The sequence below is a fragment of the Orcinus orca genome, chromosome 5, assembly GCF_937001465.1.
Source record: "Orcinus orca chromosome 5, mOrcOrc1.1, whole genome shotgun sequence".
Classification (NCBI taxonomy): domain Eukaryota; kingdom Metazoa; phylum Chordata; class Mammalia; order Artiodactyla; family Delphinidae; genus Orcinus; species Orcinus orca.
Window position 1 is genome coordinate 8,604,014 of NC_064563.1, and position 126,827 is coordinate 8,730,840.

General features: G+C 43.4%; 1 protein-coding gene and 1 pseudogene across 4 annotated transcripts; both read right to left on the reverse strand.

The window, feature by feature from the left end:
- Positions 1 to 6,127: 6,127 nt before the first annotated feature.
- Positions 6,128 to 109,706, reverse strand: KAT2B (lysine acetyltransferase 2B). Of its 4 annotated transcripts, XM_033431985.2 has the most exons (19): positions 108,954 to 109,067; positions 101,920 to 102,060; positions 75,518 to 75,644; positions 59,864 to 60,009; positions 54,673 to 54,765; positions 52,979 to 53,160; positions 45,568 to 45,759; positions 39,646 to 39,752; positions 34,658 to 34,783; positions 32,054 to 32,190; positions 29,403 to 29,611; positions 27,892 to 28,018; positions 21,532 to 21,642; positions 18,763 to 18,906; positions 14,153 to 14,267; positions 12,576 to 12,612; positions 12,275 to 12,338; positions 12,093 to 12,177; positions 6,128 to 8,199 (listed from the first exon to the last, which is right to left on the reverse strand). In XM_033431985.2, exons 2-19 carry the CDS (start codon positions 101,968 to 101,970, stop codon positions 8,006 to 8,008), a joined length of 2,247 nt encoding a protein of 748 aa, XP_033287876.1. In that variant the 5' UTR covers positions 101,971 to 102,060; positions 108,954 to 109,067; the 3' UTR covers positions 6,128 to 8,005. The 4 variants fall into 4 exon arrangements, with proteins under 4 accessions (XP_033287876.1, XP_049566071.1, XP_049566072.1 ...); XM_049710114.1 differs by lacking the exon at positions 101,920 to 102,060 and having other exon boundaries at positions 108,954 to 109,706; XM_049710115.1 differs by lacking the exon at positions 101,920 to 102,060 and having other exon boundaries at positions 8,021 to 8,199; positions 12,093 to 12,203; positions 108,954 to 109,345.
- LOC117202184 (small nuclear ribonucleoprotein E-like) lies at positions 80,048 to 83,394 on the reverse strand (annotated as a pseudogene).
- Positions 109,707 to 126,827: the final 17,121 nt, after the last annotated feature.

Consider the following 126,827-nt stretch of genomic DNA (forward strand, 5'->3'; position numbering starts at 1 on the left):
ATAAAACTCCTAGAAGAGAACATAGACAAAACATTCTCTGACATAAATCGTACCAATGTTTTCTTAGGTCAGTCTCCCAAGTCGATAGAAATAATAGCAAAAATAAACAAATGGGACCTAATCAAACCTGCAAGCTTTTGCACAGCAAAGGAAACCATAAACAAAAGGAAAAGACAACCTATGGAACAGGAGAAAATATTTGCAAACAATTAGACCTACAAAGGCTTGATTTCCAAAACATACAAAGAGCTCATACAACACAACAAAAAAAACAACCCAATTGAAAAAATGGGCCAAAAACCTAAATAGACATTTCTCCAAAGAAGATGTACAGATGGCCAACAGGCCATGAAAAGATGGTCTGTTCAACAACATGAAAAGATGCTCAACATTGCTAATTATTAGAGAAATGCAAATCAAAATAATAATGAAGTACCACTTCATACCAGTCAGAATGGCCATCATTAAAAAGTTGACAAATAACAAATGCTGGAGAGGGTGTGGAGAAAAGGGAACCCTCCTACACTGTTGGTGGGAATGCAAGTTGCTGCAGCCACTATGGAAAATGGCATGGAGGTCCCTCAAAAAACTAAAAATAGAGCTACCATATGATCCTGCAATCCCACTCCTGTGCATATATCCAGACAAAACTATTAATTCAAAAAGATACATGCATCCCTATGTTCATAGCAGCACTATTTCCAATAGCCAAGACATGGAAGCAACACAAAAGTCCATCGACAGATGAATGGATAAAGAAGATGTAGTTTATATATTGGGTTGGCCAAAATGTGCCTTCGGTTTTTAAGTAAAATAAAAGACACATTTTTCATTTTCGCCAAGAACTTTATTGAACAACATATTCACCCTTTTGTTCCACTACCTTCTGCCATTTCTCAGGCCACTTCATAATTCCATCTTTCCAAAACTTTTTACTTTTGAGCAAAGAACTGTTCAATGTGCCTTTTACAGTCTTCCAGGGAATTGAAATTTTTTTCATTAAGACAATTTTGTAAAGACCTAAATAAATGGAAATGCAAAGGTGCAATGTCCAGTGAATACGGCAGATGAATCAGAACTTCCCAGCCAGGCTGTAACAGTTTTTGCGTGGTCATCAAAGAAACATGCAGTCTTGTGTTATCCTGATGGAAGATTATACATTTTCTGTTGACTAATTCTGGATGCTTTTCATCAAGTGCTGCTTTCTGTTGGTCTAACTGGGAGCAGTAATTGGAATTAATCATTTGGTTTTCTGGAAGGAGCTAATCATAGAGGACTCCCTTCCAATCCCAATATATACACAACATCACCTTCTTTGGATGAAGACTGGCCTTTGGTGTGGTTGGTGGTGGTTCATTTCACTTGCTCCACAATTTCTTCCATTCCACATTATTGTACAGTATCCACTTTTCATTGCCTGTCACAACTTGTTTTAAAAATGGAACATTTCCATTACGTTTACGTAGAGAATTGCATGTGGAAATAGTCAAAAAGGTTTTTTTCGCTTAACCTACGTGGAAACCAAACATCAAAGCGATGAATATAACCAAGCTGGTGCAAATGATTTTCAACACTTGATTTGGATATTTTGAGTATGTCGGCTATCTCCCGCATGGTATGACGTTGACTGTTCTCAATTAATGTCTTTATTTGATTGCTATCAACTTCAACTGATTTACCTGATGGTTGAGCATCGTCCAGCGAGAAATCTCCAGCACGAAACTTTGCAAACCACTTTTGACACATTCAGTCAGTCACAGCACCTTCTGCACAAATCTTTTTTTGTGTTTCGGTGTGTTTTTACCTTTCTTGAAATAATAAAGCATAATATGTGAAAAATGTTGTGTCTTTTATTTGATCTTCAATATTAAAATGGCTACACAAAAATTCACCAATTTTGATTTTTTTATTTTTTAAAATTTTTTAATTTTTTAAAAATTTATTTATTTATTTGGCAGTGTTGGGTCTTTTGTTGCTGTGTGTGGGTTTTTCTCTAGTTGCAGCAAGCAGGGCTTCTGTTGTTGTGGAGCATGGGCTCTCGGCACGTGGGCTTCAGTAGGTGTGGCTCACAGGCTCTAGAGCACAGGCTCAGTAGTGGTGGCGCACGGGCTTAGTTGCTCTGTGGCATGTGGGATCTTCCTGTACCAGGGCTTGAACCCATGTCCCCTGCATTGGCAGGGGGATTCTTAACCACTATACCACCAGGGAAGTCCTGATGACTTTTTTAAATGCACACTGATATGACAGCTGTCACATACAATCTAACAAAACCATTTCAAATGAAGTTAAAGACAACTAAATGGGGCTTCCCTGGTGGCGCAGTGGTTAAGGATGCGCTTGCCAATGCAGGGGACACGGGTTCAAGCCCTGGTCCAGGAAGATCCCACATGCCACAGAGCAACTAAGCCCGTGCGCCACCACTACTGAGCCTGTGCTCTAGAGCCTGTGAGCCACAACTACTGGAGCCTGCGCACCTAGAGACCATGCTCTGCAACAAGAGAAGCCACCGCAATGAGAAGCCCGCACACCACAATGAAGAGTGGCCCCCGCTCGCCGCAACTAGAGAAAGTCCCTGCGCAGCAACAAAGATCCAACTCAGCCAAAAATTAATTAATTAATTATTTTTTTAAAAAAAGACAACTAAGTGCTACTACAGCCATCTTACAGAAAAAACTGAACGAACCTTTTGGCCAACCCAATACAATGAAATAATGCCATTTTTAGCAACATGGATGGAACCAGAGATTATCATACTAAGTGAAGTAAGTCAAAATGAGAGGACAAATGCCATATGATATCACTCATGTGGGGAATCTAAAATATGACACAAATGAACTTATCTATGAAACAGAAAGACTCACAGATATAGAGAACAGACTTGTGGTTGCCAAGGGCAAGGGGGTGTGGGGGAGGGATGATGTGGGAGTTTGGAGTTAGCAGATGCAAACTATCATATACAGGATGGATAAACAACAAGGTCCTACTCTATAGCACAGGGAACTACATTCAATATCCTGTGATAACCATAATGGAAAAGAGTATGACAATGCAGGGGACATGAGTTCCATCCGTGGTCCAGGAAGATCCCACATGCCGCGGAGCAACTAAGCCCATGTGCCACAACTACTGAAGCCTGTGCACCCTAGAGCCCGTGCACTGCAACTATTGAGCCTGTGTGCTGCAACTACTGAAGCCCACGTGCCTAGAGCCTTGCTCCGCATCAAGAGAAGCCGCCGCAATGAGATGCCTACGCACTGCAACAATGAGTAGTCCCAGCTCGCTGCAATTAGAGAAAGCCCGTGCACAGCAACGAAGACCCAATGCAGCCAAAAAAAAAAAGCATCTATCTATATATAGATATAACTGAATCACTTTGCTGTACAGCAGAAATTAACACAACATTGTAAATCAACTATACTTCAATTTAATATATATATATATATATATATATATATATATATATATATGATGTTAAGTTGTGCACAGAGCTATAACCATACAAGTGTGTTTGGGTATGTTGAGAAGCAGTGCTGATGCACTGACTTACAGTATGAACCAAGAGTGTGTTCTACTCAACTCTAAAACAGCCAACATCAACCCAACCTAAGGACTTTATCACCTTTGCCTGTGTTTGTTGCTGGACTGCCCTATCGAACAAAAAGGCAGATTCTCTGTTCCTAGATATTTTTAGCATAAGTTAGATATCCACCCAATAACTGTCAAAAATGGGAAGTTAACAGAGCAAAGAACAGAGACCAGTGAATTTCAGGACAGGTCCAAGAACCAAGCGAGCCAGTATGCAGAAAGCTTGTGAACATGTGCCTTATTTTGAGAAGGTCCTTTGGTGCAACACATTTTCTAAGGGGTTTCTTTAAAAGAACTTCAAACCTAGATAAACAAAAACTGATAAACCTTCGTTTCAGCTCAGAAAATTACACACACACAAATAACATTTTTTAAGCTCACTCTGCCAAGGTGGTGGTACTGGGCTTCCCAGTAACAAGAGGGAGGCAGGAAGATTGACTCGGGCTTTCCCGGCTTTTCTCTGCTTTGTTGAAATTATTGCTTTTAATAAACCCAAAGAAAATCTCCGCTTTTAATAAATCCAAAGAAAATCTCCAGCTTTGAAATTGTTAGCTTCTTTTCCCCCCAAAATGCAAAGATGCCCCCAGACAGAAACCAAGGCATAAATATACATGAATTACATTTGAAAACTTTTCGTGATACCTACGGGTGTTGTCTCACCTCTGAAGTCCTCTGCTTACTTTGTCGAGAGTCTTCCTCCAAAATGCACCTGAAAACCTTCTTCCGCTTGTTTTTGTTTTTCTAACTTCATGTTTATCTCTTTACCTAATGGGGATGTTACTGACACTATTTTCCCCTGTCAATCTCCATCCAATACTAATATTAATAGCACCGATGCACCCAAAGGAGAAAGTCCTACCAAGAGCCTGAAGACTCGAGTAAGAGCACCGATTTCCTTCCCTGCTGCCACCGTCCCCGCCCACAGCCACCACCTCTACCTTCTTTTCTGCCAGGAAAAAAATGTTTGAATAGTCAATAAATCTAAACCTATGTTTCAAGACGATTTAAGAAAAAAAAATAAGTCATCTTAATTACTGCATCTTAAATAAGAACATGTAGCCGATATGACCTTTGATATTCCAGAGTAGTTGCCCTCTTCTCTTGGGGTTTTCTACTTTGCTAAGTAAAGGTAAGGGCCAGAGAAGAACTGCTCAGAACAATAGGGAAAAGGCCAAGGGCTGCCACCAATAACCCTTCCTTTGACATTGTTAGCTTCCTTTTTCCACAAAAAAAAGCAAAGATGCCCCCCCCCCCCCCCGCCACAGAAACCAAGGCATAAATATACATGAATTACATTTGAAAACTTTTCGTGATACCTACGGGTGTTGTCTCACCTCTGAAGTCCTCTGCTTACTTTGTCGAGAGTCTTCCTCCAAAGCTCTTAGAAGCTTTTAAATAAACACCAAGGAGCTGGTCTGAAGAATATCAGCTTAAAGGGGTGGTACATTATTAACCTGTCCATAGTACCTCAGTCTGATCCTGTTTCTACTCCTTAGGTTGCAAAATTATAAATTTTACTTCCAGGTAACATGAAAACCACAAAGTCGTCTTTTCCCTCTTTTCTTCTGATGAATACAACCAGAGTTGAGATTTTTGACCATGGATAGATGGGCTGGGATGGGAGGGCAACCTAGTCTTCGCTCTGGATGTTTACTTTTCCGTAGAAGGACATCCCTCAGCCCCGGCTTCCCTCTGCCCCTCATGCCTCCCTCCCCCGGGAGGAACCTGCCTCATTGATGAGTTAAGGGAAGGAAGTGGCCTAGCTCTGCTCCTTCCTCACCTGTACCTCTTTGGAGTTGACCTGCCTTCAGACAGCATCACTGTCCTGGGCCGTGCACTAAGCTTAAGGGTAAAAGGCCCTGCCTTGGTAGGGGGACGTCCGCAGTGGTGCAGAGCTGCTGGCAACTGGTGAGTCAACCACATCCTGGGGTTCCGTATCAGAAAGCCCATTTTCCACAGATACACAAGTCACAACCTCCAAAATGCATTTTATTATTTATAAAGATGTTTTGGCCATCATGTGCCTTAATCAGTTGACTGCTTAGCTGGTTCAAAATTCAGAAAGGAAGTGGTGTGCTCTTTGGTGGGTACTCATACCCCAACAGGATAAAGTTTACTTTCCTACACTCAGCACTTTGAGTAACAGTAGAAGCTCATATGGGAGATGTCTAAAAATCTGCTGTATTTTTTTCTGTCCCTCTCCTCATTCATCTATCTCACAGATGCAAAGTAGAAAAACTGGGGGGCGAGTGCGGGACTGTTTCTAAAACCATAACACTCTTCTTTAGCTGGATGTTTTTCCTGAGTGTCAATGGGCAAGATGCAGTGGATCATTCCAGAGACACAGTAAGTGTCTCTCCTCTTGAAAATCTCTCACTGATGGGCTGTGAATTTTTTTGAAACTTCACACAAATGCAACAATTCTGAACACCTTCCTCGACATGCTTACGACCTAAGAACTAAGGATGTAATCAGTCATCAAACAGATCGTACATTCGCCCTGTAAACTCAATCTGCCAGAAGAAGAAAACACACCACCAGATTAAGAGCTTTTTAAAATATAATTTAAAACTATTTTGTACCAGTACAATATATTAATTTTACAAATGTAAAATTTTATCCGCTGTTAAAGCATTTGCAAAAACCACACATCCTACTTCAGCTTTATTGCACAATATCTATAAGAAAATATTAATTTTTAAATTAGAAAACATAAAAATGCTTTCAATATAGAAGAGACAATCTGATTTTAAAGACAATACTCTATAAGAATGTCTACCCAGAAAATAACAAACTTTCACAGGATACCAAGCTGGCCAGATGCTTCGGCAGATCCAGTACAAAGCACTGTGGAAAACCAGTCCAAGTTACTTAATCCAAACTGTATCATCCTTCTTCATTAGAAATCCAGATGCCACACAAGGTGGTTTCTTATACTTTAAAAAGTTGAGGCATTTCTCAGTTGTGAGCATTCTGAATATATCCTACACATTAAAAACAATCCTTCCAACTTCACAGCCATCTGCAGGGTTTTTTCCTTCATGCAGACTATCTCTGGCAACTGTGTTTAATGTCTATCAAATAATCATTTCAATTCTTTTATGCTGATAGAAAACATCAAGTTAAATATACCTTTAAACCTAGTCCTTTACAAAAATCAGTTTATAAATTTGTATCATAAAAATTAGTGTCGAGACCATCAAGGTGGCCTTCGTTTGTTTTACATGAGTTGGTTCTCCCAGAGTTGGGAAGGCGGACGTCCCACTTTTCAATGTAGTGTTAATGAGGAAATAAATCCAAGCACTAAGCTGGAATCCCAAGACGGGTTAATAAGGTTGTATGATGGATTTTAGTGGGATAGTATTACCCTGGGTATATATATACCAACGTAGGTATTAAAATACTGACAGCAAATCTTGGTGGTAATTTAATTCATCTCCGACAATGAATATAATCTGGAGATGCAAAAGGAAAAATGTTCATAAATACAGTATCAGTGGGGTTGTGTGTATTGTAGAAAGGGCAAAAAATCCTTATTTAATAGAACAAGGATTCACTAAATTTGATACATTAAATAGATTATACATCTTTTTTTGTTAAAGTATGTTGATTCCATCTCAAGTGTTTTCAAATGGATGCCTTTGTGGCCCAGGAAATTGCCTTTTGGAACTTACGGCCTGCATAAGCAAAGTCAAATATAGTATTACACACTCGTGTAGAGAAAGAAATCATTAAAATAGTGGTTATGTACTCACAAGTTTGTTGTAGGTAGATAGAATTATCAAAAACCCAGATGCTTATAAAAGTTTGCACTATTTAGAATTTCTTCCTTAGGAATCAAAGCAGTCGCTTTCTGGAACTGCATTTTTCTCAGAACTGCTCAAAGCACCTCACCTAGATGAGTGTTTTTTAAAAATATATATAAAAAGTCTACCATGAGACTTCAAACATCACATATTTCACCTTTTACGGGCTTTTTATCATGCATCCCTTCCTTTAAAGTCCTTCAGAATAAAATAAAAATAAACTCTCACATTCCATTAGAAAAAAAGGGAAACATTCATGGTCTGAAAATTTTCTGCATTCCCCCAAATCTTGGTACTATGTGCAATTTCCTCATATACAAATTTTGAGGAAACCCCTGATCATCTATTATTGAATAGTCAGCTAATGGACATGCCATAGAAAGTTGACATTAATTGTAGTGAATAGATTAAAATCTATTCCATAAAATAAAAATGTTCTATGACTTCAATTTAAATACATATCTGAAAAGCTACGAGGAGGTTTTCTGTTTGTTTTTTGAAAGTGCTAATTATTACAAGTATCTTCAATACATTATGTCCAATTCTTTGTAAAACTAAACCATGCTTTAGGCACACTGCTTGATGAGTTTCTAAGAAGCAGAGGAAAAAAAATATCACTTGTCAATTAATCCAGCTTCCTTAATTTTACTGAAGAAGAATTTCTCCAGGATATTGGCACATTTGTAGTATTCACTCTCAGGGGGGTTGTACTCTTTGCAATTGGTAAAGACGCGCTGTAAGTCTGCCATGAATAATTTCTTAGACACGTAGTACCTATTCTTGAGGCGTTCGCTCATGGTTTTCAGATCTGCACAGGAAAAAAAAATATTAGCCACCTTTGACTCCTTTTAAACCAACCAGCTGACAAAAGTGAGACGGGGAAAGAAATCTATGTCATCAGTTTGATCACATTTTCACCATCCCAATGTCTTTCTTTAAGAGAAATTCATATGATCAAGGAAAACAGTTCTTGAGTCTTATGTTCTTCCTTTTGTGAGGGTATCCTGTGCAAAATCACAGTGTTTTAACATTGAAGGGACCATTATTAGTCATCTGGCCCAATCCCCTCTTCAGCACGAGGCAGCTAAGTAGATTAGCAGCAATAAGTACGATGAACTAAGTACTGTTAGCCCTTCATTCAGAATTATACAGAAGAGGCTTTGTCTATACATGGAGCACAGCAGGTGGAACATTTGTATCGAATCATTTCATTACTTAAATCAGAACAATCAGACTGAGTTTGTTTCTCTAAATTCACAGTTGTTCTGGTGCTGTAGAGATAGAACTAAAATGGAGAAACAGATAATAAATACATCTGCAAATATACCAGTGGCCTTGCATGTAAAATGGTTCCAGTGAATTTAGTTTCATGCTCCATCAATGAAATAAGAATGACAAACTTTACTTAATAATCTATTTTCTAAAGCAAGTAAGCCTTGCGAGACAATTGTCAAAAAGAATATTTTCCCAATATATCTACTTGCTTTAAATTATTTTACAAAGGAAAACAATGCTTCATCTAAACTTGTAAGAATATAATGAGGCTTCTTTAATCTTCACTCTCAGAACCAATTCAAAGAATTCCACGAAGATTAGAAGATGCTAACATTTGTCTACTTATAGGTCCCTAGTTGTCTCTAAGTCTGGTTCTATCATTAAAAATTATATCAACTAGGGCCTCCCTGGTGGCGCAGTGGTTGAGAGTCCGCCTGCCGATGCAGAGGACACGGGTTCGTGCCCCGGTCTGGGAAGATCCCACATGCCGCGGAGTGGCGGGGCCCATGAGCCATGGCCGCTGAGCCTGCGCGTCCGGAGCCTGTGCTCCGCAACGGGAGAGGCCACAACAGTGAGAGGCCCTCATACCGCAAAAAAAAAAAAAAAAATTATATCAACTGTTAAATTGGATTAGCAGATACACACTACTATATACAAAATAAACAACAAGGTCCTATTGTATAGCACAGGGAACTGTAATAAACCAAAATGGAAAAGAATATGAAAAAACTTATATAAACTCTGCATGAAAAAATAAGTCAAAATCACTAAAGAAATACTTCTGACTACTAACAACCCAAATTCCCACTATATTATCAAATTTTCCAGAGGGAGAGAAACTGACAACCAAATACACTGGGATTATCATTTAATAAGATAAATAAACTTACGTGCAACATCCCAAAATGGGGAGAAATTCATTTGCAGCAAAATCCTAAATCTACCACAGAACTCCAAAGGAAAAATAGGAAGTGTCTGCTTTCACCTATTTCCTTTGACTAAAGCCTTTTTTTTTTTTTTTTTAAATAAAGCCTATCTTGGTTAGAAGTATGTCATCACATCTGTGAATTCAACTTTCCATTTTCTTTCTTCTCTAACTGAAATAGTTCGGAGGGAGAGAAAAACTGAAAAGTATTAAGCTACACAAAGGCTTGACAAATAGCCCAGTAAACGTGTCACCTGAGTGTAACTGAACAGCTGAAGAGGTGCTCTCGTTGAATAAAGAAAGAGCAGTGGAACCGGCCTCTCTGGGTAAAACTGGATGCTTACCCTCCTCCCACCTAAATGCCCACCACTTAGGATATGCTGCCTGATATCATGTTTACGATGTTTAGAAGGAAGAGACGTGTGACCAAAAGAGAAAAAAAAAAAAGTAAAGGGGGAAAAAATGAAACTTGACACAAAGAAGTTTACGCAAAAGCTCTCCCCACTAGTTTTTGGAAGGCGGGAGGAAAGGAGCGATGGGGAGAGCCTCAAATAGAGCAGGAAAAGAATCATGAAAGTGTTTGGAGCTTTCTGAATAATTACAACCAACTCTGCATGTTTCCTTTCTCTATTGCCTTTCCATTCTAAAGTTATAGATAACAGCTTCCCTCCTCTGGCCTTCTTAGAAGCTTTTGGTTGACCAAATGGCCTGGGTTACAAAAGAAGGTGACTGAACACTAGTGAAAACAAACATGGAGACACCCCTAAATTACTCATTAAATCCCCAAAAGTTGGGAATTCTGGGTAAATAGGAAAGCCCTGCCTACCTGCCTAGCTACCCATGTGTGGGAAGCTTGGGCCACACCTCAGACGCTGTACTGAATGCCATTTCCTTAACGAAACAGGTTGGATCTCATCCATATGGAAGAAAAGAGGTTTTTTTAGGGCATGGGGGTGGGGGGGAAGAGAAGAAATGTTTTTTGAAAAAGCCATGAAGGCAATGGCAGAAAAAGTGAAATTACCGATTGTCAGTCTTGTCCTCAAAGACATGACCATCTTAGGGGCAAGGGCATCCCAAGAAAACAAAGCATGGCTCCAACCAAAGAGCACCATCTACTGTTTTCATTAACGCTGCTTACGCACACCTCAGCCCACCACTGGCCTTGCTCAGTGGGGTCAACTGTCCCCTCACGAGCATTCAGCTGTGCGCACAAGTGGTGTCCGGCTGGCGAGGTTCCCACCCTCCCCTGGCTGGACCAAGCAGAAAGCTTCCAGAGGGCAGGCTGGGAGTCGGCTATGACAGACAGGACCCACTGGACCTGCCACCGCAGGGCTTCAGAGTGCACACGGACAGGGCCGAAAACCGTTCTCCCCAGGCTCACGCAACCTCCCTTGAGCATTTCACAAAAGAACTTGAGGCAGCCCAGGTGACGAGGATGCCAAGGTCAGGTAAGTTTGGAAATGGACTTAAAGGGTTTTAGCATATTTTTCACATCCTGGGAAATACTGATTCCCAAGTCAGCCTTCCATTCAGAATTCTACACTCCTTCAACCCTTACTCTGATTTTCATGTACTGAAATACACAGAAGCGAGGCAGATAGAACAGGGAAAGAAAAGCGTACGGATGTGTGTCCACTTTAAGGACCAGAGACTACTGAAATCATTACCACCACTGTGTAGAACATTCGTGTGATAATGCCACAGAAAAATCTACAAATAACTCTGTTATCGGGGAGCTAATGGATCCCTTTCACTCTTCCTTTCACATCTTAATACCTTCTTAGCACCAGGTAGAAAAGGGACAGAAGATACAGGCCCTCTCCAGAAAAATGGCCACACAGCTGATTGGAAAAAAAAAAAAAAAAAATTCAGCTCGTGGTCTGTCATCTGCACAATGCCAAATTAGTTTAATTTGGGGATTCTCAATTGACTCAATTAATCATTCCTTTTAGCCTGGTGCAGACACAGCAGCAAATTCCACAATTCTACATTTCTAAAGGCATTTCTTTTGTTTGTTTGGGGATGTGGGGCCAAGCTTAAAATAGGAGTATAATTAGCGACACTCAGTCTCCTTCAAGAGCGTGGAAAATCAAGGGCTGCATTAATGATTATTTCTCCATCTAAGAGTACAGCAGTCAAGCGGCTTGATCTAACTTCGTCTGTTTACCTTCAAAAATTCTCAGACTCTCCAAGCATATCAAGAGGACAAGCTGATGTTTTTCCATTTGCAACCAAACTGAATATAATCAAGGTTATGTCCACACAGCTGACTCTCATCTCCAGTGCTGTCTGCAGCTCGCATCGATGGTGTGGGCGCTACAGGGCAGCAGCGGGAGCCTAATGAACACGGCCATCCCCTCCCCTTTACCCCTCCTGCTCTGATTCCACCGGCCCTCCACCCTACAACAGAAGAGTGCACATCAACCTCGGCACCCCTTTGTCCCCCACACCGCCATCCAGAGAGTTTTAAATCTATACTTAGAAAATGTTAATGGCATTACCCATGGGGAACCTTATAACTTCATAATATCCCGGAGCTTCTGTTCTCTTCACGGGTTCCATGAAGGGCCAAGCGCTTTGATGGCTCTTGGGTAAAGAAAAAAGTAAGGTATCTAATATGGAAATGCATGTGGGAAATCATTTCAAAATATTTGCATGAGGTGAAGGAAAACAAAACACCCACCTTCACCTGCTGGAGGATGCTCTTGAGGGTGCTATAAAGCTGGTCGGGGTCTTTGGGCTCTTTACTTGAAAGGAAAAGAATAGACAAGAAGGAACAATGATCAGTTTTCTCTTCTCTTGCCAAGTGATTCCAGCTCATTTTTACAGAAACTTAAAATTAGAACCATTCCAGAATTTTTTATGAAAACTGAAACCTAACAAGTGTTGTGATGGTGACTACTATCAGTTTGCCTGTTTTCTCTAAGTTTCTGGGAGGGGAAAAAGAACACTTGCATTAATATCCTCTGGCCCATCATACTTACCTCTTCTCTTTTCCACTCGGTTTCCAGCCTGTCTCTCCTATATATCAACAAAATTAAACACTGAATGAGAACTGCTTTTGGTCAAGAGCATAACATATTTAATAGTTATCAAAAATACAATAAATTATAGCCACGACTCAATAAATGTCTATATCTGAAGAGTCTGAACTTAACTACAGTTAATTCTTTACTTCCTCATACACCTAACAATACAAAACATTTCCAAGACTGACATTGCTCTGTCTATTAGTACTTTTTAAAGCAGGAACTTCAACCTTTCAGAGGAAAGCATAAAAAACAAATATGTCTGGTACTGTGGGTGTGTATTTTTTTAAAACCCTAAGTCACGGTTTTTGCTAATCACCCTGTGAAAGAGTTAAGCTGTTGTTTTAGGTTGGAACAAACTCTGTCCTGGTCTCTAGTTTATTTGGGGCAGACCCTGCTTGTAATGCAAGATGGTTTACTGTAGCAGAAAGAAGACACAGCCTGGAGTCCAATCGACCAGGACTGATTTCTTGTTCTCCCCTTAAAAGCTAATGTACCCGAGATAAGTTAGTCAACCTTTGCCTCTGTTTATCAACCTATAAAACAGAACTCCAAAACTGAGCTGATGTGATTCCTTTTGAGATTAGTTGATATATGTAAAAACACACAAAACAAACAAACAGAAGAATGCCTGGCACGTGTAGGCATCCAGTGACAGGGGAGCTATTAATAAGATAATACACGGAAGCAAAATTTCCAGGTCTGACAAGGAAAGTAAGATCTGCTGTAGGGTATACTCTGTAATGAAGAAATATATCTTGCCCATATAATGTCTTATTTTCTCTGGAGAATTTTAGTTTGTTTGCTTTGGTTTCGTTTATAGTAAATCTTCAATATACTGGATGATCCTGGATTTGAACCGAATGAAAGTACCAATATTCATAGCTTTTGATCTACAAAAACAGCTGTTTTAACCCAATACAACTCACCTCTAATATACTCACAGAGAAGAACCCTTGGGAAAACTACTCTAAAATAGGGAACTTGAAACAAAGTATATGCTTTGCAATCATCTTGTTTAGAGGGTTGTGGAAACTAATTCAGCCCAAGCACAGTGCTATGCAGGCTGCACCCAGGAGGGCAGTGAGGCAGGGTACCAACAGCAAGATGTCTCGAGGAGGCCAGGATGGGGCTGCTACTATTCCTGACATTCGCTGGCCATGCGCTGTTTAAGGTTAAAGGGCTTAACCAACCTGAGACTCAACCTTCCCCTCTGAGTAGAATTCCCTGCCACCAAGGTCACATATGGGGAGTGTCCAGCACGGTGCCACAAATAACAGGCTCTCATAACCGACGGACATTAACAGCTACAACAAGAGGTCAACTAAGTTCTCTTCCGGTTTGTTTGCACTGGGAAACAGAGAAAAGATGTAAAAGGAAAGCATTTGCTCCCTTCTTAAAGACTACAGTAACGCAAATGGAGACAGACAGGGGAGGAAGCTTTCCAAATCACTGCATTCTGGTATAACTGTTTCCAACACTGTCATGGCATTACCAAAAGGTTTTGCTTTTAGAAGAAGATCTATACATACGAATTCCAGGAATGCTTTCTATCGGGATCTGCCGGACTCCATCTTTAAAACAGGAAAGTCCCGGGTAGACTTTCCGAATCTGGGCTTGTTTTCTTTCTATCAGCTTTTTAATGATCTGCAAAGCACAAGAAGAAAATATGTTTAGTGACAGAAGTCTGTGGCCACAGTTTAAGTCAGTCTATGGAGTCATTTTCCTAACAAAATTAAGTCTTCAGGAAACAAAAGGGTGAATGCTATTAAACAGTAAGACATGAAAGCATTCTATTATACCATGCCTTTAATGTCATTCACCCAGCCGCCTTTGAATACTTGTTCCCTTCCATTGAAAAGAAGCCAATACTGAGAGAACACACTGCCCCAAGAGCCCACTGTCCTCTTTAGTATAAGCGCCAAAGGTTTTGCCCCCTCCCCGGGAGCCTCAGCCGCAGCAGCCCAGGCAACGTCAGAACCTCTTCACATCCCATGACCAGGAACTGTTCCCTTCTACTCGAGGGGCAGACAAACTCACGAAGTCCCCAAAGCCTGGGAGGACGGCTTTCCTATTATTCACATTTTTCAAGGCTTGAGCCCCAGCCTATGCTGTCTGCATCCAAAACGCAGCTCTAATGAGCAAAGGCAACACAGCCAGGATGGGGGCCACCAGAACTGATTAGGGAATCTTGAGAGGTGTCCGTTTGTTTTATAAAATAATTCCTAATGCCCTGAGGTAACTATTTCCCGAGCAGTTTCCCTCTAAAAAAGGAAAGGAAAAAATAAAATAAAATAGCCCTCACAACTCACCATCTTGAGATTAACCATATCATAACTGAATTTTGGAAAACGCAAAACAGTAGCAGTCATTAATCGAATTCACAAAGGAAAACAAAAAAATTCTAGCTCCTAACTGCTTGATCTCAGACATAAGGCTGGTAAATGCCATAGCATGAATGCATAACCTTAACAATTAAACATAGGACTTCATAAAATGAATGGGACTGGCAACATACATTCCTGGTAAATCTACTCAGGGCTGTCCAACAGAAATATCATGTAACCCACCCATGTAATTGAAAATCTTCCAGTAACTACTTTAAAAAAAAGAAAAAAAAAAGTAACAGGTGTAATTTTAACAATATATTTTTATTTAATCCAATATATCTAAAATATTATCATTGCAGCATATGCTCAAGAGAAAAAAATTATGAGATATTTTACATGTTTTTATTCACACTAGGTCTTCAAAATCAGAGTGTATTTTACACTTACGGTACACCTCAGCTTTGACTGGCCATGCGGCAAGCACCCAATAGCCACGTGTGGCCAGTGGCTACCACCTGGGACAGAGCATATCTAAAACGATGCTCTGCATTTATTTTTAAGTCCAAGTCTTTTTTAAAAAGAATCCTTGGAAACAAACTAAATGTCTATTGACAGATGAACGGATAAAGAAAATGTGGTACATACATAAAATGGAATATTACTCAGCCATAAAAAAGCATAAAATAATGCCATTTGCAGCAACATGGATGGACCTAGAGATTATCATACTAAGTGAAGTAAATCAGACAAAGACAGACAAATATCATATGATAGCACTTATATGTGGAATCTAAAAAAAAATGATACAAATGAACTTATTTGCAAAACAGAAACAGACTCAGAGGCACAGAAAACAAACTTATGGTTATCAAAGGGGATGGGGGGGAGGGATAAACTAGGAGTTTGGGGTTAACATATACACACTACTATATATAAAATAGATAAACAGCAAGGTCCTACTGCATAGCACAGGGAACTATACTTAATATTCTTCAATAACCTATAATGGAAAAGAATCTAAAAAAGAATAGATGTGTATAACTCACTTTGCTGTACACCTGAAACCAACACAACATTGTAAACCAACTACATTTCAGTAAAAAAGTTTTTTAAAGAAAGAATTCCAATGACAATTTCTTATATGAAGGCCTTCAGAAAATATAATTTCAAATATAATTTTGAAAGTTTTTTCTCTTCACCAAGGATGCCCTCAAATGTGACAGCCTAGCAGGTGGCTTCCATACCCTCAGGTAGCACCTTGAGGTGACTGGTAATAGAGGTGGGGTGCGGGGGGCTTCGCAACCTCTCTGCACCTCTGAGGATCACTTTGGAGAAAAAGACATTTCACTTCCGTTCCAGTCTCTTATCTTCACCTCCCTAGAAAATATCTTCACTTCATCACCATGTTGTCGTCTTTCTCTACTCAAATCCGTCTCTCATTCCACCGCTGTTGGTGTTAGTCTTCCCAAACAGAAAATTGGGGGCAACTCCCCCATCTTTAATATTTCACCAAGTTTTAGCATGTCTTCCTACAAAGATCCCATTGCTTTTCCTCACTCTTACTTTGGCCCCTCCAAGCCCAGTCTCACGTAGCCTCACATGTGAACGGAGATTTAAGAATTACCCCCACTTCCCAGCCCCCCAGACACACCCACACTCAGTCCTGTCTGCTCACGGCCTGTTCACACTTCCTCAAGTAGTGGCCTTCATCACCCACACGCCTATGGTCCCAGGTGTGCAGATACCCATGAATCCACTTATGTTGGGCTCTGAATCTCTGCTCATGCTTGATTCCCTTCCAGGCCACCCCGTCTAGACACGTGTCCCATGACGCCACCTCCGAAGATGTGAGATGATGCTAGGGCTGCTGCATCCCACCCTGCCTTGGAGTCCTCACTCCCACAGCACTCAGCTCCCACCCACCGCTCCACCTGTGCAACTGCACTGGTTCTCTCTCCACCCCTGCTAACCACAACCACAAGTGACTGCTCTGTATGCTTCCACGGCGGGGAAGACCCTCCATCTCCCTACAATTTGTTCCTTCCCACTATTCGTCCCTACCTTCCCCAAGGGGGTTTCCAGAGCTGGAATAAATGACACTTGTAAAAATCACTTGAATTCTGTGGAAGAAGATATTACGTGAATCCAAACACCTTCTTAGGGCGACCTCCGATCTCTCATGCATTCAGTGGTGCACCTATTAGGGAAGGCTGGAGGCTGAGAGGGAGGTGGCGGGGGAGGAATCCAAGGGGAGAGAAAGGGGAAGGGGATGGGGCGCTGTCTTCTCAAAACCTGAGGCTTTGCTGCCATCTAAAATAGCTCTGCACAACGGGCTGCGAATTCAGACCTGCTCATCAAGCCCAGCGGAGAACAGGGAGAGGAGCCTGCTGTGCTTGTATTAACTCTCCAAGCACCCTATGTGGAATTCTGTCTTAGGCTGACGTCTCTGACCAAGAAACAACAGAGGTTGTTTTTATTTTCTAATTTAATAAAAGCCTTTTGCTCACTTCCACGGGAAGCATAAGAACAACTCTGAGCTACTTCAAGTAAAAGGAAAATACTTACTGAGCACCTACTATACACCAGACACTGCGTAAGGAGCTTTACATCTGTTATGTCAGTGACATCTGACAAGTAACTAAGAACTGGGATCAGGGAAATGAGCAGAAACCAGAAAACAAAGACAGGTTTAAGGCAGAGGTCTTTTTTGTTACTCGCTAGAGAAAAGTACACTCGAATGAATAACTGAAGTATCAAGTGGGACTGATGTGGGGTGACCCAGGTGCAAATTCCCAGTTTTTGAACTCCAAGAACTAGGGGAACCAAGGGGTTGATCCTGGGCTTAACACATAAAGTTCATTCATTTAATAAACGGCTTCTGTTACACTCCCCTAATTATGATCTCCGTATGTTTCTTTTCCCTGACTTAGAGAAATGTAAAAATTACTATGTAGTCAAATCTATCAACGTTTCCCTTTACTGCTTCTCTTTTAGTTCATATGCATAAAAGACTTCACCCCAGCATCAGATACCAAATCACTTGGTACTTCCCTTGGCAGTCCAGTAGTTAAGATTCTGCGCTTCTACTGCAGGGGGCGTGGGTTCGATCCCTAGTCGGGGAACTAAGATCCCGCATGTCATGCAGTGCGGCCAAAAAAAAAAAAAAGAGTCCTCTCCAGATAACAAATCACTTACTATTTGGAAGTATAAGCCTTCAGAACTTGCAATGCAGAAGGAGAGGTGAATACAAACTAAGATAAATATGGAAGGTAATGACTAACTGAAATTCAAATGAGTGGATCAAACTAGTGCTCAAGAAGTTCGAAGAGGAATGGAAAACAGGCGGAAGTGGTCCCATCTGTGTGTGTGTGTGTGTGTGTGTGTGTGTGTGTGTGTGTGTACATGCATTGGGAGAGGAAGTGGGTAAAGGATGAAGATACCAAGCAAGAGGGTTAAAGCATCAGTAACAGCCTTTGGAGATTAGTTTACAAAGGGAAATAAAGAGGTGGGTTTGAGAAGGATGCATGAGGCCAGCATGTAAGAGGCCTTGAAGGTGAAATTAAGATTTACTATCATATTTTACAAGTTTTGTATTTTACACCAATTTAACAGGTACTGACCCCCTTAGAAGTGGTGATTTAGAGAGAAGATAAAGGATACCTTCAAAGAAGAAACCTAGACAAAACAGAGCAAACCGAGGTTATGGTACCCAGCAGACCCACACCCACAGAGCCCAGTGATGCACACTTCACCCCGAAAGAGACTGGTCTGCGCAGACCAGTCGGGTTCCCCCGAGTCAGTCACGTACTTACCTCCTTCTGCTTCTTAATGATGACAGAAAATTCCGTGTATGGGATCTGTGGATTTAGCTCACATCCCATTAAAGTGGCTCCCTCATAATCCTTGATGTAGCCAACATATTTGGTTTTAGGGATTTTAATTTCTTTGGAGAAACCCTGCAAAGTCAATAATTTCATTTATACAGAGGCCTGTGCATCAAACATCCTCTCTGAGTGCTAACTGTGTGCTAGGCCTGTCTTGGTGCCCAGCACAGGTCCAAGCTCTCATCCTATTATCCTGGGGAGAATTAGCATGAAACCCTTCCAAGAAGTTCAGAAACATCAAAAATCAACTGTGCAAACAGGAAGCAATTCAACATAAAAAATAAACCTAGTAAAACACAAATAATATTAAAAAGTCTTTAACAAAAATGGCTATTAAGTAAAAATAAGGTTTAATTTTGCATTAAACTGCACAATTTCTCCCAAAGTAGACAGGGGGCCTCTAGGATGCTCCACAAATCAATAACTAACATGGATCTAAATTCTGAAAGCAAAATTTGTCCAAAAATATAGCAATAAGAACCTTGATGTTGAGGAAATGAAACACCTACTTGACAGGCAAAAAAATTCCAGACGGGCTTTCCTGGTGGCGCAGTGGTTAAGAATCTGCCTGCCGACGCAAGGGACACGGGTTCGAGCCCTGGTCCAGGAAGATCCCACATGTCACGGAGCAACTAAGCCCGTGCACCACAACTACTGAGCCTGCGCTCTAGAGCTCGCGAGCCACAACTACTGAGCCCACGTGACTAGAGCCCGTGCTCTGCAACAAGAAAAGCCACCGCAATGAGAAGCCCGCGTACCGCAACGAAGAGTAGCCCCGCTCCCCGCAGCTAGAAAAAGCCCACGCGCAGCAACGAAGACCCAACGTAGCCAAAAATAAAATAAAATAAATAAATTTATTAAAAAACAGAAAAACTTCCAGACCATCACGACAGTGGTTGTTTCAGTGATATTAACACTTTGCAGTATATTAATTTACATACTTTAAGCTGTAATAATATAGTTAGACAGGGCATATAGTCATATATCTATAACGACTTTCTTTATGGTGCCTATTTCAAATTTTTGCAGAAAATTACTTGGACTTTAAATTTCCTGCCTCCTCTTTTAGCAAAAACTTATTTTCCAAGCAATTATTGACATCAGCCTCAAAGAGGACCACAGACAAGTCATTTAAGAAGCATGCCTGAGATTTCTTCTCTACAATGTTGTTACTGCCTAGGAAAGCTGACACTCAAGCCCCCAGTAAAACAAACCCATTGAGTTCTCTCTAGTGAGTTTTATTACAAAACTCACAAAGGCATCCTAAAGAATGAGGAGAAAATAAATAGGAGGTTACTTCTCTGCCATCAGAGGAGTGAAAGCTTTCTAGTCATATAAGGACTTGTATTTTAAAAAGAGGTTAATAGATTGTATGTAATAAAATCTTTTAAATTCTGTACATTAAAAAAAATCCATAAGCAATGTGGAAAAACAAATGACAAACGGGAGAAAAATCATAAAATAAAAGGTTACTATCTTTATATATCTGAGTTCTCATAGATCAATATGAAAATAAATATTTTAATAAAAGAAGAGGCAAAATGCAATGAATTGGCAATTCAAAATAGGAAGAAATACAAAGGGTCAATGAACAAGGAAAAACAAGTCAAACTTCACAATAATCAAATAAATGCAAACATGCACAATTTGTCACCTAGGAAAGCGGTAAAAAAATATATTTTTTTTTCAATTATGAACTTGTTTCCTGAGCTCCCTTATACATTGCTGACAAGAGGAGAAATTATTTGGCAGTGCCTAACAAAACCTTAAATACTTCTGGAAGCGCACATTCACACATGGACACTTACTTAAAAAAATACCTAAATGTCCCCCAAATGTGGTATTGGTTTAATAAATTATTCTCCATTTATACAACAAAATTTCAGAGAAGCATCAAAAATCATATTTGAAAAGTCAGACTATATTAAGTTAAACACGTAAGTGATTCAATTACATGCAATAATGAGCCAATTTTTGTATTTATATACAGACAAACACACACAGAGAAAAAATACTAGAAGAGTATCTGTCAAAATGTTAACAGTAAATTTCTCTGGGTGGTAGAATTACAAGCAGTTTTTCTTCTTTTCTTTGTGCTTCATTTCATTTTCCAAAATTTCTACAGTAACTATACATTACTTTTGTCATCAGAAAAGTAAATGGAAAATGTTTAGGAATTTAGAATTACAAAGCACTATTAAAAACGATGTAGCAAAGTATAATCCTCAGAGTGCTGAGATGGAAACTTCTGACAGAAAGAACTAAGATGCAGCCAAGCTCCCAGCCGCCTGTGTGCTGTTGGACCACGATTGTCTGGAACCCCTTGTAAACATCAGAATTTCCTCTCTGCTGTCATAAATGAAGGTCTTCCAGAGACTGAATCTGTTTCTCTCATTCATGGAGAACTCTAGTCCCCCAGCAATGGGAATTTCTCCTTAGCCTGGGGATAGCACATTATAGATGACGTTCATTCATTCACTCAACAAACATTTATTTAGTACTTACAATGTGTTGGTCATACCCTCTAGTCCAGACTGGAGTTGACCTCTGGCTTAAGGCTTGCAAAATAAATGGATGCCCCTCTTATAAGCAGAAAACAGTGGGGGGCGGAGGGTGGGTACTTATTTGCATGAAAGCTACCTGAGTGCATATTAAGAAAAGGAACGACAGAACAGGGTTGCACGTGAAAAAACCCACCTGCTTCTTGAAATATCCAATTGCATATTCATCTGCATAGGTGAGAAAGTTCAGGATGTCATGTTTTATGTGATATTCCTTCAAATGGTTCATCAGGTGTGTTCCATAGCCCTGTGGGCAAGTCAGTATGCAGACAAATATATTAGGTTCTGGAGAAAAGAAAGTCCCATATTTTCACTGGGAAATGTTGGCAAATTTAGGAGTATGTATTGCCAGTATAACACCAACACCCTTCTTGCATTTCTGAACTTTGAAAATGAGCTGTAAAACCAAACAAATTCAAAATCCCTGAATGGAGATACAATCATCTTTTGAAAATACAAGTTTCTGGCTCTTCGAAAAGAACACACCAAGGCTACAAGCTTCTCATTCAGTCCTAGAGATTACACATTGAATATTAATAAAGAGGTTTTTGGAATAAATACTGATTATGAATTTCTGCTTATGTTTAAAGTATTTGAGAACCTGAGATGAAAAGAGCAATGTAAATGAGAAAGGCTAATCTCTACTAGAATATTAACTAATCCAGGTGTTTCCTGCATACAACAAATCAGCAGTCCTTCCAAAGAACTGTATCATCACGTACATAGGCTTTTCAACTTGGTCTTATCAGACCTTTCCAAGCAGTCTGAGAAGCCCCGAACCTCTGAGTGAGCCAGAAGACATTAGGAAGTAACTAAAAATAGTGAACAATGTTAAGTAAATTAATGATTGAAATATGAAAAAAAAAAGTAAGTACCAGATTTTTTGGTGATGTACAATGCTTGAAGAAAAATCTATAAATTTAAAGGGATGGTTTTAGAATCTCATAAAAAGAAGATGAAGGTAAACCCAAGCATCCACATACAAATATCTTCACATCAATATTTTAGAATTTGGTGACACACTTTTCTAAAGAACTCAAACACGCTCATAGGTATGTTATCATGGAACTACAGGCCCACAGGGGAGAAGGATCTTTGGAAGTCATCTGGTCTAATTCTATCCCATGTGACACTAGAAGTCTCCTGCCATCTACCTTGGAAACGTGAGCTGCTAGAACACCTCCAGTTTAGGGTGCTCGCTCAGTCCTTAGACCAATTAATTTTCAGCCACTGTTATGGTTGGGAAGTTCTTCCTATGTTCACCTGAGAATCTGACCCCTTGTTCCTCCTTCTACCTATTGACCTTAGTTCTACTCCTAGAATAACAAAGACTGGTCCCTGCTTTTAACAACTCTCCAGACCCCTGAAAATTATCCTCCCTCACCCATGCCCATTCCTACCTCCCAGGTACGAAGCCAAGCTTCAGTTGTTCTTCATATGGCATGATCGGAAGACCCTTTCTCAATCTAGTCACACTTTCCAGGGCCGCATGGCAGGAGGTGAGCGGCGGGCGAGAAAGCGAAGCTTCATCTGCCGCACCCCATCACTCCCCATCACTCGCATTACCGCCTGAACATTCCCCCCACCCCTCCCACGGTCCGTGGAAAACTTGTCTTCCACGAAACTGGCCCCTGGTGCCAAAAAGGTTGGGGACCGCAGTTGTATAACAATACCCTTCTAAAGCATGGATCCCAAGACCAAGCATAATAATATTCAGGGGACAGTCTGCCCAGTACATAGGAGAAGTGTATTACCATCTCCCTATTCTGGAAATTATTCTTCCATTGATATTACCCATGGACATGTTAGCTTTTCCCAAACATATCACAACACTGACACATTGTGAGTTTGAATAAAACTCGGATAAAAAGACGAATGAAATCTCTCTCTTCTTGAGAAGATAGTAAAATGGGGAAGAGAGACATATAGAACTCATAATTACATATACAACTGGCTGTTTAATATGGTAGCCACTAGCCATGTGTAGCTTTTGAGCGATGAAAATGTGACAAGTCCAAATGAGACATACAAGCGTAAAATACACACCAGGGGAAAAAAACTCTCATTAATGACTTTTAAACTTATTACATGTTGAAATGGCAGTATTTTGGACACACTAGGTTAAATAGAAAATATCAAAATTAATTTCACCTGTTTTGTTTTACTTTTTTTTTAATACGACTGTTGGAGATTTTTAAATTACACATGTGGCTTGCATTTGAGGCTCACAAATGTATTTTTATTGCACAGCACTGGTACAGAGTGATGTATTTGTACCTATAATAGAGAAAAAGGCTATAAGATATTTAAGAGGGAGAAGGAAAAGAAGATGTGTAAGCTAAGCCTTAAAGAAGTTTTGTCAAGTGGTAAGAAGACGGACTGGAAATCTAAATGTAAGGAAAAATAAACCTACACAAAAGTATTATAAAAAGATACAGGAAAGTGGGTTTATAACCTAGGGATATAGAAAGGCTTCCTAAAGAAAATATAAAATGCGAAAGCACAAAAGACTGATTATTAAGTAGACTACTTCAAAGTTTAAAACTTCTTTTACAGATTTCATAAGCAATTTAAGATACCATAAACAAAATGACAAAATGGGATGGTATAGATATACAAGATATTATAAAAAATTAACATCAAGAATGCATAAATAATACCTTCGATAGGATCAATACAAAAAAAGATAAATCATCAAAGGAACAAGCAATAAATATAACCAAGAAATTTTTAAAAAAAGATGTTTGATCCCAATAGTAATCAGAGCACTCCATCACGAGATGCAATATTTCACTCAGCAATGTGCAAATTTCTTTAAGGTTGACAATACCCAGGGAAATGGCACTCTCCAGCACCACTGGTGAAAGTGTAAATTGGTAAACCCACTGAGAAGGGTGATCTGGAAGTAAGTTTTTAAATTGAGACTCTGGCCATAGCCATTCCTACAGCGATGCCACTTTTCAGTGTCCAGAAATCACTTCCAAACAGAGCACTGTTAGTGATGGAAAATAACTGGAAATAAATATGAATGTCTTCTATAGGGAACAGTTACATAAATTATGGTCTGTCTACATTAGGCAAATGTATATAAAAAGAATAAAGTAGTTCCATATTAGCATTGTCCAGTAGGGATTTCTGCAATGATGGAGATATTCTTCACCTATGCTATCCAATATGGTAGCCATTAGTCACATGCAGCTACCGAGGACATGAGTGACTAAGGAACTGAATTTTAAATTTTATTTAATTTTAATTGATCTAAATATACATTTAAATAACCACGTTTATGTACTAAAGTTGAAAGATCCCTAAGATATAATGGAAAGGTTTTTTTTCAATTATGTACACTATGAATTCTAGTTATGTAAACAACACCACACCACACAGACAGGTACATGTCCATGTACATAATATAGAGAAGCAACTAGAAGGATGCACACCAGGCTGACAATGACTGGACAGCAGGGGGAAGGGGGCATGGGATTTTTGCTTTCTCTGAAAATGCATCTGTGCATGACCTAGGTAATTAAATATAATTTTTAAAGAAAAGTGGGGGGAAAAAAACTGGAGAAAAGGGAAGGGTTGGCTACTGCATGTGCACAAGAATAGTAATATCTAGGAATCAGTAAGAAATGTGTCCTCTGATGAAACTCACTTTAACCTAGAAGTGAGTTTAACCTAGATGTGGTTGATGGAAGAGAGTTAGGCTTTCACTGTATACACCATCTTGTAAGCAGCTAATAGAACTATACATTTTCTCCCCTTCACCCACAATCCAAGGATTTTACTCAAGCAGAAAAATAATGGTTCTTTTGTAAATAGCTTCTCAAAACCTGCATAAGGTATTCTTCATCAACAGCCACTAATCTGTCATCTCTCCAAAGAAATTTTCCAGATTCCAACTGCTTGTGAGTAGGGACTGTGCCTTTTAACTTGAATCCTCTCTGTGTTATTTCCTTGGTTAAAGAGGCACTAACAGTGTTAAGCTATTATATGCAAATGTTTAGATTTTTCACCCCAGAACTATTTCCCTCCTTTGTATGCCTTTATTTTCAACTATCACCAAAAGGATTCCTTTCCAAATCCACCTGGTAACTTCAGTGTTTATTTAAATACTTACTATGGTAAATTAAGTATTAGCCATGTAACTTTAAAGTTGCATATAATGTCAAACCCAAATAGTTCTTAGATAAGCTATTCCAAAACCAGGTGAGGAGCTTTACGTAAATTCTCAAATGTTATCTTGCATGTGTTTTGAGCAAGATAAATTCACATACAAATCTTATTTAAAGCATTCACAGGAATTTGTATATAAGCTTAGTCTCCAAAATGAGTACGTGCGAATTTTAACGTATCATTTAGCCAAGATTTTTAATATCTCAAATCAAAATTGTAAACCTCCACTTACGAACTTTCTGTTTTCACAAATAAGTGCTACCAGAATTGACTTCCATCACATGCATCCATTCTATCCAGTTTTGAAAGATTAATCTTCAGTTTCTAAAACCAGTTAAGTCACTTACAAAAGGTGGCTTTTCTTGTAGTTTTCCCTACTCAGTTTGTAATGTTTGGCCACCTTCCTTCAAGTCTTTAGAAAATTACATGGTTTGGGGGAAAAAATATACACTGCCCTTCTGGGAAGTAACAAGACAAAGCATCCAATTCATATTAAACGGCTTTAGTTTCCCTCTGGTATCCTAAAACTGTCCAAGGCAACCTTAACCAACCTTTCCAAACGAGTTGCTTGGTGTAGCTTTCTTTGCAAACAAAAATTAGGCAATCTTCTGAAATTATAAACCAAGGACATATTTTCCAGCTCCTCTCCCTATGAAAAGCCAAACCAAATTTTTCTTTTAAGTAAGTTCCTAAATTCTGGACACTTACTGTTTCTCACTTTGGCTAGGGGGAAATAAACCTGTGATAAGCACAGCAACAGTACCATCTAAAGATATAGAGTCAAAGTTCCTTGAAAAAGAGCCAGAGATCGGTTTCAGGTAGATGTGGGCCCTCAGCTTCTCCGGTCAGAATGATGAATTTGATACTGATGGATTTTGTCTGTCCTTGGATGCTGAGTGCTGTGAGTCAAAGACAAAAAGCCCCATTTGTGCTTTGTGAGAGGAAACCACAGCAGCTGTTAATTGGCACCGTGACCATTACACAGAGGAGAGCTATTAATGAAGCCAAAAGCACCCATGGCCCTGGTTTCAGCCGGCAGGCAGCTCATGATTCCTTCCCGAGATCCATTTTTGGTTTCTGTAACTGGCATTGCTTCACTGTAGCTGAAGAAGGCAACAATGCCCTTAGGCCCACACTGTCCAAGCCCAGTGAGCACCTGAAACGTGGCTAGTCCAAACTGACACAGGTGTGAGTGCGGAATACACTCTTGATTTCTGAGACTCAGTACCAATCAAAGAACGTAAAATGTCTCAATAATTCTTGGATGCTAAGTACCTGTCACAATGACAACACTTTGGATATACTGAGTAAAATAAAGTACAATTTTTTAGAATTATTTTTGCCTATTTTCTTTTTTCCTTTTAATGTAGCTACTAGAAAATTCAAAATCACATACATGGCTCACATTTGCCCATTGCATTATATATCACTGGACAACGTTGCCTTAGACCTGCCAATAATTTTTCTCAGCGGCCATCAAATCCTGAGCTACTTATCTTTCCACCAATTGCCGTATTTTTTAGTGATTTTAGGGCTCCCAACGTACCAAATGAATTATAGCCTGAAGACACATTTCTGGTTCCACTTTCACAAAAGCAGCAGAGGACGACACAACACAATCTAAATCTTTCTGACAATTGAGAATCTGATTTATTCCAGGCAGACTGCAATGCCAAGCACACTATCAATAAGACAGTCTGGCTCCTGGGGAGGAAGGGACCCATGCCAAGTACAATCGGGAAGGCAAATCAGCCACACACACATACATACACACACACACACACACACACACACACACACACACTCCAGAAAGACCCACATTCCAAACCTGCATGAATATTTCTGAAACTCAGTAATAAATGTATTCAAATGTCATGACTTCCCCGACAGAATTTCTTTAGTCCTTGTCCCCCATTAGGCATAAGGTCATAAGAAATCTTTCTGAGGTGTGAGTCACCTAAATCATCTCCCTAATCCACATCGCACCACACCCCTCTGGTGGTGCGCTGTCCCCAGGTGTGTGTAGACATGTCTGCACGTGGAAATGATCAGTAACACTGAGACGTGTTTTCAAACATCTCTTCACTTGCTGTAAACTTTGCCTGAGTTGCACCAGGGGCTGTGTGGTGTCCCCAGACCCTGCGCCCAGGTCCAACAAAACCCGGTAGAGCCTGACTGTGGATACAAGGAAGCGTGTACGCTACACACACACACAGACACACACACACACACACACACACACACACACACACACACACACACACACACACACACACACACACACACACGCAGTGAGAGGATGCTCCTGGGTCACGCTTACCTTGACTTGCTCATTGGAGGTTACAGCGCAGAAAACAATCTCTGTGAATCCTTGGGATGGGAACATTCGGAAACAGATACCACCGATAACACGGCCGTCTTTAATTAAAGCAAGGGTTTTGTGTTTCCTGAAAGAATAAGATTACGTCAAAGTTGTACTTCTCTTGGTTATACAAACATACTGGTTGGGGCGCTCCTCATGAACCAGCCAGGGGAAGCAGGGGGTTGTTTCTTCTTGATTTTTCCATGGAAACCTCCTCCATCTCGCCAGACCATTCTTTACTGTGGACTTTTAGAGCAAGCTTGCCTGCCGGAGATGGCACCAGAGCTTCCGTGGGGACAAAGGCCAGCCACCTAAGGAGGCTCTGAGGTTACAAATAAAGAACACAGCGGGGCTTCCCTGGTGGCGCAGTGGTTGGGAGTCCGCCTGCCGATGCAGGGGACACGGGTTCGTGCCCCGGTCCGGGAGGATCCCACATGCCGCGGAGCGGCTGGGCCCGTGAGCCATGGCCGCTGGGCCTGCGCGTCCGGAGCCAGAGGCCGCGGCAGTGAGACGCCCGCGTACCGCCAAAAAAAAAAAAAAAAAAAAAGAACAGAGCGTGTGGGGAGGTGCTGACTGGTGCTGCAACAGGGCCACCCCTGATGCCCACGGGCCCACAGTGGGAGTCCAGAGGGAGAACACAAAGGCAGGGACAAACATGGTATGTGTTTCTGAAGAGTTTAGTCTCACTCAAAAACAGCACGGAAACAACGTGGAAAAGAAAACCAAATCCACAGGTACAATTTGCTAAAACCTGCATTCCAGAATCCTATCAGGCCTTCTGTCTAAAACGTCACTCTGAATAGTCCCATGCACGGATCACAATGCACATAGGCTACTGGGTTCCATGTGTTAAAATACATTCAAGTAGGGAAGTTTACTTTTTTGTTTTTTGCTTTTTTTTTTTTTAATATAATGGATTGTCAAAGTTAACCTGTCTAATACCCCAGTAATCTTCTCAGGGCTTACAGACCCTGGCAACAATGGTATCTAGTTAAGATACCAAAATCAAGAATATTCTGACTGTGAAAAAAATGGGACGCCTTCTTAGCGTTTATACATTCCTTCATTGCTATAATGAATGACGCACAGGATGGTCACCAGCAACTTAAAATATAAAGTCTCATTAACAAAAAATTGACAAACTGTTGAAAAATTAATCTTAATGCCTTTAGCCATGGCAATTATCGTGATGCCACTCTGCATCCACAGTGTGACGAGAGGCAGCAGGACTCAGTGGGTGACTACGGCTATCTGAGTAGCTCCTCTTTCATTTAAAAGGGAAAAAAGGGGACAGGTGATCCCTGGTGATCCAGTGGTTCAGACTCGGCGCTTCCACTGCAAGGGGCACAGGTTCAGTCCCTGGTCGGGGAACGAAGATCGCATGTGCCATGTGGCGTGGCCAAAAAGTTTAAAAAAAAGAAAGAAAGAAGAGGGAAAAAAGGGAGAAGAAAGAGCAGAGCACAACTTACGGGTCAAAGACAAGCCGTGTGATGTACTCCTTTGGCATCCGGGGCAGCTGATGGGAAAACACATTCTGCAGCCCCACCAGCCAAATCAGTATCTTCTTGTTGGGCTTCTGGTTCAGGGAATTGCCCACTACGTGAAATTCAATCACGCCCCTGCGCTCCTCCAGCCTTGCCGCTTCGTCTCTGGCTGAGTGTGCTGACAGAAAATTGGTCTGGGACGCAGGAGACAGGAAAACATTACACAGAGAGCTCTTCTCTTAAGACAGGAGGGATAGGACATAGCAATGCCTCTCTTCTGTGTTCTCATAAGACGCACATTTGTGGATTTTCAGGGTCCCAACCAACACACACAAGTTATGAAAACAAAATAGGTAGGCAGAGCATCTGGAGGGACCAGAGTATTCTACGTGTACACGGAGGTTTGGTGTAGATCAGGAGCCCCCAAACCTTCTGTAAAGGGCCAGGGAGCTCATATTTTAGATCTGCAAGTCATAAGGCCTCTGTGGCAACTGGCCAACACTGTTGCAGGGCGAAAGCTGCCGCAGACAACACATAAACGACTGGGTGAAGCAGAATTCCAATAAAACTTTACTTAAAAGCGGGGAAGGCAGACTGGATCTGGCCTGAGGGCTACAGTTTGCCGGCCCCTGGTTTTTAGGAACTCCATCTGGCTGAGCGTTATAGCACCCTCGGGATGACAGATCCCAGTACAGGCCCAATAGCGGCAGTCTTATTTATACTGTCAGCACCTCTTCTTGGAAGATGGTTTTCTTTGCACAGGAGTCTCCGTTGACCACGCTCAACCACAGCTCACAGCACAACCTTGTGCCAGCACTCAGTGGGGTGCAGGTCAGTGTTCAAACAACAGCTCCCCAAGGGAGAAAAGCCCATTGGCGGCACATGCTCATTTCACTGGTCTATGGCGTTGCCCAGGGGCCCAGATGCCACTGTGGTCAGTTTCAAGCTACCAACGTATTTAACAACCAGCACACAAAATTCCTGAAAATGTAACAGTTGCCTTGCGCACACCAGTACAAGTCAACTCCAGGACACTACTAAAGCCACCCAACACATCCTGAAATGTGTGACTACAACCACATTTTATAGTTGGAAAAACTGAGCTAAACTAATCCGTGAAGTTACTAAATCCCCAGGAGACAAGTACACAAAAGGTACTACAGTCATAAGTCCCCAGGTCTGGATATCTAGAAGGAAATGGAGAGAACAATTTTATAAGAAGATCTCTCTCTTAACAACATTCTGGTTCTCTGAATTATCTCACTACCATGAAATAAACCTCTAAGGAAACATGACACATTAAAAATGGATATTTTGATCTAGCAGAGCCATAGTTAAAAAATTTTTAAAGAGGTTTTGCAAAATAATCTCCGAGCCATTTCTTCATTTTCTGGAAGCTGTCAGAAACGTCTTAAACTGCTTTGCCCCTGGAGAGGACACAATGAGACTGACAGCAGTACTTTTACCAGAATTGCTTTACTTGAATCTAATCATGGGTAAACAGACAAATCCAGGTAGAGGGACATTATGCAAAACCAGTGACCAGGACTCTGCAACAACAGTGCTGCCACAAAACACCAAAAGAGGGCTGGGGAACTGTTCTAGAATAAAGGAGACTAAAGAGGTGAAGAGGGGAAGTCCCTGGTGGTCGGGTGGTTAAGACTCCATGCTTCCACTGCCGGGGGCACAGGTTCAATCCCTGGTCAGGGAACTAAGATCCTGGAAGCCACACAGCGTGACCAAAAAAAAAAAAAAAGAGGTGAAGAGATAAGAACTAAATGTAGTGCGTGATCCCTGACTGATCTTCCAACAGCAGCAGCAAATGTTATAATGGACAGAATTTGGATATACGGGAAATTTGGATATGGGCTGTATATTAGGCCAACGGTCTAATATAACTTTGTCTAAGCAAACTTTTCTATAAAGGGCCAGGGGACAACTATCTTAGGCTTTGCAGTCAGTCTTCCCCTATCTTAATAATTCAGATCTGCTTTTGTAGTGCAAGGCAGACACAGACAATACACTTCAATTAAACTTTATTTACAAAACCAGCAAGTGGGTTGGATTTCGCCCGCAGGTTGTAGACTGCCAACCCATACATTAGATAATACTGTAACCTGGCTAAATTTGCTGGAGGTGATAACTGCATTGTGGTAATGTGAATGAACGGTCTCAGTCTTAGGAGATACATGCAAATAGAGTTAGGGGTGAAGTGTTATGACATCTGTATTGAATTCTGAAATGGTTCCTAATGCTTCACAGGAGAGAGAGCGCGACAGAGGGAAAGTAAATGAGGCATGTAAACAATTGGTGAATCTAAATAAAGAGTCTCTGGATCTTTATCATGGAGTTTTTTGCAACATTTATGAGGGTTTAAATTTTTCAAGATAAAAAGTTGAAGGAGAAATGCCTTCAGCTGCGTGAGATTGTGTTTCCCCGTGATCTGACAGTCATCAAGGGGAATCAGCTCTCCATCAGCTTTTCTTGCCTTTCCAACCCTGACCACCAGGCAAAATGCAAACCAGGGTAGCGTGACATGCTCTCTCTTGGCAATACCATCCCCATTCCCAACAGCTGGAGTGGCCCGGAGAGTAGAAGGGGTCCACCAGCTGGCTGCCTAGGTTCACCCTGCTGACCTCTGGCCCGAGCATTGCTGCAGGGTCCGTGATGGTGGACATGACCTCGTGGATTAATTCCAGTGGAATATCGCCCATCACTCGGGGTTTCTTGGCCTCCTCCAAAACATGAGAGTCATTCATTTTCCTCTTTTCTCCTTCAAGATCAAAATAAAAGGGTAAACGATGGGTTATTTTGACCACAAAGCACATGCCAACCAATCCAGCTAATTTTCTAATAACACTGACAGGTGTGGACGTCAACCCTCCATGTACCAGGGGAGGGGCACAGTGGAAGGCAGGAGAGAGAAGGGAGGAGGTCTCACAGTAACTGCCAACCGTAGATCTATTCTAAATAGTTTCTATTTTCCATGGTCATTTTTTAACTTGATATATGAGTTATTAAAGCATGTGTCTCTTCATTTGCATATTAAGGGGTGAGTTTAGTTATCACTTTGTGGTCAGAGAACATGGTCCATATGATACCAAAGGTCAAAATTTTTCAAAACTTGCTTTATGGACTAAGACTTGACCAATTATTTGTAAATGAAGTGTCTTCTTGGAAAGAATGTGCCTTTTTCCGATTTTGAGTGCTCTCTACACATAGGTTAGATTAATCTTGTTGATCGTGTTTGCAGGGCTTCTGTCCCTACTGACAGTTTTGTCTGCTTGATCTATGAATGAATCAGAGATGTTTCTTCCAGACTTCAACTGTTGGTTGGTTTGAAGTGATTATTTCTCTTTGCAGTTCTGTTAATTCTCCCTCTTCATATATGTTTGCATGTATGTATGTATAGATATACGTGGTCATATGCATGTCATGTATATATGTCTATATATTTGAAATACACTCATGAATTGTTTTGGTTTTTGTTGTTTTTGTTGTTTTATTTTTGCGGTACGCGGGCCTCTCACTGTTGTGGCCTCTCCCGTTGCGGAGCACAGGCTCCAGACGCGCAGGCTCAACGGCCATGGCTCACGGGCCCAGCCGCTCCGTGGCATGTGGGATCTTCCCGGACCGGGGCACGAACCCCTGTCCCCTGCATCGGCAGGCGGACTCTCAACCACTGTGCCACCAGGGAAGCCCATGAACTGTTTTATTTTCCCGGTGAATTTAATTTTTTTAATCACAAAATGACCCTCACTATCTCTCACAATGCTTTTTTGCCTTAAGATGATGCCTCACAAAGTGAGTAGGGCCGCTGGCCTTTGAAGTAGGTATACTCTCAATATGTTACATGCTGGGAAAGGCCAGGCGAAGGCAAGGAGAACTCTCTCCCATCTTCCTCCTTAGATTACATGGTGGCTTTCTGTCCCTTCTATTATCATGTTTGGTTTTTCTTTCTTTCTTTTTTTTCCTTCTGTCATGATGCATTTATTTTTACAATTAAAATTTTTTTAATTTTTAGATGTTCAAATCTAATTTATTCCTCAGGTATGAATCCCACTAAGCATGTTCCATATAGCATTCCCATCAACTTTAGCTAAAAAGAAGCACAGCAATGTCAAGTATCTCGTCTATACAAGATGCTTCTCCAAATATTATATGTTACTTACTAAACAGTTTTGGTTGAGTTCTTGTTTTCATAACTTTTTACTTGTTGTGATTGGAGGTGAGTGAGAATATTTTCAGTCATTTGACCAAGAAGCCTTCAAATTCCAAGATTCCCCAAGATTAACACTGTGACCTATTTATTTTGGAGTTGAGTCTTATACCCAATATGCCCCAAACTTGATAGATTGCTAATAGTGATGTGATAAGAAAGCATCTTAGGCTGCATCCAAGTTCACTGGCAAAGAGTTTCCAGATTAATTAGTGATGTCTCCCTTGGACGTGGGAGAGACAATGGTGGCACCAATGCTAAAGGCTTAGTACTTCATTCAAAATCCTCTTCTCTCCCCCTTTTATGTCATTTCTTTAACGTCAAACTTTGGTCATGCCCAAGATTTGTCTGAGGTCAAGCCTGTGGACAGAAATGCAACCTTCAAAACATCCTGTAACTGTGAAATGCCTTTGGGATTAAGAGATGTTTTTGCCCACACGGCAGATTACATTCAAGGCCAAATTCTTTCCCCTCCTGTATCCATGCTCTGCCATGTGATTTTGCAGTTCTTCCTATAAAGGGAGTAGGGTACACTTCCCCACCCCTTTACTCTTGAGTTTGACCATGTGATTAGCTTTGGAGGACAAAATGAGGCAGGTGTGATGGGGTACCAGTTCCGAGCTTAGGCTTCAAGAAAGTGTATTTCTTCTTGCTTTCTGCTGCTTCTGCCACCATAATAGGGACATATTCTGCCCCAAGGGAAGGTGAAGAAACCCAATGGTCCTAGAAGGAGGATGAGAACTATGCAAGCCCAGCCTGAAGGAGACTAGCTGGGATTAGCCACCTCCCAGGCAACACACAAGATGAGTGAGCTATGATAATAAACGATTACAGTTTTAAGACTCTGAACTTTGAGTGGGTTTGTTACACAGCCATAACTAACCAATACAGCTCAAACTGGGTTCCAACCACTGAGATCCTGGACATGTACAATCTGTTCGAAGTCTACCTTTGGCACTCCTCAGATAATAAAGCTTCTAGGGCAAATCGCAGTCCTCTATGATGCCCTCAAAGAGCTTACCTGGGTTTGCCTCAAGCCCCGAAGCACCTTTACAGGAAGGACTGTTGCTGCCTCCATTCTGTTGCTCAAGGGAAGCTGAGTTTGAATTGAAGGTAACTGTCCCGGCCACAGGAGGTGGACTGATAACTGCCCCCAGGAAAAGGAAAAGAAGGTATTAAATGACTTCTTTCTTAGGCAATAAGGAACCAAGTGCACATGACACCATCCCATTCCTGCCCATCACCCCAAAGAAGTCATCTTTAAAATAAAAACTATGGGGCCAATGTGAGCATGATAAGAAAGACAGGGTTGGATTATAACCCTTTGGACAGAATAAAGATATCCGAGTCCAAATTGATAAAATCATAAATAAATAAGTGGGGAGAAGGTGAAACTCTTCGTACAGGAGAATGCCAACAAATAAGAAGGGAATGATGGAAGTTGGCAGGGGCTGGGGGAAGCAGCCAGTATATAATAATTGATTCAGGGAAGAATCATCTGTACAGTCTAAACCCTGTGAATATAATTTTTTTAATATTTATTTTTATTTATTTTTGGCTGCGCTGGGTCTTCGTTGCTGCACTCGGGCTTTCTCTAGTTGTGGCAAGTGGGAGCTACTCTTTGTTGCAGTGCATGGGCTTCTCATTGCGGTGGCTTCTCTTGTTGTGCAGCACGGGCTCTAGGTGCGCGGGCTTCAGTAGTTGTGGCACGTGGGCTCACTAGTTGTGGCTTGCGGGCTCCAGAGCGCAGGCTCAGTAGTTGTGGCGCACGGGCTTAGTTGCTCCACGGCATGTGGGATCTTCCCCGACCAGGGCTCAAACCCGCGTCCCCTGCATTGGCAGGCGGATTCTTAACCACTGCACCACCAGGGAAGTCCCAATGAATAGAATTTTGATAAAGACAGGATAGTCTCAAAGTATCTCCCCACAAAAGTACTTTTGTTCTTTTTATTACAAAAGGAGAAATGGTAACACTGCAGTGGAGAAACCTCCTAAAGCCCGCCCTAAGCCAGTGATCAAACTGCACACCAGCAATAACGGGAGAGGTCAATGTTACGTGCCTCCCGATGTGACACAGAAATTGCCATAAACCACATCACTGAGATGAGGGGCAAAATGGAAACTAGCACATAGATTAGATAATAATATTGCATCAAGGTTAAAATCCCTTACTTTGATAACTATACTGCGGTTAAATAAGAAAACGTCCTTGCTCTTAAGAGATACCCACTGAAGCCAGTAAAGGGGCATGACGTTTGTAACTTTCAAATAGTTTAGAAGACAAAAAACATACATACACGCACACATATTTATGGAGCGAGACAGAGAAACAGGAGAAATGATGAAGCAAGTATGGCAAATGTTAACAATTAAACAAAGAACATATAGCACACAGGACTGCTTTGTCCTAGTTTCGTAACTTTTCTGCAAGTTCGAGAGTATTTCCAAACAAAACCTTTTTGTTTTGCCTTTTTTCAAAAAGGCCATCATAGGAAGTAGGACGTTGTGTGCTAGTGTGATTGCTGATCCGTAGCTGATGAGGTGAGACTGATGAGGGACACGGACATTCTCAGTGCAGACAGATGCCCAGAGAGCACATTCATCTTGGTGTCAAGGCAGCCACAGTGTGGTCTACGGGGGACTTTCCCCGTAGCCAAGAGAGCGATGGAGTAAGTAAACCAAGCCACGGAGAGACATGGACCCATAGCGATCCTAACTGAGCAGCAATTGGTATGTAAAGAATCAGAATATACTGATTCACAATGTTGTGTTAGTTCCAGGCGTACAGCAAAGTGAATCAGTTATACATCTACATATATCCACTCTCTTTTAGATCCTTTTCCCATATAGGTCATTACAATAAAAAAAATTTTTAAATAAAAATAAATAAAACATAGGTGAGGAAACCATCACCCCCAGAAGAAAAAGAAAAAAACGGGGGATCAGAATATACTAAAGCACCAGGCTGTCCTCCCAGCACACAAGCCTTCTGAATTTCTAAGTACACGGGAGCGATTCTACACAAAGGGGAAGCTCTGGTGATTCAGAAGACATCTGAGTACCTTGCAAAAGTTCAGAGCCATCATTATGAATGTCATTTATCACAGTTGCATAGATGTGCAGACATGCCAATTAAGTAGGTGATTACACTTTTCTCTTCCCCCAGAGAACACACTGCAATTACAGCAGAACAGGAGAAGACAGCCTGCTTCCGACGGCGGCAGGTAATACTGACAAACCAGCTGAACTGGGTGACAACCTGAGACACAGAGATGAATCTGAAATCCCCAGAGGGTCAGAGACGTCCCGCCTTCTCCATCTTGTGTGATGACAGACAACACCATGGAAGTGGGACAGACTGGGAGGCATCTTGAGCAGGTGAGGGTCAAGGGAAGTCTTCACCCAGAGAGGAATCCTCTCCAGAAGTCCCTCCAGAAAAGAACTAAGATGACCCTGACAAATAGCTCTGGTGTCCCCGGCCCATGTTCTTCACTCATTCCTTCCACATGCGCTCGCCTGCACATTTGCAAAGCACACTGGGGCCGTGCAGAGCAGCGGTTAGAGCTCTGGCTCTTAACACAGGGCAAGAGACAGGAATTAGACCCAGTGTGAAGCCCAGTCCCATCACTCACGAGCTCTGCCTTTGGGCAACTGGTTGCTCCTCTCTGAGCTCTCATTTCTCATCCACATAAAGGGGAAAATCACACCAACTTCTCATGGTCTGTGCTAAGGCTCAAAGACAGGAAGCAAACCTCAGGGCAAGCACTTACTGGAAGTATCAGCTATTCTCGTGGCAAAACTGGGTCTCTGACCATGCAGCAGTCACACTCATAGGAGACAGAGATGTACAGAGAAAAGGGGGCGAGGGTAGCATGAGGTGAGTGCTGTGTGACTCAGACTGCTGCACATCAGGTCACCTGAGGAGTTTTTAAAGTCTCGATGTCCAGCCCACGTCCTTGGCCACGTCCAGGCCATGCCCTTGGCCAGTTACATCACACCCTCTTGGGACGGGCCTCAGAGATCAGTAGTATTTTTTTTTTCCTTAAAATAAATCATTTTGTTTTATTTATAGCTATTCTCAGTATCTAAACCAGTGCCATAAATACTGTAGAAAATCAGGAGATAATTGTGGGAAAGAAGGAAATTATTTTCAAACATACAGAAGCATCTACTGGCAAAAACGGATAGAAGCAATTCTTAACTATTTATTGAAACAAGAACCTCTATATGGCATATTTTACTGAGTCACTAAGAGTCAGGCTATAAATTTAGGTGGTTTCTAAACTTTTTTTTTAATTCTTCTAGATTTTTAATATATTTTCTTCCCTTCCTTGACAGCATCCCAAATTAATAAACTTCTATAATTAATCATACCACAAATAAATAACACTATTCGAAACCAGTAGTATTTTACATCACATGGGTGATGCCACGGTGCTGCCAAGTTAAACAACCGGCGATAGGATGTTATCAAGCTTCCACGAACATTCGGAAGAAAGGAGATCCAGCCCTTACTGGAAGGCATGGGGAGAATCAGGAGTTTGTGGGAGAGATGCCATTTGAAAGTTAGGTAAGATAAAGACAGAGACAAAGTGAACAACATGGGGACAGAGAGAGAAATACAGAACACATGCCCAGGTGCTACACAGAGCACGTGCAGGAAATGCTGACACTCAGGTCTGGAGTTCTGTCCATGCACAGAAAAGCCCCAGAGCGCTACAGGTTTTGAACCAGAGAAACATGAAATTATATTCTATGACCTAAGGTGAAAAAACAGCACAAAAGATGTTTCTGGTAACAAGAAGCCAAGCAAAGATGGTCTGATCCAAACCAAAATACCTCATTCCCTAAGTACTCTGCTTGGAAGGATTTAATTATATGCATCCAAACTTGGGGTCTAGATGAAAAAAAAGTTTTAATCACCTTCTCAAATGCAGTATGCTGAGTGGAAGAAGCCAGTCAGAACGCTAGGATTCCACTCATACGGCATTCTAGAAAAGGCAAAACTACAGGGACAAAAAACAAATCAGTGGCTGCCGAAGCTGGGGGTTAGAGCACTGAATGGACTACAGAAGGGGTACAGGGAATTTTCTGGGGTGACGCAGTTGTCCTATATATTTTTTTTTCTATATTCTGATGGTAGTGGTAGTTACACAACTAACTACGTGTGTTTGCCAACATTCACAGAACCACATACTAAAAAGGTTGCCTTTCACTGTATGTATTCAATTTAAAAAATTGGGGGGTGGGGGAAAGGCGAGAATAAAATTACCCTTTGCTGGAGGCAATACTTAAGAGCCCCCGTGTGAAGCATTGAACTAGATCTACTAAAAACTCGACATCAAAATTCTGCATTCTATCTTTCCCCAAGGCCACATACAAATTACTGCTTTGGCATCTCTTGCCAAACTTCTCCAAATTCTCCGAGCATCCAAGGCAGGAATTCAGACCCTCTTTCTAGGGTCAGTGTGACTCCAGGAGTTACACATCTTCCTTCCTCACAAAATGCTCGCTGAGGCCACTGGCTGACCCAAGGCAATGCCAGCTGACGCCCTGACCCCACTTCACGTCCTGAGACTCACTATCCTACCATTATCCACGAGAGCAACTTGATGCCCAAACCAGACCCCACAGATTCAGAAACCAGACGGAGACACGATTCCTGGGCATATGTGGCCATTGACCGAGACTGTAAGTGTCTTCAAAAAGATCCAGCATTGACTGCAGACCTGAGCCGCCTGGGTTTAAACCTCCCGTACAGCTGTGGGGCGTGGGCTAAGCAAACTCCCACAGCAGGCACAGCAGCTGTTGTTATTTTAACTGTTTGGTTTGCACCGGCTCTCCTCACCAACAGAGATGTAGATGCAAGATTTGCCAGAGCTTTTACTTTGTTTTTGCTGGTGCTAGTCTTCAATTCTTGATTAAAAACACAAATAAATGCAGAGTGAACTGTAACGAACACTTCCTGGTTGTTTTTTGATTTATGCAAAAAAAAATTTTTTTTTTTACCTGTTTGGATTCCTAGCTGGCTGGTTCTGGAAGAAGCTGAGAGAAAATCCTGATCCCAGATGGGAGAGTTTTGACTATAAACTTCTTCTTCTAACATGGACAGAAACCTAGGCACAAGAGTAAAGGCAAGCATGAGGTCAAAACTAATGCATTACTAGAGGGACAAAAGCCCTGACCACCCACGGCCATCACGTGAACACCAGCATCCCATCTTCAGTTTAGAAATATGCTAGTCAAGGGGCTTCCCTGGTGGCGCAGTGGTTGAGAGTCCGCCTGCCAATGCAGGGGACACGGGTTCGTGCCCCGGTCCGGGAGGATCCCACATGCTGCAGAGCAGCTGGGCCCGTGAGCCATGGCCACTGAGCCTGCGCGTCCGGAGCCTGTGCTCCGCAACGGGAGAGGCCACAACAGTGAAAGGCCTGTGTACCGCAAAAAAAAAAAAAAAGAAAAAGAAATATGCTAGTCAATTATGACTCAAGTGATGATTTAGTTGGGCAGCCCTGGTATATTCTAATAGCAGAATGCATTTCTACAGATGTATTCTCTTTGGGCTCTGCATAGATAGATACGAGCTAGACTACACGGAGCATTACATCAGTGGAAATGGATTCCACCCAGTCTCCCTCAGGGAATCTCGGAACCAGATTCCAGCCCTCCACAGAGCAGTCACTGTCACCGTCATTTCCATCACAAAAGCCGCTATAGTATTTATGGAATCCTTGCCATGTGCCTGCACTGTCCTAAGAACTTTTTTTTTTTTTTTAATTAATCTTTATCGGAGTATAGTTGCTTTACAATGTTATGTTAGTTTCTACTGTACAGCAAAATGAATCAGCTATACATATACATATATCCCCTCTTTTTTGGATTTCCTTCCCATTTAGGTCACCACAGTGCATTAAGTAGAGTTCCCTGTGCTACACAGTATGTTCTCATTAGTTACCTATTTTATACATAATATCAATAGTGTATATGTGTCAATCCCAATCTCCCAATTCCTCCCACCAGCCCCCTTTTTCCCCCTTGGTATCCATACATTTGTTCTCTACTTCTGTGTCTCTATTTCTGCTTTGCAAATAAGATCATCTATACCATTTTTCTAGATTCCACATATATGCGTTAATATACAGTATTTTGTTTTTCTCTTTCTGACTTACTTCACTCAGTATGACACTCTGTAGGTCCATCCATGACTCTACAAATGACCCAATTTCATTCCTTTTTATGGCTGAGTAATATTCCATTGGATATATGTACCACATCTCCTTTATCCATTCCTCTGTTGATGGACAGTTAGGTTGCTTCCATGTCCTGGCTATTGTAAACAGTACTGCTATGAACATTGGGGTGCATGTGTCTTTTTGAATTATGGTTTTCTCTGGGTAAGAACTTCTTATTGAATCTTCACATCAACCCAATGAGTTACGTATTTTATTTTTATTTATCACACACATACATAGCTCTTACTATAGGATAGACACTACTCTAAGTAGTTGGTGTATATTAACTCATTTGATCTTCCTAACAACCTATGAGATAGGATCCATTATTGTACCCATTTTACAGATGGAAAAACTTAGGGCACAGAGAGGCTCAATAACTGGTACAAAGTCCCACAACCAGTAAATTGCAGGGCCAAGATCAGAACGTGTGATTAATTACTACGTTATATTTCCTGTCGTGTTATAAACAAACAGATCTCAAGTTTTGGGGGCCCACAGAAATCACCTGAATACCTTGGTAAGAGTATAGATACCCAAACCCCACCTAAGCTTACTGAATCGGAGTCTGGGAGAATGGTCTGGGCAACTGATTTTTGATAAGTACCTTGGACAGTTCTTATGTGCCCCAAAATAGAAGAACTATGATTAAAATACCAACACAAATCTATACTCCTAGTACTGGAATGTCTTCCTGAAAGTCTCTTTTTAAGGCACATTAATTCTCATGGAGGGGTACAGAATAATGGCTAAGAGCTTGGGTTCTAAAATCCAATTACCAAACTCACCACTTATTATTTGTGTGAGCTTGGAACAAGTTCTTAACTTTCCTCTTCCTTGGTTCCACTTTTATAAAATGGAAATATCAACAGTAACTCCTGCAGAAGATGGTAGTGAGGAGTACACTAATGTCATGCTTCAAATGGTGATGACCCCTTAGGAAGTGCTCATTCATTCACTCAACAAACACTGAATGCCCACCACATGCCAGGTGCTGTGCCAGGTGCTGGAGGGTAGAGGGAACACAACCTCGTCTTGCCCTCAAGAAGTTTACACTGCAATGATGTAACAAAGGTTAGCTAGTATATACGTCTACTATCCTGCCTCTGAAATTTTGAAATCCAAAAGCCCTTAAAAAAAGTATTTTCCCTAATCCATTTGGCAACAAAACATACGTAAGACTACTTACAGTCTTTATAAATGGATTTGCTTTGGGGGACCTGCCCCCACCCCTAAAGCTATGATAATGTATATAGCCCATGTGTTATGTTACCTTTATAAAGGTGTCAAGTTACCTTAAAACTTGAACTGAGAAACAGACCATGTATGGACAACTGATCAAGGACCTACATTAACATCATCATCATCATCATCATCACAATTACTGAAAGTGCCACTAGTCTTCTCATTAATCAAATCCGGCAAGACTTCAGAAGGTCTCGGGGTGGGAGAGGTTGCGTTTTTGGAAGTGAAGACAGGTGGGGAAAGGTCCTGAGGGTCTTCTGACTTGCTGTTCATACTCAGAAGATTTAAGAATAAGGTACCATTTGCGTGAACATCTACCTGCACTCAGTTGTGTAATTCATGGTTTACAGAAACGACATGAGTCGCCTTTTGCCAAGCAAGCCACCATTAACTTATTCTTTAAAACACTTTAGTATGTTTCTTATCTAACACAGAAAGACTGACAGCAACAGGAGATAAAATCCTTACTAAGGTCACATTCTGACCTTGCTGACAAGACGGAAGGTTCTCGATGCATTTCCCCCTTTTGCTAAGCAGACCCTGCCTTCACCTCACACAGCCCTCAAGATTTCCCCAACTGCCCTTTATCACAGAAGTAAATTTCCTTTCCTTTTCCAGGCTCCTTCTTTATCAGTAATTATATAATGGGAACACTTCACAAAGCCCTAAAGAGACTCACCAAAGAAGAATGCCATTAATAATTTAGGAAAATAATCATGTGTGTGTTATATTTTATATATATATATATATACATACATATATATATACACATACATACATTTAGTTATTTCAATAAAATAAAGAACAGGCTCATCTAATGCTATGAGAAAACGCTTGTTTTATATACAGAGGATACAAAATTATATATAGAATAAAAGAACGCAGTACATGGAGAAAAAACTGAAATATCTAAAAGCACAAAAAGTATATCACAGTGGTAGGGTTATAGTGGTCTTTTGCTTCTTTGTTCCCTGTGCATCAAATTTTCATCAACATGTCCATTCATCACTTTTAGAATGAAATGCAGATACTAAAGTTTTTAAAAACAACCGTGTAAATAGGTGGATGGGGGTGGCGTCGGGGAAAGGCACACGTTAAAGCCAAGCAGAAGAAGCGGCAACATATGAAGAGCAGGAAGATAAGGATGTAAGCTCTGAAGATGCATCTGAGAAGCACGGCGACCTCACCAGGTGTGAGAAGCAGTCTGCAGCCCTTCCCTTGAGCTGGTGCCCAAGATGCAAATGGCACCTCCGGCTTCAGTATGAGATTCTGCCGCCAAATCTGCAGGTATAAATCCCTAACAGCCTCAAATGTTGTCAGATTCAATGAAAAGGGATTTAAAAGGAGAAGTGGGTGGTAGTTTTACCTTACCATTAGTAACAGAGATAAAAAAGAAAGCAACACTGGTTTTTCAGCTGAACAGCATAAGCATGCCAGAACTATGGGCTGAATGAACATAACACTATAATTAGCAAATACCTGCAAGAAGCAAACTGAGTTTGCTATGGGGGAAAAAAAATTGCTACTATGCAAGGTAATTAAAATTTCTCTTTAAGCACCACAAAAGGTGTGAGGGGGGAGGGGAGAGGGGTCCTCTTTGTCCCTTGGCTTAGAGACAGAACGACTACTATAATCTGAACACATGAAATGCTACTTATGTGGCAAATGTAATAGAGAAATAAGAAAACTGCTTTAATCTCTATGGAAAGAAGCTTAGAACAGTTAAAAGGCAGCCACTGAAATACATGAGCTTGCCCAGAGTTCATTACCCATTGAGGGGCAACATTCAAACTGCAGTTTAAGTGCTTCTGAACCTTCCTCCCTGGAGGATACCAAAGGGTCCATGTCCTGCCTCAGTCTCGTGTGCTGGTTGCCTTCAGGAAATACTGAAAATCAGGTGGCTAGGACTTATGTTCAAATATTGGACGTTCAGCTAAAGCTCATTAGAATTATCCTCTACCTAATGTTTGAGATTCGTGTTAAACTGCAAAAAAAAAAAAAAAAAAAAAAAAATTGTTCAGTCCATTTTCATCAGAAAACCATTTTTGTTATTGTTTGTTTTGGGTCTCACTTATTTTTTTTTTTTTTTGCCGTACACGGGCCTCTCACTGTTGTGGCCTCTCCCGTTGCGGAGCACAGGCTCCGGACGCGCAGGCTCAGCGGCCATGGCTCACGGGCCCCGCCGCGCCGTGGCATGTGGGACTTCCCGGACTGGGGCACGAACCCGTGGCCCCTGCATCGGCAGGCGGACTCTCAACCACTGCGCCACCAGGGAAGCCCTGGGCCTCACTTATTTTTAAAAATTAAAACTATCATCTTTCCTGAGATACAAATTGGGTAAACCAGAAATAGTAATAATAATAAAAATCCAGTTTCTCAGATAAAACAGGATTTCATCAATCTTTGCTCAAAGACTATAATGGCTCCTCTCTGAAACTCTGCTATCTCGCAGTTCTCCATGGCAGAACTCTATCAGACCTAGAATGCCTTTTCAAATGATACCTTCCACCCCTGCAGACCGGTGCTTCCAGGCAGAATGAACTGCCTCCTTCCTGTCTTGCTGTCACTGCTCCATGACAAGCCATCACCTGCACCCCCAGCCTCTCACCAGCACCCAGCCTCTTAGCTTAAATTTTGGGTTCTTCGCACTGAAAATTCATTTCCAAGGCCAATGGTGTGGCACTGCAACTTCCTATCCCTTTGACACGTTGCGTGTATTTGAAAAACGTTTAAATGATTATTCACATGTTGGAGTTCTGGCAGGTGTGAGAAGCAAAGGTGCACAAGAGCATGCACATTCCACAAGAAACTGAGTACACAGGAACAGGGATCATTCTGAAGGAGGCCTCTCTATTCCCGGCCGGGCCCGCTCTGGGGGTCTAGTTCACTCTAGCTGAGACGGGACTGATCCGCCAATCTTAGCAAGGGCTGGATGGGACTTCCCTGGAGGTCCAGTGGTTAAGACTCCGTGCTTCCAATGCAAGGGGCGCGGGTTCAATCCCTGGTCGGGGAACTAAGATCCCACATGCCGCATGGTGGGCCAAAAAATTAAAAAAAGGAAATGGCTGGAGACATGGGACGGAAGAACCAGCCACCTGACTTCTCCTGCACCACTTCTGGGAAGATGGAAATGGCTTCTGCACCACCTTTCCCACCCCCCACTAGCATCCTGGCAGCTGAATATACAAAACAAAGCATCCCCCCCCCCAACCACCCCCACCCCACCCCCCAGCCCCATGAGACTCAGGTGGAATGAGGCGAGGCTAAGGGACCAGTCGTACAGAGTCAAGCTCATCTCAGATGGGCTGGAAAGTACCCATGGAGGCTCCCAGAGGGAGCTGAGAAAGATGGGGTCCCTCTTTCCTACCCCTCCTGATTGTGTCACTGAGGCAGGCTTTGCTGTGTATCCATCAGTTTTAAGCCCTTGCATCAAAGACCCACAAGACCACTCCCTTACTTTGGGAAATGGGTGAGGATTAGAGTCCGTTTCTCCAGTGGCAGTTTGTCTTTTTCCTGCCTCGCCTGTTCCAGGAGCTGTCGTCTCATCACGGTGAAGACAGAGCGGAGCAAGGTTCTCCCGAACACCTGGGCAGTCTCGTACCGAGGCAGACTGTCACAGAACTGGGGCACGTTGCAGTAACACAGCCACCTGCAACCAGAGGAGAGCACGCCATCAGTATCCCTTAAGCCCCAGACCATGTGGAACACCCAAGGACGGCTACTCTGTATCATCAACCTCAGCAGGAGAGGCCAGGTCTGCAGTGACGAGCAGAAGTATCACCACCAGCTAGTAGGTTAGCTCACCCGGCCATAGCCACTTGGGTCCAGTTCTACTAGAATCATTCCATTCTGCAGCATCCTTTAAATAGGAGGAGGAATGAAAGGGGAAACCGAGGCAGTCCCTTTTGCAGAAGAATCAGAACTCCCCCATCTAATCCTCTAAGTAAAATGGAAGGCTTCTTTAAAATGCCTATGCAGCATTCACATACCTCCACAGCTTTGGTGGGAAGATAAAGATCTTCAAGACTGTTCAAAACTCAGTCAAAACGCAGGAAGTAATGAGCTTCCACCATCTGTTGCTTAGGTACGTTTTCAATGACTCAGACTCAAAGTCAAAAATGCATTTCAGCGTTGCACAGGGCTGGAGGAGTTCCCAGAGGGAAACCAGGGCTTTCCTGAAACCTGATCACAGTTCTGGGGCGCACGGGCTATGCAGAGCATATGATTTAGAAAGCTCGTTCAGCCAAGAGAAGCTAAAACATGAACGTCCACCCACAAGGGACCCACCTTCTCCAGGGTCACCCGGAGATGCAAGCCCTGAAATTCCCAGCAACATGGGCACACAGTGGGGCGCAGAGGGCAGCAGAGACCAGGGTCAAGGGTCGAGGCTTCACTGCCCAGGTCCTGCTCCTTGGTAGCAGACCCAAACATCCTCTTCCAGGTCAGGACTGCTTTCCCCAAATAAAACCCACTCCTCCCTGTGTGCCTTCCTGATCTTAGTTTAAGACGGGGGGCCGTGCTCCAATGCGCCCAGACTGCTGAAGGACACCCCAATGAACTGTCAGCCCCTCAGTAAAGAGTGGAACAATATTCACTTACTCATGCTCCTTGACTTATTTTTTATCTTATTCTGTATTACTTCTTAGTTCTCCTGTGTATGGGGTGGGACTGTTTCATATTTGGGGAAGAAACCTTTCATTAGTGTTAGTTCATCTACCTGGATTCAAAATTAACCTTAAAACCCTGCTACTATTTCTGTTCTCCTCTCAACCTTTCTGTCCTAGTAATTCACACCCAAATGTCATTTTATGACACAATACCCAGATAGGCATCTTAAGGGCTGCACTGTATCTTGTCAAGTTGGAAACAGCGACCTTGGGAGCAGAAGGAGCTAGGAGGTTAACTGATTTTGTAATCCATAAGGCACTTCACATAGAAATTCATCACCTTCGAAGCCAATCTTTGCTGGAAGTTAGCCTGTGGCCACTAAATGAAGTTAAAATATTTGGAGTTGAAGGGAGGCCAGCTCCCAGGGAACTAATTATGAAACTACAAATGTCATCACAAACCATAATCATCAGTTCAATTTCATGAGACTTAGGCTATCATAAGATTGTTTGTAAATGTTAATAATATTAGAAGTATGTCCAATCTGCTGCAATGGAAGATATATAAGGATTTAAGGATTTAGACCAGTACTGTCCAATAAAGCCTCTATGATGATGAGACTGTTGTATACCTGTGCTGATACAGTAGCCACCAGCCACATGTAACTACTCAGCACTTGTACAAATGAAGAGCTTAATTTTTTTCTTTCTTCTTCTTTTTTTTATTGAAGTACAGTTAGGTTACAATATTATATTAGTTTCAGATGCACAGCAAAGTGATTCAGTTTTATATATACACATATGTGTATATACATACATGTGAATATATAATTCTTTTTCAGATTCTTTTCCCTTATAGGTTATTACAAAATACTGAATATAGTTTCCTGTGCTATATACAGTAGGACTTTGTTATTTATCTGTTTTATATATAGTAGTGTGTATATGTTAATCCCAAACTCCTAATTTATCCCTCCCACTCCTTTCGCCTTTGGTAACCATAAGTTTGTTTTCTTGAAGAGCTTAATTTTTTTTTCATAAATTTATTTATTTATTTAGTTTTTGGCTGTGTTGGGTCTTCGTTGCTGTGTGCGGGCTTTCTCTAGTTGTGGCGAGAGGGGGCTACTCTTTGTTGTGGTGCACAGGCTTCTCATTGTGGTGGCTTCTCTTGTTGCGGAGCACGGGCTCTAGGCACACAGGCTTCAATAGTTGTGGCACACAGGCTCAGTAGTTGTGGTTTGCGGGCTCTACAGCGCAGGCTCAGTAGTTGTGGCTCATGGGCTTAGTTGCTCCACGGCATGTGGGATCTTCCCAGACCAGGGCTCAAACCCTGTGTCCCCTGAATTGGTAGGAGGATTATTAACCACTGCGCCACCAGGGAAGTCCCAAAGAGCTTCATTTTTAATGTTACTTAATTTTAATCAACTTAACATTTACTTTCAACCAACAAGGGCCTACTGTAGAGCACAGGGAACTAGCCTATGATAAACCATAATGGAAAAGAATCTGAAAAAGAATAGATTTATATATATCAATATATCTGAATCACTCTGCTGTACACCTGAAACTAACACACCATTGTAAATCAACTATACTGAAATTTAAAAATACATAAAGGAAAAAATAAAATAAATAAAATTTACTTTCAAATGGAAACGCTGTGAAATATTTTTCCATTAAACAAAACTTTACTGTTTTGGTAGAACCCCATTTATCTTTAACCACTTAAAATTTAGTGAATGAATTAAAATGTGCTTTAAGTATAAAACACACACTGGATTTGGAAGACTCAGTACCAAAAATACAAAAGTAAAATACATCATTAATAATTGTTCATATTGATTCCATGGTGAAGTGATAATATTTTTATATACTGGGTGAATAAAACACTATTAAAATTAATGTCCTGTGTTTATTTTTTTTAATGTAGCTACGAGGAAATGTTAAATCACATATGCGGCTCACTTTCGTGGATCATATTATATCCTATTTGGCAGTGCTGATTTTGTGTCTAAAGAGCATTTCCATCTATAGGGGTCACAGATGTCAGAGACCCTACTTAAAGACAGATGCTCTTTCTGCTATGGCAATGATAGGTTATAAATACTATCATAAATTCATAAAATGTTGTCCCAAAGTGCTTAATAGGTCATTCACTCTCCCCAGAGTAGAGGAAGGCAGCATAGATTATTATCTAGTAAAAATTTTCAAATAATAGGTTGCCATTCATTTCCTCTGAGAATCATTTTTATAGACCTCAGTTTACACTTTGTAGTTTAGTTTTGTTTTTACTTGCAAGACTAATCTTATTTTATAAATCTGTAAGGGCACAGTATGAAAAGGCAGAAGATGAGTCAGCGTGTGGTGTTTCGGGGACTGCTCTAGTAAATGACACAGTCCAGGCATGTGGTGAGACAGAAAGAAGGAAACGGGAATGAATGTGTGCCTTGTCACTGCTCACACGCTCCCCCAAAGACTAACCTGGAGGAAAAGATTATACCTAAACGACTGGTTTCAGGTCTTCTCCAAAGAAGTGGAAGGACAGCTCAGGGATCTTTGTATGCCTAATGGTGACGGCATGGGCGTGCAATTGACTGATGGTTCAAACAACTGTCTCTGACTTCTTAACGGCATCGTGGTGATTTGCAACCACTTTGCTTTCTTTAAAACGTGAACAGAATTGGAGAACTTGACTGCAGAAGACCATGTCATCCTACGTACTTGCTGGACTGAAAATCCTAAGGTTTTCAGCAATTAAGTGACCTCTCCCAGTTCTCCCAAACTAAAGGCTAGTTACTTTTGGAAACCACACTAGAAGCTAGGATTCCCGAGCGCCAATCCACTGTTCTTGCCACGCTCTGTGATAAATACTGCCCTAGATTTACACACCTAATTATGAATGCCCAGGGAGCATGGTGACAGGCTATAACCTCATACAGCAGTAGTTATATACAACTGTTTCACCAAAATCAATTTAGTTATATCTAACTTGCTCAGTATTCTTACAATGCATCTCCCCAGTACAGGCATGACCTCTAATTTTGAGGTCTGCACAACTGAAAATCTAAGGCTAATTATTTGCCACTTTCCTTTAGCATATTCTGTTGGTCAGATGTATTGTAAGAAGTCGTATTCCTTTGACACTTTATTTTCCAGTTATTTCCTCGTGAAATTATATTAGCACACCATCATGGAATTCAAGGAATTTCAAAATATTTGTCCAGATTTTTTTCCAACACCACAGTGATTTCTGGGGGACATATAAAGGTATATTTAATATATACTTATATAAATTATTAAGGTTAAGTATATTAACATTAATATACCAGATATTTTTAACATATAAAATATTTACGTTTTTCATTAAGTCAGAACAGAGAGGATAAGTAATTTAAGCAGTTCTACTGTTCAGTCTGCATTTAATTTTTTATTGGCTAGATCCTCACAGGTTAGCTTTGTGAGGAACATAATCGTTTTGAGTCTATTCTCTTCCACAGAGAATCCTGTTTCTCCCCATCTTCATGCTGATGTGCACTCCACGAGTTTTCCGCCCCTCGGTCCTAATGGCTACAACTGCTGTAAATTACATGCTGAACCAACAGTCCAGCTCCTGAGGTTCACTGACACGCCTCGTGGTGCCTGCAGCTGTAACAGGACCTATTTTGGAGAAGATGGTATCAGTGAGACACCATGCCGCAGCGGCATGTGGTTTTTTAAATTCCCACGTGGTCGAAACAAGTCTCGCTTGTGATAATGTTCACAGGTTGTTCCTCTCTGCTTCCCTTTCTTCCTCAACACAGCGGTGGTGGGGAAGCCCGGGGCTGGGGGTGCGGGGGAGGGGGGGTAGGCGGGAGGCATATCTACCTTCATTCCCTTATTTATTATTTACAGAGGCTCCTGATCTCCGTCCGGCCTAGAAATCGGCAGGTTGCAGGACAGGCTCACTCAAGCCCCTCGCCGCTTCCCTTCCCCACATCGGACTCCACCCTTCCGCCCTCGGCTGGGGCGAGGAGGCGGGGCCAGCCAGGACCCTGCGGCTGTCTCTCGGCGCCCTTTCTAAAGTGACCCTCAAATCGCTACCCTCTCATCCCACTGCACACACTCCAGCTGAAGAGTCGCGCGCTGGCAGTGACTTGAGTTTTGGAGGGCGTGTGTTGGGGGGAAAGAATGAGTAGCATCTTCCCAGCGCCTGTGCTGTGCGCCAGACGCCAGGCACGGGCCACCTCAGGGGACACACAACAGCCATGGGACCGGGCAGAGGAAGAAACAGAAGGTCCAGGAGGCGAGGTGAGAGCTCTAACACACACACAGAACTGGGGAGGGATGGAGCCATGGTTCAAGCCCATCGCTCATTCCAGAACTCGACTTCTATTTTTTACGACTCCTTGAGTCTTCATAAGTGCCGCCCATTTCTTGGTAATTCCCAAGTGCTACACAGTATTTTTATTCTGTTTTCTAAAATACAGCATTAACTCCCGTGCCGCGTCACAATTAATTCTCCTTCTTGATGAAACAATTTTTCCTCTCTTAAGGGCGGCAAATATTGGGAATTCCCTGGCGGTCCAGTGGTTAGAACTCCGTGCTGCCACTGCAGGGGTCACAGGTTCAATCCCTGTTCAGGGAACTAAGATCCCACAAGCTGGCATGACCAAAGGAAAAAAACACAAAGACAGACAAAAAATGACAAAAACAAACAAAAAGAGAGGCAAATATTTTCAGGGGTTTGGCTTTGACAGATATTTTGACAGCTTTGTCAGTCGTTCACAGATGGAGTTAAAAGACACATATTTTTGAGAGTTCTATTATCTCAACTCATAAACAGGAGTAACGATGCTATAGGAACTACTGTTAATATAAAACTCTGAAATGAAGGTGTGAAAATGGAGACATAATTTAAAAAGTTGATTTTGAAGAAATCTGTAAATTTTACAATTATTAAGATAAAATACTTTATAACTCAAATTGTATATATTGTAAAAGGGGAGAAAAGAGGGAAAGGGGGTTTTACTCATGAAATCAGGTCAGTGATCAGAGAGAAAAGCTTATCTTCAACTACACCCATTCCTCTTTGTCATCCGCTGTTACAGAAAATAACCTGGGTACAAGTGGTCTTTACAAGCTGTCAAAAAACACTGCCTATTTTAAGTCGGGGTTGTGGGGGGCACCCTGAAGCAAGCTTGATGTGCCTATAAAATATAAATGGGAAAAGTTATAAAAAAGGTGAACAGAATGGATAATACAAGTCACTGTCTTACTTAAATAAAAATAAATGTAAGTCATTCTGTTTTGTAGGGCCCATGTTTATGACTCTTAAGTCAATTCTATTATTCTGCAAGTCATAAGTAATAAAAATAAATTCCCACTTTAGAAAAATGTGTAATTCTTGGATGTGTAATCCAGGAATATGTTTGATGTCCACCAATAGGGACATGATTAGGTAAATTACAGTACATCAATTCAACAGACTATAATACAACCAGTAAAACGTCTGAATGGGGGACAAAAAGGATGCAAATTTTGTATTTTCTTTCATTCTAACAAATGTAAAATATCTATTTAAAGGGACAGTGACTGTAAGACAATATGTATAACGATACTATTTATACCATGCTGCTGGGACTATGGTGATCTTTCCTTCTTTAAAAAAAAATTTTAACACTATTATATTCACGGTCATTGCTTATTTTTTTTAATGATGTCTCTATATAATAATTACAGAGTCAGTATAATTATGTAGATCAGCAGTGCTCGATAGAAATACCATGCAAGCCACACATGTAAATGTAAGCCACACGTTTAAATTCCCCAGCAAGTCACATTAAAAAAGTAAAAAGAAACGGGTGAAATTAACTTTAATATATTCTATTTAATTCAATATTTCCAAAATATTACCATTTCAACCCATAATCAATATAAAAATCTATTAAACTATTAATGAAATACTTGACATTCTTTTTTTCTTTTTTTGTACAGTCTTAGAAATCTCCATTCATGCCAGCCACACTTCAAGGGCTCAGTGACCACATGTGGCTGGCAACTATCGTATTAAAGAGTTCAGGTCTAGATGATTTGGATCCCTCACCCTCCAAAACATCATGCTATGAATGAAGAGTAGGAATCTGGGGAGTTAAATTAGACGTCCTCTCTAACTGATGGAGTCCCGTGATAACTGGGCAACCCTCTGCTTGCAGAGGCAAGTAGCAATGTTATGTCTGCAATGTACTTTATGGGCCAAAGAAGAAGAACCGGCCGTCTGCTTACCTTGTATAGTTCTCCTTGTATCCAGAAATATCATCGTTGGGGGATCGCAGTCTTCGTTGAGATGGAGCCTCCAGATGCCAATAGTTGATGCGGTTCAGGAACATTTTTGCCAACTCAACTATTGTTTGCCTTTCTTTGGATGGCAGGTGACTAAATTTGTACTGTACAAAGTTATTCACACCCTTAAAAGGAGGAAAGGCAATTTATTCACGCAGCTGTGCAATCCTGAACACTCACATAGTCAGCCCCGTTGACTGCCCCGGTGGTCATTAGCAAAAGAAAAGACATTTCTCTATTCACAAAAACCTCTTCCTTTTCCCTCTTAGAAAACAGGAATGCCCAGAAGGAATCATGCCCCAGATCACAGTCTATGAAAAGTGACAAGACACAGAGGCTGTGAGTTGCAATTCTATGCCTGCTGCAATCGTGACGTGCTAAAGAAAAATTCAAAATCACGGACCGAAAAAGTCAAAACCCCATACACAATAAAATATGGCTGTTTTGCAGCATAACTCTTGCTGTACTGTCAACACAGTAGCTCACATATGAGATTCTTGGATAAATATAATGTTTTTATATTCATAAAATTTTAATTTTTGAACTAAACCACTAGAATTTGAACTTTCACTATCACTCTTTCGGTTTTAATAAACCTACCAGAAGAAAATTCTTATTCAAAATTATGGCCTTTTAAAATAATAATCTGTGGATTTGTGGATTAATTTAATCTTTCTTCAGAACACTCCCATCTAATTTAATTTCAAATAAAGGAACAATGAATTCTTATTTCATAGGGATTGGAGACAACATTTTTTCTATGAAAAACTGACTGATAAAATACATTTATTTGTTTCTGATATCATGTCTTCTGTAATTATTCTCATCAAGAAATTCAGTCCAGAGTATCTGAGATTTACTTAGGCGAACAATGATGGGCCAAAAAATTGATACTGATGAGAAATCCTGACAACATCTAATAGAAAAGGTCTATACATATCAACAGATTCCCCAAGTAAATCTCGGCTTCTTTGCAGGAATCTTAATGTACCAGGAAGCCAATTTCTGCAAACAAAATCTCATTTCTTTTCTGTGCTTGGTTTTTATTGACTTACAATGTTTTTCACATTGCTCCTGAATTCCCTCGCCTCAATAGACTTTTCAACAGTGCAAACAGAGGGACAAAGACTTAATTTTAAAACATCAACACCGGGGCTTCCCTGGTGGCGCAGTGGTTGAGAGTCTGCCTGCCGAGGCAGGGCACACGGGTTCGTGCCCCGGTCCGGGAAGATCCCACATGCCGCGGAGCGGCTGGGCCCGTGATCCGTGGCCGCTGAGCCTGCGCGTCCGGAGCCTGTGCTCCGAAACGGGAGAGGCCACAACAGTGAGAGGCCCGTGAACCGCAAAAACAAAAACAAAAAATCAACACCAAGAAACAGCCCATTTCATGTGTTCTGACGAACTACATGCTCTATTAATTTTTTTCTTTCCCAAACACACAGTGAATTCTGAGCGTTCAGCAACCCTAAGAGACACAAGCTAGATCATTTATTACATTAAGTATTCACTTCCGATCCAAAGGGCCCAAGACAATTCCTACCGACTTGAACATCTCTAAGCCATCAATGAGGATGAAAATGAGAACGTTTGTTCAGCCTTAAAGCACTGAAAAAGGGGCTTCTCTTGTATCTCTTTACCTGTTCAATGCTAGGTTTCTCAAATGGGGGTTTCTTCTCCAAAGAGCCTTCAACCACAGGTTTTCCTCTTTGTAAAATAGACTTTCTCAAGAGCTGTAAGGAAATCATTTAAAAAAAATCAGTCAGTGTCACACACGCACACACACACACACACACACACACACACACACACACACAGAGACACTATGGACTCTCCAAGCTTACAGTCTTGCTGGGAAAAAAAGGCCACATTAATCTAGAAAAATGGTACAGATGAACTGGTTTGCAAGGCAGAAATAGAGACACAGATGTAGAGAACAAACTTATGGACACCAAGGGGGGAAAAGGGGGATGGAATGAATTGGGAGATTGGGATTAACATATATACACTAATATGTATAAAACAGATTACTAATGAGAACTACTAATGAGAACTTGCTATATAGCCCAGGGAACTCTACTTCACTTCACTGTACAGTGGAAATTAACACAACATTGTAAAACGACTACACCCCAATTGAAAAAGAAAAAAGATTACAAATATTTTCTCCCATTCTGTTGTTTGCCTTTTAGCTTTATTTATGGTCTCTATAATTTTTTTTATTTTAATTTACTTAATGTGTCAACTCTTCCTCTTTTTGTTTATCAGAATTTAGGTCTTAACGATATTTCTAAATAATATTAATAATGTTGTCTTGCTTAATACTAATAATATCATAAAAGTATTAAAAAACCTTAAAAAAAAAGAGGCCACATAATGGAGGTGGGCCAGGCCACACCATGCTGTCTTCCCACATACAAAAGGAGAAAAAAAAAAAAAAAGGTTGGCAGAAGAGAAATTCCAAATAAGTTGCAAAGGCATTAAGTGCAGTATAAAGCCCAGAGGATGAGCGCTCAGAAGTCTGCCTTACCGAGGGAAGATGTCACAGAAGAGGAAGGATATAAGCTGAGTCTGGAAGGGAGGACAAACATGAAACACAACAAGAGGACGGAAAAGCATTTGCAGGAAGGTGAGGTAGGAGGTCAGCCTTGGAGGGAATTTAAGGGCTCAGTACAGTTGAGGCTGCATCAGTTGGAGGTTAGAAGCCCCATTTAAACTTTGATGTTATTTTTTCCTAAGATATTTAATCAGCCAAGATGTGGATTAAAGGTAATACGTAAGAGTAACAAATTTAGCATTTTTTTGTTTGTTTGTTTTTTGTTTTTGGCGGTGCCTTCGCATGCACATGCACGCTGCAATCGTGACGTGCTAAAGAAAAATCTTAGTTCCCTGACCAGGGATTAAATCCGCGCCCGCTGCAGTGGAATGAATTCCACTGGACCACCAGGGAATTCATTTTAACATCTTATTTTGAGACATTTTAAGCTTAGGCTTTTCTCTGAAATACACAGTATCTCACACCACACACACACACACACACACACACACACACACACACACACACACACAGCCTTCAAAGGGAAGCTACCATATTCTATTTATCTTAATTACATGTTAGTAAATCCTTAGGCTTTTCTCTGAAATACACAGTATCTCACACCACACACACACACACACACACACACACACACACACACACACACACACACACACACACACACAGCCTTCAAAGGGAAGCTACCATATTCTATTTATCTTAATTACATGTTAGTAAATCCTTAGATCAACAACATGGGTGACTACCAGGTAACGCAATGTGCCTTCACGCCCATGACCAGAGCTGGGAGAAGCTAAACACTTTTCGTGTTCTGGGCAGCCGGGAGCACACAGCCCCGCCACACCTTTCCTGCTCACTCGCCCTTCCCCACTCTGTTCGTGCCTTCTGCTGACCCAGAGGCTGGTGGACACTGCACCCTCTGCACACGCCCATCCAGGCCGCTGCAGATGTGCTCATGCTCTGGATGGCCTGATTTAAACCCCTGAAAGGCCGAGGTCCACTGTGTGCGCAGGGGCTGTGTGTGACGGCTGTGTGTCGCACACATAATCCAGGGCCCAGGCTCTTCCGGAAGGAATTCCGTAGGGCTCTCAATTGGCAACTTTCACTGTTGAGGTCTTTTTTCATTTCCTCTCCATCCACAGAATGCGGGCCAAGTGTTCTGGCATCTCAACGCCCATAAAACAAAAACGTCGCTCTTAATCCCTGCCATTGGAATTTAAAGCCCTCAAAGAGCAAATATCAGAGAGTAAAAAGAACGCGGAACCAATCGTTAAGACCTACTTTGAAAATAAATTTGATCTTGAAATTCTTTACCTTCAACCTTTGCTTGAACCTTCAGTAACCTTTACACATGGGCCAGTTATGATATACGACCATGCATTCATTCATTCACTCATTTATTTATTACATATTTATTTATTTATTACACATTTATTTACATCTTTCTCTCCTTTCTCCACTGATTGCCTTTTCAATAGAAACAAAACATGGCAAACTTTCTCCCAGGAGTTAGTGGAAATAGACGAACCCCCAAGGTTGAAGAACACCCTGTGTGCCCCCTGAGCCGGGTCTTATAAGGGCCTCATTTCCTTCTAGAGGTGCCAAATAAATTACTCACATGTAGTATTTGCTGATCTTATCAATGTATCATGCCCATCTTTACAAAAATAAGGTGCCATGATGATAAGTTGTTGTATGTGTTTCTAAGGATATAAAAAGACTGATTATCAAATTTAGATACAAATAATTCTGGCTGCCTACATTTTTGTCCAGTTAAAGTAAGACCATTTGGGAACTTGACCCACTGAGGGTTTCAATTTGGAGGTAGACGGATGAACTGGGGAGGTGTCGAATCTCCGCTTCTTCATCTACAAAAGGATGAAGCTGGGATAAATAGGCGTATATACGAAGACTTTAATAATAGCAGCAAGGATTTGCTTCCTGACTTTTGCCAGGCACTCTCTGTGGTTCTTTATCTGTATTACCTCATTAATCCTCCTAACAACCTCTTGAAGTAGGTGCCATCATTGTCTATAGATAAGGAAACGGGACTTGCCTGAGGTCACATTCACTAAGTGATGAAGCCAGGATTGGAACCCAGCTATAGCTGAGCTCCAGAACCACGCTGACAAACACTAGGATACAATGAGCTTCAGGAAGCAGCTTTTCACCGAGTTCATTTTCAACCTCTAAGGCAGAAGCTTCCAAAATGCTACTAAAATGCACAATAACATTTTAATTTAATTTAATTATGGAGACATAAGAGACACAGGAACTCCTCTTCCAAAACTAAGAAACGGATGATTTATAACTTATTTGCCCCAAGAATGACTTTGGGGGAGGAGAGGGGAGAATGCTGAATATTTTGGATTTTGTTCTCAAGAGCAAAGATATTTGCATGGCTAAAGATGAGAGAGGTAAGAAGGGGAGAGAGAAAACATACTTCAAAGCGGAGCAGTGTTTTCTGGCCTGTTGGTTGGTTATAAACAGAACCTAGAGGAGGCCGACAGGATGGAAACCTTCCCTTCCAGCAGGGCGGTGAGGAACCGCCCGCCAGGGAGCTGAGTTCCAAGACAAATAATAGCTGCAGTCATGCAGACGTTGTTTTCCTTCAACTAAGGCCTTTTTCCAAAGAAGCTCTACACAGTATGAACCTGCCAGGGTTCAGTCCAGATGACTCAGGCCTCACGGTCATGTCAACAAGTTGTCACCTGGAGCAGCCTGGCGCCTGCTAATGGCTGTGGTCTCTCTCCCTTGCCTTCTCCTCCCTCCCCCTACACCCTGCCCCAACATTTACCGTTTTAGTGTTAACAGCCCCACGTGACTCCACAAGTTGAAAATAGAATTCCCTCTCCCACTTCTGTCCCCCATCGACCCCCAAAACCCCAGTAGTACAATAAAAAACAAAAGTTAATAAAAGGGGAAAAGGGAAAATCACATATTTCAAGTAAATTCAGACCCCTCTGCCCTCACCAACGTTTTAAGAATTGGGTATAAAATTTGCCCTGAGATTCCTAGCAGCCAAAGCAAAAGAGGAAACTCAAAGGAAAATGGATCTCTCCTTGTCATACAAAATGAAGCCCAGCCCTCATTAGGAGAGGCAAACTTTTCCTGGCTGTAAGCCCCGAGGGGAAGGGGAGTGTTTGGGGTTTTGTTTTTGTTTTTAGAGATCCTTATAAGGGTTACACAATACAACATAACCAACAGTGCCCTCAGTAGCAGGTTCTGGGGCTTTTTAAATTATTCCTTCTGTCGGCCTCCTTTGTGCATCTATTTTTGGCAACCTGAATTTCCTCTCTCCATTTTCCCACCCCTGGTTTCCCTCCCCCATCCGTCAGTCTTGATCGCCATCACCAGCGTGGGGAGACCCATATCAGTGGGAAAGGAGGGGCTGGGACCCAATGGAGCTGAGGCAGAGCCATGAAGAGGCAGAGGCGGGGAGTGGCAGCAGTGCTAGGTGACTGGTGTCAACAGGCACAGAGAACAGCGGTAAGACGCCAAAACAAATCTGGAAATTCTTGATTCCTCCCCTTGAAGAGTCGAGGTCTTATCTTAGCAGCATCCCTCCAGCCACTTCTCCTGCCTCCCCCTGCCGCCTGGGCCCCACCATGCTGGGGGGTCACGTCCAGCTCACTCGGAACATGGTCTACACGCCCCTGCCTGGAAGGCGCTTCCCCGGCCCTTTTCAGGGGTGGCTCTCATGCCCCCGCTGTGGTTTCTGCTCAACTGTCATCGCAGACAGGCCTTTCCTAACTGCTCTTCCTTAGCACCAGGTCGCCACAGCCCCCTGGCATCCCTGCCATTCTGATGCCACTTCCCCTGCTTTGTCTCTCTTCACAGCACTTATCACCACCAGCAAATATACTGTTGACTTGTTGATTGTCTGCCTCTCTTACTGAAATGTAAACTCCATGAGGGCAAGGACTTTGTTTTGCCCACTGATCTATCCCTCATGCCTACACGAGCGCCATGCATAGAGCAGGTGTGTGGTAAGTCCTTGTTGGATGGATGGATAGGCAATGGAAAGAAATCTATAAGCACGTAAAGATATTCAGCTCTGTGTACAAGTAGGAAGGCTCTCGAGGAGAGTGATGTGCTCAAAGTACAGTGGGTCATTTTAGAGAGTCCCTCACGGAGAAACACATGCTCCTGCAAACCCGAGGGCCAGACGTATCTAAGTTGAGAGCGTTCCCACGTGACCTGGCCCATTGATAATGAGCATATTTGAACAGTGAGAGAAAGAAGAAAAGCTCTTCAAAATGTGGAAGTCTCACCTTGAATAGGTAGAAATAAACTTGTTTGGTATCTGCATCTTCTTCCTTGTGGACACAGGTAAAGAGATATTCCACATCCAACACGATTCCCAGGAGTCTGTTCATTTCTTCCTCTGACACATTCTCCAGGTGGGAAACGTGAGCGGCTTAAGATAAAGATCAAAGGAACACAGGTGAGAAGTAGATGGAAACCACCAACAGTCTCCATGTTAAAATGGAACATTCGGGAATTCTCTGGCGGTCCAGTGGTTAGGACTCCGTGCTTTCACTGCAGAGGGCCCGAGTTTGATCCCTGGCTGGGGAACTAAGATCCCACAAGCTGAGTGGTGTACCCAAAAATAAAAATAAAATAAAAATTGGACTTCCCGGGTGGCAAAGTAGTTAAGAATCTTCCTGCCAATGCAGGGGACATGGGTTCGAGCCCTGGTCCGGGAAGATCCCACATGCCATGGAGCAACTAAGCCCGTGTGCCACAACTACTGAGCCTGCACTCTAGAGGCTGCGAGCCACAACTACTGAGCCTGCGTGCCACAACTACTGAAGCCTGCGCGCCTAGAGCCTGTGCTCCACAACAAGAGAAGCCACCGCGATGAGAAGCCCGCGCACCACAACGAAGAGTAGTCCCTGCTGGCCGCAACTAGAGACAAAGCCCGCGCGCAGCAACGAAGAGCCAACACAGCCAAAAATAAATAAATTTTAATAATAATAAAATAAAATAGAACATCCTCTCCCAGGAACCTTCTGGAATGTCAACCCATCAGACTGCACTGTCAATAGAGGAACTTTCTGAACCCCTATAAGACTGATATCTTCACACAAAATCGACTTATAATTGTAAGAGACCACCACCTTGTCAAGCACGAGCCTCCCCCTCCAACACTGAAAATGACCAGCGGCTAATGTACGGTTTTAAGATCTGGAACTTGTTGGCACCAAGTCTGGGTACGACGGTGTTAAATTCTTGTATGTTTCCATATAAGCCGATTTTCATCGTGCCAAGAGGGTCCTGTGGTCCTACAGGCTGGATCCAGGATTTGAGGACTGCGGGTTCAGAAGGACCCCAAAACCAGGCTCCCTAAAGGTTTAGCTCTAAGTCCTGTGAACAGTTCTGTGAACAGTTCTGGTGGCCAAGAATATCACATATCAGGAACGACCAAAAAAGAGTATCAGTAAAAACTGAATGAAGGCCCTTTTCCTCAGCCCTCCTGAGATGCAGTGAAACCTCACTATCTCTGCAGCAAAGCCCCAAGGCCTGTCTGAGTTTGAGATTCAACGCCCTGCACAGTCACGCTCCAAACCCACCTTTCCTACCTTTATTCTGTTGTCTCACTATCATTAAGTGGCATATCCATCACCCTCCTCCCCTCCCACACCCCTGTCCTCTCTTCTTCCCAAATCCAGCCCATTTTTCAAGATGAACATGTTTTATCCTCAAAATAATCCTATGAAGGAGGGATGAGTAGCCCCATTTTACGGTGGAGGGAAATGAGGCCCACAGAGACTGAATGCTGTTTCCTCCAATGTCAATTGGCCAACAAGGCAGAGCTGGGGTCTGAAAGCAAAGGATGTTTGACCCAAATTCTGAAGCACCCACGCACATAGTTTTTGGATGACTAGGTGATTCACTTCAAGCCCCTTTCACTTGAAAGGGACTCTCTCTAGGTAAGCCATCCAGTACCCAACCAGGAGCCCAGGAGCACCTTGGGCGGGACCGTGGCTCTTGGGTCTGTGTCCCCAGAACTAATCACTACGCTCACTGTGCTAATAGGCACTGCCCTTCGAGAGCGATCCATTTCAGGTATGTTGACTGAAAATGCTTGGACCTAGAAGCGCTTGAGATGACTTCTAAGGAAAGATTAAACTATGGAGAAGGGTAGGCTTTTCCTTGCCTTTTTAAAGGGAGTTGGAACTAAAGATTCTCGAGGAACAATCCAGGTGTCAAGCATGGGTCAGGCTACTCCAGAAACCAAACCATGAAGCCCGGTCCGAAGTCTGGGATAGAGAACGCAGCTGGTACCCCACCCAGATCCCCTTCCCTTACCACCTCAGAGCACATCTCCTGGCCTCCAGCTGCCAGCAGCTCTATTGCCTCCTGTCACCATAATCTGCTCTGCCACCTACACGCCCCTCAAGAGCAGCCTTCAAGTTGGCGTATAAAGACCCCAGTTGCCCCGCCCCTCGGGGGGAAGAGCTCTGAGCTAAGTGTTCTAGACCAGCTCTCACATCTTCCCCACAGAATTACCCACCTGTTGCCCACAGCGGGAACGGGCTTAATAATGCACCCATATCGGCCACCGTCTCCTCCTGGTCTCACTTTCCCACTCCCCTACCTCCATCCCAAATAAACTAGGACTTGCACCCAGATCCTCGTCTTTGACTCTGCGTCTGTGGGACCTCCAACGAAGATATCCGATCAAAAGCATTTTCAGAGAGGTAAGAGGATTACATACCAAGAGGGTGGGCCTTCCACGCGTCCATGAGGAAGCCAGATTAAAGGGGTTCAAGTTAGAGGGGCAGAGGCCACCCACCTTTCATTCCTTTCTAATGCAGAAAAGCAATGGGAAGGTCCCAAGTCACGGGCCATTGGTGATGCGCGTAGGTGTGTACACACCTACATGTGCACGGGTGTGCACCTCTAGACAGCGTTTCTAACAGGGAAGAGGGGAGGAAGGAAATTTGGTGAGGTCTGCCTTAGGTACCATAGATACATCCACAGATACATCTCAACTTGACAACGCCAACACTATATTACTACATTATGTACACACAAACGTCAGTATTCAAATCTATTACTTTCTACTTGGCTCTACAATACGTGGCTTCATCACTTTCTAATAGATGCCCTTTTAGGTAGAACATGGGCTGGGTCATCTTGTTTTCTCAGGAATGCAAAATTGTCTTTGAGGTTAGTCCGAAGCCTTTGGGAGACAGGCCTTATTCTGACAAGTAGGTCAAAATTTTTATGTCACTTATTTACAGAAACAATTTTATTTAAGACTGTTTTGGTCTTGTAATGTTTTAATCTCTTTCCAGTGATAAGTTATGAAAGCAATCAGTCTCCAATATAATATAAATGCCTTCAGATTCTCCAAAATATGAAACAGTCTAATTAAGGTGCTAACATATAGTGGCTTTAACTCGTAGAAGTATACGCCATGATTCACTTTTGAAACCAGTGGTTCACTTTCTTTAAGCCACAAATGCTTTGCCCAGATAAATCCTTAATCAGAATTTAGAAAGAGCTGCTCTTTCTAAACAGAGGTTGAAACAGAGGTTGGAAGCTCCAATTTTCAAAATGGGGTGGGAGTTGGGTGGGGCCCAGCATCCCCTCCCCTTGTTGGGGCTCTAAGCTGCATGGTTTGAAAACCACGAAATTCTGAAGAGACTAGATAAAACTTAAAATGCTTAAGACATGAGACCTGAGGAGGTCCATTTCCTTCTGATTCTGTGCATAAGGAAATCCATAATCTCTCCTCCAAGCTCTGTGTGTGACCCCAAGTACAGAGGACTAGAGCTGGAGATATGGGGAAATGGAAAGGAAGCTGCAGGTTCCCAGAGGGAGGAAGTGCGAGGCTGTGCTGGACAAATGGGGGTGCTCCTCACAGCCGAGAGGGTAGGAATCTTCCTCCAAGAATAAAGGAAGGGTGGGTCGGCAGGTGAAGGGAGCTCTACTGAGGCAGAAGGATGACAGTGCACGAAAAGGGTTAAGCTTCCTAGAATGAATGATGGGGTGGGGTGGGGGGAAGATTAGATGAAAACAGAGGGAGTGGACCATCTACTTGAGAAGGAAAAAAGCAGCTCTGGACAAGTTGCCATGAAAGAGAAGCTTCCGTAGAGTGAGAAAGCCGGCACGGGCGGATACAACCACACTGCATCAACGTGTAGTCGTCTGCACCTGCCCGTTCTCAGACTCTCCAAGCATGGGCCCCTTTCACCAACACTCCTTTTCAGTCTCTGAGCATCTAGCACTCAGCTTTTCCCTCTCATCAAATCCACATCACCAGCTAACGTCTCCTCCCACCCGAATCATCCATCCCCACACCCTACCTCACCACCTCGCCATCCCAACAACCAGTGCACCACCATCCTGGCAAACTTGACTCCAGGATTAAAATCCTCAAGGCCATCCTCAAAACAGCGACTCCCTCTTGCCAAGGAACCTGGCACTCACTCCCTCACTGTCCTTCATCCCCCAACCAGTGCCACCACCGGATGGACGCAGCTGAGCTTTCCCACCCCTACCTTTGTGATCACTGGGATCTCAAGCCCACGGCACAAAACAACCCCCAGACTGCTCTGCTGCCATGGGAGTCTCCCTAAAGCCCCACTGTCCTCATCAACCCCGTCTCCACCAAATCCAGAGACGTCTCCTGACTCTTGGGGGCTGCTGAGCAGAATTAGATAGACCCCACAGTCAACACCACGTCATGCCAACACCCAGATACACTTCACTCTAACTGTAAAGCGAAACTACTTACTGAACTCGTATTTAACTAAAAAGAGCCACTTATTATTGAAGAAAAAAAAAACCTCTTAATGTCTTCCAAAGAAACCTTTTTGATGCAAATAAGCTCCCTTTGATGAACCAAAAGCATATTTTCTTGAAGAGATATGCCTCTATTATTTACAAGCCTGGAGGCATATATTAAAAAAATAAAAATCGGGCTTCCCTGGTGGCTCAGTGGTTGAGAGTCCGCCTGCCGATGCAGGGGACGTGGGTTCGAGCCCCGGTCCGGGAAGATCCCACATGCCGCGGAGCGGCTGGGCCCGTGAGCCATGGCCGCTGAGCCTGCGCATCCGGAGCCTGTGCTCCGCCACGGGAGAGGCCGCAACAGTGAGAGGCCCGCGTACCGCAAAAAATAATAATAATAAAAATCTGTAGACTACAATGTACAAATCTACAGCAGTTAATCGGCCACAGAACTCATAACACTGAGTCAATGCCATTTAAAGCTTTGGTACATGTTCCCTCATGCATCTTCCCAATAAAGTTTGCATCCATGTGCATCCTATCAGCAGTGTGGTAGAATACCCCTTTCCCCGCGCTTGCCAACAGTGAAGAATCATGCTCAGTCATTTCATCGGTCTTTTGAAAATTAATCAGGGTCCCCCACTGTTTTGATTTGCATTCGCTGGAACGCCCTTGGAGTTGTTTGTTTTTCATGTTACTGGCCATTTGTATTTGTTCTTTTGTGCACTACCTATTCACGCCCTCTGCCTGCTTTTTTAGGATGTGGGTCTTTTTCTCATTGCTTGAAAGAGCTTTCTGTCTATCCTCCTGGATTTCACTGGGGGTTTTGTTTGTTAGGTTGTGGTTTGGTTATATAGGAATTTTACATTTTTCAGAAAGTCAAATGTATGTCTGGCATTTCTTTAAGGTCTTGCTTGCAAAGGTCTTTCCCATAAAACCAAAAGATGACAAAAATGTATTTTCTCCTAGCTCTTCAACAGGTTTGTTCTCAACATTTAAAACATTCCTCCACTGAAACATCAATATCATAAAAGACCAAAAAAAAGAAAAAAAAAAAAGGCAGAGGAACCGTTCCATGTCGGAGAAGACTAAAGAGGCCAGCTGTGATGTTGTGATTTATATAAAGAAACATATATTTGGTCTTTGTCTCCTTTCCTAGCACAGTTTCCTAGTAAACTTTCCAAATCTCTTGGAATTTCATAAGTAAAGGTGAAAGGAGTGTCTGTTGTTATTCCTAACATGTCCCTTTCGACCACACCTGAGCTTCTGTGAATGGGCTTTTGGAAAGCCCCTACTGATGGGGATTGGTTGCCAGGGGAACCAAACCCGTGATGAGAAGGTTGGAACTCAGCCAGCCCCCTCCACCTCCCCAGGAGAGAAGGGGGTCTGGAGGCTGAGCTAATCACTAATCAATCACTATGCCTATGTAAACAAGACCTCCGTTAAAACCCCTAACTGAAGGGCATGTGAAGGTTCCAGTAGCTGAAGCCTGGAGGCGCTGGGAGGGCAGCTCGCTTGGACACGGCAGAGGAGCTTTGGGCTCCTTCCACCCCACCCTGCCCTGTGCATCTCTTCCATCTGGCTGTTCCTGACTTGCATCCTTTTTATAGAAAGCCAGAAATCTAGTAAGTGAACTGTTTTCCTGAGAACTCTGAGCCGCTCTAGAAAATTATCCAACTCGAGGAGGGGGCCGTAGGAACCTCTGATACACAGCCCATCAGTCAGAAGCACGGGTTAGGACCTGAGCTTGGGATCGGCATCTGAGCCCTTACCCTGTGGGGTCTGTGCTAACTACAGGCAGATCGCAGCAGAATCCAGTTAAGTCGCAGGACACCCAGTCAGTGTCTGCTGGAGAGCTGGAGAACCGCCCGGTGTGGAAAAACCTGCACATCTGGTGTCAGAAGCCTTCCGCAAGTGCTGGGTGTGAGAAGACTCACTGTTTTCCGTTCACATGACAACTAAATACATATGTAATTCTAGACTGGGTGCTTAATGGAGAGGAAAATACGCTCGCAAAGACATTTTGGGGTCAACTATAAAACTGGAATACAAGCAGCAGATTAAGTATTACATTAATGTTAATATTTACTGAAGTTGGTAACTAAACAGAGGTTATGTAAAAGAATATCTGGGAATTCCCTGGCGGTCCTGTGGTTGGGACTCGGCGCTTTCACTGCCGTGGTCCAGGTTTGATCCCCGGCCAGGGAACTAAGATCTTGCATGCAGTGCGGTGTGGCCAAAAAAACTAAAAATTTAAAAAAAAAAAAAAATATCCTTAAATTTAGAAAATACATACTTATGTATTTAAGAGGAAAAAACCAGGATGTAAATGCAACTTATTCTCATATGGTCCAGGAAAAAAGTATAATACATACAAATACACACACAGACTCGTATATATCAGTCTGTGTGTGTATCTGTGTGTGTGCACACGCAGGCACACGCAAACATACATATGAGAGCAAATGACAAAGCAAATAGGGTAAAATGTTACCAATAGGTAAATCTGGGCAAAAGATACATGGGATGCTCCTTGTTACTATTCTCATCATGACTTTTCTGTAAGTTTGAAATTATTTTCAAATAAATAGTTTTTTAAAAAAATCATCCTTCCATCTAGAATTTGATAATCAGATGTAAAAGGACCCTACTTTCATTTCAAATTGTCTTCCAAGAGCCTGGTACAAAGCATCCACATAATTACCCAAGAATGGCCAACCCCTTGACCTGTGGGAAAAGCTCCCTTCTGCTGAGCGCTGTTGCCCACAGTGTCCAGGGCATGGGGGCGCAGGGGGACGCGGGGGACGCGGTGCATCAAGGACTGGGTGGCCACCACCTTGCATCTCCCAGCAGGGTGGACCCTACCACCCCGCAGGGCTGAGTCAGACTTGCAAACACCCAGGGTGCCAGAGCGACCTGCCAAAACCTGCTGCCAGGAACCACAGTGCAGCTGTGGCCTCGCTGGGAACAGGAAACGCACTGTCACCGCAGGCTGTGACCTTCACTCACTCAGCTCTGGCCCCGTAGACTTGTCCCGCACTTCTGCGGACAGCCTGCCAGTCCTCACACACCCTGCGGCAGGAACAGGCGGCTGCTGGGCAGGCTGCTGCTACCACAGCTCCGCTCCTCTGGACCAGAAAGAAAGCAAAGGGCACAGCATCTGTAGGATCTGTGAGCTGTTCAAACATAGTTTTTGTTCATGGGAATTTGAGGTCAAGGCTAGAAGAGGTCAAATGAAGTCTTTCAATGAAAGCTTCTGAACTGACTATGTGCAAAAGGCTTATAATTTAACGGTAGTTTCCTAAAATGGAAAAGAATCTGAAAAAGAATAGATAGATAAACTGAATCACTTTGCTGTACACCTGAAACTAATTCGACATTGTAAATCATCTATACTTCAATAAAAAATAAATTCTTTAAAAGGAATTTTTTTTTAATTAAATAAATAAAAGTGGGGCTTCCCTGGTGGCACAGTGGTTGAGAGTCCGCCTGCCGATGCAGAGGACACGGGTTCGTGCCCCGGTCCGGGAAGATCCCACATGCCGCGGAGCGGCTGGGCCCGTGAGCCATGGCCGCTGAGCCTGCGCGTCCGGAGCCTGTGCTCCGCAACGGGAGAGGCCACAACAGTGCGAGGCCCACGTACCACAAAAAAAAAAATTAAAAAATAAAAAAAAAATAAAAGTGGTTTCAGGGCTTCCCTGGTGGCACAGTGGTTGAGAGTCTGCCTGCCGATGCAGGGCATGCGGGTTCGTGCCCCGGTCCGGGAAGATCCCACATGCCGCGGAGCGGCTGGGTCCGTGAGCCATGGCCGCTGAGCCTGCGCGTCCGGAGCCTGTGCTCCGCAACGGGAGAGGCCACAACAGTGAGAGGCCCGCGTACCGCAAAAAAAAAAAAAAAAGAGTAAGAACCTTAAGAGAGTTCAGTCCAACAGAAATATGATGTGAGCCACATATAAACTTTTAAATACTCTAGTAACCACTTTATTTTTTCTTATAATAGATGGTCAAGAAACTCTTATTTTATTTTTTTTTAATTTCTTTTGGCCACTCCACACCGCTTATGGGATCTTTTTTCCCCGACTAGGGATTGAACCCGGGCCCCCGGGAGTGGACGCACGGAGTCCTAACCACTGGACCACGAGGGAAGTCCCTAGTAACCACTTTAAAAAAGGTAAAAAGAGGGCTTTCCTTGGTGGCGCAGTGGTTGAGAGTCCGCCTGCCGATGCAGGGGACACGGATTCGTGCCCCGGTCCGGGAAGATCCCACATGCCGTGGAGCGGCTGGGCCCGTGAGCCATGGCCGCTGAGCCTGCGCGTCCGGAGCCTGTGCTCTGCAACGGGAGAGGCCACAACAGTGAGAGGCCCGCGTACCGCAAAAAAAAAAAAAAAAAAAAAAGGTAAAAAGAATTAGGTGAAATTCGTTTTAATATATTTTATCTAACCTAATATATACTAAATTATTTCAACATGTACTCAATATTAAAAATATTTTACATTCTTTTCTCATACTAAGTCTTCAAAATTGGTGTGCATTTTCCAAGGGCAGCACATTTTAACTCGAGCAGCCACAGGTGGCTACGATGTTGCACAGGACAGGTACCCATCATAAACCATGAAACCTCCTCTGCAAATAAATGCAACCAGCCGTCTCTTTAGTATTACTAAATGTAATGGATATCTACTAATGAAACAATCCAGTTACACCCAAGGAACTAAATGTATTAGGAACTAGAGAAAAAGTCAGTCCTTCATCTCAGTCCAGTACAGAAAATCAATAAGGGTAGAGAGAACTATAGTTATACAAGCAGGAACACTGCAGTGCAGCTCCAGGAAGTCCTTTATTGTCTGTACCAAGGGCTGGGGGAGTCAGGCCTTGGAGGTGAGTAGGGTTCCCCCAGCAGAGAAAGAAGGAGCGGCATGGCAGGTGCTGTGCACCTCCACATCCAAGGCAGAGGTGGGAGAAAGTGTGCAGACCCTTCAGAGAAGGTGGAGCGGCCCGGGGACCAAAATGCAACCCAGGAGGAGGAAAGGCCTGACCCACCTCGCACGCTCAGCTGAAGTGGGCCTTCATCCTGAGAATGAGAGGCCGCCCAGTGGGCTGAAGCGGGAGAATGTGACCACATTAGGTCGCTAGTGCTTTCTTGGGAAGCCAGGTGGAGATGGGGCCTCCAGGTGCTGCTGCAGATGCGACCACAGAAGGCAGAGAAGCAGCCTGAATCCAGGCAGAGCTGGCGGGAGGTGCACTCAGACAACATCCACAGGACTTCATGGCCGGAGGAGCACAGGGAAAAGTAATAACCTACGTCAGGTGAGCACGAAAAATGCTACCAGGTTTATCCCCTAATTGCGGCTGTACCAGACTCACAAGTCCTGACAACTCTGAAGCCCGTGTAGAAAACCAGAGGACCCCCAGCCAAGAGGAATACGCAGACCTGACCCAGGCGGCGGTGTGCACGTGCTGGCCGGGCCCCATACTTCTGTCACTTGGCGTCTGCCCGGGACATGTGTAAATGGGGACGACTAAGTGGTGAAGGGGTTAGCAAATGCGGCAAAGCCAGAGAAGAGATGTTGGATCAATAGTCCATGAGAAAAATACTGGTAAGACACTTCATACTGTTCAAGAAATAAGCTCTGGTGTAACTGTTAATGCTGGTCTTTACTTTCCTTGGAAAGTTTCTACCGTAAATAAGCAGGTAAGCAGAGGTAATCATAGGAATATATACCAATTTCCACTTCTGTGATGTTTAACTATATGTGTGTGTATCAGAAAAAAACTGATGACATTAAAAAACAGTCAGAAACCGGGACTTCCCTGGTGGCACAGTGGTTAAGAATCTGCCTGCCAATGCAAGGGACACCGGTTTGATCCCTGGTCCGGGAAGATCCCACATGCCGCGGAGCAGCTAAGCCCATGCGCCACAACTACTGAGCCTGGGCTCTAGAGCCCGCGAGCCACAACTACTGAGCCCACATGCTGCAACTACTGAAACCCGTGCACCTAGAGCCCGTGCTCTGCAACAAGAGAAGCCACTGCAAAACAAAGCCTGCGTACCACAACGAAGAGTAGCCACTGCTCGCCGCAACTAGAGAAAGCCCGCGCACAGCAACGAAGACCCAATGCAGCCAAAAATATTTAAAAAATTAAATTAAAAAAAGAGGGAAAAAAAACTCAGAAACCTTCCTAAAACTGCAAAAAATGATCAATAGTCAAATTTAATAATCAGTATGTTCAGGCACAGTTCAGAACAACGGACTCCAAAATGACAACAAAAATTCCAATTGTGTTTTGATCACAATGGTGTTTCCTACTGTCCTGGTCATAAAAGGAGGTTGCCATTTAAACAAGCAGTCCCAAAATAAGAAATTTTGATTAATACTAAAGTAAGGAGACATGTTTGGGCCAACTGAAGTACTTTGTTAGTATCCTTCGCCAAGTTTTTATAAGCTGAATGTACTTGTACTAATCCCAAATATCAAATAATTTCAGAGAATGGAGTAGAATGTTCTAGGCCAGCACTATCCAATAGATATATAATGCAAGCCACACATGTAATTTTAAGTTTTCCAGTAGCAACACTGAAAAAAGAAACAGGTGAAATTAATTTGAATAATACATTTTATTAACCCAAAATATTATCATTTCAACATGTAATCAAAATTAATGAGATATCTCACTTCTTTTTCATACTAAGCTTTCAAAATCTGGCCTGTGTTTCACACCCACAGCTCATCTCAATCTAGAGCAGCTACAATTCAAGGGCTCATTAGCCAAATGTAGCAAGTGGCTATAGCATTAGACAGCGTAGGTCTAGACTAACAATTGCATTCTGTGGATGAAGATACTGAACAGCAAGGCGGTTAGGGGACTGGTAAACTGCCAAGCCAGGCGCAGAATTGTTAGTTTCTAACTCCTGCCCGAATGTTCTTTCTATTTAATGAGCGCATCAGCCCTGCAGTAGCCCTGCGTTTGACACCCAGGAGACACAGAAGAGTATCAAATTAAGGCAGGCCAAGGACGCCTGGGATGCAAGTCGCTGTCAGGAGACCGCGTGAAACCAGAGCTCACTGTCAAAAGACCGTGTATGGCTGAGCCAAAGGACACCCAACAGCAAATCAACAGAACAGACACCATCTCAATCGATACGCCTGAGTGTTTTGTTTTGACAAGTCCAAGAACACGACATATATTGTAGGATCTAAACTCATCATACTCAGAATAGTAACTGTGAAAATAGCACAGTGCACACAAATCGAAATGTTTTTGAGAATTCAAGCTTGCATGACACTGGACAGAATTCCCTAGACCCCGACCTCTACTTTGTTGGTAATATTTAAGAAGTCATGTGCAGGAATAAGAAAAGATGTCTGGCAAAAAAAGAAAAAAACAACAACGTGGGGAGGGAAATTGTCAAATGTTAATCATTGTTAAAGCTGGCTGATGGATACAAGGCTGTTTATTAAATGATTCTTCCTACCTTGATGCATAGGTGGAAGTTTCCACAATAAAAAGTTTTTAAAGGGAATTCCCTGGTGGTCCAGTGGTTAGGACTCCAGGCTCCCACTGCTGGGGGCCCGGGTTGAATCTCTGGTCAGGGAACTAAGATCCCGCAAGCCTTGCGGCCCGGCCAAAAAAAAAAAAAAAAAAAAAAAGGGTCTTTAAGAAAAGGGGTTGGGGAGGAGGCATAATCCTCCTTCTAGAAGAGGAAAAATTTTTCTCGAGCCCCGGCACTAAGACCAGTAAATAATCTATGGCATTCGGGCAATAATTCCAAGAGCACTTGAAAATATGCAGACATCCCAATTCTAAGAAAGCAAACTGAACAGAGAAGAGAAAGGAACCGACAGGGGGAAATATTTTTAAAATGCCTACAACCCCAATACCCTGAGAAAATCACTGTCAGCAGTGCAACACATGTCCTTCCAGATCATCTCCTGTTCGTATGTATTAAAATATTATCTAACCTAAAGAAATGAGATTATCCTCATGGTGCTGTTCTCAAGTCAGCAGCCCTGCATTTGGGACTGACCACCTTCCGGGTAGTTCTCACAGGGTGAAACTCAGGGCTGGGTGAGTGACAGATACCACACTAATCAGCTCCTCCTCTGAGGATTTAAATCTTGAACCAATACTCCCAGGGACAGAGGTTAATGGACCTGAATCATACAGGGTCCTGGACAGAAGGCCCATGAATTCCTGCAGCTGGGATCCCAGGACCTGACTGATACCGGGTTTCCCTCTGTTTCCGGCTTGTGGAAGCGACCAGTACTCTTCTTATGAATACGGTTTTCTCATTCAAACTGGACAGAGTTCCCATGTGTTGTTTGAAGTAAAGAACCCTAATAAGAGTAATAAGAACACATTAATCTTCCAGGTATTGTGCTAAAATTCTGATAGGCATTCATTCACTTAATCCTCACGACGCTCCCATGAGGTAAATACTATTATTAACTCCATTTCAGAACTGAAAAACTGGAGGGCCAGGCTGATTACATAATATGCCGCAACTCACAGCTACTGGCTGTTGAGCAAGGATTTGAACTTGCGCTGGTGGATCTTGTCATTTAGTCCTCCAATTAAGCTGCTTTCTGACCTGCTTTTTTCATTAATAATACATTAAGAATATCTTTCCATGCTGGAAAACACATCTTTTGTTAAGAGCCATATTGAATTTCATAATATATATTTTCATAATTCAACCAAGGATCTCCTCCATTGGAATATTTAGATTGTTTCTAGTTTTTTTAATAGCATGAATATGGCTATAATAGCTGTCCTTTTAATCTGAAGGCACATCTTAATTTATATTTAGGTTAACTTTCTGGCATGGATTTGTCAGGTCAAAGGATATGTACCCTTTTTTTCCATTCTCGATCATGTACTGTCAAATAAGGGGACTTGTTTTCAAAGCTTGTGAAGAAATATAAAAGGGAACAAAGTTGGCTTTTCTTTGAGAAAGGCTGTTTCTGCCTTTGGGCATTCCTGTGTGTTGACCTGCTCAGAAAGGAGACAATCTGTGCAGCTAACAAAGAAAAAGGACTCTGTTTTGAAATGTTAATTGGTGTAGGATAGTAGGATTTCCCAATCAATACTAAATACAGTTCAAGTCCAGTGTTTAGGGAGTTCTCTACTGCATCATATTTCCTGAGGCAATTCTAAAGGGCATCACTCAGGGATCGATAGTGGAAAAGGTGAGTTAAAAGCAAAGATATTCCTCTGAGCTTCCCAGGTGGCGCAGTGGTTGAGAGTCCGCCTGCCGATGCAGGGGACACGGGTTCGTGCCCCTGTCCGGGAAGATCCCACAGACTAGACCTAACTCCAGGCTAACGAAGGCTGATGCTCCACCATCTGAAACCAGCAGGAAGGTTTAGAGAAAGATGATTGCTAAAAGGAGCCAGCCATACCATATGACCCTGCAATCCCACTCCTGGGCATATATCTGGAGAAAAACATGATCCAAAAGGATGCACGCACCCCAGTGTTCACAGCAGCACTATTCACAATAGCCAAGACATGAAAACAACCTGAATGCCCACTGACAGATGAATAGATAAAGAAGATGTGGCACATGTATACAATGGAATATTACGCAGCCATAAAAAAAAGAATGAAATAATGCCATTTGTAGCCACATGGATGGACCTAGACATTGTCGTACTGAGTGAAGTAAATCAGACAAAGACAAATATCATATGATATTGCTTACAGGCAGAATCTTAAAAAAATGATACAAATGAACTTATGTACAAAACCGAAACAGACTCACAGACGTAGAGAATGAACTTATGGTTTCCAGGGGGGAAGGGTGTGGGAGAGGGATAGTTAGGGAGTTTGGGATTGACATGTACCCACGTTATATTTAAAATGGATAACCAACAAGGACCTACTGTAGAGCACAGGGAACTCTGCTCAATATTATGTAGCAACCTAAATGGGAAAAGAATTTGAAAAAGAATAGATACATGTATATGTATAACTGAATCACTTTGCTGTACACCTGAAACTAACATGACATTGTTAATCAACTATACTCCAATATAAAATAAAAAGTCTAAATAGAGACTTCCCTGGTGGTCCAGCAGTTGAGAATCCACCTTCTAATGCAGGGGACGCAGGTTCAATTGCTGGTCGGGGAACTAAGATCCCACACGCCACAGGGCAACTAGGACAGAGCACTGCAACTACAGAGCCCAGGCACTCCGGAGCCCATGCGCCACACCTAGAGAGAAGCCCTCGTGCCACAATGAAAGATCCTGCATGCCGCAACTAAGACCCGACACAGCCAAAAATAAATAAAGTTTAAATTAAAAAAATAAATAAACAAATGGAGCCACCCCCTTATAAAGGGTCAGAATGGAAAAGGCCAAAGTACATTAGTGAGAATGTTTGGCGCTGCGTCCTTGCAACACTGGACAGTAAACTGGACACAGAGACGTTCTTTGGGAGACCAGATAGCTGAAGGCAGAAAAGTAAATAAAATAAGTACGGGAGTCCCAGATCCCCTGGGAACTGGAATTTTAATATCTCGGGAAAACGAATTTCTCAGTAACCTTACCCACTCAAACAAAATACAATTTAAAAAGAAAATCTGTATCCTAAAAGTAGGATCAGGACACAGAACATATTAGCACAGGCCTGTTGACTACTTCTGGCAGAGTCTATATGGCCAGGCTGACAATGATTATCTTGCAGGGACAGATAAGAAAGTTGAAAGGGAAAACACAAGTAAATATTTACCAAGCACAACCCCAAGGAAGAAAAGAGCTCGCAGACACAGGAAACTAAAGAATATGAAGATAAACATTCCCAGAAAGTTCAGGGAATCAGAAAATAATAAGAAAAATGAGAATCAGAATCAGGACATATTACGTGTTCATCTAAGTAGCTTGGCTGCCACGTTTCATCTTATTTGGCAATCCCCGTCTCCCTCACTCCCCCGCCAACTCCGTCCCAGTCAACCAGCTCTTAGGGAAAACCCGGGAAGAGACAGATGAGGAATCTATGCAAACAGTACAGGATTTGTCTCCCACGTGAAGCCTCCCCAGCAGATTCATGAAGCTAAAGAGTCTCTTTTGTTGCCTCATAAGGAGGTGAGGTGTGCAAGTCTGGTTAACCCACGAATTCAGTAAGTTAGAACTTGCAGGCAACAATGACATCGTTGGTCTCCTTGAAGATTTAGGAACTCACCGAGGGCATGGCTACAACTCCGGCAGGATTCCGTCAGACTGACAATTATTTGCTGCAGGTCGGCTCTGGGGGGAGTGGGAGAAGGGTTGGGGTTTTTCCAGCCATTACATTTACAAGATTCCTCAGCCTAAAAAAAAAATGAATAGAGAAACAACGTTATGTAACAGGCAGCCATGGACTGAATGTATTACACGCGAATAATACACTCTAGTCACGTGACAGCTACCCTCCCCACTCCAGACTTAATAATATTCTCTATATTCACAAGAAACGAATACAGAAAGAAAGCAAAGAAGGTGTGTGACTTGGGCCTTTGGGTTTTTTATTGTGTTTTTGATTTGGGTTTCTTTTCTGCTGGCTGGAATCCAAGTACTGCCTCAGAAAAAGGACCGTCCCATACACTTCGGTAACACCGCCCCAAGCGAGCCTCCATGGGGGGGTCAATTCCAAGGGAGTCCATCCATGAAGCTTCCCAAAGGGATGAGCCAGACTCCTGAGGTCCCTGCAACACAGCTGGGGCTCCAGCTGCAACTCTGCCCCGCGTAACTGAAGAAGTCAGCAATCTTGGGGACATGAGGAGGGACACAGCAGTTGAAGCCACATGTGCAGGGTCCTCCAAGTCCTTTGGGGGGGGTCCCAGCTGTAGAAGTGGACAGGGCTCGCCACGTCGTCTGGGATTTTTACCTCTGTGTATTTCCCAGGCCTCCTGTACTAGAATGCTATTATTTTAGCAACGCTTGATAGAGATCTTCCTTAACTTCTTCCACTTACTTCACACTTCCCCACCTTCTTAGAGAACAGCGAATATGATTGAGCATTTCAGTGATGACTTGGGTTGTGAAGCAGAGGACAAGGATAGAAAGACATCGATTATTCCCAACTACGCTACCAAGCTATCATGCTGGGTATTCAGGGGTCGTAAGTTGTGGAAGGCAATGTGGAAGGCTTGTACTGAATGACTCAAGCCGCTTAGAATTCTGCCCACTTCTGGTGTATCCTTCACCACTCCATCCCTCTCTTATTTACTGCTTCAAATCTGCTGTGGCTGGGAAACCAAAAAATTAATTGTTAGAACAACATGAGACACAGGCAGATTCATTCTGGGCCTTCTACGTGCTCTGTCCAATACGGGAGTCACAAGCCACACGTGGCTATTGCGCACTTGAAATGTGGCTTGTGCACGTTGAAATGCATTGTGGGCTTAAAATACACAGAGTTAGAAGACAGGCGCGAGGGGAAAAAAGTCTCAGTAATTTTCATATTCATTACATGTTGAAATGTCAGTAGTTTAGATACATGGAGTTAAATAAGAGATATTAAAATTCATTTGACCTGTTTCTTTTTTACTTTTCTTAATGTGGCCACCAGAACATTTAAAATTACACATGTGGTTCACATTACACTTCCACTGGACAGCACTGGCCTTGAAACAAATCGCAGTAGATTTCTGTGCTTGGGCTTCGTATTAGATCTTTTGTTCCCTCAGACGTCTCTCCTCCCTGCTTTGGATCCTGCCCCCCACCCAACCCTCCATCCCCTCGTGTACCAGATGGCTGAAGTTAACAGGAGTCTGATTTGTAGAAAATTCCAGAATGGCTGCTGCCTTGACCTCACACAGAAAACTCTCCAAGAGAGGAACAGTTTCTGAAGTATAGGCGTGTATAGGAGAGTAAGAAAGAAAGAATAAATAATTGGTAAGGCAGGAAGGGTCAAGGTGGAAGAAGAAAAATCTGCTTTGGATGGTAAGTCCTCTCCAGGGGGCCCGTGAACCTGGCAAGCCCAACCCGACGGCGCCTCACATTTCATCACAGCGTGCATGGGGAAGGATGGGCCCGAGGAAGGACCTTACACCAGGTACCCCAACAGAGCAGCCCCCCGCGAGTAGCCCCTGTCACCCTCCTCTGTTTGGCCAGGCACCAGGCAGGACCTAGGCAGGACCTACCGTTACCCTCATTGCTCTGCTACTAAGCTGAGCCGGGCCCTGAAATTCTCTGCCGTGAGCCATCCACCTCCTTAGAGACTTGGAAAGGTCTCCGAGGCCATGTTCTTGAGGGGGACACTCATAAGAACCTGCTCCCCGCAAAGCAGCCCGACAGGCTCCGGAGGGCTGGGGGAGACCACCCCCCGCCCCGTGGACCTCTCCTCTTCTAATCGTGGGAGAGCTACCTGAAGGGACTCCCACAGCCCCCAGCTTCTCTGAGCGCTTGGTCTGATCCCGCTGCCCTCTCCGAAATGACCTTTGGTTGGAAAAAGAAAAGTGATGACAAAACAAGTGAATGAAGGAGAGCAGGACAAACCTAAGAAGAGAAAACAGTGATAGCCAGAAGCCCTGAGTTCGGAGACCTACATTCTAAGCCAAAGACTACTATGCATACTGAGTCACTCACTACCACAGGGTGTGCTGAGGGCCTACCATGGGCCGGGTACTTTTGCTGGGTATGGAAGGGAACGAAGAAAGATCCTGCCTGTCCTCAAGGAGCTGACACTGGGGTGCTGCAGGAGAGGGCAAACGGGCAACACCAATAAGCACATCATACAGTATGTCAGAGAGTGACGGCGCTCGGAAAGAAAGATGGAGCGATGGATACAGGGGGGTTCGGGGAACAGTGAGATCGAACGTGCAAGTTCAACCAGGCCTTTTAGAGAGGGTGGCATTCAACCAAAGGCTTGACCGTTAGGGACCTGGCGGAAGAGCATCCCAGGCTCGAAAAGGCGAGCATGCCTGGTCTGCTCAACACAAAGGCCAGCACAGCTAGAGCACAGCAAGCAAAGGAAAGAGCCGCAGACAGCGAGGTAAGGTGGACGTGGCGGGGAATCCTACAAGGCCTCCCGGGCGATGATAAAGACTTTAGCCTGGTTACTTGATCTCTTCCCTTCCTCTCAAACAGGATCCTCCAGGCTTGAAGCAGGGACAGGAATGGAGCGCAAAGACATGAGGCAGGGTGTCTCCAAACCCATTTCTTTCTCTTTCACTTTTTCCTTTAGTCATTAGGGTCAACCATCCCCACTTGCTTTTTTCTTTTTCTTTAATGGCAATCACTAAGGCAAAAAAAAAAAAAAAGGTCCATCCATTTTCCTGTCCCTAAATTACATGAGCAAATCATCCTATTTCCTTCTGTTAACTTCCAGTCCAGGACCAATGATGCCTTCTATCACATGGAGAAACACCATAATTCCTAATACAATCCAGAACTTAATAAATCTGTGCTATCTGGATAGGAAGGAACGCCAACACCGTCACCGAGGCCCACCGAGGGAACACAGGATTATCATAAATGTGCCGAGTTGCCTAGTCAAGGGTTTCCTCACTTAGTAAGGCCGAGGATTTATGTTAGGGTTTGGGGTCAACTGGATAAGGACTGAAGTTCAGAACGCTGAGGAATCATGTGACTTGGGAGTCTGTCCTCAATTTGCCTCAGCAACCCCTTTAGCTTTTGACAAACGTGATGGATTTTGCATCCTGGCAGGTTAGCAACCACAGCCTAAGTCTCCTTCTCTGGCAGGCTGGCTCGGGGCAGGAAGTAAAACTGGCAGGAACTCTGTATAGACCAGAATTAAACCCACCAGAGCCAGCATCTGTGACTCCAGATTCTCGGAGAGACGGTGACCTAGTTAAGCATGAAGTTCCTCATTACAGGAAGCTGAGAAGCCAGCGTGCTCTGAATCAATCCCATACACTCCACATCTACGAGAAGAGCCTGGACAAAAGAGGCTGGACAAAAAAAGGTCTGAGTCCACAGGTAAGAAACCCCTCGGTATGTGCTTGGGTCTGATGGGACCTCCCCACTGCTTTTCACACAGTGTGCGCACTGGATTAGCTCAGAAGACACTGCTAATGGGGTGGGTTCTCTCTGCATTTGCAGGGTGGTGGGAAGAATGCACAGGGAGGAGAAGGCAAAGAGTAGATAAGGGACTTCCCTGGTGGCACAGTGGTTAAGAATCCGCCTGCCAGCGCAGGGGACGTGGCTTCGATCCCTGGTCCGAGAAGATCCCACAGGCCACGGAGCAACTAAGCCCATGCACCACAACTGCTGAGCCTGTGCTCTAGAGCCCGCAAGCCACAACTACTGAGCCCACGAGCCGCAACTACTGAAGTCCGTGCACCTAGAGCCTGTGCTCCGCAAGAGAAGCCACCGCAATGAGAAGCCCACGCACCACAACTAGAGAAAGCCCATGTGCAGCAACAAAGACCCAACACAGCCAAAAATAAATAAATTAATTAATTAATTAATTAATTAAAGGGTAGATAAAACACAAGCTTTTCCTGCTTTCTTTCCTGCGCCACCTATCCATTCTTCAAACCACGAGCGCCCACTGCACGACACTCACAGGCCTGGATACTGAGACACAAGAAATCTCTGTGGAACACGGGCTCTAGGCACATGGGCTTCAGCAGCTGTGGCACATGGGCTCAGTAGTTGTGGCTCACAGGCTTAGTTGCTCCACGGCATGTGGGATCTTCCCGGACCAGGGCTCGAACCCATGTCCCCTGCATTGGCAGACGGATTTTTTTTTTTTTAGAAGGAAACAATGTACTTTTTTTTTTTTTTTTTTTTTTTTGCGGTACACGGGCCTCTCACTGTTGTGGCCTCTCCCGTTGCAGAGCACAGGCTCCGGACGCGCAGACTCAGCAGCCATGGCTCATGGGCCCAGCCGCTCCGCGGCATGTGGGATACCCCGGACCGGAGCACGAACCCGCGTCCCCTGCATCGGCAGGCGGACTCTCAACCACTGCGCCACCAGGGAAGCCCTAAATATTTTAATAAAAACAATTCCACAGCATTTATTATCATCTGGTAATAACATAAAGGTGAGCAAAACAATATAAATAAATGCTTTAGAGCTACACTCCTAACAAAGGACACCTAAAAAAACTGTACTGCCTTCTCAACAACTTCTCACTTCACTGATCATTTCTAGTTGGAGACACTTTGGAGCAGAGTAATGTTAGCATGATCCGACCCCGTTGTTTTCTTGACTTTGTTTTAGAATGGATTTCTTCTGCATCATCTAATACGAGGTTCATATACTCATCAGTACCAATGATACAGGCCTCGATCCACATATTCACTTGCTCATAAAGCCACACCTGAATCCGAGATCCATTTGGCAAGTATCTGAAGATGAGATTGATGGGCTGCACCATCACCTTCTGCACCTCCTGGCCCTGGCCCCGGTACGCCATGGTGGAAACTCACAAAGACCACACTATCCCGCACGCTACCCAAAAAAAAATGGCAGGCGGATTCTTAACCACTGCACCACCAAGGAAGTCCGCCCTTGCTTTTTTTATGTCATAATATTTACCTTAAAAATTCAACCTAAATTACAAACAAAAGGTTGAACCACTGGCCTAAAATAGATAAGACTTTGGGATTGAATCAGATAGGTAATGCATACCTATTCCTCCTGAAGCTCTGCTTAGCAACTAGATTCCTGGAAATTTTCCCAGATAACCTGGGAGAATGAGACTGGATGTTCCTGCAGCAAAGCCCTAGGACTAGGATGTTCTTTCATGATATATTGCTTCCTCAGACTCTGGAGCAGCCGAGAGGGCAGGGATGGAGAAAAGGGGCAGAGGAAAAGGGAGCCGGGAAGGTTGAGGCAATCCTCCATCACAAGAGGCTGGCAGGAGACTGGGGAAGGGGTCCTTTCTGAGCCCTCCCGCAAGGACTCGTCCCCTTCCTCCGCAGCCCTTCAGCACCTGCCCTCGACCAACCCACAGCCACGATAGGGGAAGGAAGGGAGGCAAACTCATGGTCAGCAAAATGTTCCATCTTAGGTTGAAGCTGGTAGAAAGGCTGCAGGTACACGGTATCAAAGCCGTGGTCAGAAGGGTGGGCCTCACAGTGATATAAATGTGGTTTCAAATCTTAGCTCCAACATTTACTAACTGTATGAACCCGGGGTAAACCCCTTAACCTCCCTAAGCTTCCCAAGCTATAAAATGAGTATAAAATACCTATCTCACAAGACTGGTGCGGGCATTAAGTAATGAATGTGGGTAGGCGCTAGAGTGAACACAAGTGGTTATAAAGATGATGGTAGTATGCTAGGAGTGCCCTGTTAGGTGAAGGATGAGCTGGAACAAGAGCTCTGTAAGTCATGATGAACTACAACAGTTAATACTTCAAAGCAAGGACCTGAAGAGGATGCAGCCGATGAAAGTAGCTTCAGGATACTGGCCCCAATCACTAGAGAATCACAGCTCTTACTAAACAAAAGATTGGACAGCTTACAAATGAAAAGTTATGCCCCTCACACATATGATCCAGCAACCCCACTCCTGGGCATTATCCAGACAAAACTCTTAATTTGAAAAGATACATGCACCCCTATGTTCACAGCAGCACTATTCACAATAGCCAAGACATGGAAGCAACCTAAATGTTCTTCGACAGATGAATGGATAAAGAAAATGTGGGATACACACATACACACACACACACACACACACACACACACACACACACACACAATGGAATATTACTCAGCCATAAAAAGGAATGAAATAATGCCATTTGCAGCAACATGAATGGACCTAGAGATTATCATACTAAGTGAAGTAAGTCAGACAGAGAAAGACAACTATCATATGATATCGCTTATATGTGGAATCTAAAAAAACAATGATACAAATGAACTTATTTACAAAACAGAGAGTCACAGATGTTGAAAACAAACTTATGGTTACCAAGGGGGAAGGGGGGGAGGGATAAACTGGGAGATTGGGATTGACACATACACACTACTCTATGTAAAATAGATAACTAATAAGGACCTACAAGGAACTCTACTCAATACTCTGTAATGACCTATATGGGTAAAGAAAATTTAAAAAGACTGGACATACGTATACGTATAACTGACTCACTTTACTGTACAGCAGAAACTAACACAACATTGTAGATCAACTATACTCCAATAAAAATTAAAAAAAAAAAAAAGTGATGCTCCTTGCAGAATCAATCAGCTCCATTCCCACCACATGTGAGAACAATGGGAAGTAACTTAAAAGGCTCATGGGGTGACCTTGGTGGACATTTTTATAACAGAGTGGATGTGAAGAGAAAGAAATGGCAAGGTTACATATACACAATCACTCAGTAAGAACACAATATATCAAAACCTATGGGATACGGTTAAGGCAACACATAAAGGAAAACAAAGACCCTTAAATGCATTTACGGGAAAAAACAGAAAGATTAAAAATAAATGAACTAATCATTCAACTCAATAATCTAGAAAAAAAGTAACAAACTCAGGGAAAATTTTTTAAAACTCAAGGAAAATAGACAAAAGAAATTAATGCAAAAAATATTTAAGGAACTCAATAATGAACAGAAGCATATACCTAGCCAGTAATATAAATGGTTGGTTTTTGAAAAGAACATTAAATTAGGGCTTCCCTGGTGGCACAGTGGTTGAGAGTCCGCCTGCCGATGCAGGGGACACAGGTTCGTGCCCCGGTCTGGGAAGATCCCACGTGCCGCGGAGCGGCTGGGCCCGTGAGCTATGGCCGCTGAGCCTGCGTGTCCGGAGCCTGTGCTCCACAACGAGAGAGGCCACAACAGTGAGAGGCCCGCGTAACGCAAAAAAAAAAAAAAAAAAAAGAAAGAACATTAAACAAACTCTTGGCAAGTCTAATCAAGGGGGAAATAAAGAAGTGAGAAAGGACATAAAACTACAGATTTATTTTATAGCTTAAATAAGTACTCTGTAGAACTTTATACCAATAAATTTGAAAAACTAGATGAAACAGGTGACTTCCTGACATCCCTCAGAAAATATAAATTATCAAACCTGATTTACTAAGTACTAAAGTTTCTAACAATCCTAGAAGAAGTGAAAAGGGCGTCAAAAATCTACTCCTAAAAAAGGACACAGGTCCAGATAGTTTTATAGGAACATTCTAGTTAATTCTCAAGGGTCATCCAACAAAAATATTATGTGAACCACAGACAAAATTTTAAATTTGCTAGTAGCCAGATTTCAAAAAGTAAAAGTAGGCGAGATTAAGGTAAGTAATAAATTTATTTCATATAACATCTAAAATGTTACCATTTTAACATGGAATTGGTATAAAAATATTATAAATAAGATATTGTACATAGTTTTTTATGCTAAGTCTTCAAAACCCAAGGGATATCTGACATGGCACATCTCAACTCAAACAAGCCATGTTTCAGATAGTCAATTGTCATTTGTGGCTAGTGGCTACCATATTGGACAGCAGGAAACCAGGTCATTGGTATTGAAAACGGTGCCAAAGCATTATAAAAAGATTAAAAAACACATAACATTCTATGAATTCAGTATAACCCTAACAGTAAAACAAAATACAGAGAGCAAAAAAACATAGAAAAAGTCACCAGCCCAACCTCACAACAACAAAAATGAAATACTTGTAAATCAAATTCAACAATACAGGGGGACTTCCCTGGTGGTCCAGTGGGTAAGACTCTGCACTCCCAATGCAGGGGGCCGGGTTCGATCCCTGGTTGGAGAACTAGATCCTACATGCCACAACTAAGAAGCCCTCATGCCGGAACTAAGAAGTCCGCGTGCTGCAACCAAGATCCTGCGTGCCACAACTAAGACCTGGCACAGCCAAAATAAGTAAATATTTTTTTAAAATTTGACAAATTTTTTTAAAATTTGACACTACACAATCCAACATCATGCATCTTGACTAGTACATAATAACTAAACTTTATTACAGGAATGCAAAGATAGATCATTTGAAACAAATTAATTCATACATTAACAAATTAAAGGAAGAGAAAATCATTACGACTGATGCCCAAAAAAGCTTTTCAAAGCATTCAAAATTAATTTCTGATTTTTAAAAAAATAGCAAATTTGGTATAGAAGAAAATTATATTAACTTGAAAGCAAACATTATACTAAATAGACATAAAATCATTCCTACTGGGACTTCCCTGGTGGTCCAGTGGTTAAGACTCCGCACTTCCAATGCAGGGGGCACAGGTTCGATCCCTGGTCAGTGAATTAAGATCCCACATGCCACGCAGCGCAGCCAAAAAAAAAAAATCATTCCTATTAAAGTCACCAAAACAAGAAAGTCCTGAATATGCCCAGAGTTCAACACTGTACTAGCAGTACACAAAAACTATGGATATTGGTAGGCAATTCTTAAAGATTATCAAAACCAATAAAGAAATTAATAAACTGGCTGGATATAAGAGCAACATAAAACTCAGAAGCTTTTCCATCACCAACAGCCACTCAGAAAATGTAACAGGAAAAAAAAAGATCCTAATAGCAACAGCCATCAAATACTTAGGGTCAAAACTTCAAGATGAATCAGACCTATATTCAAAAAACTACAACTGTCCACTAAAGATGAATAAATGAAGAAATATGCATTGTTCTTGATAGGAAGACTGAACAGTGTAAAGATATCAATTCTCCTTAATCTATAAATGTTGTAAATCAGGATCAGTTGAGAGGGCATACACTTACAACCCATAATCAAAGTATTAAGATCCAGAGCATATATAGATCATCTACAAAACAATCTGAAAAGGCAGTCTGATAGAAACAAAATGGCAAATCCAAGTGATTCCAAGAAAAATGAATGCTAATTACAAACAAACCTGTACAAAGTGGTCAAAGTAACTATTAATGGGGAAATAAAAAATTAAAAGCCCTGTGATGAAATTTTTAAAAAGCAAAAACAAGAAAAATAAATAAAAGATAAAAACCCTGTGATATATTTCCTCACACTAATTAGTTTGCCAAAAAATAAAAAAAAAGGTTGACATCTTGCAGGGGAAACATGCACCTCATACACATGTGTGGGAGGAAACACTGGTGCAGCCTTTTGGAAGTCAAATTGTAATGTTCCTGCCCTTTGGCCCAACAGCACAATTAGGAAGGGCACCTACAGAAATATTCACATGTGCTCAATGATATTTGTATATACTGTTTATTAAAGCAAAATATATATATATATGTCATCTTATATATATCATATATATGTCATCTAAAATTTGATCAAGAGAAGAATTTATTAAATTATGTAGCTTGTTACTACCGACTATTGTACCACCTTTATCACACGCTAGGGACTTCCCTGGAGGTCCAGTGGTTAAGACTCTGTGCTTCCAATGCAGGGGCCACATTCAGAAGCAGCAGGTTCGAACCCTGGTCAGGGAACTAAGATCCCACATGCCGCGTAGTGTGGCCAAATTAAAAAAAAAAAAAAAAGGCTAACTCAAGACATGGAAGCAACCTAAGTGTCCATCGACAGATGAATGGATAAAGATGTGAGATACATATATATATTTATAAATATATATATAAAGTAATATTCCATTGTGTATGTATATATATTACATATACAATGGAATATTACTCAGGCATAAGAAAGAATGAAATAATGCCATTTGCAGCAACATGGATGGACCTAGAGATTATAATACTAAGTGAAGTAACTCAAAGACAAATATCATATGATATCACTTATATGTGCAATCTAAATAATGATACAAATGAACTTATTTACAAAACAGAAATAGACTCACAGATATAGAAAACAAAGTTACCAGTGGGGATAGCAGGGAGCAGGGGATAAATGAGGAGTTTGGGATTAACATATACACACTACTATATATAAAACAGATAAACAAGGACCTACTGTATAGCACAGGGAAGTATATTCAATACCTTGTAATAACCTATAAGGGAAAAGAATCTGAAAAAGAATATAGGGGCTTCCCTGGGGGCGCAGTGGTTAAGAATCCTCCTGCCAATGCAGGGGACACAGGTTTGATCCCTGGTCCAGGAAGATCCCACATGCTGTGCAGCAACTAAGCCCGTGAGCCACAACTACTGAGCCCATGAGCCCCACCACTACTGGAGCCCGCTCCTAGAGACTGTGACCTGAAATGAGAAGCCACCACAATGAGAAGCCCGCACACCACAACGAAGACCCAACGCAGGCAAAAATAAATAAGTTTATTTTAAAAAGTATATATGTATGTATGTACAATACAAACTGAATCACTTTGCTGTATACCTGAAACTAACACAACATTGTAAATTAACTATACTTCAATTTTTTAAAAAATGGCTTAAAAAAAAAAAGAAGGCGGCTAACTATTTGTGCTGATGTGGAATCTCTCTAAGTCCCGGTAAATGGCAGAAAAGGCAAACCACAGAACAATATATACCATAATCTGATATATGTTTTTTAAAAATAAATGAATAAGCAATTTAAATATATACGAATGTGGGGAATTCCATGGTGGTCCAGTGGTTAGGACTCTGCACTTCCACTGCCAAGGGCCTAGGTTCGATCCCTGGTGGGGAAACTAAGATCCTACAAGGCAGGCGACGCAGCCAAAAATGTGTGTGTGTGTGTGTGTGTGTGTGTGTGTGTGTGTGTGTGTGTGTGTGTGTGTGTATATGAATGTGGGTGGGTATACAGAGGGCCTAGACAGATACATACTCATGGGGGATGGGGCAAAAGTTGGGGAGGGGAAGGGACATTCCCACTGTACTCTATATTCTTCTCTGTGGTATTCATATTCATGGGTTGCTTGCTAATTTTCTTTAACATTGATTCCTCTGAAGGGAAAACATAATTCCGGAGAGATTCCAACAACAATAACAGAGGCTCAGTATACATCAGTTGTGTGAAGGAGGGTGGAAACCACCTTCTTATCACAGACCACATTTAAGAATTCAAGGATCCAAAACTCTTCTCCCTGTGGGTCTGCTTATAAACCAACCCCTCCCCTCACTGAGGTTCAAGCCAAAAAGTAACAAGCTTGCAACTCTTGGAGAAGACAATACAGATTTTTAGAGATATTAATCTTAACTTCATGACTGCAAAAGACTCAGAGCAATCAGCCCAGAAAGAAAAGTTTGTGCCTCTTCTTGTCTTAACAGGACAGAATAATGCCACGTCCATGCAGGGGCTGCTAAATGGGTGGGTCACAAATCTCATGGCAGGGAGATTCCTCCCAATAGCCTACTCAATAAAAAATGTTACATCCCAAATATTAACCACATTTATTTAAGCCACTTGTGATAGAAGTGCTTAATAAGCTGTACAACAATGAACCCTGATGCTTAAAAATGAACTGAATAAAGGACTTTTCTTTCAAAACTGGCTAACTCGGCTTCCTCCACTGAGTCTTGGGGACCCAGTAGCTTTTACAAAGTAGGTTTTTATTTCTTAAGCTAAGAGGAGGGTAAAGGGAGGGCGAGAAGAGAGGAGAGAGGGCGAAAGTACAGGGCAAAACACTGAGAAGCATAAAAGCTTTGTCAGCGTGTTGGCCAGCACATGGCAGTCCGCCACAAGCCGCTATGCAGCCCTCAGAGAAAGTCCAAGTTGAGATGCGTTGTAACTGTAAGATATGCACTGAATTTCAAAGACTTAGTGTCCAAGGGGGAAAAAAGAATGTTAAAATATCTCGTTAAGAATTCTGTTATATTGATTACATGTTATAATGATATTTTGGAATATTACATAAAACATTAAAATTAACGAAATGGAATTGTTTTCTCTCATTTTTTTTAATGTGGTGTGGTGGGTGGAATAGTGTCCCCCCAAAGTTTAGGACCACCTGGAACCTCACAAAGGGAACTTATTTGGAAATAGGATTACTTAAGTATCTTTTTTTCTTTTTTAAACTTATTTTTGGCTGCGTTGGGTTTCTGTTGCTGTGCGTGGGCTTTCTCTAGTTGTGGTGAGCAGGGGCTACTCTTCGTTGCAGTGCGCAGGCTTCTCACTGCGGTGGCTTCTCTTGTTGCGGAGCACGGGCTCTAGGCACATGGGCTTCAGTAGTTGCAGCATGCAGGCTCAGTAGTTGTGATGCATGGGCTTAGTTGCTCTGTGGCACGTGGGATCTTCCCGGACCAGGGCTTAAACCCAGGTCCCCTGCATTGACAGGTGAATTCTTAACCACTGCACCACCAGGGAAGTCCTACTTAAGGATCTTGAGATGAAATTATCCTGGTTTAGACTGGGCCCTAAAACCAATAACTGGTTTGTTTGTTTTTTTGCAATACGCGGGCCTCTCACTGTTGTGGCCTCTCCCGTTGCGGAGCACAGGCTCCGGACACGCAGGCTCAGTGGCCATGGCTCACGGGCCCAGCCGCTCCACGGCATGTGGGACCTTCCCAGATCGGGGCATGAACCCGAGTCCCCTGCATCAGCAGGCGGACTCTCAACCACTGCGCCACCAGGGAAGCCCAATAACTGGTATTTTTATAAGAGAAAGGAGAGAGGGAGATTTGGAAGCCGAATCACTGACACTCAGGGAAGATGCCATGTGAGAACGGAGGCGGAGACTGGAGAGACACAACTATAAAACCAAGGAAGGGGAATTCCCTGGACTATAACATTAGAGTCCAGTGGTTAGGAGTCCGTGCTTTCACTACCATGGGTGTGGGTTCAATCCCTGGTCGGGGAACTAAGATCCCAAAAGTCACGGGGGAAAAAACAAAAACAAGAAAGGCCAAGCGTTGCCAGGAATCACCAGATGCTAGAAAAGGCAAGGAAGGATTCTTTCCAGACCCTTCAAAGGGAGCATGGCCCTGCTGACACCTTGATTTCAAACCTCTGGCCTCCAGGACTGAATTAAAGGAACTTTCTGACAATTTGTTTGTGATCATTTGTTATGGCAGCCCAAGGAAATAAATACAAGTGGCATAAAATAGATAACTAATAAGGACCTACTTTATAGCACAGGGAACTCTACTCAATACTCTGTAATGACCTATATGGGAAAAGAATCTAAAAAAGAGTGGATACATCTATATGTATAACTGATTCACTTTGCTGTACAGCAGAAACTAACAACATTGTAAATCAACTATACTCCAACGAAAATTTAAAAGAAAATATACAAGTAGCTATAAGGAAATGTCAAGTTACAGATGTGCGCTCACATTCTACTTCTGGTGACACTGCTGCACTAGAGTTTAAAGGGAATTCACCCCCTCAAACCCAAGTCTTCACTATGGATCCTAACAGCTTGGGCAAAGAATAGTCCCCATATTTCTTAAGTGGTTCTAATTGATGAAAGTTATACCCCATTGAGATATCTGGAAGTCTCTCGATTTTGCTCACTTGCTTCTAAATTTTTCATGTTGGTAGGATAGGAAAAATACTTCCTAACATGTGTACAAGCATCATGGGACACTCAGAACCTAAGTGCACAACATTTTTAATATGTATGGGACTTACTGCCCAGTTTACTGAAGGGGACGTATTATGTCCTTGGAAAACATTCAACCATTATCCTCAACTGCCAGCGAAGCATTTTCTGCCAAGTGTCCCAAGCTGCTGCCACCCTGCCCTCTGCCTTGGCCTTCCTATCTCCCTTCCAGATGTTCAGGCCCAGCCACTGTGCTTTGAGATAAGACGTCTCCCTTCAAAACACCTTTCCCATGTCTCTCCTTAATAAGACAAGACAGCTGCTGTTGCAGGGAACTCCCAAGGGGGTTGGCCTCGCAGCTTCAACAAAGTATCAGCTGCAGGACAACCTTTTAGGGCGTGCACTGCCAAGCCAATTGCCACCGCAGCTAGCAACCCAGGCACAGGCGGGGAGGCTGCCAGGGGGAGTGCATCTCCCCTCCCCCCCCACCCGGGGGCAAGTCTCTGCAGATGTGGCAGCACCGTGGCAGCACCAAGAAAGGAAAGGCCACCTCATTGCTTTCGACAGGCCCAGGATAAACATGTTTTTTGCCCCAACAGGATCCAGAGTGAGAGGTCAGGAGAATGCACCAGATTTTGTCAGACTACACAGAAGCCAGGACGGATGATGAGAAGGAAGCAAAACTGGATAAACAAGTGATCATGACCCAGATGACAGGCAGGCAAGGGGGCAGGGTGCTTCCCAGTTCACTCAGCGTCGATGAGAGACGTGAGCGTGAAGATATTTGGGTGGCATCCAGAGGAACCGGAGAGAGATGGCCAAGCTGCTAGCAGGGCTCTGTGATGCTTAAAATGCTGGAAAGTCATATTTGCTGGAAAAGTTAAATCAGTGACAGGGACGTCCCACAGCAAAATCACACAGATGGGAAATGTAGGGAGTAAAACTGTGAATCCAACATTTATTAAGAACCAGAAAAAAAAGGCACTTGTATACTTGTTCTTATCTCACCTCGTGTGAGAAAGCGATTTTTTTTTTTTTGGCCGTACCACATGGCATGTGGGATCTTAGTTCCCCAGCCAGGGATCGAACCCATGCCCCCTGCAGTGGAAGCTCGGAGTCTTAATGGACTGCCAGGGAAGTCTCGAGAAAGGGATTTATTATTCCCGTTATTCAGAAGAGAAAGCTGAGGCTCTAAGATGTTAAGACACTTGCCCGAGCTTATTCAGTCTACCCTGCAGAAGGACTAAGTGCGTTCAGGCAGGTAACTGGTCCTGTGGTTGTGTGTATGTCGGGGGGAGGGAGGGAGGGTGTCCTCACTCTGTCTTACTACCTCTCTGTTCCAGGCTGGACAAAGGCAGAATGTTCAAAGGTCAAGAACCAAAACCACAATGAGATACAACTTCACACCTACGAGGATGGCTATAATCAAAAGAGCAGGTAAGGGGACTTCCCTGGTGGCGCAGTGGTTAAGACTCTGTGCTCCCAATGCAGGGGACCCGGGTTTGATCCCTGGTCAGGGAACTAGATCCCACATGCATGCCGCAACTAAGGAGCCCGCCTGCTACAACTAAGGAGTCCTTGAGCCACAACTAAGGAGCCTGCCTGCTGCAACTAAGACCCAGCAGCACAACAAAATTTAAAAAAAAAAAAAAGAGCAGGTAATAAATTTTGTCAAGGATATGAGGAAATGGGAATCCTCACACATTGTTGGAGGGGATTGTAACACGGCACAGTTGCTTTGGAAACCGTTTGGTGGTTTCTTAAAAAGTTAAACCAATAGAAAACCCCAAAATAAACCCTCACATATATGGTCAAATGATTCTCGACAAGGGTGCCAAGACCATTCAATGGGAAAAGGACAGTCTTTTCGACAAACGATGCTGGAAAAACTGGACATTCACATGCAAAAGAATGAAATTGTTGGACCCTTACCTTACACCATATACAAAAACTAACTTCAAATGGATCCAAGACCTAAACATAAAACCTAAAACTATAAAACTCTTAGGAGAAAATACAGGGGGGGAAAGCTGCATGACATTCGATTTGGCAGTGACTTCTTGGATATGACACCAAAAGCAAAGGCAACAACAAAAAATAGGATTTAATTGGGAATTCTCTGGGGGTCCAGTGGTTAGAACTTGGCACTTCCACTGCAGGCGGCCCGGGTTCGATCCCTGGTTGGGGAAATAAGATCCCACAAACTGCACAATGCAGCAAAAAAAAAAAAAAAAGAAAAGGACTTAATCAAAATTTTAAACTTCTGTGCATCAAAAGAACATAATCAACAGACTGAAAAGTAGTCAAATCATAGAGACAGAGAGAATAATGGAGGCTGGCAGGAGCGGAGTGGACAGAGCCATGGGGAGTTACTGTTCAGTGGGCAGTTTCAGTTTTGCAGGATGAAATGAATTCTAAGCAGAGACGGTGGGGATGGCCGCACAGCATAGTGAATTTCTCTGTGCCGCTGAACTGTACACTTAAAAATGGTTAAGTTGATAAATTCTATGTGATGTGCATTCTGCCACAACTTTAAAAAACAATCCTTTTAAAGTTAAGCATAAATTTATCACATGACCCAGCAAACCCACCCATGGGTATCTACCCAACAGAAATGAAAATATCCACACGAAGAGCTGCATGCAGATGTCCACAGTAACGTGATTCATACTAGCCAAAGAGTGGAAAGAAAACAAGAGTCCATCAACTGGTGAACTGGTTCATAAACAGAATGTGGCATATCCACACACTGGAATGTTACTTGGCAGTAAAGAAGAATGAAGTGTTGATACAAGCTACTGCATGGATGAACTTCAAAAACATTATGCTAAGTGTAAGAAGCCAGTCACAAAAGACCATGTATTGTACAATTCCATTTATATAAATGTCCAGAAAAGGCAAATGTATAGAGATAGAAAGTCAATTAGTAGTCTGGGGCTGGGGGGTGCAAACAGGGTTGACTGCAAATGGACACAAGGATCTTTTTTGGGGTAATGGAAACCTGGATTTTGGTGATGACTGTACAACTCAATTTCCTAAAAATCACTGAATTGCATGCCTAAAACCAGAGGAATTTATGGCATGCAAATGATACCTCAATAAAACTGTCTTTTAAAAGGGCAAGAACTTGCTATTAAATTATCACTTCAAATATGAGTCTTCTACAAAGTTTCCCCAAAGCGCGTCCCAAAATTGAGGCTTATTTTCTCAAACACAAATTAAAGCAGCTTAATACGCTACATTAAAAATCATCATCATAATAAAAGACCAGCACATGGGGGTCTCCATCTCTGTCCTTTCAGATAGAAAAAAGCAAAAGAAGTCAGAGCATCTAGGTGGCCACACCTCTGCTGGCAGAATCTGTCCCAGCAAAAGAGAAATAGCAAATGACAGAAATAAGTCATTAAGTAGGCTGCCCTGTTTTTAAAATTAGTGGACAGTGTGAAACAATTAAAACTTGCTAATAATAAAGCCATGTTGCTGGCGTCCCTTTCGGACTCCCTCACCCAACACCTTTGACCTGCTGCCATGCAGCTTTCTGGCCTGTTCACAAATTCATTCGAGCCTCGTCGGAATCGAAAATGGATTTCTGTACAGTGACTCTAGTTCCCCTCCTCGAATTCTAGTAGAAAATGTAAGATGCAGCCTCAGGAGGGTAGCAGAGGGGAGACCAACAATTTCTGGAAATAAGTCCAAGGGAATGAGGAGTGAGCCTGGGGTTGGGGAAGACTGGGGTGAGAGTGTCTAAATTTTCATTGGCCCCCACTGCGAGCAGTCTGAATTTTGCTCTTAACTGTGTGCATGCATTCCTTCGGGAAGAAAATTCTTTTAATCCTATTTTAAAACAGCAACAACACCCAGAGTCTGCTGTATGAGCTGTGATCCCAATAAATGTTCTCTTTAGAAGTGAACTGCTGTGGAAGTAGTCTGACTAATGCTCGTGGGACTTGCAGCAGTGCCTCTCAAACTCTACTCTGCTCCTGAATTACCTAGGCAATCTTGTTAAAAGGCAGATTCAGAATCAGTAGGGCCAGGGCGGGGCCCAAGATGCTGCATTTGGAAGAAGTTCCCAGGTGAGGACCCCACTCAGAGTAGCAAAGGTGCGAAGGAAAAAGATGGTCTCGGGGATGTGGGTGTTAATACCTCTCTCTTCTCCCTGGATTAACGTGAGCTTTCCATATACAGTTTAAATTTCACGGGCTAGGTAATCCTTTCTGGGACATGAACACTTTTTCTCTCTTCACTGTGTGATAATACTTCCAGTTGACACAGTTGCCCACAGACAGCCAGCAGACACCATAAAGTTATGACTGGAAACTGGGATTTTTACATTTTGTTGACTTTTAGTACAAGTGAAAAGAATAAAGTGGGAGTGGGGGAGGGAGTCTTCCCTCAGGAGATCAAATTTGCCTGGAATTGAGAGTGAAAACAGTATCGGAAGGGGAGACTAGATAACCGGTGAGGTAATTCAGAGCAGAAGCGTCTCTGAAGACCTTAATTAAGGGTGCCATTTTGGTCTGGAAAGCCACAAGGAACCAAAAAAAACAAATATTGAAGAGAGGGGTCAAGGGTACAGAGGAGAAGAGAGTGGTCAAGCCTGAGGAAATGACCCAGGACAAGACAAGCAGGTACAGACACCCTAGTCAAACAACATCCTTGCAGGCCCTCCACGAGGCACCAACATCCGATCCACAGAAAACCTTCAGGAGGAGACCTCTGGGTCTGGAAGAAATCCCTGTGTCTGTGCTGGACTTCAATAAGGAACTGCACTCTCTATGCGAAATAATCAGATCTGACTGAACCCAAGGCCCAGGACCCTCAGGCATGGTCTCAGAAGGTGCTAGAATGACTCCAGTGCTACCAAATGGCCTAGGGGTGGGCCAGCCCCTTCCTTATGTCTGAGTCACCTCTCCAGGACCAAACCGAAACATGCATCACCCTTGGAAGGGCCTCAAGAGGTCCTGAGTGACACCAGGGCCAAGAAACTGGTGCCCCGGAACCCTGAAGCCCAGACAGTTCCTGGAGTCTTTTCATACACACACCGTCCATCTTGGACTTCACCGGTGAACCTGCCAAAGCAGTCGGCTCAGCCTTCACCGCAGTGGGAAGAGTCCTCAAATTGCTTGGCTGGCACTGAGCAGCCTGGGCAAGCAGCTGACTGACAGAATGTCTCACTCCTCAGCCTGCTGTCTTGGCACCAAATCAATCATGACGAGCAAAATAAACAGTGCCGCCGCATACGCTGCATCCTGGGCCGGCTCACGCTCTTAGAGTATCAGCCAGTATCTGGGCTGATGCCTCGCAAGTCCCCTTAACCAGCACCACCTGCAGGGCAGAGTGTCCAGCCCACATTCCCAACAGCCCACACCTGGCATCTCGGCCCAGGTTTTACTTGAAGGCTTGCCCTCAACTCCAACACGCCCCCTTTTCAACTATGCTATTCCCTACACAGGCATTAGGCTTTTCTCCCAGCTCCTGATACATCTGCATTCAAGGCCCTCACCCAAGGCCACCCGATTCTCCTTTCAAAGTCTTTGCCAGATTTATACCTTCTCCTTTCTCACTGCCAAGGCCCTAGGTCAGGCCCTCATTAGCCAGTTAGAAGGGACAGCCTCCTCCCTACCTTCAATCTGTTCCCACTCCCACCCTCCATATAACACCTACTGCACACATGGCTCTACTCTAAAATGACATTGAATAATGTCAAACACTTCTGACACTTCCCAAGGCAATTTTCGCCTACATCATCCTATTTTCCCCACCCAATAGCCCCGTAGGAAGGGCCAGTGATTCAGTCCTTAGAGAAGGGTGTGGCTTTGCATTCACCCAGCTGGCAGATGAGCAAAGACCAAAACCTAGACCTCCTTGCTCTAAAATATCTCATGTCTCCTCTGTCTTAAAGTGCAAAGACTCACTATTAGTAAGTGGATTCAGTTTGACTTTCTCTACTTGAAATTCAAGACCTTCTATCAACTGTTTTCTTCTTTACCCAGTGGATCCTATTTCCCATGATTTCTATTTACTCGCTTTTCCTTTTTCTCCAGTTGGGCTAGTTGCTTTATTAAGATCAATCATTATCACTTTGCACCGCTTTTTTGTTTTGTTTTGTTTTTTTAAGTACGGTTGACTTACAATATTGTGTTAGTTTCAGGTGTACAGAAAAGTAATTCAGTTATACATATATATGTATATATCTATAGTCTTTTTTCCTATTCTTTTCCACTATAGGTTATCACAAGATATTGGATATAGTTCCCTGTGCTATACAATAGGTCCTTGTTGTTCATCTATTTTATATATAGTAGTGTGTATATGTTAAAACCATACTCACAGTTTATCCTTCCCCCTGCCTTGGTAACCATAAGTTTGTTTTCTATGTCTGTGAGTTTGTTTTGTAAATAAGTTCACGTGTACTATTTTTCAGATTCCACGTATAAGTGATATCATACGATATTTGTCCTTGTCTGACTTACTTCACTTAGTATGACAATCTCCAGGTCCATCCATGTTGCTGCAAATGGCATTATTTCATTTTTTATGGCTGAGTAATATTCCATTGTATAATGTACCACATCTTCTTTATCCATTCCTCTGTTGATGGACACTTAGGTTTACTTAGCATTGCTTTTAACTATAATAGTAGATACCATTTGCTGAGCATTTAGAATGTTCCAGATATTGGGCTTCCCTCATGGCGCAGTGGTTAAGAATCCACCTGCCAATGCAGGGGACATGGGTTCAAGCCCTGATCCGGGAAGATCCCACATGCCACAGAGCAACTTAGCCCATGTGCCACAACTACTGAGCCTGCGCTCTAGAGCCCACAAGCCACAACTACTGAGGCCACGTGCTACAACTACTGAAGCCCGTGCGCCTAGAGCCTGTGCTCCACAACAAGAGAAGCCACCATGATGAGAAGCCCACGCACCACAATGAAGAGTAGCCCCCACTCACTGCAACTAGAGAAAGCCTGGGCACAGCAACGAAGACCCAATGCAGCCAAAAATAAATTAAATAAATTTATTTTAAAAAAGAATGTTCCAGATATTATACACAACTGCTAAATGGATTACCTCACTTTATCATCAAAACAACACTTGGGGGCTTCCCTGGTGGTGCAGTGGTAGAGAATCCGCCTGCCGATGCAGGGGACACGGGTTCGTGCCCTGGTCCGGGAAGATCCCACATACCGCAGAGCGGCTGGGCCCGTGAGCCATGGCCGCTGAGCCTGCGCGTCCGGAGCCTGTGCTCCGCAACGGGAGAGGCCACAACAGTGAGAGGCCCACGTACCGCAAAAAAAACCAAAAAACAAAAAACAACACTTGGCTAAGAGATATATGTTAACACATCCGTGAAAGAATTTTTGACTCTCACCCACCCCAATATGCTTCTCCCACGGTCTCACCCTTTTTTTTTTAAACATCTTTATTGGAGTATAATTGCTTTACAATGCTGTGTTAGTTGCTGCTGTATAGCAAAGTGAATCAGCTATACGTATACATATAACCCCATATTCCCTCCCTCTTGTGTCTCCCTCCCACCCTCCCTATCCCACCCCTCTAGGTGGTCACAAATCTTAATAAATGAAACTACCATCCTTTCAGCTGCTCAGGCCAGCAACCCAGACATTACATTCACTTCTGTCTTTTCTTCGCATGCCTCCCACCCACCCTGCCAATAAATCAAATCCTGTTGCTTCTAAACTCATAGCCCCAAACTGTCTCCTTCTCACCCCTCCACTGCTACCACCCTCATCCAAGCCACCATCCACTTATACCTAGACTGCAAGAACTTCTCCAAGCCACCATCCACTTATACCTAGACTGCAAGAACTTCAAGTGGCCCTCTTTTCCCACTCTTTCTCTTAAACACTTTATTCTTCTCAGAGCAGCCAAAAGGAGATGCTTGAAAATGCAGGTTTTCTCTGAATCTACTGGAAACAGCCCAGATGCCCATCAACAGGTTGACAGATAAACTGTGGTACATCCGTACAGTGGATTATTTCTCAGCAATAAAAAGAAATTAACTACTGATGCATGCGACAACATGGATGAATCCCCAAAATCCTAAGCGGAGTGAAAAAAGAATAGTGTGTGTACTATGTGGTATCATTTATAAGAAATGCTAGAATATCAAAACTAACCTGCGGTGACACAAAGTAGATCAGTGGTTGCTTCTGGGAGTAGAGGGATATGAAGGTCAAGGAGCAGTAGGGAACTTTCTAGGGTGACGTAACTGTCTGGGTCTTGATATGCATTTGTTGAAACTGCTCAGAGGTGGAGATCAGATCATTTCACCGGGTGAAAATTATACTCTGGCAATCTGGCCCCATCTACTCCTTCTTCACCTCATCTATGCTCATCCCACGCCCACCCCCATCCAGCCACGCTGGTCGCCTGGCTGCCCTTGACCCTGCCAAGGCCTCTCAGGGCCCAGGGTCTTTGCACCTCCCTCTCCCCTCGCACCCCACGCAGAGCTGGCTTCCTGTCATCGTTCTGGCCCAGGTGTCCCCTCTTCAGAGAGAGCTTTCCAGGCACACATCTGAAGGAGCTCCCCAAGGGTTCTCATCTATGTCTCTGTTTTCATTCTCTGTGTGGGTGGCACTTGCCACTTTCTGTTATTTTCTTGTTTACCGTCTCCTTCTGCTACCAGAAAGCAAGCTCTCTAAGAGCGAGGACCCATCTGTCACTGTATCCCCAGCATCTAAACCAACGCCTGACACATTCAAGAACAAGTTGTTGGATGAATGGGAAAAGTTGACAGTAACACCCTCTCCACTTTACAGCTCTGAAATGGAGGCTTGTGAAGGGTACGGAATCTCCCCACAGTCTCAGAGCAAGATAGCAGCACATCAGGATTCCAACTGGGCCAACCTGTTGCCCAGGTCCGCGTTCTATACCGCTCTGATGCCTTGCTCCCTTCCACTCTGCTTTCTACCGTTCACTCCACCTGGGCTGGGCCCCTCACCTCCGCTCCCACCCACCCCAGCTCGTGACGCTTTCTCTTTGCATGGACTTCGTGCCTGATGGTTCGCTTCCATTTTTCTTTCCGTTCACATCTGTCTCCCCAGCAAGATGAGGACTCCCTGCGGCTTGCACGTCCTTTTGTCACTCACCACACACCTAGGACAGAGCCGGGCACAGGCGGCTAGCCAATACATGTTCCCCTGGAGGTGGGAGGGTCAGGTGCTCCTGTGGGTATGTGCAATGTACAAGTCCTGGCTCCCATGGCTCACTTCGCTGTGTCAAAGCACGCTGACCTTGGCTCCCCTGGCATTCTGCCAGCCAGTTTCAACACCAGCTTGTTAGAGCGAATGCAAACAATAGATGGGGCTGCCGCTGCCATCAATCACTAGGGTATTAGTCAGGTATCATCCCTGTACTTCTGGAATCTCCTGTCTACCACAGAAGCCTCGTAGACGGCTGCACAGGCCCAGGGCACGCGGGGGCCGGTTAGGATGGTGTGGAGTTCATGGAAGTATCTCCACACACCTGAGGTCACTGAAGAGATTACAGAAGGCCTCCTCCTAAGGTTAGGTGGTGTGTCAGGCCAAGGATCACTAGCGACATCGTTCCCACTTTTTTCCAAAATCAATACATTTGTCTCCTGATTAAAAAAAATAAGCCCAGGGCTTCCCTCGTGGCACAGTGGTTAAGAATGCGCCTGCCAATGCAGGGGACACGGGTTCGAGCCCTGGTCCAGGAAGATCCTACATGCCGCGGAGCAACTAAGCCCATGCACCACAACTACTGAGCCTGTGCTCTAGAGCCTGCGAGCCACAACTACTGAGCCAGCGTGCCACAACTACTGAAGCCTGCATGCCTAGAGCCCGTGCTGCAGAACAAGAGAAGCCATCACAGTGAGAAGTCCGTGCACTGCAACAAAGAGTAGCCCCCGCTCGCTGCAACTAGAGAAAACCCGTGCGCAGCAACGAAGACCCAATGCAGGCAAAAATTAATTAATTAATTAAAATAATATTAAGCCCTGTGTCTAGGCCTCTGGGTACAAACAGAAGAACAAATTAAAGAAAGCCTGTTGTAGCCTTTAGTTTAAGTGGACAGCAAAGGAACAAAAAATGTAAATAGTAGTTAGAAAACATACCTTTATAGGCAATCTTTTTTGTTCACTAGCGTAATTTAGACTTTTAGAATATACAGTAGGGCCTTTCCCCCCCACGCCCCATAGGTTTTAACCCGCTGGTCTTACAATATTCACAATCCCCTTGTGTAAATTTCATTTTAATTTGCAGAGAGGAAATGCGGGTTTGCGGGTTAGAGAAATTCACATCATTCACTCAGAGGAGGATTAAAAGCGGGTTTGATTCCTTCTTGCTCTGTTCTGAGCAGAAGTCCAGGCCATCAGACAAGTACCGCATGTCATCAGGTCCCCGTGAGCTGAGTACCTGGAGATGCTCTTCCAGCCCCAGCTCAGGGCTGCCCTGCTGCTGACCACACGGCTGTGGGCAAGTTACGAAACCTCCCTGGGCGCCAGTTTCCTTGTCTTTAAAACAAAACTTCCTCTCCTCCAACCTCACAAAGCCTGTGAATATGACCCACTTAGTCAACAAATATGGATTGAACACCCACTGTGTACATGGTCCGTAGACCTGGGATATGGAATGAACCAAAGTCCCTGCTTCAGGGAACTTCCACTGTCGTAAGGGAAACAGACAAGAAACTATATGTGATTTCCAAGTACTGACAAATGCAATAAAGGAAAGCAAACCAAGGTAAAATTATGGAGTGATGGGGTACTGCTACTTTGGCGGGGTGGGGGAGTGGTCAGGAGGCGTCTCTGAGAAGCTGGCATTTGAGAACAGACCAGAATGAGTTTTAACAACAAGCCACACCAATACCTGGAGAAGAAAAGTGTGTGATGCAGGGGGTACCAGCATGCCAATTAGAAGCCCGAGGTGAAAGCAATTCATCCTTATAAAGGATTTGATTCTAGTTCGATGATAACTAGGTGATGAGTTGTCATAAGGGGTTTGGGCAGGAGCAAATGTTACATGAGTAACTACATGGTATAGGTATAACACCTCCATGTACAGGCACACACAAGTAAAAAAGATGAAACTCCCGTTGTGTTAACTATATCAATTACAGAAAAGATTGCTTTATGGCCCATAGGATCCCATTAAATAGTAAGCTCATCTTAAATATTTAATACAAGTTTTCAAGGATGAGCTGTTATGGAAAAACTGTAGGCTGTCTAGTAATCTGTGTCCCTCACTGCCACTCCTGGGGAGAAGGTGGCCCTTAGTGGCCTCAGCACACAGTTCTGGAGATGGTGTGGGGATAAACCGGAAGAAACATTCTCTGTCCTGCATCTCCATCCCCTAGGCCAATAACAGAGGTGTCAGCACCCACTGGAGCTTTCTGGACCTGTCTCCAGCCAGCCTTCTAGGAACCCCGCCACTGCACCCAACACGTATGACTCTGCGTGGTTTACAGGACACAGTGTATAACTCCAGTCAACTTCCAGCAGGACTTAGCGTGACGTTTACCAGTAAGGGCTCACCAACGCAGACTCATGGGGAGAAGAAAGGACTCAGGCTGGGCATTCCGCAGCTGTGACATCACAGCCCCCAACATTCTGCCTCTCCTTTCCAATCCTTCTCTATGTCTGCTCGGCCAGTACACCTCCTGGATTTCCTGTCTACCTTCCTGCCCTCGTGGGTTCTTCCCAGTACACCCGGAGATCAAATTCCCATCTTTTCTTTCAAAAGCCTAATTAAAATTCATCTTAGGAAGCTGTCCACATCCAATGACTTCCATTCTGGACATGGTTAGCAATTTTTAACTTGTTTTTTAGCTTAAACACACATGTCTTGACAAACCAGGGCTATAGGAAACAACGCACACGCAGCGCACAGACACCACGTGGAGTGACAGAAGCCGGAGGCAAAGGAGTCCAAACCGTGCGATGCCACTGATGGGAAGTTTCAGAGAGGCAAAGCTGATCTCTGGCAATAAACATCAGAATAAGGGTTACCAGAGGTAGGGAGGGGGCACAAGGGGGCCCCTGAGGTGCTGGAAACACTCTACAGGTGCTGTATCTGGACGGCAGTTGCATAGACGCATGCATATGTAAAAATTCATCCCCCAGATCCTCATACATAGGGATGATTTGAGCACTTTACTGTCTGCATAATCGAAGTTTTTTAAAAAATGACTCCTCTGGATTGCGCTGAAATACTGCTGTGTGAGCAGTCTTATACAGAGCTATTTGGGGACTTCTAAATACCCAGGACGGGCAATTCCTTACCTCTCTGGCACATCTGGCACCTCCGACACCCCGAGTAGATGTCTGTTTCATCTTCTTTCAGCAGGGAACTCTCTCGGGCCGGCCCAGCGACCATTCTTGATTGTCAGCTTTAAAACCATCAAGGGCATGCATCTGTCTGCCCTGGGCCAGTCATAAAGAACACATTTTGTCTGCCTTATGGCCTGCAGTTTCGATGAACTACAAAAGCCTTTGAACATACCTCTCAACAGGAGTACAATAAACATCAAATGAGAGCAGGAGAATGCCTGCCACAAGTGAAGTCCCCTCTGTAAACCATCTGGAAGGACAGCATCCTCTCCGCCCCATGAGAATGCCTGGGAAGAGGACGCAGAGGACACATGGGAAAGAGAGCCTCTGTGGGCAGCTTCCCCGTGAGCCACCCCTGCAGCTGGATGAAGCTGCTGAACTTCTTTGGGTCCCGGTTCCCTGCTAGTAAAATGACCTCGCCTGCCTTTCTCTTACCCCAGGTGGAGTGGCAAAACACTAACGACAAAACTGCTGATACCGATGGAAAGTTTTTAAAAATTAAAGAGACATCTGTGGAATGCCTGTGTTCCAAGAACCGTCACATAGGCTAGATGATTTCATCTTCACGGTAAATGGACGAGGTGGCACCTCGCCTCCCGCTTCCCCAATGAGGAAACTGAGAGATAGGCAGTTAAGACACTGCCCAGGGGCACCCGCCGGCCGGTGGGGTGGGAGGAGTGATCCTCCAGGTTTTCTCCAGGTCGCCAGGTGGTCGGCGCGCCTGCAGTTCTACCACAGGTGCCGTGGCAGATTCGAACCCTCGAATCGAATCAGATTAGGAGTGTAGGAAACCATCCAGAGCCGGAAGCCATCAACAACCGTTCCTAAATAGCTATCTTCCTCTCGTGGAGAAACAAACGAACTCCATCGGAAGCCGCTGAGCCGTGGAAATCCAAGTTTTATTGGCACTGTGCTGAGTATCCAGGTCTTTCATCTGAGAAGCAGATGTTCTGATTGTTCCAAGGTACCTGGCGTGAAACTGTATATTTCACTCTTTTACCCTCAACATTCCCTATGACGGGTCAGACCTGTGGATTTACAGCATTAAATGGACACAGAACTAAATCCTGCCCATGTGGACGGGTAACTAGGTTGAGATCTACTGAATGGTAAAAACAAACAAACAAAACCCCACGAGCACTGCGTCACAAAATGCTATACGCAAGCACGAGCTTCCTAAAACAAAACAGTCCTCAGCAGATTTTGTACTGTTTTGCCCTATAAACTACTTTTTCCAGTTACAGAAAACTGCAAACTGCAATCCAAAGGCTTTGCAGGCTTGCATTTTTCCATCTTCCCTGAAAGTTTAGGAGGACACATAATTCAATTTGGTCATCTTTCTGGCTTTCCGCATGGTGCCTGCCAAGTGAAGCATTTTGCCTGTGTGCCTGGCTCCATGATACCACCTTTTAGAGAAGTTACCACACGTGAAATAATCGTCTGCATTAGATTTATGTGGCTAGAGACTGAGTTTTTAAAAACATTTAATCTACCCCCCCTCCTGTGTTGTGCTTTGCCGTAAGGATACTGATGATCTAAGAGTCTCCAGAAAGATACTTTCAATTGGGTTTCTGTTTGCAAACCAACAATCAACTGCTATAAAATATCACCTTAAAAAGTTGCCCACGGTGGGGGGAACTGGTGGGGGGGAACCACCAGACCTCTGCAGAGGAGGCGGGGCGGGGGGAATGGTAGTGTTATAAAACTGGACTGTGGTAATGCACGCACAATTGTACACATTTACTCAAGAGCAACTAACTGCACACTTACAGTTGCTGAGTTTTATGATCTATAAATTATACCACAATAAAGCTGTTTAAAAATATGCCCAGGATTCACAAAGCGAGATTTTTCAGGTTCTGAGTGTTATTCAAATTAACATGAAAAGCATTCGTTTCTCCTCCACTGCAAATGTATTTATGGTATTTGGGGGCAATACGATTTTCTTCCAAGGCAGAGTTTCTCAACTTCGGCACTACTGTCATGGGGGCCAGATCATTCTTTGTGTCGGCGGGGCCGTCGTGGGCTGGCCTGTGCATCCGGGGGTGTTTAGCAGCATCCCTAGCCTCTGTTCACTAGCCACCAGTAGCGCTCCCTCACCCCAAAATGTCTCCAGACCTTGCCAAACATCCCCTGGGGGGCAAAACAGCTCCTGGGTAAGAGCCACTGCTCTAGACACTGAACGCTGGAAACTCGCTCTCGGGAGGAGTGACTGACAATACAAACACAGGCATTCAGGACCCCCCCTAATGTGAAGGCTGGTCTAGTGCCCCATTCGCAGTCCCCTGGCCAACGTAGGAAGCTTTTTCTCTTATGGTGATGCCTCTGCCTGTGCTCGCTGCATATTCAACAGTCAGTGTCATTTCTAGATTATAAACCATTATTTTTTAAATGAAGACTAATTTTCTAGTCCTGTGCCTATGTCAGTCTCTAAGTAAGGCACTCAGCCCAGAATCAAAGTTCTCCATAACTGCCTTGCAGCCCCTGACTGGAACACTGAGTACGGCAGCAGACAATTTCTTTTCTTTTAATTTTTATTGGAGTGTAGTGAATTTACAATGTTGTGCTAGTTTCCTGCTGTACAGCAAAGTGAATCAGTTATACATAGACACATATCCACTCTTTTTTAGGTTCTTTTCCCATATAGGTCATTACAGAGTATAGAACAGAGTTCCCTGTGCTACACAGTAGGTCCTTATTAGTTATCTATTTTATATACAGTACAGTGTGTATAGGTCAATCCCAATCTCCCAATTTATACCTCTCCCCCCTTTCCCCCCTGGTAACTATAAGTTTGTTTTCTACATCGGTAACTCTAGTTCTGTTTTAGCACCAGGCAATTTCATTTTGCCAGCATGAACCCAACACGTTTAGGTTCCAGGAACTCTGGGGAACCTTCCACCTTTGAACTTCAAGGTTGAAGTCATGGTCTCCATCTTAGAGATGAAGCAATCCAGGCTCAGAGGAAAACTAAGTGACTTGTGCCCAAGACCATAAAGCGGCAGAGCTGGGATAGGATACTAAGCCCCATGTGCTTTCTTGACTCCCAAGTTTACAGGGTATCCCCTACTCTGAGCTGCTGAGAAAACATGGGGTGGACTAGACACCTGCTGGATGCCTCATACACAGGAGCTCATTTGAAATCCTCACCGTTAGGCTGTGAGGTGAGGGTTATTATTCCTACTTTACAGACAAGGAAATGGAGGCTGAGGTAAAGTCCTTGTCCAAGGTCACACAGCTGGACCTGAAATGTGAACTCAGGTGGCTCTTGGCCACCACTCCCTCCGGCTTCCCCTCCTGTAAAAATGGCCTATTTCACTAGGAAGAGTCAGTCATTGGTTTTTGGTTTTTTACTACCTAAATTACATTTTCATTCAAATAGATGTGGATTTGGGCTACTCATAATTTACTCGGGGCTCCTTTTATAACACTAAAAATCCAGTCCTATGCACATCCGTGAGAAAAAACCCTCTCTGTCCAGTTGTCAAGAAGTGGTCAGGCTAAAATTTCACTACTGCTCTTCTAACAGTTAATCACTTCCTCCGTTTTCTCTTCTCTCATTCATTCATCCAGTCAATAACCACATCACTTAGGATCTATTCAGAGTGACAAACACATATCAAATAATCACACAATTAAAAATCATGATGAAAGCACCAGTTAGGAAAAGTAAGTACAGAGGGGGTTCCAAACATTTAGAATGGGAAGGCTGGCCAGGGTTGTAAAGGACACGCAAGGAATCTGAGATTTGCGGGAAGAGCTGGGAGTTCGTTTGAAAGTGAGGCAAGGGACTTTCCTGGCGGTCCAGTGGTTAAGACTCCGTGCTTCCACTGCAGGGGGTGCAGGTTCAATTCCTGGTTGGGGAACTAAGATCCCACATGCCGCACAGTGCAAGAAAGTGAGGCAAAAGGAGCTTTTGGTGCTAGTAAACAGTGTGTGCAAAGGCCCTGAGGTAGAAAGGAACCATGCACGCAAGGCCCTGAAAGGGGGCCAGAGATAGCACTGGCCAGGCCACACAGGGTCTTGTGGACCCCTCGTAAAGAGAAATTAAGGGTCCTAAGTAGGGGCAGAGCATGGTCAGATTTACAATTTTAATGAGCAGTCTGGCTGTGTCACATGAGCAACCTGTGCCAGGACACAGTTCAAAGAGCTCTACTCTGGATCCTGCAAAACAAGTTTGTTTGTTTCTTTTTTTTTTTTTTTTCCTTCTCTCCGGGCTGTGGTGCACCTCCCTGGCTGTGAGCTAGCTCCCTTCTTTCTCTGTTTCATTTGTGAAGTTTAAAGGCCAGATGTTTTATCAGGTCTGGGACCTGTTTTCTTTCAGTAGCCCCCCCCAGTAAAGTACTTCATCTCTTCCCAGATTCCTCCCCACTCCCTAACCTCTCTATTCTCTCCAACTTGCTAAGTGGCCAGTCAATGACAAAAGGTAGGAGAATCTGTCCTTTGGGGCATTCTTACATAGAGGGTAGAGACAAGCTGAGAAAGAAATACAGATTCTACTGGCTTGCACCTCCTCACACTCAATCAAGCACAGTTGGAAGGGAAAAAAAACAAAAGCAAATCTGAGATAATGTTAAGATTCCTGGATTCCCTCTTGGCCGCACACACCCGCCTCCACCAATCTAGTGGCCACCGCCAATGGACTTTAGCTCCCACTGGCCCAACTCCAAGCTTTCATAACTACTTTCAGTTTCTCCACTACAAGAAGCTTCAGCTGACCGCACCCTGCCCCGCTAAGAGTCCTTAGCAGCCACTGACACTTCTTCCAGGAAGCCCGTCCTACCCCACCCACCCTTCGTGCCTCCTGCCCGTGAATGCCCTGCTCTGAGTTCCAACAGCGCTCTAAGAAAGCAGGTTCTTCGAACTTCATTGTAATTGGTTCACCCAACACATGCATGCAAGTGCATGCACACACACGGTCAGTAGCTCCAGAAGGACAGATTCTGGGTGTCACTGTCCCAGCATCTAGCACAATGCCTGGCATCCGGTTGGGATCCTTACTGAATGAATGAGCAAATAGAAGTGGACACATTCAGAGTCTCCCAGGGGCAGGAAGAGAGACCTTAAATGAGAGAGGTTTTCCCTTCCTATAGGTTTGGTTGTGAATGTGAACATGAAACACTGAAGTTACAAATTTTAGAAAAGGCGCTACATTTCACTCACGGAAATTTGAAAGGATCAAAAATATCAAAGCAGGACACACATGCTCATGGTTTCAGACAGGACCAAAACTGCGGAAAGTTTTCAGACGTTAAGGTGGTAGCAGGGAAAGAAGATGCTCATGATGGGAACCCAATAAAAAGCCAGAACAGAAACACAGAGCTGACACGGCTCCCACCTGAGCCCACTCTGGCTGCAAAATGCCACGTCAACGGAGTAACTGACCCCGTTCTTATCTCCGTACAGTTCTCCCTTCGGCCCACTACTCTCCCGGTCTTGTTCTCATTTGTCAAATGCCCTTCATAGCCAATTCCTACCCCTTCACCTTTCTTAAAAGCACACTCCCCACTGGATCATTTTTGCATTCTCTCTTCAGAAACGCCAACCATGTGGCATTACTGTTTCACAGTTTCACTTTCTTGGCTGAATTCAAATGGGATAATCTTATATTGTCCAGGTCTGAACCAGGGTCTTGCTACTTGGAGTGTGGTCGGTGGACTAACATCGCATCACCTGAGAGTCTGTTAGAAATGCAGTCTCTCAGCCCTATCCCAGACCTCCTGATGCAGAATCAGCATTCAACCAGCTCCCCAGAAGAGTCCTGTGCACACAAAAGTTTTAGAAGCACTGGGCTAGATCCTACGTTCACTCAACAAATATGTATTGAACCAGTGCAGGGTCTACAGTAGGTGCTCAACATACACAAGAGGATGTGAATGACGTGGAGAAAGGAAGTACAGATATTCCACTGAGGTTGAGAAGCTCCTGTAAATACTAAAAACAGCATCACCGGGGTGCGAGGTTCTAGCAGGATTAATAACCTTTACGCCCAAATTCAGACGTGGCCAACTGCATCTGGGCTGTGGGAAACTGGAATCTGGGAACTTGACCCTGTTTGCAGCAGGCGGGAGGAGCACAGAGGAGGTGTGTGAGTGTGTGTGTCTCTTCCCCGCTTCAGCCACAGGCCGCAGGAGCTGACAAGGCCAAGTCCCCGCCCCCCTCAGCTGTCACCCTGTCAAAACAAAGCCGCTGCTGACAGCGCAGGGCCAGCCTGCCCCGCGGCCTCGGGCAGTGCTCCCACCCCGGGAGCACGGAGCCCACATCTGGATCCGCATTTAAGGGGCGACGGGGTGCCCGGAGCTGGGGTGGAGAGGGGATGGCCAGAAACGCGCGTCCTCAAACTAAGCAGTAGCGCCCGCCGCGCTGGGCCGTCACCTTGCCAAATCCTGTTTACACCCCGAGAGACTGGGGCAGCGTTTCAACTAAACAAGTAAAAATACAGTAATGACCGGGCTGTCACCGCGCGCCGCAGCGCCTCCGCCCCCGGCCGAGGGCGCCCGGAGCTCCAGGACCCTAGCTTGGGGCTGCGCCGCCCAGCCCGCGCAATCCGCCCCTTCGAGCTCCCAAAGCGCCGGGAGTCCAGAATCCTATTCCAGCCTCACTCCTTCCACCCAGCTCCGCCCAGTGGGGCTCGGTGGAGGAGAAGAGGGCGCTCAGGTCCCCCAAAAGATGTTGCCTTGGCCCCGCTCCACTCCCTGGGAGGCGCCTCCGGCGAGCTCCTACAGAGCAACAAAGCCCCAGGGCAGCCCAGGAGCTCGGAGGCGGAGGCAACTCCTTCCAAGGGGGAGGAAGGAAAGGCTCTCGGTCCCGGCGATCTCTCCTTCCCACCCGACAGCACTCTGGTCCGAGAAGCAGCTAATTGGGCGCGGGCGACAGCAGCACTTCCGCGGTGCCGCGGCCCCGGGCGGGAGGCGGGGGCGGGAGGGGGAGGGGGTCCCGCGGGCCCGGCCGCGGCCCCTCGGGCGGGCCGGGCGCTGAGCGCGTACCTTGCAGGCGGAGTACACGCCGAGTTTCTCCAGTTTCTTGGCCCGCGGAGCGGAGCGCAGCTGCGCCTTCTTCACTGCGATCCGGGCCGAGCCGCCGCCTCCCGGCCCCTCGGCCGTGCCCGCCGCCGCCACCGCCGTCGCCGGTCCGCAGGCGCCCGAGCCCCCGGCGGCGGCGGCGCCAGGGGAGCCCTGCGGAGGCGCGGGCGGGGGCGCGGGGGGCGGGGGGGGCAGCGCCCCGAGCCCGGCCCCCGCCCCGCCGCCGCCCGGTCCGGCCCCGCCAGCTTCGGACATGCCGCTCCGGAGCACGGCAGGAGACGCCGAGTGTCAGGCGCCGCCGCCGCTGCCACCGCCGCCGCCGCCAGGGTCTCCCTCTCGGGCTCTGGTAGCCAGGAGCGCGAGACCCTCCCCCCGCGCCCTCCCGCCCCAGCGCCCACCCCCCTCCCCGCCCCCGCCCTGCCCCGCGCGCCACCCGCCCGGCTCGCTCCGGCCGCGGCCCGCGCGCTGAAGGTGGCGGCGGCGGCGGCGGCAGCTGCTCCCCCAGGAGGGAGGGGACTAGCGGCTCCGCGGCCGCCGCCGCCACTGCACACGCCCTCCCCCGGCTCTCCTCCCCGGGGCCCCGCTCGGCGCCCGGGCCGCCGACATGGTCCTGGGGTGCGGGCGGCGGGTGCCGGCCTCTCGGTAGGATTGGGGGCCAGCCCCCCGGCCCCCGGCTCTTTCCTGCTGCCTGCCGGACGCGCGCCCCCCACCCCGCGCCTGGCACCCTGCGCTCGCCCGCCAGGGGGCGAGGCCAACCCCGGGGGAAGGGGGAGGGGGAGAGGGGCAGGGGCCGGAGCCCAGGCACCTGCTGGCCGCCTCCGTCTCGGCAGCCCACCCCGCGCCCCCCCAAGATGACCCGGCGGAGGGAGGGGGCGCGGGAGGAGCGCGGGGGAGACTCCCATCATTTGTTCCTCCGCTCCCTTCCACCCTCATTCGGAACAGAGGCAACTTCCTCCACCCTAGCGGGAGCCAGAGAAAGAAAAAATATTTTTGAAAAGTACCCGACCATGCTAATCCTTTTCTTTGTTGCCAATTCACCAAAATAAAGGCGTGATGTTTTCCATTTCTCTTTTTAGATACTTCTCCGTCCACCTTCTCTCTTTTAATTGAGAACGCTTTCATCCTGTAATCAATTTCTGGATTGCATCTGCCAGAAGAAGGAAAAGACTGTTAATCGATATTTTCTGTAATTTTTGTTTGAAAGTGCTGGTTGTTAAAAAAACTGTCGTCCCAAAAGCAGGGTCACAATGAAAACTAAGCGCAGTGGGAAAAGTTTGCTAATAGGTCTCATCTCTGCAGAGTGGGAGTATAACCTCACTACTTTCTTTTCTATAATGTTCCATAGTTTTCAATTTTGATATCACCAGCATGCATATTAACCATGAAAAAAAAATTAAGCAGCATCCAAAAGAATGTGTTGATTTTGGCCTCAAACTTAAAAAAAAAAAAAAAAGGAAAAAACTCGACTCAGCGTTTTCAACTTTGTTGAAACTGTTGCTAACTGTCGTTTTCATTGTTGATGACAATGAAGGTGGTGTTTAGTAATTCGGAGACCACGTTTCAGTTTTTTTCATTTGAAATTGTACACCTTTGGTTGGCCTCTCTAAAGCAGTTTTTGAAAAGCCCAGCACTGTATCTCAGGACCCTTCCCAAGTGCCCTGCTTTTGTAATGTGAGTCACAATTTCTGTATAATATGGGTCATAATGTGTGTATTATCAAACTCTTTACATACCCTAAAGCTCTTGCCCAGCTCCGGCCAGACCGCCTGCAGAAATGTGCTTTTCCATGGAAATATTCCCCTTCCCATCCCGTTTTTTCCAGTTAATTTTCTCTATCCTTTTTCTAGATTCTCTGTGTTCTTTTGACTTTGAATGCAAAGTGGTATGTAAAAATGAACTTTTTTTTTTAAGTTTGTAGATCCAGACAGTGACATTAGACAGCACAAAAGGAAATAACCTCTCCCAACTTGAGTTCCGTCTCAAGGTCTGAAATTGTAGACTCTCTGGTTCCACCAGGACAGTTACCTGGGGCTTCTTTTCTTAGCTTGATGTGCTCCGCTTTACCACTGTTACTCGCTTCTGGCTCTACTGAGGTGTTTTGCAGATTTTTATGATTCTTGCCTAAGCTGGATGGGAGTCTTAAAGACTGAGATCCCATGAGCAAAGTCCAATATCATGATGTCAGCAGATATTGATAGGGGTTTAGGTTCCACAATGTAGGCATTTGTCAAACTGATGGCCCCCTTGGGATCTGTGCATTTCAGTGGATAAAAATATCCCTCATATATTAAAAAAAATTTAAATATTAAAGTCTAGTTGGTGGTGCTCCTGCTGAAAGTTTAGGGGTGCAGTGTCGTGATATATGCAGTATGCTTTAAGAAGCATTAAAAAAAAAGATGGGGTGGGATAGGGAGGCTGGGAGGGAGGGAGATGCAAGAGGGAAGAGATACGGGGACATATGTATATGTATAACTGATTCACTTTGTTATAAAGCAGAAACTAAGACACCATTGTAAAGCAATTATACTCTAATAAAGATGTTTAAAAAAAAAAGATGGATTGATGCATCTGTGAATGCGCTAATAGGCAGATGAACATGATAAAGCAAGTAGAGTGAAATGTGAAATGTTAAGAGTTGAATCTAGGTAGTAGGTATATGGGTGTTCACTGTGCGGTTTTTAAAATCTTCTATGTTTGAAATTTTCATCATAAAATGTTCGGGGGGGAGCCCAGCTTCAATATTAACTCACCCATCACCCCTTCCTCCCAAGCTGTCCCCAGAATTCAGGAGGCAGGCTATTTCCAGGATGTTCTGAAGCAGAAGAAAACAACCTCATTTCAACCGGCCCTGAAAACCATCACTGTCTGAATGGTGAATGGCTTGTGACATCGACTGAACATTATTTTTCATTATTTCCCTGCTCAGAGCACCCAGATGACATACTGCCTTAGGCTGAAGGCCCACAGTTTCAAGGCCCTATTCAAAGTGTTATGAGCAGCAGGCAAGGACAGTTCAAGGGCAAAGGATTCAGGAGGCTTGTTGCCGCTGCATAATCAGGCTGCTGTGAGCATTTAGTGAGCTCCTGTGTGCAGTTCTTTTATGAAGTGAGCACCAACAAAAGAAAAGGCAATGTGTTCATTTACAAAGTATTCACAACTGTGAAAGGATGTCCATCTAAAATGGAAATCTCATGCATGTGCCCTGAAAAGAACGGAACTTGGAACTTAAGAACTGAGAGACTGATTTGCCCTAAAGGCTGTTATACAGAAGACCCAGATTTACCTCCTGACCAATGAAAAAGCGCCAAGAGTCTCTTCCCGTCCTCAAGCCAATGAACTTACTGCTTGGACTGCAACCAGACTCCCCGTCTTTGCTCTCCCCCACCCCATAAATACAGCCCACCCACACACCAGCACAGTTGCCCTTAGCTTGCTGTGGTTTGCATTCATTTCCTTAAATTGCAATTCCCATGCTATTCCTGAGTAATCTCAATTTCTCATAGTTCAAGCTTACCTCAATTTACCTCTTCATTTAGTTTAACACAACTTGCTGAGGTAAGCAAACCACAATTAGGAAAGAAAAGGCTTGGGGAGTAGGAATTGAGGGAGCAGGTTGACTCTTGGAGGTAGTTCTGGCTTATTAATACTATAGAATAGTATGCAGCTATCACAAAGAATGACCATTATACAAATGTAATAGCATAGGTGGATCTCCAGGAAATGCTGCTGAATGAACCCTGTATAGTACAATACCATCTATATTAAAAGCAAACTCACACTGGCATATAAGTACAATTCTCTATGTGTTCAGTCAATGCATATAAAAATGCAAAAGCCAGAGAAAGATTTAGAAAGATATGCAGCCAATTCCTAAATGTCATTGCCTTTACTGGGCTCCCTTGAGAGTAAAACTTCTTTTTCTCATTTTTATATTCCCAGTGCCTCACTCAAAGAAAGTTCTCAATAAACAGTAGTAGTTCTTTCTACGTGCAAACTGGACTCTGCTTCCCTTGCTCTACCATGATCCCCCTCTTCATGGTAGAGTTTTTAAATTGTAAGTGCAGGGGCTTCCCTGGTGGTGCAGTGGTTAAGAATCCACCTGCCAATGCAGGGAACACGGGTTCAAGCTCTGGTCCAGGAAGATCCCACATGCCGCGGAGCAACTAAGCCCATGCGCCACAACTATTGAGCCCGTGTTCTAGAGCCCGTGAGCCACAACTACTGAGCCCGTGTGCCACAACTACTGAAGCCCACGTGCCTAGAGCCTGTGCTCTGCAACAAGAGAAGCCACCACAATGAGAAACCCGTGCACCACAACAAAGAGTAGCCCCCACTCGCTGTAACTAGAGAAAGCCTGCGCGCAGCAACTAAGACCCCATGCAACCAAAAATAAAAATTAAAAAAAAAAATTGTAAGCGCAAACCTGATCCCACAACCCCCTGCTTGAAACCCTCCAAGGGCTTCTCATAACAGTGAAAATACAATCACAACCCCATAACCTGATTGGCAAGGCCTACCTCTCCAGGCCCTTCTCCCAGGTGTGTGGTTTACTCCAGCCTAACTCAGGAAGCTTTCTCCTGCCTCAGGGCCTTTGCATTTGCTGTCTTGCCTGACACCTTCCCCCAGACAGCATGGCTGGCCCTATTTATCTAGTATCCTTTGTCTGGAGATGCCTTCCCATCTAAGAAAGTAAGGATGGGGACCATCTTCTGCTACCCCAACATCTAGTACCTCTTTGCCATATTCCTTCTTACCCACCTTCTATAATACACCAACATCCTGAAGCCCACAGATGGATTGAAATTGTCCCCACTGAGGATGCAGACTCTGAGGACTAGTCTGGACAAGGGGGTATCACAGCAGGTTTGGCCCAGTGTGTGGCCAATGACTGGCATCCTTCCCTCCCAGCACAGCCACCTGCTTATTTAGAGACAACAGCTCGATGAGAATATAAAATAAAGAAGGAGGAGACAGATACCTTAGGCTTGGGCCAACTTCCCACTGGAGAAAGTGGCTGTGATCACTGGACATTTATTTTAATAACCTCTAAAATAAAATCTATCTGTCTAAGGAAAAATTACTGGAAAACAATTAGGAAATGAATCCTAGGATGGGGAAACAGAAAATCTCCGTCCCTGGTTTTCAAGCATCTTTGCAATTAAATCATGATTTCCAGTGTGAGTCTTAACTCTGCAGCAAATACCATTAGTGCTATTTTTTTCATTTTTATTTTTAGTTGTTCTTCATAGCAATTTTCATATCTAATGTGAATAGGCCTAAATGTGTTTGCCTGAGCACTGCCCTTGTAAAGAGAGAGGGTTTTTTCCCTTTTGTTTTCTGTTTATAATAACTAACACATAGGACTGTTTTACCAGCCTACATACCATTTACAATGAAGGTACAAACTGAACAAACTGAACTCCGGCTAAATGGCTGACTGCTTTTCTAAAGCACTATGTGAATATCTATCTCTTTGAGCAACTTGAAAATTATATAAGAAAATCAAATTTCCAAGGAACCAAACTTTGGTATGACCTAGATTTTCTCTAACAATCTGAATATCATGAATTTTACTAATGTTAGTGCCAGATTATTGTTTAAAATAAAGGTAAGAGGGAGTCTAATTCCCTAACTCTATAAAAGTGTTCATACACATGATTTCACAAATTAAGAAAAAGATTTTTAGGACAGGTTTTCTAGTTTAGGGTCTCCTTATCAAGAGAAAATCTGTTTCCTCAAGTCCTTAATCTTAAGTCCTGGCTGGCTGACCCTCTGGGTCTAAAATCAAAGCTCAGAGTGGAGTGTTTCAAAATTTATAAAGTAGGTGCTATACATCAGCAACCACTTTGGGTGAAAGCAACAAACAAACAAACAAAAGTGTGAAGCATAGTAACATAACATCCTCCCAAAGCACAAAAATGTGTATGTTGTTATAAAGTATTTCAAACATATAGAAAAATAAAGGGAGTGATTTAATTTCTGTACATTCACCAGCCACATTTTCTTAATGTTTTCATTTGCTGGCGAGATATATATTATTAGTTTAAGAAATCCTCCTTCCTAAGTCCCTTTATCTCAGTTTCCCAGTGCCTGCCTCCACAGAAGTAAACACTCTAAGGCAGGCTGTATCCTTCTTGTTCATGTTTTTCAACATTTACAAAATAAAGCCTGTAGTAAACACACTAATTTAAAAAAATTTTTTTATTAAAATAGAGTTGATTTATAATGTTGTATTAGTTTCTGGTGTACAGCACTGTGATTCAGTTGTACATAAATATCTATTCTTTTTCAGATTCTTTTCCATTATAGGTTATTACAAGATACTGATTATAGTTCCCTGTGGTATACAGTAGGTCCTTGTTGTTTATCTATTTTATACATAGTAGTGTAAGGTATGTATGTTAATCCCAAACTCCTTATTTATCTCTCCATCTCCCATCTCCTTTGGTAACCATAAGTTTGTTTTCTATGTCTGTAAGTCTGTTTCTGTTTTGTAAATAAGTTCATTTGTATCATTTTTTAAGATTCTACATATAAGTGATAGCATATGATATTTGTCTTTCTCTGTCTGCCTTACTTCACTTAGTATGATCATCTCTGGGTCCATCCATGTTGCTGCAATTGGCATTATTTCATTCCTTTTTACGGCTGAGTAATATTCCATTGTATATAAGTGCCACATCTTTATCCATTCCTCTGTCGATGGACATTTAGGTTGCTTCCATGCCTTGGCTATTGTGAATAGTGCTGCTAGGAACATTGGAGCAAGCATGTTCTTATTAATTGTCTAGCTCAATGAATGTTTATATATGCATATACTTGGTCATCCGCCATCCAGACTGATATAACAATATATTCCCAACACCCAAGAAGGCTGCTTTTGGCCCCTTTCTAGTCAGTGCCCTAAGGCAACCATTACTCTGGCTTCATCATCATAGATTAGTCTTGTCCGTTCTTGAACTTCATGTAAATATGCCCATAGAGCATGGACTCATGTTGTCAGGCTCTTCTTTGGAATACCGTTATGTTGATGATGTCTATCATGTTGCTCCATGTGCCATATGTCACTTATTTTTATGGTGGTGTAGTATTCTATTATATGACTATCACAGTTTGTTTATTCATTCTCTTGTTGATGAACATTTCCAGTTTTTTACTACTATGAATAAAGTTGCTATGAATATTCTTATAATGCCTTTTCGTTGTCGTATATGCTTATTTCTCCAGGGTATATACCTAGGGGGGACAGTTGCTAAATCATAGGGAAAGTGTATGTCAAGCTTTAATAGGTCCTGTCCCTCCCAAAATAATTGTACCAATTTATACTCCTGCCCACGGTGTGTGAGGATGACAGCACCGCCCTCCTCATAAAGCTTTGGTACCGTCGATCTCTTTAATTTTCACCATTTCGGTGGTTGTCGAGTAGTATATTTCTTTGTGGTTTTCATTAGCATTTACAACATGCATAATAACTTTGAGCACATTTTCATTTGCGTCTTGGCATCTAGGATGTCCATCTTTTGTGAAATAAATGTCTGTGCTAGTCTTTTACCCATTTTTTATTGTTTTGTGGTAGATTTTTACTGTGCAGTCTGGATTTGAATCCTTCGATGGATATATATGTTGCACATCTCTTAGTCTGTGACTTGCTTTTTCACTCTTTTGAGTGTCCTTTGATGATCAGAAGCTTTTACTTTTATGGGTTTGATCTGTCTGTATTTTATTTTATGTTTAGTGTTTCCATGTGTCCCGTTTAAAAACTCTTTGCCTAGCCCGTGTTTGTAAAGATACTTTCCTATGCGTTCTTTGAGTTTTATTGACCTTATCTCTCACACGTACGTCTCTTTTGCAACTCAGTCAATTACTGAGTATAATGTGAGATGGCAGTGGTCATGGTCACCATCTTATTAAACTTTCTCTTTGTATTTTATTTCTAAACTATCATGTGAAATGTTTGGAGCAGAAGGATTGCCTTATAGCATGGCCTTCTAGCTCAATCTTTACTGAGAGTTCACTGTAATATTGCCTTTTAAGAATAGTCTTGATACTCCCATTAAAGACTGCGTGCTCTTTAATTCGTTTTTAAAGCAGGATCACCCTTGGCCTCAGGCCAAAGGAGCCCCTACACTGGGGTCCACAGTTTAAAGAATCCCTCGTGTCACAAACGCTCAAAGACAAAGTGGAGGCGGGGGCATCTCTGTCACTTGTCACTTGTCACCTGGTATGAGCTTCAGACAGGGCAACCCCGTAAACCTGGACTTCACCCTTCTACCCAGCAGGATCAAGCCCTTGCCTGAGACGCACTTCCTCGCATCTGTTGTCCTTGAGCCTGGAAGCAGAAGGCGCCTGCATAGGAATACTGAGAAGTTTTGCATGTGAAAGAGGCACAGTTTTGGAGTGCAGGAAGGATTTGAGTGGCAGGAATGCTTAGGTAAGAGAAAAGACAAATTAATTAACTTGTCAAATCCTCCTTCTAAGCGTGAATGCAAAAGATTCTTGCATAACAAAGTATTCTTTCCCAGAGTACCAAGCAGCCGTTTTCTTGCTTCTCTTTGTGTTCCAATTCATGGTTCTGAGGATCCTCGTCAACCAGCGCCACATTCACTAACGCTGCCCAGTGTCTGAGGAACATTTTGTAATGTTAAGGAATTCATTTTACCCTTAAATGTATATGTATAGAGATCCAAACATTATCTCCGGGAAGCACGAAATAGACTTTTTCATCGGCAAATAGATGAACATTGAATGCAAAGAGTGTGAACAGTTTTATAAAATTATTTAGGAAGACGTCACTGAATTCTCTAAAAAGCTAATAAAACATTCAGCTTATTTTAATATCTTTGACTAAAAATTTGATAGTGATTATAACTTCATTTTGCCTTTTAGTTTTGAAAGGGCACTTTGACTATGGTAGAAGAAAGAGCATTTTTTAAAATGTAAAAAATAATTTGAATTTTTAAATTTTTTTACATTCATGTCATTCACCTTTTTTTGGATGAACATACATTTAAATTTTGTACACTTTAAATACGATTACATTTTGACCGGGTAGTTATGTATAATTTTGAATTAAAAAAAATAAAGAAAAAGAAGAAAAAAAAAGTCCATGAGAAAAATGTGCTTAGAATATTGTCTGGCAAATAATGGATATTCCATAAATATTAGGGATCCCTGTCTGCCACCCACCCTTTTCCTCTCTTGGTTTTAACTTGATATCAGATTAAACATCCTTTCCCTCCCTCTTTTTCCCACTCTCCACCCTCCAAATACAAACATACATATCCTGTTTGGAATGTGGTTGCCTTATGGAAACAAGTCTAAAATTTGGAAGAAAACAGAGCCAGCAGAATTGACAGGAGACATTAGGGGAATCTCGTTGAGGCCAAATTAAAAGCTCAGTTGTTAAAGATACCCAATTCTTTTTGAAGAATTCTGACATACCACATATGTCAGGCACTTCTCAGCCTAGTGAGGCGTTTTGGGCATCTCAGAAATGTGGGTCAGACCAAAGGGAATTTAACCGATTCTTGCTAATCATTTGACTTACAGGTTGGGCTGCCAGCCCTCAGCAAACCGAATGAATGAAAGCTTCAGGAAGTTAGCACTGCTGGCCACATCCTCACAGCTTTAGGCGCACACCTGGAACGTTTTAACAGCTGCAATCCAATTTCTGAGTTGATCTCTGAGAAAATCAAATTTGTTGTAGCACTCAACAATAATAAAAGAAGAATAACTAACAGTTTGGGGGTACCTACTACATGGTAGGCACTGCACTAATCCCTTTCTGCAAAATGTTCCATCTAATCCTTACCAGGACGTGAGGGCTATTATCTCCATCACAGAGATGAGGAACTTGGGGCTCAGAGAAGTTAAGTAACTTACACCAGACCCTCTCCTGATTTTAACCACTTTAACTTACAGCTGATGACAATGGTGGCTACTGTTTTTTTGTTTGCTTGTTTTTGTTTTTTTAAATTTTTATTGGAGTAGAGTTGATTTACAATGTTGTATTAGTTTCAGGTGTACAGTAAATTGAATCAGTTATACGTACATATGGGTATACACATATACATATGTGTGTGTATATATCTATATGTCTATATATCTATATCTATCTATCTATATATATCCACAATTTTTTTAGATTCTTTTCCCGTATAGGCCATTACAGAGTATTGAGTAGAGTTCCCTGTGCTATACAGTAGGTCCTTATTAGTTATCTATTTTATATATAGTAGTGTGTATATGTCAATCCAATCTCCCAATTTATCCCTCCTCCCCCTTACCCCCTGGTAACCGTAAGTCTGTTTTCTACATCTGTGACTGTATTTCTGTTTTGTAAATAAGTTCATTTGTACCCTTTTTTAAGATTCCACATATAAGCGATATCATATATATGTCTCTGTCTGACTTACTTCACTCAGTATGGCAATCTCTAGGTCCATCCATGTTGCTGCATGTGGCATTATTTCGTTCTTTTTTATGGCTGAGTAATATTCCAGTGTATATATGCACCACATCTTGGTCCATTCCTCTGTCAATGGACATGTAGGTTGCTTCCATGTCTTGGCTATTGTAAATAGTGCTTCAGTGAACATGGGGTGCGCATATCTTTTCGAATTATGGCTTTCTCCAGGTATATGCCTAGGATTGGGATTGCTGGGTCGTATGGTAGCTGTGTTTGTAGTTTTTTAAAGAACCTGCATTCTGTTCTCCGTAGAGGTGGTACCAATTTTCACTCCCACCAGCAGTGTGGGAGGGTTCCTTGATGGCGGCTACTGTTTACTGAGCGCTGACTAAGGGCCTGAACATGTGTTATAACAAATTTCATCTTTGTAAACACTCTAATGGGAAGCATTTAGGAGTCCCAGCTGCAGATAAAGAACATTCAGCTGCAGCACCTGGAATTATGTGGAATACAGACGATGATAATAATAGGTGCAGAGTCTCTTCCCCACCTCCTCTTTTCTGTGCAGAAGAGGCTATTTTTCATTCTAGGGCCGTACTGGTCAATATAGCTTTCTGTGATAATGAAAATGTTTTACATCGGCACTGTCCAATATGGTAGCTACTGACCACATGTGGCCATTGAGCATGAAAAACGTGGCCGATGACACTGATGAACTAAAATTTTAATTTTCTTTTAACTAGTTAAATTTAAATAGCACACGTGGCTAGTGGCTACCATTTTGGGCAGCGCAGCTGTAGAGGGTAAAACCGCTTGGTGGCCAAGTTCCCAACAGAGTCTAAGAGTTTCTCACACTCCACTCTTCTTTCTCTTAGCTCTACTATTGGTCAGCTTCTGGGGCAGGATCCTCAGACTAAGGCACTGCTAAGAACTGAGGAAGAGGGAAAAGGATCAGGATCTTTCTTACTCCCTTTATTCAAAATGAAATATTTATAGGGAATTCCCTGGCGGTCCAGTGGTTAGGACTCTGGGCTTTTCACTGCTGAGGGCACGGGTTCAATCCCTGGTCGGGGAACTAAGATCCTGCAAACTGTGCAGGCACAGACAAAAAAAAAAAAAAAATCCTAAATATTTAAGTGTGCAAACACTTATTTCACGTGTTCATTTATTTATCTAACAAATATTTATGGAGCTCTCCCCACATGGCAGGTATATCTGCTTATTATAAGTCTATGCATTGGCCCCTGGGTTAAAACAGCAAGCAAGGCAGGACTGGAGAGACAGACATTAATTAAATCATCACACAAATGCATCATTAGAAACTCACTCAAATAAAGCGAAAGTATCAGGAGTTGTGAAGGCTTTTAAGGACATAGGATGCACGTGAGGCATTGCGAAATACTTTAATTTTTTTTTTTTTTTTTGGCTGCATTCGCTCTTCGTTGCTGCGCACGGGCCTTTCTCTAGCTGCGGAGAACAGGGGCTACTCTTCATTGCGGTGCGTGGGCTTCTCATTGTGGTGGCTTGTCTTGTTGTGGAACACGGCCTCTAGGTGTGTGGGCTTCAGTAATTGTGGCTCGCGGGCTCAGTAGTTGTGGCGCAGGGGCTTAGTTGCTCCACGGCATGTGGGATCTTCCCTGACCCAGGCTCGAACCCCTGTCCCCTGCATTGGCAGGAAGATTCTTAACCACTGTGCCACAAGGGAAGCCCTGGGAAACACTTTTCTGATGGTGCTCAAATTCAGCTTGTGGAAGTGATGTTTTAGCTGAGAAACTAAGAATGAGTTAGAATTAACTGAGTGACAAGGAAGGAAAAGCATTCAGGGTGGAGGGAATAGCATGTACAGGCCTGAGGTGTGCAGAGTGTGGACATGATTGAGGAACTTTAAAGAAAGGGTCAGTGGGGGAATTCCCTGGCAATCCAGTGGTTAGGACGCTGCGCTTTCACTGCCGAGGTTCCAGGTTCAATTCCTGGTCGGGGAACTAAGATCCCACAAGCTGCATGCAGTGTGGCAAAAAAAAAAAAAAAAAAAGAAAAGAAAAGAAAAGAAAAAAAAGAAAGGGACAGTGGGAAGAGACAGGCTGAGGCTTTCTACACAGCTTCATCTGCCATATCAGGGCTTCTGACCTTTATCCTAAAAGCAGTGGCTGGCTACTGAAAGGATTTAAGCAGAGGAGTGACCTGATTAGAAAATAAACTTAAAAAACAAAACCAAACACACAAAAACCTTGGCTTTTCACAAGGGCGTCATTGTTCCCTGTTCCTTCCTTCCCTCTCCAGCAGGCAGGCAGGTGACTTCCCCAGACACAGGGCTGCAGCTGGCTCAGGACAGACTAGAAGAGCTTGGTCCTGGGCCCAGTGGATGAATGGAGCTGAGCTGTGTTCTTTCCTCTCATGCTCTGTGTGTTCTGTGTGTTTCTGCCATTGAATAAATACTGGGTATTTATAAAAACTGTCAGCAAGCCACCCACTCCCTTTTCTCTGCCTCAGGCCCAGAAGCCCTCAAACAGTAACAGGCTGTACCAGAATCTCTGCGATATCCAGAGATCCAGCTCCTAAAGGACAGCTAAATATAACTCTCTTCCACACAGGCTGGTGTCTGTCGTCTCCACTTTTACGATCCTAGCTGTGGAACATCCAGGAAACTTGAACTTGACGGGCGGTTTATACCAAACCAGGGCAGAGGGGTGTCATTGGGGAGGTGGGGTGACTTTCAGTATTTTCTTTTCTGGCCACCTTTCCATTGAGCCACAGGTCATGGATTGGCCTTCAGAGGGGAGAATGACAAGTGAAAGAATTTATTCCAGTGAGAGAAGGGCAAGAAGAGTGAAAAGGAGAGGAAGGACTTGTGAGTGTGTTTGAACTTCAAAGTAATGACATTCCAACTTCCTTCACAAAATGCACCTGTTATGGTCCTCTTCTTCCAAAATGAATTGATTTTACCTCCTTGCCTGGCATCGTAGAAAAGTCCCCCATTTTGTTGTTTAACACACTTGACCTTGATTCCCAGCTCTGTCGCTTACTCGGCGCAAGGTAACTCACCACCCAGAGCTTCAGGGTCCTTGTCTGTAAAATGGGTTAATGGTGCTTGTTTGCAGGGTTGTGTGACTGTGAGACAATGTGGATGGAATGCTTCGAAATCAGCAGGGACTTCCCTGGTGGTCCAGGGACCCCACACTTCCAATGTCGGGGACGTGGGTTCGATCCCTGGTCCAGGAACTGAGATCCTGCAAGCTGTGCAGCACAGCCAAAAAACAAAAAACAGAAAAAGAAACATAAATAAGCACCGGCTTTGTTATTATCCAGTAATGCGTCTGTGTGTCTCTCTTCCCCATGACACTGAGCTCCTCAAGTGCAGAGAACTCTCACTGGCCTTTATATCTACTACCTACTCCTGCAAGTGCTCAAGATATAAAATGAATGGTTGATGTAGTTATCTAATAGTGAAGGAATTCCTCTCTTCCTGCCCAGGATGGTCAATCTTCTAATTTCCTACACCCTTGACTGTTATTTAGACACAAATTGGGAAAATAAAATTAGTGGATACACTTCCAGAAAGATAGTTTCCTACAATGTTTCTACTTACACATACACATACATATTTTAAATTAAATAACTTTATTTTTAAAGCAGTTTTAGGGTTACAGAAAAATCGAGCAGAAAGTACAGAGATTTCTCACATGCCCCTTCACTCCCTTCCCTCTACTGTATTAACATCCGGCAATAGTGTGGTACATTTATTACCACTAATGAGCCAGCAATGATACGTTGTTATTGACAAAGTCCATAGTTTACGTTAAAGTTCACTCTTTGTGTTGTACATTCTGTGAGTTTTGACAAATGTATAATGGCATGTAGCCACCATTACAGTTTCATACAGAATAGTTTTGCTGCTCTAAAAAGCCCCTGTGCCCACCCATTTATCCCTCCCACCCCACCCACCCCCAACCCCTAGAAACCACTGATCCTTTTACTATCTCCGTAGTTTTGTCTTTTCCAGAAGTTGTGTAGCCGGAATCATACAATATGTTGCCCTTTCAGATTGGCATCTTTTACCTAGTAACATGCATTTAAGATTTATCCATGGATGCAATGTTGGGAGGCCCACACGGCTAGGAGGTTGAGGGCAGCCTCTGGAAACTGAGGGCTACCTCCAGTGAACAGTCAGCAAGAAGCCAGGGTCCTCCGACTTGGAAATGCAAGAAAATGAACTCTGCTATCGACATGAGTGAACTTGTGAGTGTATCCTTCCCTAGCTGAGCCTCCTGATGAGAACCTAGCCCTGACCAATATCTGATGGCAGCCTTACAGAAGACCCACCCAAGCTGTGCTGCACAGAAATCATGAGGTAATAAATACATGTTGATTTAAGTTACTAAGTCGTGGTAGTTTATATGCAGCAATAGATAACTAATATACTCTTGTTGAGAGATATTTGGGTTGTTTCCAGTTTTTCCTGACTATCAACTATGCTAATATAACTGCTCTGATGCATGTCTCCTTGGTGCATACCCACAATTGTTTCTATAGAGCAAATTACTCGAAATGGACTTGTAAGCATAAAGCATTGGGCAAGACAGAGGGTGGCAAACTTTTTCTGGGAAGGACCAGGTAGTAACTGTTTTAAGCTCTGAAGGCCCTGTAGTCTCTGTTGCAACTATTCAATTCTGAAATCGTATTACGAAAGTGCCAAAGACAATCCATGTGAGAATGAGCATGGCTGTGTTTTAGTATTTCATTTGTGAACACTGATACGTGAATTTTGAATAATTTTCACACGCTACAAAATATTGTATTTCTGGTTTGTTTCAACCAATTAAAAATGTAAAAACCATTCTTAGCTTGCAGACTACATAGAAACAGGTAGAGGCCAGATGGGCCCACAGGCCATAGTTTGCAGGTCCTTGGGATTTTCAACTTACCGGATAGGGCAACATTGTTTTCTGAAGTGATGGTCCTGATTTTCCCTCCCATCAGTAGTGTAATGTTTAGGAGTTCTCATGGCTCCACATCCTTGCCCATATTTGTGACATCTATGCAATATTGAGTTTTCCAATCCAAAACACAGATGAGTCTTTGCCTTTATTCATATTTTCTTTTATGTTCTTGGTAGTGTTTTACAGTTTTTTTCATATGAATTTTTCCCTCATACTTTTTTGGAGTTTCTTTTTTTTTAAACGTTCTTTTTTAAACGCTGCATTGGGTCTTCATTTCTGCGTGTGAGCTTTCTCTAGTTGTGGCGAGCGGGGGCTACTCTTCACTGCGGTGAGCGTGCTTCTCATTGCGGTGGCTTCTCTTGTTGCGGAGCATGGGCTCTAGGCGCGCAGGCTTCAGTAGCTGTGGCTCACAGGCTCAGTAGTTGTGGCTCATGGGCTTAGTTACTCTGCGGCATGTGGGATCTTCCCGGACCAGGGATCGAAACCATGTCTCCTGTATTGGCAGGCTGATTCTTAACCACTACACAACCAGGGAAGTCCCGGGTTTATTTCTAATTAAATAATTTTCTTGTTGTAATATCTAGTGGGTTCTTTTTTCTCTTGTATTTCAAATTATTTTTTGTAAATTAATTATGTAATCCTCCACCTTAGAAGGTTTCTTTATTTTTTCTTTATATTTGGGCAAACGTAGTACAAGTTGTCATTTTAGTGGATACATGATATTCTCAAGAATATTAAAGGCTTGGGACATCCCTGGTGGTCCAGTGGTTAAGAATCCACCTTCCAATGCAGGGGATGCGGGTTCAATCCCTGGTCTGGAAAGATCCCACATGCCGCGGGGCAACTAAGCCCACACAACTGGAGTTGAGGCCTGCGTGCGACAACAAAGAGACTGCATGCCGCAACTAAGACCTGACACAGCCAAAAATAAATTTTAAAAAAAGGACAAAGTCTTAAGACCCTGAAATAGCTTTGCATCGTTTCCTGCCCACTCTTTTAAGTTGCTTTTGAAACATGTATATGTACATATTACATATGTGTGTGTGTGTGTGTGTGTTTGTGTGTGTGTGTGTGTAAAGGTGACATGGAGCTAGGGTGGTGAGGATGGATAGAGACATAAGCAGGGCCGAAAGTGAGCAGAAAGAAACAAGTAGGTGAAAGTGGATCATAGGGAGAGAATTTAATGGAAATGTTTATGCAAAGGTGGTTGTGGAATGTGGGGAGACTAAATAATGTTACTAAGTTAATATTAATGATAATAACAATTACGTAATGAGCATCTACGCTGTACACTGTGCTCAGTGTTTGACAGACATCGCTCATTTCACATCAACCAGCAAGGTTCCTAGTATTATCTCTATTTCACCGCTGACAAACTTGGGGTCCCAAAGGGCTAGATAACCTAAGAGCACCAACAAACCAGCAGCAAGCTGGGATTCGAGTCCAGCCGGCGTGCTCCCAAGCCTTTGCTACTTCCATTCCGCCGTGTTGACTTTCCGTGGGTCGGGTATCCCGCAAGCAGCAGCATCCACATGAAGAGGCCTGGACCTCCGTGTTCGTGTTCATTGTGATGTTATTAGAGCAAACAAAACAGAAGAGAAACAACCACTTCATTACAGGTAAATGGTTCAATTATCTACGTTACATGTTTACACTTACTGTAGAATATAATACAGTGGTTAAAAAGAATGGGGTAGGGGGACTTCCTTGGCGGTCCAGCGGTTAGGGCTCAGCACTCTCACTGCCGAGGACCAAGCTTTGATCCCTGGTCGGGGAACTAAGATCCCACAAGCCATGCAGCATGGAAAAAAAAAAAAAAAAATGTAGTAGGTTGATAGGTACTGACTATCAACCTAAAAAATCATCACCCCGTACTAGACCCCATACTAGTAAGTGACGGGAAACGTTTACAGAATAATATTATGATTATGCTGCCATGTTATTTTTTAAGATACAGAAAACAAGACTTAATGGAGTCTACAAGTGTATTCCTGTATAAAAATTCATCAAGCTGTACATTTAGAATTTCTGCAACTGACTGTAAGCAAATTAGATCTGAATTTCAAATTAGACTGTGTCTGTGTTTTCATGCACATACATATGAAAATACATAGAAATCGGTCTGGAACAATTTACACCCAATTTTTGGCAGTGGTAACTTTGGGGAAAGGAAGATCTCTTCTTTTCCTCTACATACTTCTGTATTGTTTGAATATTTTAAAAAGGTGTCATTGGGTGTCTAATAAATACATAGAAGTACGTGTTTTTGTCAATAAAAGAAATAACATAAAATAATTAATCAATTCATAGACAAAATTAACAGACAGCAAATACACTTTGGAAGAAAAGAAGCTACTGAGGATCCATGTAGAGATAGACCCAACTGCTCCCTTGCAAAGTATTTCAGGAATATGTTTTCTCTATTTTTGCCTCTCTGGAAAGAAGTTGACCCTAAGTCACTTTTGTAAGGAGGTTTTCCTACAACCCTAATCA

Bases quoted from the DNA above. Each gene is read 5' to 3' on its own strand.
- KAT2B (XM_049710114.1), bottom strand. From the start codon at position 109,244: ATGTCCGAAGCTGGCGGGGCCGGACCGGGCGGCGGCGGGGCGGGGGCC. The intron at 34,784-39,645 runs GTAAAAAAAAAA...TCCTGGGGGCAG, and splicing joins CCAGCTAGGAATCCAAACAG to TTATCAGTCCACCTCCTGTG. The intron at 12,178-12,274 runs GTGGGTGTTTTG...TCTTTACCCAAG, and splicing joins GCATCCTCCAGCAGGTGAAG to AGCCATCAAAGCGCTTGGCC.